General features: G+C 39.7%; 4 protein-coding genes across 6 annotated transcripts in view; 2 read left to right on the forward strand and 2 right to left on the reverse strand.

Moving 5' to 3' along the window:
* Positions 1 to 435: 435 nt before the first annotated feature.
* elp6 (elongator acetyltransferase complex subunit 6) lies at positions 436 to 4828 on the forward strand. The gene is made up of 7 exons (XM_041793868.1): positions 436 to 692; positions 858 to 936; positions 1062 to 1132; positions 2400 to 2524; positions 3199 to 3388; positions 3520 to 3681; positions 3890 to 4828. Exons 1-7 carry the CDS (start codon positions 639 to 641, stop codon positions 4013 to 4015), a joined length of 807 nt encoding a protein of 268 aa, XP_041649802.1. The 5' UTR covers positions 436 to 638; the 3' UTR covers positions 4016 to 4828.
* Positions 4829 to 5227: 399 nt separating this feature from the next.
* Positions 5228 to 62668, forward strand: LOC121513313 (SREBF chaperone). 3 transcript variants are annotated; one of them, XM_041792975.1, is made up of 23 exons: positions 5228 to 5379; positions 18348 to 18548; positions 25204 to 25324; positions 26289 to 26446; positions 29092 to 29312; positions 30707 to 30812; positions 31635 to 31807; positions 32103 to 32229; positions 38025 to 38137; positions 38310 to 38404; positions 39205 to 39303; positions 40049 to 40261; positions 41010 to 41395; positions 42295 to 42444; positions 48255 to 48456; positions 48578 to 48693; positions 50226 to 50769; positions 52145 to 52230; positions 52549 to 52631; positions 53194 to 53360; positions 53450 to 53530; positions 55216 to 55422; positions 55703 to 62668. In XM_041792975.1, the coding sequence occupies exons 2-23, from the start codon at positions 18427 to 18429 to the stop codon at positions 55946 to 55948; spliced, it is 3816 nt and encodes a 1271-aa protein (XP_041648909.1). In that variant the 5' UTR covers positions 5228 to 5379; positions 18348 to 18426; the 3' UTR covers positions 55949 to 62668. The 3 variants fall into 3 exon arrangements, with proteins under 3 accessions (XP_041648909.1, XP_041648908.1, XP_041648906.1); XM_041792974.1 differs by lacking the exon at positions 5228 to 5379 and adding an exon at positions 8886 to 8963; XM_041792972.1 differs by lacking the exon at positions 5228 to 5379 and adding an exon at positions 10851 to 11047.
* A 29-nt stretch (positions 62669 to 62697) lies between these two features.
* ptpn23a (protein tyrosine phosphatase, non-receptor type 23, a) lies at positions 62698 to 86571 on the reverse strand. Its single transcript, XM_041792971.1, has 24 exons — positions 86345 to 86571; positions 82923 to 82997; positions 81934 to 82061; positions 81415 to 81491; positions 79586 to 79635; positions 79367 to 79498; positions 79209 to 79289; positions 78999 to 79130; positions 78833 to 78880; positions 76506 to 76562; positions 76333 to 76391; positions 76164 to 76243; positions 73250 to 73364; positions 73091 to 73156; positions 72528 to 72673; positions 71999 to 72316; positions 71731 to 71885; positions 71310 to 71641; positions 68348 to 70967; positions 67041 to 67225; positions 66829 to 66933; positions 66531 to 66669; positions 66250 to 66363; positions 62698 to 64706 (listed from the first exon to the last, which is right to left on the reverse strand). The coding sequence occupies exons 1-24, from the start codon at positions 86426 to 86428 to the stop codon at positions 64113 to 64115; spliced, it is 5892 nt and encodes a 1963-aa protein (XP_041648905.1). The 5' UTR covers positions 86429 to 86571; the 3' UTR covers positions 62698 to 64112.
* A 53127-nt stretch (positions 86572 to 139698) lies between these two features.
* Positions 139699 to 144179, reverse strand: part of LOC121513908 (cortexin-3) — a 25577-nt gene continuing 21096 nt past the window's right edge. Inside the window, exon 2 of the mRNA XM_041793931.1 lies at positions 139699 to 143898. Within this exon, the coding sequence (XP_041649865.1) occupies positions 143564 to 143815 (252 nt within the window). The 5' untranslated portion in view covers positions 143816 to 143898 and the 3' untranslated portion in view covers positions 139699 to 143563. The remainder of the gene's footprint in view (positions 143899 to 144179) is intronic.

Here is a 144179-nt window from a genome sequence, read left to right on the forward strand (position 1 = left end):
ATAAAATATTTAGTTCTATTTTTGATCAACTTGTTAAAAGAGAGCTTTTTACTCTCCTAAAACACAATATTTCCAGCAGGTGGCGATGTTGTCTGATCAACAAGGACTGAAACACAACGAAGAAGTAACCGGTTTCAGGAAAGATCGTCTATTATGACAGCCGCACATATCTGTCACCATGGAAACCAATCTGCGAAAGAGGTGAGGTTTCTGGTTTTCCAATTCCCCCACTGCGTCTGTTGTTCAGTCCTCAATCTTGATACTTCATGTAACCATAGGTGTAGATGGTGCGGCTTGTATTGTTTTTTCTGGGATATTTCGTAAGAAATTAAAAGCAGAATGAATTAGCTGGCAGATGGGTTGTTGTTAGAAGCTCTGGCCGTAAAGAGCAGAGTGAGATCTCTTGTCAGATTTATACACATCTCCGGACGCATGCTACCCTTAGGCGTTGGCATTAGCATATTAGCTAACACAGTGGAAGGTAAAAACTGTTAAATTAGAGTAAAGAGGAATTTTTAACTTAACTTGCTAAGCTAAACGAGATTTCAAAACCAGTTCCTTCTAAGACATCGAATGCTGTACATGTATTTCACCTTATTACAGCTGTATATCTAGTTTAGTGGCCAGTTGTGTTAGCCATGTTTACAGAGCTTAATAGTATCCTGAACACCACTCCTGACAGCATCACACAGGTAAAGCAATAATTCTAAGTTTCCCAGCTTATTAAAATACACGCCATAATTTCATATTGTATATGACTCCTTCTATCTGCTCTGGTATAACCTGTGTGGTCTTGAGCTAACCTGAGCCTAAATACGGTATTTACAGTTTATTCTTTCTAACGTCCAATTCTATAGGGAGAGTTCATCTTAATATCAGACAGACGGAGCGATGCCTCTTTCCTCATACACCACTTCCTCCCGTTTTACCTACGAGGTAAGCCATTTCAATACATTTTTTCACTTGTCAAAGAAGTTATAAATAAGACAACTCAGGTGTTTTTTACAGCTTATTTGTCTACACTTGGACTGCAGCTGATTTGTCCTATTTTGTTATTTCAGCTCGCTGTAAAGTCTGTTTCCTGGGTCTGGTGCAGTCCTTCAATCATTACCATGCAATCAGTCAGAGATTGGTGAGTCTCTTCTGGTACTATTGATATACTACATTGGCAATTGATGTCAAAACTTAGAAGGAACCCAGACTTTTTTTTTAATTAAGTAGATTTAATCCCATTTTAATACACTCAGATGATTCCCGTTCCTTGTTATCCTATTGATCAACCTCCTTCTTCAAAACAATTTGAAAATTATAGTTTTGCATTTGTTTGTTCTTGTCATTTCCATATAACAGCAACATTGTAAGATATTTGTCTTGACTCAGTCCCTCAGTGCAGTTTTCAAAGTATAAATTAAATTTCAGTATCATGGGGATAAAACAATGCACAACCCCAGTTTTGATACCCAATATTTGGAACTTTCCTGTTATCAATTCGCAAAATACTCCTGTGCCCTGTCTAAATTGCACCAAACATTGACATTTTTTGTGCAATTCTGTAAGCACCTGTTTTTTTAAGTTGTGTCTTTTAGAGTGGAGAATGTATCTGTTAAAAATGTGGTATTAAAAAAGTTTGCACCGCATTTTGTGGAGCTATTCAGATTGCTTGTGTAATTTGACAATATCATATCCAGTCAATTGTTTGTTTGTTTTTATTTTGTTTGATAACCACAAAAGATAAAGTTGGGCCTCGCTTATATTGAAAGAGTTTTTAACCTCTTATTTGCCATTGAATAGCTATTTCTAAAAATCTGAGCTTAAAAGTCAGGGTTAGGATGGATGTTTAGATTGTATTTCCATTTAGAGGTAGGGTTTGTAATACTTTTATCAGTGTTTGTCAGAATTTTTTTCTTATTTTTAGGCCTCCAATCCTGTGATTTCTTCTGTCAGTACAAAGGGGTTGCTATTTTTTTCATCTTAGATATAATGGCTGATTTCCTAACCCAAAAGAAACTGGAGTTTTTCTTAGACAATGACAATTTATCCTGCTTAAGATCCACTCTTTCTGTGCCACAGTGGCTGGTTTGACCTTAAGTTTTATTTTTGTGAATTAACTGATAACAGCAATTCACCTCTCTTACCTGCCAAATTGACTATTTCTGTTTTTTATGTTGTTTTGGTTAAATCCACGTTGGATAAGCTTATTGTATTATGCGTTTCTGTACTGTTCGCTCCTCGTGGCAAATCAGACTACGTTTCTTTTAAACAAAACTTGTATGGCCAACTCATCAAGTAATTGGGACCCAGGTTAACTGGGTAAATTGAGGAGCTAACATAACAAGTTGCTACTTTCTTGCTCTGTTTTTTTCAGTGTGGTCATCTGTTTTAAAATTGTGTATCCTCAGGGTGTAAGCTTATTACAGGCAAAAGAAAAAGGACAGCTGGTTTTCCTGGAAGGACTGACTGAGTCACTATCTGTTTTGAGTCCTCAAGAGACCAGTGCAGGAACGCAAACCATGGACTTCCTCAGGTACAAACACATACCACAGTTTCTATGGATTTTAAACTTTGCTAATATACGTTTGTGCACAGTATCTGGATCACCAATCCAAATGCCTTTAATTCACACAGTTCTCTCGAATTTTTGCCCAAAGTCCTGCATTGTAAGATTTTATCATTTATACTTGGTCCAGTCCTTCAGATGCATGTAGTAGGGTTGTCAAGATATAAGAGTTTTAAACTGTGATGTGATGCTAGAAAAACAATCAAACAATATCAACATCTGATTAATACTATGGCGACAAAAAAGGAAGTCTAAAGCCCCCCATATCAGACCCTTCTTTGTTTGTAATTGTTTAAAATATAAAAACAGCTCTTGCACACCACCTGATTTTTTCAAAACATGGGCAACAGTAAAGTACCAAAACATTGCCATTGTGCAGGATTTTGCTTTCAAATTTTGACTATTTCATTAATCTCCAAGGTATTACACATTTGTTTATGTAATAGGTGTAGATGATTGAAGTTGTCAGTTTAATGAGTTCTTTAAATCATTAAAATTTCAGAGATTATTTTCTTTTCAAACATGTGATAACAAAAAACTATTGCAGTATTTTATGTTTTGACACCCGTAGTGTGTAGGCACCCTATATTAACAGCAAGAATTACCATTCTTAAAGCTTTCTGCTGCTCCTGTACCTTCAGAGACCCTGCTGTTGGCCTGAAGAGTCTCTATGAGTTTGTCCGGTCCAGTCTGTCCGATGGGACAGAGGAATGGGGACCCCCAGTGCTGCTGGTGGACGACCTCAGTGTGTTACTGAGTCTTGGGGTGAGCGTTGGAGCTGTGCTAGACTTCAGCCACTACTGCAGAGCCACTGTCTGCTCAAAGCTAAAGGTTAGATACCTGCTTTTTGTCTTTGTGTTTTGTTTCTTTAGAAGTATCTTCAATAGTCCAAATCTCTCAAACAGTTTGAAATTGCCCTACTTTTAGTCAGTCTCATCATCATTACTTTGATTGTGTTGCAGGGCAACATGGTGATGCTGACACGATGTGATGGGGAGGAAGAGGAGGATGATGGGGATGATGAAGGCTCAGAGAGACTTCTGAAGGGTCTGACTCACCAGTGTAGCCTCACCCTGCATGTACAAGGTCTTCCCACTGGATACTGCAAGGACATACACGGACAGGTGTGTGTTTTTCTCTCTACAGCATGTCTCATTCAGACTGAACGTACGTTTGGAAGGATATGTGCTAAGGCCAACTGTGCATGCACTCTGTAACAGACAGTCCTGCCTTTTAAGTCAATAACTTTCATGGGGTAGCTCAGAAACACATGCAAGGTGATTTTTTTTCTTGGTCTCAAAATCTAAGTAAATGTATTGTACTTGTTTTCAGGTGGAGGTGTGCTGGAGGAGGAGACAGTGTAAAGGACAGTACACACAAAGGAAACTCTTTCAGTATAAGGTTCATGATAAAGGAGCCTCCTTTTTTGCTCCTGGGATGTCCAGTGCTGTTCTTTAACTGGACTTTCTAACACCATGAACTGCCTTTTGTCTCTATTAAATGAGACAGCTGACTCTTATGGATCTACACCAAAAGTGGTCAGTGAACCAGAAGAAGATACCAGCCTTATCCAAGTCCAGAAATTGGATGATCACATCTGTAAAAGGGCAAGTTTGGACCAGAGATTGTCTGAAGAGGAAACACTGGGGTCCTTGCAGCTGTTAGCCTGTGTCAAACCCATGTGTCAATGCCTACATTTTTGCTTTGAGTTAAAGAGACAGACAGAATGAGCCATTTTATCTGATTATCAAGCTGGTCTAATGAGGGCTGAGTATAAGGCCAGACTATTGTCTGTTCTCTAGTTAAGGGATATTAATTCTGAGCTAGTGTGCTAGGTGTGCACACTGTTAATCATAGTTGTGTTTATATGCCTTAAACAGAATGGTACCTACTCTCAAAAGTACCTTTTGTCCCATCAGAGGAAGGGATTAGCCATATATATCCAATTTAGTTCAATCTTTATGGACTCAAGAACCAGGTAAAAAAAAAAATTAAAAGGTGAATCACAATAAAAGTCATTATTTATGCACAATAGATGAACAACTACGTTGAAAACTTAAGACTTTAAAAATGCATGTGTACCAATGTCTCTGTAACAGTGACATGTATTAAACACAACATAAATATGAACACAGTTTCATAATTTGATGTACTGCTTCACAAATAGCCCACTATCTAAGCTTTAAATCTAGTCTTCACTTTCACTTCTGCAAATAAACTGTTTAAAGAATCAGAAAAAAAACTGTGGATAAAAGATGTAAATAAAGTTATAATGGCATTCTGTTTGACTTTGCTATTCAGCTTTATACATATTACATCCAAACCATGGAAATCAAGTCCAGAGAGGTTATGGCTGTATCTGCCTTCATGCAGCGCTTCCTAAAGACCCTGCTATCTGTCAGTATTGCAAGCATTCAGTTGTGTATTTTGTTATTATTATTTAGTGGTTCTGAAAAAAAAAGGAAATGAGTGGTTAATATCAAGATAATGAAAATAATGAGGATGACAAATAAAGGATGAAAATATTTTTCTCACAAACTGACCTAAAATCTAGGTTGAAGTAGTTGTAATTATCTTAATAAACACTAGATGTCGCTCTGTTTCTGCTGTGATCGCTGCAGTGTGAGAGGTCGAAGTGGAGAGGTCTGTGCTGTTTGACAATTAGTAGATATGAAACGTTGCTACTGCATGTCGGCATCACACTCGAGTTAGCTTTTAGCTTATCTCCATAAACAAAGGAATATCACAGCGTCCTTTTTACCCAGGAGGACCGGACCTGAACAAGAACCACAACTGAGCATATTTTTCTGAAGTTTGTCAAGGTAAGTGTGTGTACAGTAAAGCTTCATCCCTTTAGCATTAGCTGCCATGCTAATGTAAGCTATCTCTTCTGCGGAGGAGAGCATGGGAGCTGTTGATTTATCTGATGACATAACATTAGCAGGTAAGCGTTGTTACAGCCATAGCAACGAGATAACAGGCACTGGACTCACAGGGACCAATTTGTTTTGTAAAATCAGCAATCGTACACAGGTAGTTCAGACCATATTGTTCAATTTTACGTCATCTCTGTGCTAACGAAGCTAACTTCATGTTTGTTGGCTGAGAGCTCTACCCAGTGTCTCAGTGACAGCCACATTAGAAAGCGTTAGTATCATTAACCTCTTCAAACATGTGGACCACTTGTTTACCACTGTACGCCTTCTTAAGCTTTATAATGTTTTGGATCCAGGTTCAAAGGGTTTATTAAGAAGCCAGAGTTAGCTACGCACCTGCAGGCTAGCTAGCTATTAGCTCTTAGCTTTGGGCTTTGACAAGTTGCCTGCAGATGATGAAAATAACTTTAAGTTAAAATTGACAAGTTTAATTAGCATGAAAATAAAGTAATGTTGCCAAAGGAGCATACAATATAAAAATTCACCAACAATAGAAATAGCACAAACATAAATTATGATAACAGGTGCTTTGGAGTTTACATTAAACAAAATAATTTGTTATAAAAACGATAAAAATCAAGAATAAATCACAAAATTGGTAAGTAATACACTGATAAATTTAATAATTTCTATTAATTTTAGAGTATATTTATAGGAAAATTATTATATTCTAAATATTTCGTATTCTATTATATACGTGTATTATGTATTGGTAATATTATATGTAAGTAAATAATATATATAAATTACTAATAATGTAATGTTAAAACAAATAAAAGTTTAAGCTAAATAACAGCAAGCAAATTAATACAATTTTAAAGCAACACTTTTTTTTCAAGATGTTTTATATATTTGAATTGTTAGTTCGATCTAGTTTTTAGTCTTCTTCTTTGTATTGTTATTTTTATTTTACATTTATGGCTGAACGTGGATTTATGTGCCAGAAATGATCTACTTTTCAAAGTTAAGGTTGAATAAAGATATTCATAAAAATAATCAAAACCAAAGAAATATTAAATGCTTAAAAAATGTACAATAAAAATAGGAAAAATAAAGTTATACATTTAAATAATGATAATAATAATTGTATAATAAGAGAAAATAACTTACAATGATAAATAATGAATAATAAACAAATAATAACTCTACTGATATTAATAATAATAATATGTTTTTTATTTAACCAGGTTAACATCACTGAGATTTAGCATCTCATTTACAAGAGTGAAATACAATGATAACTACTTTTACTTATAAAAATAATGATAATAATAATAAACTAATACAATTATTTAAATAATTAAGTTAAGTTGTTTAATCCAAACTTTGGTTGAAAGAAAAAAATGTTTGGTGCGTGTTATTGTCAATGATCAGCTGAAATGTGTATCAGATCCTTGATGTCAGCAGCTTTAACAGATCTAAACCAAATACTAAATCAGAGTCAGCTTGCACATCACTGTCCAATCACATTGACGCATGTTTGGGTTGCTTGGCAACTTCTGTGTTGTTTTTTCCCCCATTAGAATTTTTATGATGCTTGTGGTTGATGGTGACAGATTTTATTTTCACTCAGTGGCACACGCACCTTAGCAAGCTAGCTAGCAGTCAGATGGTTTTCTTGTTTATGTTTTCATTGTAAGCTGGCATTTATTCCGCCTAATTTAACTAAGTCTATACAAAGGTGTAGGTTGAATGATACTGGTTGCTAAGTTAGAAGGAGCCAGTTAGCTTCTGAACCAAGAACAGTCACCAACATTATGAAATGCCATTCAGTCATGAAAGTATATTCACCTTTCCAAGAGAGCAACAAGACCTTTATCAGGGTTATATGTGAAAATTTGAATGGCTTTGAAATGTTATAAACTAGAATATAGTTTGCATGCTCCAGTTCAGTGGTTTTTTTTACACCTTGTCATATGTAAAACTTAAACTGGAAACTAAAACTAAACATGTTGAAAAAGGCCATGCATAAGCTGTATGCTGGTTGAGGTGCTGTAAGACAGAAGACTAATCAACAAATATTTTATGGTTAATGTGGTGTACAACATTTCTTTTCCAGTAGGTGTGTTCAAAATGACTCAGTCTTAAGTAAAACCTTCCCTTCAACCCTGCTATTTGTTTAATATCTAATATTTCCACCCTTAAATACAAAGTGATCTTTATTTACTTGATGCCAGAGGCGTCCATGTCCCTCCATGGGCATCCTTTATAGCACTGTGCTAGCTTATCCCTGGCAGGTGATGTTGCGACAGAGTTGCATCAGCCACTTTATCCCTGCATGTGCTCACTGTCTTATGATAGCGATGTCACCATGTGGCCTGTGATCTAGACTGTACAGGAAGTTACGTGTGTGTTGAAAGTAGAAGAAATGTTAACACCAATACACTATACTTTAAAAAAACTAAAATATTAGAAATGAAAACATTTCACAAAGTATTTTAGGGGAAATAAGAGGGGGTTCAAAATATTGACAGTCCCATAAAAGTTGAGCCAATGCTTTCTCTTGTGAATTTTATCAGTGATATTGTCCTGAAATAAATTGATTATTATAAGTATTTCTAACAAAATGTGTGCATATCAAAAATGAGATTTGTAGATTTACATGGAAAAGAATATAACTGCACAAAATCTCTGGACAGATATTTAAGCTCATCTTTGTGTGTTGCTGCTTTTTCGCCTTAAATAAGAGGTGAACTTCTATGAATTAATACAGTAATTGTGAACTGAACCTCTGTAGAGGCATTTTGTATTCTTTAGGTTATCTGATGATATCATGGTGTTATCATTATATAGTTGTTGTGCAAGAAATCAATCAGTGCAAATTGGATCACTGGATCATTATATTATCTTGATTATGAAACATTTAGAGCACACTGCATATCATATTTAGAGTCATCATGTCATTTCCACCTCTGTTAAATATCTTCATATATAATTCTAAAGTGCGGTTAAAGAGCCGTATCCTTTGTGCAAGATGTTGCCCAAGGACTGTGAGATTTCCAGTATGAACATTTTCTTCTTCCTCTTGATAGTCGCACTGAAATCCTGGTGTGGAAATCCTCTAACTGCAATGCATCGTCTTATTATAGTTACTGATTTACAGGGCATTTCCCTCTTTTGTCAACAGCTGTGGTTGTAAAAGGCTGGGTTGCTGTAATCTGCTCCTCCACAGTGAGCCTGTCACTACGTTTACAGCAGCTCTAATGGGAGTAACTGATCAAAGGAGCATGCCTCCACATTATGCAACTATGGTGCTGAATGGTGATGCAGTTATGCTACGGATGGTGGACATGGCCTAATGCTCTCTGGAATGTTTGTGGATATGTGTGAAGCTTTTGGCCTACGGTGATTCGCTTGAAGACAATTCATTTGGCATGTAGAGGATAGAGAAAGTTCCGGATAATGTCTTTTAATTCTTTAAGCCCTGGAGATGCCTTCAAGCTGGGTATTCTAGGAAGTGTGGAAAAGAGGTAAGCTGGTACTTTAACTATGTCAAAACGTACAAACACTTTGAATCAATTTTTAAGTGTCTTTCATCCTAAAAAACTGAGAGCTCCATTTTTAATCTGCAGCTATATAATTAATCTGCAGTGACCCAAAGTGATCTCCCTAACTTAATTTGCGCTTGCAATGTGACAGACTGTCATGCTATAGCTGTGTTTTTGTTTGCAAGTGGGTGTGCTGGCTCTTCACGTGGTAGCTCATATAGGCTATTCTTTGTTCTGCTATTAGTTACTACACAGGCATAGAGGCATAGAGATGTTTTCCGTACTCTTGCCATAAAGATTTGTCTGTGGTTTGTTGGGTTTGCAGAAATATGTTTTGCATGCCTCAGCTGAAAGGCGCAATACAACGGACAAGTAAGCATACTAGAGTTGCACAGTATACTGAAAATGTGTTTTTTAAGTGGATAGATTTGTTTCACACATCCATCTGGAAAACCATACTAAGCATTTGGGAAAGGGCAGAGGATTTGAAAAAAAAAACACTTGGAGTGTAATTGGATGAACGTTCTGTCTGTCACATCTTTACGGGCCAATCAGAGCAAAAAAACACGTGACATAGCCGCGACTGATGTGCACAGCTGCTGAGGAATATCGCGAACCATGGCGACTATAGACATGTCAGTACACGACTTTTGTCGTTTTTGAAAAGAAGACAACTCACTGCTGTTCTTTCTTCTTCTGTTAATGAAGAAATGTCATCAAGTTCTGATAAAAATGGTGCTTTAGCAGCATCCACGCTAAGCTCTTCCGCCATAATTGCACCGGCCTCTTATTGCTAATTGCTTAAGTCACGACTCCGCCTCGCCTGAAAGTACTGTCCCTCGTCACTGTTTGGTCCTGTCACTTTCTAACTGGGCCCAAACAGTTTAGACGGGAGCTTTGCAAGATGGATTCACCAGTGAGAAACAGGCAAACGCGTGTATCCATCTGCTTTGCAAGGTTACTGTTCAGTACCATTCAGTTAAAATGGCTCTGGTTCAAGTGACTCGAGTATTAAGTGGCTTGGAGACTTAAAAGGTTTTTTTGGGTCTCCACAAGATGACAGTGTGAGTAAGATAAAGTGGGTAACTCTGGCACAACTTCACCAACTTTCAAAGTGCCTGGAAGGTGAACAAAGTCTTAAAGAGAGCAGAAACCTGCAGCAACAGTACATTGTTTCATGTAATAAAACAAGTAATCACTCCTGTGATTCCCCTCTACCCTTTACCTTATCTTTTATTATTGTTTTTATCGGAAGCCTGTGGTGGCAGCTGAAGTGGCTGGTATACTGACAAAAAGGATTTCAGTTGCTGGTCATTGCCAGAGAAGCTAAAAAGAACTCAAACTCATGAGCCAAAACCAACAGTTTATCTGCTTCTGCCAGTGACAAGTCTTAAGTTTTGCATATAAAGCTTCCCTCTATTTGTCACGCTTCTGATTGTCTAGACATGCTGCAACCTACAACACAAACGGCCCAGAGGCTGTGAACAGAGGAGGAGGCAGGCAGCAGGGGGTGGCCATAGGCCCTGCGCCCTGCATGTTGTGTTTCCGATCGGCTCAATCCCGGATTAGTTCACTGACGGAGATGCTGCTGAGCCTTTTGCCAAATCAGGTCTCATTGCTACACCCACAGAGCGGCACAGCACGCAGCGAACTGGGCAGATAGCTGAGAGATGGAGGCTGTCACTGAAAGTTTCCCCTCGTTGGACAGCGAGCAGGACCTGAACTTGGCCGAGAGCAGAAACAGAGAGCAGAAAAGCCTCACTTCAAAGCTCCTTTTGACCTTTTTAGATCCTATTGTGCAAGCTTGCCAGGAGCTTGCTGTTTTTGCTGTATAGGGTATTTATAACAGCAGATCAAGAGACTCCTGAGGTGGATTCCTCCCAGGGAATGTTTCCGTTGCTCCCGGGGGGACGAGCCGAGCAGTCGCACACTCTGCCTGAGTCGAGAGGGGAGATTTATGTTAACCACAAGGCACCGCTTCAGCTAAAACAACCCAATGCTGCTGCTGCTTTCAAGGGACATAACTGGCAACGAGGCAGAGAGATAGCCTGGCCTCACATCAACAGGTACAGTTGTTTAATAGGTGCAGTGTGGTAGCAGCTGATGGGACAGAGCTGGGTTGTTGTATTTTGGCGTAGTTAACTGCTTATTGGCATCACATGAGAAGCTGGAGCAAGAGAGTGCTGTTAAGGTGGAAATGTTGGATAGGATTAGACACAGTACAAATCCAGCAGCAGTGTGTGCCAGCAGGACGGCCGGTTAAACATTGTAATAGAGCAGTGTGTAACTACAAACACTGATAGGCAGCACTGAACCTGTCTGCTGGGTAAACAGAGAGACAAGACCTGAGATTGGGTAGAAAAGTCAACAGGAGATTGAGTTGGTATGAGGAACCGAAGGGACTGAGTTTGTTTGAAGTTTGGGCTGAGATTTCACATTTTTTGTACTTTGACTTTTGATGCTAAACAGTTTTCAGAGCTCTGTCATTACTTTGATTCTATGCAATGTAGAGGTTTGACTAAGCTTGGGCCTAAGTTCAATGTTTTTGTTGAGTTGGTGTCAGTGCAGTTCTTTTTAAACCAAACAAGCCATCTGGGCTTTTGTTTCACTTCCTTACTTAAAAGAGTGCTTTATAAATCACCTTTCTTTCCAATCCTGATGCTCTGTTTGAATCATCTTGATCATTTCTACCTGGCTAGGTATTTGTTGTTGTTTTGCACACTAGTCAAAACTGATGCTGCCTTAGCATAGAAGAGTGATATGTGACAGACATCAGCAAAAAAGTGTGTTCTTTTCTCTCCAAGTCATATAATGGCTTAAAAAACTTTTAAAAAGTGTGTTTTATCCTGTGACTACACTCACAATTTAGGCCTCTCAGCTAAAGCTAAGTTATAGCAATGATAAACATGACATTTCTGACAAGTCCTTTACTATAAAAGTTAATATTAGTTATTTTTATTGAGTGATTTTGTTGTTAGCCCCCACATTAGGAAATGTGGCATAGTTAGGAGCAGCTTGACACACCATAGCAGGAGAAAAATGAAACTAAAAACTACATCTGCGGTTGAGGAGTGAGCACAGAGAGACCTATTCAATAATATTTCTGTGATCTGATGCTCAGACATGAGTTGAGTTTGCCATCACAGGTTTGTTGTAGGGAGAAAATTATGGTTGTAGAACCTGAATAGGAATCATCTCTTAAAGGGGACATATTATGCAAAAATCACTTTTTCATGCTTTTCTAACAAAAAGATGTGCCTCTGGCCTGTCCACAATTCCTACAAGTACCAGAAAAATCCAGGTTCCTGATCAGCTGCCTGAGAGGAGGATTAGGAGAGCCACACCCATTAAGCTGCATTCAGTTGTTCCAATTCTGATACCAGTGTCAGAAATATGTCTGATACTGCTTAAAATGCAGGTATTAGTATCGTCCAATCTGATACCGTTTGGTTTAGCTTTATATTTTGCTTCATTTAGCCATGCTAACTGTTAGCGCTATAAACTGGAAATCAATTCTTCTTCGGCTACCGTTTTAGAGCAGCGGAAAAAACCAAAGGACCCACTACAGCAGCCAAGAACGGTGGCTGCGTGACGGTTTTCTCTGAACGTGATCGCTAAAATGCCTTCCAGACCAGCGCTGTTGTACACGACAAGAAGTGACAGAGTTTATCAAAAGTGAAATAACTTTTGAACTATAAGTTGTTGCCTCTAACCTGTTTTTCCTCCCCTAGCTAGCTGTTGTGCCATCCCATTGATGTTATTGATGCTTTTGAATCCTGTTGGCAGCATTTTTAAGTGAGGCTGAAGCTCGTGTGACTTTTGAGGACTTTAGTTATTAGAACCACACCAGTGAACGTGACATTGAATGTCCTTTTTTATCCATTTAATTGAATTGCGATTGTTTATTACCGCTAGCTCGAATGCTCGAATTGCAGCGGCAAAACAACTTTAAGGGAGATGCTGTACATTATAATTTTATTTGTTGAATCAGTTGTAGGTCTAAAGTAATTTGCTAGTCTGCACAGGTAGTCCAGAAAGTTCACACTGGTATTGGATCAGTACTCGGTATTGGCTGATACCCAACACCTTGGTACTGGAATCGTATCGGGAAGGAAAAAATGGCGTCGGAACATCTCTACCTTTGCCATCATTGAGCAGGACAGCTCAAGAGAGAGAGGAAATATGGGAGAGAAGAGAGAGGACATGCACTAAATATGACCAGGATCAGGATTTGAACTTGCAGCTAGTTCATTGAGGACTGCAGTGTCTGTATAGAGGCACCTGTTGCAGCATGTTGATCTATGAATTATTAAACATTATTATAAGCCCTGAATAGAATGTCAGTGTTATGGTGAGGGTAAACACAATGTGTAAAAACAAAGTGGTGAGGATGTCCTCCAATTTGACAAAGCCAAGTCTGCAGCTCGGGTTGGGATTTTATTTCTTAACATAAAAACACAATCAGTTGGTTTATAAAATAGCTGACTTATATGTGGGTGTGTTAATCATTCCTGCAGAAGTGAATACACTTTAAGGGACTTCTATCTTATATTTCTGTCTCCTGCTTTGTTCACCTTCTCCTTCTGTATATTTGTCTAAACAGCAGTTGGATTAACCCACCATGGCCAGCAACAAAAGGCTCTTATCATCAGAAAACCGGGTGGTTGTGATGTTTTACCCAGGTGTTATCCCTGAGACTATATGTTTGCTTGAGGGTAGCTGCTCAGCCGGAGTTGCTTGTTTCCTACTGGTGGGAATGTGTCCACACCTTTTTTTATTGCTGCTGAATGAGTTGTGTGTTTAAGTTCTGTTGAGCATGTGATCTCAGTATGAGCCGGTCTGAAGGAAAAACACACCATGTGTTAGTCAACATTATGTGGGCTTACACATGGAGTGTGTAGCTAATTAGGAGTGTAGGACAGAGCTCCCCTATAAGAGCTGGAGTGTGTGTTTGTGTCATAGCTTAATTTTGCATATGTTGAAGCAAATCATGGAAAAAGCATGTATGTACCACATCTTTCTCAAAGTTAGACAAGCCTTACTTTTAACTGTTTATGCCAGCTGACTGCACTGAAAATGAGAGAATTTCATCTTTTACAGCAGGTGTCAATGGGAATTTGTCAGAAGTTTTATGGTGTATCTCTAAAAGTTGAAATGTTATCATCAGCTGAGAAAAATGGGAGTAAGACCTCCTTTTTATTATTTTGATATTCTGCTCTTTTGTTCATTTAAGCTGCATATGTGTTCCCAGAGCAGTTCAGCAGCAACAGCATTGAAATCTTTTAAACTGAGTCCTGGAATGACCCTTCACTGTTTATTGTTGATATGGTTTTCATGGATGTTTTAAACCAGTAAAAACACAGGATGAGCAGCCTCTTGTTAAAAGTATTTTTTCAGACGCTAACAGGCGGGTATCTGAGGGCAGCAAGCACAGCTCCAACCAAGCAGCAACCTCTGTGGTTGAAAAATGAAGCCACTCCATGTTCATCTGTTTTTTTTCAGCTAAAATAAGGATGTTTACAGCCTAATAATTTAAGATTTTGGTTGGAACAGTTTGTCTTTATGGCAGCCGCTGCAGATTGGCATCACAAGACCATTCAGTAACCACATGGCTGGCTTCATCCAATATTTTCTATAATCAGTTGCTCGGGTGAACTTTGAAAATTGAAACAAAGATTCAAAACAAGGTTATGTGAAACTAAGTTATGACAATGTGCTGCGAAATTATTCAGAAGCGATTCATTCATAGTAGCATGAGTCTGAGTAGGAGGGAGCAACAAGTTTTAGGCTGTAAAGGAGGAGGCTGGGATGGAGGAGGTGAAGCTTGGCCAGAAGCAGCTTGCATCAACATTAGTGCAAGCAGGGATAGTGAGAAGTGCATCATATCGAAATGGACTAGGGCTGAAACGATTCCTCGAATTATTTGGGTGATTCGAATCAAAAAATTCCTCGAGGCAAATTATCTGCCCGAGGCTTCTCTTAAATCAGTCATGTATCTATATACGCCCGTACTGTAGCCTGGACATCGCGCCGTTTGTTGCACGGCGAGCTGTGTTTCACACGGACGGCTATTTGTGAGGCACAATGTACTTGTTTTCGCTGTTACTATAACGTGACATGCATGATACGAGGCGTGAAAATCACGAAGGAAGAGAAGTTGAGGCAGATATGGCACTATGCCGGTGCAGATCTCAGAGTTGATCTTGCCTGCATGACTCGCTGGAGTGAGACAGCGCTTAGTTTGTGTCTGCAGACTTAAGGGAATTTCATAAACTTCTGGTATTTTGGTCCGACGGTTTCACGGAACGCCGTCAGGTGTCACGATTCAAGTCCTGTTTAAGCCCCCCCCCTCCACGAGCGCATGTCATACATTTAATTCTAAATTATTTAAGACTCAGCACACTAACATCTTGATTGCAGCGTATTTTTCAAAAAGTGTCAACATCCCAAATAATGTTATAAGACTTATATTGATAATAAATTGACACCCATTAAATAGAAACACACTATTGACACAGACATTGACTGAGACTGAACAGGTCAAAGTTCAACATCATGTAGTCAGAATTCAACAGGTCACAGAAGCAGCTTTATCCCTTAAAATGCGTCCTCCATGTCTGTGGATGGTCTTAAAAGGTCAGATTTTTATGGTGGATGAACTCACAAACAAAAATGTGCTAAAATTAAAAGTGAACACGCTTTGAAAATAGACCATTTCCTGTAATCTAAAGGTTCACCTTTCAGACATCATCAGACCACTGTGTGAATGATGGAGATTATTGTTGCTATAATGTGAAATATTACACGCATGTATAAATTAGAGGATGTTAAAATGATTTTGTCCCTTTACTTTAATGACAAATTGGAATATAAATATAAACTACAACAGAAGAAATAAAGTGTTGGCACCCAAAATTTCCTGGGAGAGGATCCTTAAAACCCCAAATATGGCATAATCTAATGTCATTATTTAACTTCCTTTCCTTGTAACGTTAAGAAATTTAAACTGTCATTAAGAACTTCATTGCACTTTATAAATTATATTTTCTTTAAAGTATAATACCAATTTTTAATATAGAAGTACTTCATTTAAGGGACCCAGCTTCTTTTCTCATTTGTCTAGTACTACTTCTCTTGAAAAACCCAAAGTGACTGATTAAAAAATGCAATATTTCTTATTAGAGTACTCGATTAATCGTCAGAAGAATCGATAGAGTACTCGACTACAAGAAGAATCTATTACTGCAGCCCTAAAATGGACTGCTGTGTTGACAGGAAGAGCTGTGATTGGCTGTGGGAGCTAGGAGGCAATAATCACTGTCGGCTGGCTATCAGCCAATTGTGGCTAGGGGTATGACATGAAATAGCGCTAAGCTTCATCAATATTAGCATGAACAAGGGCAGAATGATTAAAAAAATATATATAATTGCAATTATTTTTGCTCATATTGCAATTTTGATATCAACTGCTTTTTTAGTGGGGATTTTAGTTTTTATGTCGCTCATTTTAATTAAGAAAAACTTACATAAAACATGAAAAAGGGCCAATTTTTGTGAACCATTTAAAAACTTACACTTGAATGTTTGCAAAATGTGCATAAAATCTCTGCAGCCGCAAAAAAATGATTTTATTAAACTGGTATTTTGACATAATTCAAGTTAAAGTGATATTGCAACATCTGTGATTTGTAAATCGCAGTGTGCCATATTGCGATTTAGCCTAATCTCATTTGCAATTAATTGCCCAGCCCTGTTTCCTAGATATGTTTCTGTGTGTTTCTGCTCATTTAGTAGTATTTACAAAGATGCTCAAATACCATCACTCACATACTGAAATGTTTCACTTGATGTTAATCATTTCATCCATAATCATTTCAGGTGAGCTGCATGTGTAACAGTTAATTAGTGACCGAGCTGGATTGATTATTGTCCTAGCCGACTAATGAGGTAATTATTTGGCATTTGGCCAATCATCAGCATTTTATTTCACAGAAAATATATAAATTGATTCATGAAGAAGTATTCTACTTTGGCTGCGTTGCAAGATGTGTCTTCCCTTCCAGCTTTATTTTTACTTTCCCCAGTCTCATAAAATGTCCTACATACAGCAAAATCTGGTTGGTGAGGGGTGATATGAATACCAGCCAGTAATCCTGGGTGCCACTGAAACAGAGAGAGTATGAAATCACTTCCTGTTTTCTTGTTGCTCTGTGCTGTTTCTCCTGCTGATAGAGTTAGAGCTAAGATGTTTACTTTCCATCTTTTTTTATTATGCAATTTTACTTTTGCTGCATTAGGCACATTTTGCATGTTATACAAAAAATGGTAAAATAGTAGCCTGAATGTGAATATGAGAGTGCAAAGCTTTAAGCTATAAAGGAAGTGGCTGGGGTGGGGAAGTTAAGTTGGCTATAAACTGACCACAGCAGGGGGTATGACTTCTGTACACTAATGCTAAGCTTCATCAATATTAGATAGAATGAACTAGTAACCTTTGCTCATATTGTAAATTTGATACCAGTTGCTTTATTCAAAGGGATTATAATTTTTAAGTCACTCATTTAGACTAAAACAAAAAATACATAAAACACAAAAAGGATAATTTTTGTAAACCCTTTTCAAAAAATGACACTTGATGTTTGCATAATATACATAGAATCTCTGCTGCAAAAAAATATGTATTAGACTGCCTTTATGACACATTTCAATTTAAAGAAATATTGCAATTACTCTGTAAACTGCAGCAGGCCATATTGTGGTTTGATCTAATTTGCGATTTATTGTCCAGCCCAAGTCTTAATGACAGTATTTGACTATATTAATGCTACATGTGACTCTATGTGTTCGTAGTATTGACAAGCTAGTGGAAAAGAACCTACCGGCAAACAGACAAGTGTTTGAGGAGTGTTTGTAACATGCAGAGAAACTGCACCATTTGTGTGCAAAAATATCATCACCTCTGCTCACTGTGAATTTTCCTGAATATCTCCTACAGTGTTCACCCCTGAACTAACCTCACCTTCAGGCCAAAATGTTACTAGGAGGCTAAGGGGAAGAGTCATGGTTAAGTCAGGCTGAAAAATATGTCTGTTTGCATTCACACATGCAGTTCATCTCTGAAATTTCTGGAATCTTTTGTTTGTTTTTTGTGTATGTTAAAAAATAGCTCTGCAGAGAGGAGAATAGGATCATGTAATTCAGTATGCCTACATCAGTTGATTGTTAAATGATCCTCTGTGATTCTGATGTACTTGTTACATTTTTTTGGGGATTATGAGATAGTTTATCATACATATGGCTTTTCTTTTGACTGTTCTGTAATTCTCTGAGTAATTGTTCAAACCAGTGTCTGACTCCCTTCTTCAGGTCCCTGGATGCTCCACGGCGCACTGTCCTCGGCCGCGCAGTGCTTCCCAATGGCAGGGAGTTGACCCCGCCCACCAGAATGACGCTGCGCGAGCAGCTGAGAGAGAAGATCTCGGCGGCTTTCTACCGCCACGGGCTGCTGTGTGCCTCCTACCCAGTACCCATCATCCTATTCACTTCTGCCAGCATCCTCACCTGCTGGTAGGGGTCCTGCCTTCGGCTTGTGTTAATGTTTCTTCACTCAAAGCTTTGCATATATTTTGTGTTTTTATTGCACGTTATTTGAAGCATCAATAGAAAAACAGGTAGTTGTCGGAAATAAGTACAAATTTGGAAAAACTGATCTGGGGTGCTCAGAGTTGCAGAAGTGTCCTTAATGTGCAGCAAAGTTACTCTACAGACTGGTCAATCCATCATTTTGCAAAGACATGGCTGAATGCTAGCTAGGATCTGATGGTAAGTTAAAGGGGTATAGATTTGTTTTCAACAAAAGTTGGTCAGATATCTTTCAGAATTTACAGCAGCTGTCTTCTTTGTGGCCACTTTTCAATGGAAAAACAATAATAAAATAAAACAATTGTCAGAATCTTAGTGCTTACAACCTGAAATACAACAGAGTGACACCATACAGATTTTTTTTACTGAAGCATAACATAGCATTTGTTAGTGTGGGACTGGCAGAAGTGGCAGTGATAGGACAGACAGTTTTACCTGTTTTGAGCGAGAACTAAAGAGAAAGGTTGCCATGTCTTTCAGTGCTGACTGACTGAATTGTAGATAAAGTGGTTTATCAGAGGAGACAAGTAACTGGCTTAGCTCAACTGTGTTGAACCATCTGCACACACAACCACCCCCCTGCCGACACTATGACACAAACACTCACTTAACACACGCACGCAGCTACTCTTGCTAAATGTCTTGGTCAAAAGAGAGGACATAGGTCAGAGAATTGGCCTGGCTTGAGCAATAAAGGCACTGAAAAACAATAGGCACTAATCTTAAACATGCATGCACCTGCTGCGTGCTGTCCTCACAGCACCTTACAGCAGGGGGCTGCTGACCAAATGGACCACTGACCAACACCCTGGGGGTGAAGTGAAAGAAAAGAGGTTGACGAAGAGGATGTTTAAGGCAGGACTAGAGCAGAGGGCTGTGAGAAAATGGCCCTGTGAGAATAGAAGGCCTGTCCCTCCATCTGCCTGACAGGAGGGGGCCGGCTCTGCACAAAAGAGGCCTTTGTCGAGGTACAGTGACCTTGGAGAGAGGGGGAGGCAGTGGGAGTTATGGATGAAGGGAGGGAGGGAGGGAAATGGAGAGGAAAGAGGTTTCTTTACAACTGATGAGTGGGGTAAGCAGTATATCAAGTTTTTAAGATTTATCACAATATATTTTTAATGGAGTTTTTTTTTGTTTGTTCAAATTATATTAGAAAAGGAAAAGATGTCAGGCCTTATGCTCAGTGAAAAGATTGTTTACAGTAAGAACCACTTGTAGTAATATTGTTTTGGACCACAAGATAATATGTTGGAAATGTTAAGGCTAAATTTGGAGTGATACTTTTATTTTATTGTGTTTATATGTAGGAGGAGTTTTATTAGGATAGCATCGGCTGGCAGACCTCAACACATTAGCACATCATGTTTCATGTAACAGTAACAGCTGCAGCTTTTCATCTGTTGTGTAAAACCTATGAAAAGCTCGTATCTAATGCACCTACCTGCTGATTTAGAAATGAAGGAATTTTTACACTGCAAAAGAAGGGATCTCTTAGACAAACTAGTCTGCTTTTATGATCAAATGTGAGCAAAAAGGTCGGCATTTAAGGAGTGGTCCACCAAAAGAGTTAATGACAAATATATCAGCATTGGTAGTGGGAATCAGCTGAAACGTTGTTATCAGTGTTGGCCCTGTTTTTTCTCAATCAGTGCATTTCTAATTTTCATTAATAGCAAAAATCAGGAGATGCTGTTGCCTTTTTGGTACCAGGGCAACAAAAATAGAAGTGTTGTACACAGTATTGAGTTATTTATTGTTTTTGATCAGCAAAGTTGGAGGCAAACTCTTGTACACAGTCTAAATATCACAAATACATTGGCAACATTTGGTAAAGCAAGTGAAACTTTTAACAAGCTGTTTTATTTAGTTGAAAATAAGACTTTGGTAGGACAGCCAATAGAGAGACAGGACATACTGAGAAGGAGAGCAGGGGAAGACGTGCACCTAACACCTCTGGGATCAGAGTGCATTGAGGATTTGGCCTCTGTAGATTGGGCACCTGCTCTATCTTAGGTGGCTTTCACATTAGGGGCCCTGTCCCGGATCTGAGTGCACTTGAGCCCGAAGTCCGGTTTGTTTTGGTTAGTGTGAATGCAAACAAATTGCCTCCCAGGCACCAGACCTGGGCCCACTTGGGGAGGTGGTCTCGGGTGTGATTCACGTGGACTCTGTTGTGAATGCAACCACACCCGGATACAGGTCAGAGAGCCGTATCAGCTTTATGACGTCACCGTAAATACTACACTTCTTTCCACAGCGTGGCAGTTTGTTCACATTTTTCCTCAATAAAGGGCGGAAATCATCAGAATCCAACCAATAAACTGTCTGTTGTGACTCACCTTACAGATGAACACAAGTTGGAGTCAGTGAGAGGAGGTGCAAAGGCAATAAAAGTCTCCTGTCACTTCAAAAACCGCTCTATCTGCACAGCACGAGCCCAATTAATCCTTTGAGCTGTAGTAGATGTGCAGATACGAAGAGCGAAGTTGCTGGCATCTTTAAAAGTAATTTTAAATCATCCATGGCTGCAGGATGGACTTTGGCTGCAGGATGGACCCAAGTGGTTGCCATGACAGCTTCTTCTTCTTTCTCCTCCTTGGCCCCCGCCAAGGAGGAGAAAGAAGGAGACCAACCAGCTACGTGCATACCCCCACCTGCTGTTTCAGACTGAGCACAGACACAAGTGGGCCCAGGCATGGATTGATTGTGAAAGCAAGCCAGCGGGGGAAAGGGGGAGGAATCGCGCCGCAGCGCAGTTCGAAACAACTGAGCTTAATGTGAAAGTGCCCTTAGCTACACTGGTGCCCATAGTTCATAAATTTAACTGTAATCATTCATTGGTCAAAAGCGGCGTTTTACAGTGTTTATCATTCTGGTATTTGTGCTGGAAAAAAAGATGCCACGATATATCGTTTAATCCAGTGTATGAGCCACACTTGAATCCCATATTTTTTAATCTAAAAAGTTGACTGTTGCCTACATACTGATGGGACCAATATTCCAGTATAGTATTGTGCTAAAAACTCCAATATCATTATCTATAGTGTTCTCATCTGCCCCAGTCATACTGCAGAAGAAAGTTGAAAATTCACCCCCATTTATTGTGTATTGCATGCAGTTGCTACAGTGCTCAGATCAAGCTGGATTACGCAGCGACACAGACCACACTGGCAGGGTTTGGCATCAGTTTTAACTGCTTAGGTATGTTTTTGGTCCACATCACCCAGCCCTACTGATACACACCTTTTTGAAGACTAGGAATACAAATCAACGTGGTCTTAAACTACAGCCCATGATGACAATACACAGCCTACGTGGAAGCTGCTGATGAGATGGATCAATACTGATGACTCAGCAAAATCTTTATCACCTACTCCTCAGCTGCTGAACCCCTGTAGAGAGCCTTTAACCTCAAACAAAGCCATTTCCCTCAACATCATAACTTTACATTTCAGCAGAAATGCAAGATGAAGGCTTGCATGACACAAAATTGAAATGCTTGGGCTATTTCATTAAACATTAACACAACAAAAGTCTATTTTTGATAGGTCTGGTGTAGGAGTCTCTTAAGACATTCCCATTTAGACACAGATAATCTTATTCACATAAATGGAATCAACTGACTTTCTCAAGCATTAATTTCATCACACTTAGAACTAGCCACTAATACTTAGCATGTAACCTTTCATGATTTCCTTTCTTGATGCTGGAGACTTTCTGAACTGTAGAGGGACAAGAAGCATCTGCCAGAACAAACAAAATATGAGTTTGCAGATTTGTTTAGTTCAAAGGCTGCTTCTCTACCTCACATGCATCAACCCTCTTTTAGGAATGCCATTTATAAAGGCTCTAAAGGCTTCTTTTACCTTTTTTTAATAGTGCAAACCCTTATCTTCATTATCAAAAAATTATAGCAGCTTGTTTTTAGTATGGAGATGCTGCTTAGTTTGTAGTTATCCTAGAAAATAACTGTGGGACTACCATTTGGAAGTTAGTCATAGAAAAAGTGAACTTTAGTTTGACTTGTCTCTGCCCTGTTGACTTCTCTGTGGCCAGCTTTACTTCACGTGTCCCGATTTGACCACCTACTGTAAAAGCTGATAATGTCATCAGACTTGAATAACGTCAGTCTGACACCAGGGCTTAGTAACGCTTGAATGCTGAAGGTTTTCTCTCCCACGATTTGTGGCTAAGAAGAACTGGAATAAGCTTTACTTTGACAACTCCTCCAATGAGGGTATCCCTCGTCAGTAAGCAGAAAGAAAGAATGGAGTCATGGCACACAGGCACATGCTCATATCTCCACCAGAAAGACACTGCATGTAAATCTTTCTAAGCTTTGTTTCATTATCTGCCCATCTCTGCTGCCACCACCACTAAAAGCTCAGTCCTCCAGCTATGTGTGAGGGTTGCTCAACACTATTTCGAAATGAACCTGTTACCCCCTACACACATGCGGGACAAGAAAGAGGTGGTTCAGGGCTTTAAAGGAACTTGTTTCATAACTACCCACCCATTTCCAGGAGAAAGAGGGAGGAGGTCTCTCCAGGTTGAAAGGGCTCATCTTGCAAGAAAAGAAGAAAAGCTGTAGGGGCTGGGGTTATGTATTCACAAGCTTTGCACACAATAGAGCTGGGCGGTGGGAAATTGATATCACAGTACTCTTTTTGCTCTTCGTACAACATCACAAATGAATAGGGATAATGCTTCTAAATCATGTCCAAGCAAAGGGGAAACTGTGTTTCCTGCTAAAATAAGCCTTATGAACTTATGTTTTTAAGGTCACTGAAAAATGCTTTTTATAAAACTCTCTGGATTCAGTTGTTGCTTCATTGAAGCTTTTAACTGAATCTGAGGTTTCTGGTTTTGTTCCTCTTCTGGTCAGTTTTGTTAAGCATGGAAGCAAATTTCCACCACTTAAAAAAGAAAAAATATATAAAAGTTAGGTAATTATAGAACAATTTTATGTCAATATTAAATATAAAATCATTATTATTAATATATTAAAAGTTGAGATTAAGAGAAGGTAGTTTATAGTTATGTGATAAAAAGTTGAAATTATAAAATTGGAAGTCAGAATTGTGAGTTATTAAGTCAAAATTATGAAAAACTAATAGTTTAAGATAAAAAGTTAAAATTAGAAAGAAAGTAAGTAGTGGCATAAGTAAATTATGAATTAAACATTTAAAGTCTTATAATTGTATCTTACTATCTCATGATTTTTTCCTCTTTATCTCACAATTATGGCTTTAATTTAACAATTTTATAACTTGTTTCTCATATTTCTGACTTGTTTTTTTTTTTTTTTTTTTTTTTCAAATCAAATAATTATGACACGATATCTCATAATTATAACCTTTAATATTTGTCATAATTATTTCTTACATTCTCATAGTTCTGACTTTTTATCTCATAATTTTGGCATTTTATCTCATGAGTTGACTTATAAAAAAAAGACTTGTAGCTCAAATTTTTTATTTTTTTTTATCTCTATTACCTTTTGTTGACTTATCTCATAAATGTAACTAACTCATATTTCTGTTATTTTTAATGTCAGTATTATGAATTTGTATCTCTTATTTTGACTTTTTTATAATTGAATTTTGGTCTTAGTGTGGAGTTACTGTCTTATCATTTTAAATTTTATCTATAATAATGACTTAGTTTCATAATTTTGACCTAAGATTTTTGCTTCTTGATAGTTCCCTTACTTTTATATTTTTGTCTAGGCAGAAATTAGCTGTCGTAGTTACACCATTGCAAAAATGCACCAATTCCTCTGATATGGCTGTTTCATAATAAAAGCATTCAAGCAACACAACAAGTAGGGACTCACACTTTGAAGAGGTACTCAGAGATGATGTGCTCATCATTAAATTAACAGCTTTAATAGAGATACACTCAGCAGTAAGTGCTAGAACTTACAGTGTTTACAATCAATACTTTGACCATGATCAGTGCTTCTGTCTGCTTCTTTAATCATTTTGGAATTACGCACAATTCATCAGCTAAAACCCACCTTTAAGTAGTTGTTAAAACTTTTGTAATGAAAAGGTAAGTTCCTGTAAATTTGGTCAGTCCGTTCAAGCAGATATCCTGTTAAAGCCCCAGACAGAACGGCAGAGATGCTCTTTAAATCAAGTACAATTCAGTCAGGAAATCGTCATGTATTACTATTTATTGCAAAATGAATATACAGTTTTGTTTGCCAATGAGGGTTCTACTCAACAGAAGCTGTCTGGGTTAACCAAGCAGCATGCTTTGATTTTTCAGGGTGTACATTGCTAGAACAGCCCCCTGCTCTTCAATGTACTGTATATATGGGTTTGTATAGGTGAATAGCTGGATGGACATCCTGACTGACAGACCCTGCTTGATGAGCAAACAACCCTCTATCAGAAAAAACACAGCATGCTCCAGTTGCAACATTTGTTGGACTGAATGTTCCTCTCTAAAACATTTCAGTCTGATCAAATTGGCACACTGTCAGAGTTTCAGTCATTCTCACACTTGTTTCATATCTCAAATGCACCCTGTGACCCTCCCCCCTCCTTTCTTTCTCTCTCTCTCTCTTTTCCAGCTATCCGTTATTGAGGCTTCCCCTGCCCGGGACGGGCCCTGTGGAGTTCACCACAGGGGTGCGAGACTACAGCGTCCCTTCCCATGAGCCTAAGGGAGACCTCGGAGAACGGCCCGATTGGGTAGGACAGGAAAAAATGCATTTATATACTTTTATTCTTGTCCTCATGTTGTTTTCTATAATTATTGTCTTTTGGATTGGATTAGATTGGATTTGGAAGTCTTTGTTGTCACCAAGGGGTAATTTAGTTGCAAAAAAGTCCTACATATCATGGACAATGCACAAATACAGAAAAAAACTACATGAATTTGATGAAATGAATTTCATCATGATAAATTGCCAGTGAGAAATGACACACAAAGTCCAATGTCAGTGATATGAAGTATGTGTAATAGAAACAGAGCCTGCAGCTTATTTAAAAACCCAACAGCTGATGGAACAAATGACCTCAGACATCTGTTCGATTTGGCCCTCCTGACAAAGGTAAACCTCCTTTGTGTTGGCTGACGTCTAAACTCTGCATGCAGAGGGTGCTGAGGTCTCCCAGAATGGCCTTTGCCTTCTGAGTGACTCCTTCTACAAAAACATGACCAAAATCTTTGAAGTCAATGCCAACAATCTTTCAGCAAAGTTTAATGGAATTTCCCAGCCTGTTTTTGTTAATGCTAAGGTTATAAAACCAACATATCATCACAAAAGTTAATATGAACTTAATTAAAGATGAATGAAGTGTTATATAAAGAGTTTTATCCACACTAAATCCACTCATCTCCTCCTGCATTGACTAAGAAGTCTAAACCTACAGTCTAAACTGGATGTCAGACCCAGGTAGACGTACAGCTTTGCAACAATAGGGGCTCATAAATAATAAAGATAAAACACAGCAGTGGCTCGTTTTCTTGTCAGCAGTAGTTTTAATTTTCTTTAAGTGCTTGAGGAGGAAAACAAGAATCTTAAAGCATTCTAAGTTAAAGTAAAAGCTGCCATATGATAGACTACCTGCCAATGTGGCTGATTAAGAATACAGAAGGTTTCATGTTGTGTCTGAATGTGGCTCTTACATGCTCTTTGTGTTTGTGTTGTAGTACCGGGGTCCTCCAGTTGCCTACATTCAGCAGGTGTTAGTGAAGGCGGCGGTGTCTCCGTGGGATAGCAGTCTGGTGCCAGTGGACGTGTTTCGGTCACCGCTTGGTCGAGTTTTTAGCTTGCTGGAGGAGATCCGTAACCATGTTCATTCTGATAGGTAAACAAGCACAAATGCTTTATTGCATGACCCAAGACTGGAAAAACTGGGGCTGTTATTATACTACGGTGGGATTTTTATTGTTCCAGTACTCAAATACTCACTAATCACAGCGAGAATAACAAATATGTCGCACACGGACCTACTAATGATCCAGAGGCAATCCTGCCTCTGATTTAAATAACAATAGATGAGAATGTAGCTGGGGATAATAAGAATTATATAAACTAAATAAATGTGGAGAAAACATCAACACAGAGCTCTGTAGTATAAACAAGAAGGTCCACACATCATTTCGTCATTGCCATCAACTCCTCCGAAGGCCAAATACACCACTCTGGGAGAAAACAGCCAACAGCAACATGACTTCATGAGAGATCTGTCCATGACTCTTTAGCTCTCATCACTTTATCAACGCACTGCTCCTTCTACGTACATCTGCCACTAACGTACCTGTTGTTTGTCGTAATGATAGCTTTTACCAACCACACAAATGTCATTGGCTCAAAGAAGCCATCTTTTTCCACAGATCTTAATTGGAGCACATATCCAGTCACCAATTAACCAGGCTAATCTTGTCCACTCAAATGTAAATGTCTTTTTTTAACAAAGTGGCAGGATAACAATAATACAGAGTGTGTATGTGGTTAAGATAAGATATCCAGCAATCAGAAAACATACCGAATGCAGCATCTACTTAAAACTGGAGTGTTTATGATAAACCATTTGTAACAATTTGAAAATGTTTTGTTTTTCTAATTTATATATAATCACTATTGTTGGTTGCATTGTTAGTCTTGTCGACTAAAACTATGACTGAAAATGTTCGTCAACAGTCTTTTTTTTCCTATGACAAAAACTAGACTAAGACTAACAAGAATAGATCTGTGATGACTGAAACTGACCAAAACTAAGTTTAGTTTTCATAAAGATGACTGAAACTAGACTAAAATGTAATGTAGTTTTAGTGGGACATTCAAAATCTGTGATATTTCTCCACTGTTGGTAAATCTGTTAAAAAAAAACAATGCAGCTGTATATTTTTTTCCTCTCAGCTGTAGAAAACAGGGACCCCAGGTTTGGAAGAGTGCCGAGAACACGCTAGAAAATAAATGCTTGGACAAGAAGTAAAGACTAAAATGTGCGGACTTTTTATGGACTAAAACTAGACTAAAATGTTTGGGAGTTTTCGTGGACTAAAACTAGACTAAAACTAAAAAGGGTAGAAATGACTAAAATGTGACTAAAACTAAAATGCACTTCATTTAAAGACTAAAAATAAGACTAAAATTAAAAACAGCTGCCAAAATTGACTGGTTGGTTGGATATTTGGTTAATAAAGGTCTCCGCTAAGCGCACGAACTTCATCTCTGGTTCTCACTGCAGAAGTTAACATGGTTAAACTTCTCTTGCCCAACCATAGTTACCTTTTAAATCTAGAGAAAATAATATTGTACTTTATTTGAGAGGCAAAAAAATCCCCATAAATAAAGGCATTTGTCATGAAATTCAAACCATTACTTGTTTGATGATGGAGATAAAGGCATGCTGAAATAAAGCCCGCCATCCAGACTAGTTCACGGCTGCTGCTTTTGAGGAAAATCTCTGCTTTTTATGAAAGTACAGGTGTGTGTCCTCGCACGTGTTATGCAAGTCCAGCCATGATCCAAAACTATTTTGCCTGCAGCATGTGTCAAGAGAAAAAATTAACTTTGACCTCCAAAAATAACTTTGAAGCAATCCCCATGCTGTGTTTCAGCCCACTGTTTGTTTGACAGCTGTACTGTACCAGACACTGATATGAGGGCGGATTTCTTTGGACAGGTTCCTGTCTTTCCTGGAAATAACCGCAGTTGATGTGGAAAGTATGCTTTAATCAAAGAATCATTTGACAATATTTTATTAAACATCCTGGTATCTTTACTGTCCCTTTTGTTCAGTTGCATGGTTGAATCGAGGAATAGTTAGTAGTGTTGCTATTTTTAGGACTTTCAGTGTTAACAATTAATCACGATGCCCTTGGGCCATCTTCGTTCACCTTCTGATCTATTGTTAGTTCCCCTTTCTTTTGTTAATATTGTAACTTTTAATCAACAAAAATTAATTATTCAACTTCTTGTGGTAGATTTAAAATCAATTCAATATTAAAGCTTTTTTAATCCAAGCAGGAAGTGTCCTTACCTTGAGACAGTAAAAAGTACAAAGTTAAAGCATAACAAATCTCTTACCTTTACTCTTAACCTTAATGGGTTAAGATTTTACGTGCACTCCTGCTTATTCCTTAATTATAGCAGTTTTTAAAGTAAAATTCATGATTCCAGAGCACATAAAATATGCATAAAAATGTCTCCCTTTACATTAATTTGATTACCTACTCCAGTCACTGGTAAAACAAATCTCTAAATGGTCATTATGGACTTAAAAACTGTTTAAAAATACCAAATAAATCAATTTTAATCATATGATTATTGTGATTTTTCTTTTGAAGTTTATTAATTAACTGCTATAAGTAAAGTAAACTGTTTGACAGCCCTATTTATTTTATGCTGTTAAAGAAATACTTGCAACTGCAGCCTTTTGTAATTGTGATTGTTGTTCAAATCAGCATCACCTTCTATGTCTTCCTCTTGTTTCTCCTCTGTCAGCTCTGGGGTCCGCAGTCTGGAGTCTCTGTGTCTCCAGGTGACGGACCTGTTTCCGGGGTTGAGACGGATGCAGTCGGTGCTGCCTGAGCATGGCTGCCTGCTTGTTTCCCCCGGCAACTACTGGCAGAACCAACGGGAGCTGTTCGACTCAGATGCCGACCTCCTCAAGACCATCCAGAAACATGAACCCAAAGGCCTGCACACGTCGGCCACTCTAAGAGGTTGGTAAACAACATACAGAGTTTGTGGAAAGTGTCTTCCTGGTTATGTTATCTTTGCATCAATCAAATCCATGAGATTTGACATACTCTGAGCAGGTATAGTTTTAAACAAAGATAAATGTGCAAATGGTACCAACAGTTTTTGGCAGTTAAAGCCACATGATTGTTGTGTGATTTTATCAACCTCTCAGATTTGATGAACCTGCTTGAATTTGCTACATTTGGAGTTTCCATCAAGGAATGTGTTTTGGTTCAGAACAGTCCGGCATGGTTGGTACGGTAAACCCTGATCTTCCCTGCATTTCCACAGCCAAAATCCAGTTTGAAAAACAGAGGCTAATGTGACTTACTGGATGTTTAAAATACAATTGTGCAAAACAAAGCAGTAGAATTTATTCAGAGACTTGTGTATGCCTTGTTTTAAAGAGTTTGCCAACATGAAGCAGCTGTAATCATAGGCAGCTAGTGAGCTGGGGATTAGAGGTATCACAAGGTTAAGAAGCTTTCATATTGATGGAGAACAAGCAGTTTTATTTCCTAGAAACTTACTGAATTCTCTCTGAAACTTTACCCACTGACATAGTGACCAAATCCCCCTCCTTGTGTGGCCAAAGCCAGTTCAGCATTCTGCCTCACCTTCCAGCTCAAGAGATTTAGAGGTGAGAGGGTTTTTTTAGGAGTTGGAGTCGAGGACAGTTTGGCTGCTGCTGCAGTCAGGCCGATAACTCTTGGTCACAGTGGACTTAGGGATGGTCAGACTGCCTTAGAAACCTGGATCATAAAGTATGCCTCTGCAGTCCACAACCAAGCAGTGGGGTCCCACAATACTCTTTTACTTTCCACCTCTATCAGTGCAAATTCTTCAGAAGGCTTTTAGCCCTGGTTTAGTAACTGCACATTTAATAAAGCACACAGATTTTATTTAGCACAAGTTAAGAGGAAGAAAAAAACTGACAAATGGTCATTACAAACTCTCAACACTCACTTGGTGAGTGTATTTATCTAACTCCTTGTCAAAATGTCTTAAATAATTTATTATGGCTTACATTTCCCATAAAATGGTACTATGTAATGTACAATGTAAATGTACTAACCGCTTTCAAAATAGATGTCTCATTTCAGGACAGTCAATAAGTTAAATTGTACTTTGTTTAAGTAAAATCAGGATAGCTGATATAAGGCCTATCTTGAAAGATGTTTATGTGGACTTCAAGGTGAATTTTGCTGAAATTAAATTCTAAAATACAAATTTTGACTAGAAACTAGACAAAAACACTTGCTTGGATTATTATACATTTTTTGGATGCTGGATTGGCTAAGCAACCAGCGACTAGTAAACAAAAACTTGCTATCAATGTTACACTAATGACTGTGAATTTTGTGTTTGTGTTTAGACCTGTTGTTTGGCGTGCCAGGGAAATACACTGGAGTCAGTCACTATAACAGGAAACGGGTGGTGACGTACACAATCACAATAGTGCTGTCCAGCTACGATGCAAGGTGAGTACCTTCATCAAATGAAAGAGAATTTCTTTTTAAAGTTTTTTCTTTAATCAGGTTGTGGCTGTTGTTGTATATGTGTGGGTTACATCTATTTTGGTCTCCTCGAATTAGATTTGCATGTTTTAAGGTTATTCCAAAATCTCAGCCTTGCATGGAGCATAATTCACTCATGCAAATTTCTTGACAAAGCCCTTGTTTTTCTACCTCCTGAGTTGCAGACTGCATTCATTATTGCTGCTTGCTTATTTAAGCTCCTGCTCCATATTACCCACTTAAACCAAAGGTTTCATGTCAGCAAAATGTTGGATATCTTGACTGCACTTGTGAGACGTGTGCCTGTTTCTGGCATGAAGAAATGTAGACTTAATTTAATCCAAATGCTTTCCATCTGAGACTGAAACATCAGCACGATAAAGCCCTTTCCCTGCAGAAGATTTATTGAACCTATTAGTTGTGTTTCAAAACAGAATCAAATATATATATTAAAAAAAAGACTTAAACATTGGAGTCTATCGTTACTTTTTCTTACCACTTATTGTTAATCCATTAAATGTTTCTGAAGTTTTCATTTCATTTTTCTGTGATTAATACTATGTTTTTGGAGATTTGTGGCTGTGTGAATGGCTTTACAGCATCTTTGTGTGGGTGTTTCCCTGTTTTTGTGTACCCATGAGTGGGTGGTAGAGTTTCATCCAGTGGCGTGTTATTGTTTTTCTCTCCTCATATTTCAGTATGACAAATAAAAAGGATGCATATTCATCATGTTTTGAGGGAGGAGGGTGTATGCCAGCATAACCCTGTGTTTGTTTGTGTGTCCAGGTTTTTGGGCAGTCTGAGGGCCCGCCTGAAGCAGCTTCATCCATCAGCCAACTGCAGCCTGAGAGAAGACCACATGGTTCACGTCCACTTCAAAGAGGAGATCGGCATTGCTGAGCTTATCCCCCTCGTCACCACATACATCATCCTGTTCGCCTACATCTACTTCTCCACACGTCAGTCACACTCTCTGCCTGTCTGATGTATCCCAGATGTCTCCCTCAGTTTATGTTGTTGCTTTCTATTTACCTTTACTTTATCTTTCAAATATGCCAAAGTATCTTAGTTTGTAAATATTTGTTTGTGTGCCAGTGATATTCAAGTACACATAGAATAATACTATGAACTGATGTATAAAAGCACTCACTCTACAACTTGCCACTTTAATCCTAGAATAAAAATTCCTTAATGAAAGCCTGTACTTTAACAATTGTATGGCTAGCCTGTTCTGAAGTCTGCTTTTCTCTGCAGGTAAGATCGACATGGTGAAGTCAAAGTGGGGTCTAGCTCTGGCTGCTGTAGTCACAGTCCTCAGCTCTCTGCTCATGTCTGTAGGACTATGTACCCTTTTTGGACTGACACCCACGCTCAATGGAGGGTAGGAGAGCCCAGTCTTTTTTATATTGTAGATTGCAATCTTGCAGGAAAGATCACCATGTCAGGTCAAGTCAAACTTGACTCATATAGCACATATGCTTCAGAACATGGTCAGAACATTATGCTTCACATTCAGCAAGTAGTAAACCTTTTTTGTATGGCGGCAGAGTATTCAACATTATTATTATTATTTTTTTTTTCAAAAAGGGGAGATCCAGACCGTCCTCTTTGCTGTATTATTTACAAAGACCCAGCATTTATTAGGGATGCATGATGTTGTTGTTGTTCTCAGTGTTGTTAATGGTAGATTACTGCTTAAAAAGAGTCTGTATATTTATAGCCAATACACTGGCCCTGCATATGGCAGGCAGAATAACTGAAAGTATGACACTGCATCACTGTATTAGGTAATAAATCTTTATTTAAAGTGCTGGTGCAGTTTTGTATAACAGGAATGGCATGCTTTTGTTTGGAAAAGTTTGATGAAAGCCTGTCATTGCTGAGCACATTTTACCATACTTTGAATAAATCAACTTTACCAAGGTTTCTCACAGTTTGACATCAGCCATACAGAGCTCTTATGAAAGCTTTTTGTCAGTTTTATTTTGTTAATCTGCTGGTGTGACTAAAAAACAAGGATGGCAATGAAAGTCTTAAGTCTTACAATTTGATCAAAAGTGTGATCTCCTTTATTTGTTGTTGTCATGGATAAGATTGGCTTTGGTACTTTTCTGCTTGGGTTGATAGGTCTATGGAAATAGAAGGAAATGGGAAAGAGTTGGGAATGACTTGTGAGAAAGGAGCTGTAGGTTGGACTAATCTTCTCTGAGGACTGTAGCCTCTGTCCATGCTACACCAGGCCATCGCCACCTCAATATTTCAGTTATTATTGTGATTGAAAGTTATATGTTGGTAACATATTTGTTTAATTTAGTCACCATGCTGGACTCTTTGATCCAAACTGGAACATCTGGAACACTAACAACCATCTGAATGACTGTTGTAAAATTTGGTACATGCTTGTTCTTCTATTGACATTCAAATTGTCTGTTAATATTTACTGCCCCGAAAGGCCGTTACAGTTTCATCATAATCTCAAGGACAGGTCTACTAACACACATCGGCTTATCGACTGCCCTTTTCCTCTGAATTGACTTTGCATGCTTTTATGTTAATGTTTAAATCCAGTGGACAAAAAGTCAGTGTGTTAGTGTGGGTAAAGGAAGAATGAAAGTGGGCATGTATGTGGGCTGGACTTCACAAGGGGGCCTGGCTGTCGTTATATTGACATTTAATGGTCGTCCAATCATTTTCGGATCATTAGAAAGCAGACAACATGGCGTGACAAAGGCACGCTGTTGTCCAATCACTGACTGGGATCCACAGAAGCACGCTATGGCCTGTGCTGCTCTGTCACTGTTTGCATAAACGAACATCAAGGCCAACACAACCAAGACATGCATGCAACCTAAATATTGAGCCTACTCATGGTCAGTCCTGTTTAGATAGTGTGTGTGTTTATTATGTGCAGTGTTTCTGAGTGCATCTGATGTAACGTGCAGAGCTTTCGACTCTCTGTGACCCACTTATACACTTACTTCTCAAGTACTAGCTTATCTGCTCTTGAACTAATCTATCTAAACACTTACACAGTGGAGGGGAAATTCCCAGCAGACACATGCTAAAAATTTACAAGTTTTTTGTAGTTCCGGATAAAACAGAACATCCTGTCTCTTTGCTGATCAGTCCTCTATATGGTGACATCTAATTTAAAAAGAAAAGATGAATCAGCAATTCTTAAATTATAAAACACTGTATACACTTGAAACTTTGTGGGGTAAAATTTTAAGTAAGGCTGCTCATTGTAATTGGCTTCTTCAGTCCAACCTTGAAGTGGCAGGCTTAAAATAACAGTATAGTTTCAGTATGTTCAGTCTCCAAGTCAGAGAAGTACTGGAAAACCTAATCAGTTGTTTTTCTGCCTGAAAAGTGACATTATTCCAATCAGAAACACTGCATTGTAAGGAAATCACTGAGGTTAACAACATTATTGGACAACAGAACTTCAGCTGATATCAGAATTTTTAATTTATACACTTGTGATATATAACTTGTATTGGTCTAATCATAATTCTTTGGATTATATTGTAATTAATATTCTTTACTTCTGGTTTTAAAAAGATGTGATTAGCTCTTAAGATGATATCAAAGCACATATTTTGGCTTCTTAAAAGAAGCAGCACACAAACAGGAGGTCAGACTGAAGCTGCACCAGACTGAGGAGAGTGGCTGCATGTAGGATCATTATTAGTGTCAGTGATATGCTGGTTTACGCCTGAGAAAAACGGTTCTCTTCAGACTTAGAAAGAGATTTAAGACAGTCTGAAATATCTGGTAGAATATGAAATAAGTGAAGAATTAAAGAATTTCTGATCTTGATAGTTTTCTGTCCAAACATACCAGTTGTAATTTTTATATTTTACAGTGCTGGATGAGCCCATGTCTCGTACACCCACGCTCAGATTGTTAAATGCCGATCTGCGTGTAGAAATGAGCGTCCCAAATATCTGGTGTAAGCACATTTGACAAATGAGGGCCGTTGTGTGCACATGTAAGAACAGCGAATGGAGCGTGTGCCTCAACAGGTGTTTCACTCAGTCCTTTTACAAAATGCATTTATCACTGAGATGCTGGAGGTGATTTATAGTTGCAGAGTTGTTTTCACACTTCACCGGTAAACAGCTGTAAATCAGAATAGATGACAGAGTACAGAAGTTTTTTTCTCTTCTGTCTCTCTGTGATGTGCATGCACACTGTTTTCCTCCATTATAAATAGGTAATATGAGAAGTTATAATCCAAAGCTATTAGCAAGATCAAAGAATGTGAAGTAATGTTTCCTATGCTTTTAAACAGATAAAGATCTGCCATAAAAAAACATTAATTTTGTGTTGCACAACATAAGTGAGCTTCATCCAGCCATAACTTCACTTTACAAGAAGCTTATCAAAAGTTGCAGACTACTTTAACACCCTAAACAACCAACAACTACTAATTAACTTCATCTAGATATCACAGGTCACTGTTTATGGTTTTAATTGTGCATGATGTCATTGTACATCACGTACTAGTATCATCAACTGACTTCAGATCATGTCTCATTACTAATTTACCCCTAGAAAGAACAGAACGTTTCAGTCCCGGTTTCTTGTTTGACTAATTAGCCCGACATTAACAGGAGTTTTGTCAACACTTGCATAGCATACTGACACACAGGCAATGGTGCTGCTGTTAAAAACAGACACACATTCTCAAGGCATTCATTATAAATATGGATTCATTACACAGCTCAGTCTTCATGACCATAGTTAAAGAAATTCTGTGGCTCTTTTAAAGGATATGATATCAGTGTATTACCACACATTCCTATGTGAAAGTTATGTTCCTCTCCTTTTTGTTACCCCTTCTCTCTCATTAATAGCTCTATCGTTCTTGCTGCTGACCAAAGGAACATAATGAGCCTACAAGCAGGCAGAGACAGAGCCAAGCTTTTTGACTAGGGTGATGCACTAGAGCCATGACTGCAGCAGGGGTGGCATGAAGTTTGTGTTCACTTGTACATATGAGCATTTATTTACCCTGACTGCCCCCACTAATCATGTCTACTTTTAACATTGCAGTATCTAACACATATTGTGAAAGGCTGGATATTTTATTTTATTTTATAAAGTTGATGTACTTTTGCAAACAAAAGATCAAAAGAAAACAGGTAAATAAAACTTTGTTTTGTCAGAGTTGTGGAAGAATCTCACCACTTGCCTTCACAAAATTCTCTTACCAGTACTACAAGTAGGCCTCAAACCCTGTTAAATGATTGGTGGTAGAGTTTTGTGTTTAGGTTTTGAGATGGTCCTTATTAAAGTTGCTGTTATAGTTATAGTCCATGTTACACAACTTTTCTGAAGATCCACCTTCACTGTGACTAGAGTCAAACTGATGATTCATTTGAATTTTCTGGAAATCATATTGATGCTCACACATTTGATCATTTGACGGACTTCTGGTGAAATGATTCATTGTGGTGAAGATGTGGAAAGCTACTTATTCATCTTAAGAAAAAACAAAAAACAGGGGAGTGTGTTTTTCTAAACTCAGTTGAACTGCTTGTGTTCTTTATTTGTTAAAGTCTGGTAAATGAGTGAAAGGAAGTGTGATCATTTTGGGGTGTACGGTTACATCAAGCTTCTCCTAAGCTTTCTTAATGTTTGTTTTTTTTAAGAGAATGGATAAAACATTACAAATTTGCAGAAGTTGATGTTTCAAGCTTTAAATGCATTCTAACCACTTGTGTAGTTTTGTCCTTCTTTAGTTGAAAATGGCCAGTGGACAATGCTGACTGATGATGTTGTGCATGCAAGTTAATGTAAATAAATCAAACAGATCTGGCCTCTTGTCATGACTTCCTGTGACTATCTGACTGTCACTGTCAGATTGGATCATTTCAAGTTAATATCATTCTCTACCATGTAGGTCATAGTTAATTTCTTTTCTATTATTCCTGTGTCATTTGTTGTGAGCCTACAAGCAGGCAGAGACAGAGCCAAGCTTTTTGACTAGGGTGATGCACTAGAGCCATGACTGCAGCAGGGGTGGCATGAAGTTTGTGTTCACTTGTACATATGAGCATTTATTTACCCTGACTGCCCCCACTAATCATGTCTACTTTTAACATTGCAGTATCTAACACATATTGTGAAAAGATGGATATTTTACTTATTTTATAAAGTTGATGTACTTTTGCAAACAAAAGAGCAAAAGAAAACAGGTAAATAAATCTTTGTTTTGTCAGAGTTGTGGAAAAAACCTTGAAATCTCACCACTTGCCTTCACAAAATTCTCTTACCAGTACTACTGATGTCTACTCCAAATTGGTCAACAGCATATTTGTTTAATGTCATATCAATTTGTTGTTTAATTTTATCAATTTCTGTAAGTTTGCTGTCTTTACAGATGTGTGTTGACTTTTGGTGGTTTTTGCTCGTGTATCGTGTCAAGTAGGCCTCAAACCCTGTTAAATGATTGGTGGTAGAGTTTTGTGTTTAGGTTTTGAGATGGTCCTTATTAAAGTTGCTGTTATAGTTATAGTCCATGTTACACAACTTTTCTGAGGATCCACCTTCACTGTGACTAGAAGTCATCCTGATGATTCATTTGAACTTTCTGGAAATCATATTGATGCTCACACTTTTGATTATTTGACAGACTTTTAGTGAAATGATTCATTGTGGTGAAGATGTGGAAAGCTACTTATTCATCTTAAGAAAAAACAAAAAACAGGGGAGTGTGTTTTTCTAAACTCAGTTGAACTGCTTGTTTTCCTTATTTGTTAAAGTCTGGTAAATGCTTGAAAGGGAGTGTGATCATTTTGGGGTGTAGGGTTACATCAAGCTTCTCCTAAGCTTTCTTAATGTTTGTTTGTTTTTTTAAGAATGGATAAAACATTACAAATTTGCAGAAGTTGATGTTTCAAGCTTAAAATGCATTCTAACCACTTGTGTAGTTTTGTCCTTCTTTAGTTGAAAATGGCCAGTGGACAATGCTGACTGATGATTTTGTGCATTCAAGTTAATGTAAATAAATCAAACAGATCTGCCTTCTTGTCATGACTTCCTGTGACTATCTGACTGTCACTGTCAGATTGGATCATTTCAAGTTAATATCATTCTCTACCATGTAGGTCATAGTTAATTTCTTTTCTATTATTCCTGTGTCATTTGTTGTGTTGTTTTCTGTCTCAGGGAGATCTTTCCTTACCTGGTCGTTGTGATTGGTCTGGAGAATGTCTTAGTCCTCACCAAGTCTGTGGTGTCCACCCCGGTCGACCTTGAGGTCAAGCTGCGCATCGCTCAGGGTAAGAGCAGTCTGTGTAGAGTGTTCAGCTAACCCATAGATTTCAGCAACAACTGAATAGTTACTCCATTTTTTATCTGAAAATTCAAGGCTATTTAAAGTGTCTTAATGTCTAAATTTGTGTTCTTAACCCTTCTTATTTAACCATTAAATGTTTGTCTTTTGTTCTTTAGGCCTGAGTAATGAGAGCTGGTCTATCATGAAGAACATGGCCACTGAACTGTGCATCATTCTCATTGGATATTTCACTCTGGTGCCAGCTATCCAGGTAACAGGTTTTACGTTTCATTCATCAGCAGAAGCAAAGTTTAAGAAATGGTTGAAGTGAGTTTAGTGCAAAAGTGTATGGAAATGTGGTCTGAAAAATAATCTGAAGCTGAAAGAGTGTGTTTAGCAAGCCATTATAACTAATTTTTCATGACGGGAAGTGCAAAAATGCAAAAGTATTTGTTAAATCTGGTGTATAAGCTGCACATTTACTACCTTTTTTCTTACCTAAAAAAAATAGCATCATTTTGCTTACTGATGTGAACATTACACAGATATAAAAATAAATTGAAATCTTGTACTTGCATGAAATTACAATGCCTTATGTCCAAATTTCAAGGCATGTGAACATAAGGCCTTGATAAGGGAGTCTTTAAGATTAAATGTGAATGATGTTGATGGATTGAACCAATTGGAATCGGTTATCAAGTGGAACCAGTTGTGGATCCCCATCCCTAACTAAGATGGATGTGAAATATATCCAGTGCTATGGATATGTAAAACAGGCCTGTCAGATTAGTACCTAAGATAAGATCAAGCCAGATTTTAAAGCCGCATCTTATTCATATCCATGCTAAATAGCATTTTTGACATGTTACATCATCTTTAGTTGTTTTATAGTTGTAGTAATAATGTATGGTGGTCCAAATTCCCATTAAACACCTGGAGTTACCTCAAGCATACTTTTTGGGAGCCACTGGTTATATACCAGTTTTTTTACAGGGAGATATGCTTGCATGATATGCTCTGCTCTTCCTTCATGTTGTCCTGACAGTCTTCACTGGTTTCTGTTTGTTGCAGGAGTTCTGTCTGTTTGCCGTGGTGGGTCTGGTGTCTGACTTCTTCCTGCAGATGTTCTTCTTCACCACAGTGCTATCTATAGACATCAGACGCATGGAGGTGAGAAGTCACACATCCATGCATCATCAGGTTCAGCATCACATAACCATTCTTTTGAATCATGAATACATTAAAATTGCACATATAGAAAGAGCATTAGAGTCTGTCTTTACAGATATGAGACTTTAATCTTGGTTTGATGTGCTTGTTCATATCAAATGGACAACACAGTGTGCTCTTGTGGAATACAAATGGAGTAACTCACATATAAAAGTCATCATTTCCTCACATGAAAAAGAGGAAGACAAACAAAGTAGGTGTTTTTGAAGCCTGCCTATATTATATAGGAACACTTTTTAATAAAGATTATAACAGAAATCTCAAATACATGAAAACTGTGCCAAACACAGAATGAGCCCCCTCCTGAGAAGCAGATATAGGTCATACAGGAGGTCAGATGGCAGTCACAGCCCCACATACATTCACCACATAGTTTCCAGCTTACTCTGATTAACCACATGTGCACTGCTTATTTAAAACCTCTTACTTCTGTTTTTTTTTTCTTTACCACTCATACTGAAACCTTTCATCAGAGTTTAGCTCATTGCCTGGTAGCTGAGCTTAGCACCATAAGCCTATACATTTAAGTACACAAAGAAAGCAGATTAGCATACCCTTGAACTCTTTACCCTTTGAATAATTAATGGGGTATATTATCGGTTGTTTTTGGAGAAATTAACTGTCATCACTGAGTGTCAGTGAAGCTAGATGTACTCTTCGATAAAATAATGTTTTTACACCCCAGCTGGCTGACTTAAACCGCCGTCTGCCTGCCGAAGCAGGACTCCCACCACCCAAACCCGGCCCACTGCGTCCACGTGAGGTCCCCCCTCCACCTCGACCCTCCCCTCACACAATCACTCTTCAGACCCCGGCTTTCAGGAACCTGAGGCTCCCCAAGAGGCTGCGTGTGGTGTACTTCCTGGCACGCACACGCCTGGCTCAACGCATCATCATGGTGAGAACGGGACTTCAAACTGACCACGGCATCACCTGGTTTTCCTTGGATTCATATATTCTTTGCCTTGTCGTGTTCTGACTGTACCTGGAGTTACTGTGGCAGAAATGACATCATCAAGGATATATTAATACATATGTGAACAATCACTGAAAATACTACTTCAGTGACACATCAGTGTAATTTGCTGCACCCTAAAGCTGTCTTTTAATGTGTGCAATTAACTAAAGGAGGATGACAAAGTTTTGATACTAAAACCATTGAGAGGGAGTGGTAGGTCAAGAATTAATCCACATTAACTAAACTAAATCATAAGAGTAAAGTTAAAATAATATGGGATACCAACATGTCGCATTGCCTGTGAGGCAGGCTTTTACTAATACATCCACTAAAGAAATGATCAGTTTTGAGAATTTTCTGGTTAAAATAAAAGATAAAGACTTGATTTTTGACTAGTTTGTTGTTGGTTATTGTCTTATTTTAAAACTACAGTCACAGAAGCTGCAGTAAGCACTTTTCCTATAAAATGTCACTGCCACAGAGAATTCAAGAATTGGGTCAGCTTTTGTTTTGTGTGCAAGCTAGAAGCAGTGACAGTGAAGACAGCAGAGAAAAGAAAAGACAGGCAAAGTGATCTTTAGTTAGTTTAATTAGACTTGAGCTTATATATTTTTATGAATCTGAGCTGCTAAAAAGTGGATTATGGCTGATTAGACTGATCATTAATTTCTCTTTGATTCATTTCCAGGTTGGCACAGTGATCTGGATTGGCATCCTCGTCTACACTGACCCCGCTGGAATACGCACCTACCTTGCTGCCCAGGTTTCTGAGCAAAGTCCTCTGGGAGATCCCGGTGGAGCTGGTCTGCCCCCTCACCTGGGGGTGGCTCCTGTTTTTCGAGGAGGAGACCCTACCAGCACCCTCAGCATACACCCAGCACCAGATCCAACTCCCTTACCTGAGAACCAATCACAGGGCCACCATGGCCCAGCCAGGGCAGGGCTTCTCCCCCAGGCCCCACCTGCTGTACCCCAGATCACCTGGGGGGCAGAGGACGAGGAGGGCTGGAGGAGGCTCTCCTTCAGACACTGGCCGTCTCTCTTTAGCTACTACAACATTACTTTAGCCAAGAGGTGAGTGGGAGAAGAGAGAGAGTAAGAGTTCTTTTTTTGACCTCAGTGAGTGAGAAGTTGATTCAGAAGTTTTAATCTTTGTTTTATTTATTTATATATTTTTTTAACAAGAGTTAGAATAGTTATGCTTTTAGCAGACGCATTTGTCTAAAGCGACGTATGTCAGTGGAAAATTGAGCATGAGAGTGTTAAATCTGATTTTCAAAATTGTGCATCAGCCATGTATTATGATAATGGACTTCCTCCTTTGCTAAAAATCCAGTTTAGTTTAAAATCATTTTCATATTAAGGAACTCCAAAGAAAGTCATAACGCTTTCTTTTATTGTGACAAAAACTAAAGGGCAGTGATAAAAGCTGTTACAAGTCTTCCACACCTCTCTACATTGGTTAGTTACCTTGTCTGTTTTTATTCATAGTGTCATCAGTGACTTAGGTGTGAACAAAACCACAGCTATCTGGCTTTGGCTTCAAAGAAGATGGTGTGAAAGGAAGGAACTGGGTGTTTTTTCTTAGTCTTTGCAAACTTGTTATCATGAAAGCAAGACTTTATATAACCAAGTCCTATGAAGTACGTTTTAATGTTTTAGAGTTCTTTTTATTTATTCATGTATTTTGATCTGTGATAATTCATTTTGAAAAACTTTGTCATCATATAGATAACTTAATGTTGAGATACATAGATGAATTTAATTTTAGCAGCTCAAAAGGTTATTAAAAATGTTTATATCAGATCACTTTGTTTCAGACACAGTTTGACCAGATCAGTTGTTTTAGCTGTGCCTTTGGATCTCAGTAAACATTGCTTAACCTGCGTGTCTGCTCCTCACTAAAGGTCTGATGGCCGGTTTAAATTCTGGTCATTTTTGCTGTAAACGTTGATATAACTGCCCTCTTTCAGGTACATCAGCATCCTGCCAGTCATTCCCGTTACTGTTCACCTGAGCCCCCAGGAGGCCATCGAGACCCGCCATCCTCAGGACACGAGACATCCCCCTCCACCTATTCCTAAAGTGTCTGCAGATCTACAGACGGACCTCACCCTCTACAAGTTAGTACATTTCTTTTTGAGATAACAAAGCTGGGATAGGCTCCAGCCCCCGGCGACCCTGGATGGGATAAGCGGTGTAGAAAATGGATGGATAAAGGAGTAATGTCAAGGCTCTGTTCTTTGCTGAGAGCTTTTAGAAGCACTCTCCATTTATACTGCATTACCACTGAGAATCACAGGTGCTTTTTTGAGGCACTAAAAGTCCATTTAATTCTAAAACCTGGATGCTCTTTTTGCTGTGGCTTTCTTTTCATAACCACAACAAATGTCACAAATTTGACAGGAAATGCTGTTTGTAAATATGCACCTAAACGCAACCAATAAAGACACTTGACCTTGAATTTACCACCAGGATGTCATTGACCTAATCTTACTGAAATCCTTGAAGCATTTGCTGGAGTTCTTTGAGCTGTAGTACTCATTACAAGGTGATCTGGGGTCAAGGTCATGCAGCTATCTCATACACAAGCGTATTATTGATTGAAGGTCAGATCTGGGCATGGATTAATGACTCAGTGAACTTTTTTTTTTAAGAAGGAGTTTGGTTTGATTGTTATTGTTAATCCTCAAGTTGAAGCATTCATTGACTGAAGAGACATGTAAGTACTCCTTTTTTGGCTGATTTTTCTCTACTTAAAGAGGAAATGGAGCTTCTTGTTTGACTCTTGAATATATTCTGGATAGAATATCAAGTGGCTGATTATCTTCCCTGATAGTAAAACAGGGTAAAATAAACGGAAACAAAATGAGCTTGCTCTATTTCTCTGCCTGTAGCAAGTATTGCTTCAGTCTGACTGGATGAGCCTGTTTAACGGGTGGTGTTGAAGTAAGAGCAACAATATAAAGGAATTCATATATGTGGTCTCGTATGGGGACTGAGCTCCTTATAGACGGTGTAGATTTGATGATAAGCAGAGTGTGGTGAAGTCAGTAAAGACATGGTGAAAAGCCAAAGAACCAGGTCCACTTACAACGTGCAGTAATATTACAGACATTTTGTACACATGTGACTCTGTTAGTATCTGACACCCATTGTTTGGAAACTGTTTGCATGTAGAGTATGTGTATTCAGCTGGTGTCATTATAGCTGTAGGCTAAATGACTTCATTTACAACATGAGAGTTAAGATAAGTTTTAAAGGCTCCAAATGCTAACGCTAACCTGAGACCTTAATTGTGTTAGCTGACTTTCTGTACCCAGTAAAGCTGTTTGGAATAATATCAGTAGACCTGTACACTCACATGTGCCATCATATTGTTGCATTTTGTACAGCTTTTTTCTTGGTTGCTCTCTTTTTCTGTTCGTAGCTTCGTCCTTCCCCATCCTCTTCTGTCTCTTACATTGCTCTCACACTAGGCCCAGGTGCCCTGTATTGTGCTAAAGCATGCTCATTCCCCCTTCCCAGTCGCCCACTGGCCTGCCTGCTTAAATCCCAACCTTGTCTGGGCACAGATACGTCTATAGTAATATGACACACATAGTTTACACGGTATGGTCTGACAGAGTTAGCACAAAAATTAATTACACAGACAACATGATCATACCTGTACTCACTTTGAAAGTTATTTTGTGTCTTTATGGTCAGAAAGGGCTTTCTGATACTCTGCCATTGTGTAAAATTGGCTAGAAAAAAATTGTATTGATCATATTTCGCATGCACCGTTTGCTCCTGTGCATATGCGCGTGCATGAGCAATTGTACCACACCAAAGCCCACCTTCTCCACCAGTGCCTGAGCCAAGTGTACAGTGCCTGAACATGGTATGGCGCACTCACACTGGTCAAACAAAATGGGCTTTGGAGTTTAAGTGTGCTTGGAATGGTATGGATTTACTGATGTGAGTGAGCATTTAGCCTCGGCCACTGTAACAGACAGTACTGAGACAGGTTATAATGATTTGGGATTTTTCATTCGTTTTTATTTTCAATTAGTTCTTTTTTTGGTAGCAAAGATGCTTTGTTTTGGTGTAGTTTTTATTAGTTTTAGTGTTAGGATTATTATAGGATACTTTCAGGGACAGGATCCAAAAGGGCTCATCACTTTTCATTATATTTGTTCAATTTTGATGTTTGTATATAACTCAAGACCTAAAGGTACCAATGTGTGAGGTCTTCTTCAATTAAATCAAACAATTTTACCATCTTAAAAGCCTGAGTGTACATGTAAGTCAGTATAGTGCTGGCAAACACTAAAACTGAGGACATTTTGTCTCTAATTAACTAAGATGATTTATATGGTTTAGTTTTAGTTATTTAGTTAGTTTTACTTGACTATATTAACCTTGGTACTGGTCTGTGAAGGGGCACAGAAGGCTCCGTGGTTTAAGGCGTGCCACATGTATGCAGCTGTCCCGGGTTTAAGTCCAACCTGTTGCTATTTTCCTGTATGTCTCTCCCCTACTCCCTCATCCCTATTTGCAGCTCTATCCACTGTCCTCCACTATAAATAAAGGCATAAAAAAGGCCCCAAAATAAGCGTTTTAAAATGATAATAATGGTCTGGGAAGTATATGGTCAAGATAGTAAGGTTAGTTCTACAGACTTTAATCCTGAGGGAAATTTTGGTTGACTCATAGAAAGCCTTTTCTCTTGTTGGTCTTGCATCAGCATTTTATCAGATTGCCAAAGGTCTCATCTCTTCGGCTGACCACTTTCTGCACAGTCTCATGGGAGTCTGCCATGTAGTGTCCCTGTGCTGGGTTGTGTAAGGCCGTGTTTTGTCATTGAGTGGAAGGTTGTGATTTTCGTTTCATCTTTGGACAGTAGATACGAAGGCTATCAGCAGAAGTCAGGTCAGGGTCTTGACCTTGACAGCGGGAAGTGTCACCTGAGTTTACGGCCCGTGTAGATGACACTGACAAGGAGAAGGCCACTGTGATAAAGGTGACACTATGACAACCAAATCAGAACAACACAGGACTGTTTGGGCACAGAGATGTGGACCAAAATCATGTCTTCCTATTTTTGATATGATTTGAGCAAAAACAGAGAACACTGAAGCCCGTTTCAGTGTTTCCCCTTCCATTTTGGGGGTGGAGGTCTGCCACCTGATGCTGAGACTTTCAGAGACGATGATCTGAAACTTTTTGTGTTCATTTATTTAGATTTGGTGACCCTGTGTAATTTCTGTAATCAGTAAATGGACAAGATGTTCCTTTGTGTTTATGCAGGGTCCAATTGGGCTTTATTGGTTGGACAAAAACAGGAAAAATTCATGCCAGGAGCAATGAGGGTGAAGGGCTTTATAGAAACAGATATTGTTCAAAAACCCCAGGCAGCCATAAATTTGTTTAACTACATATCAAAAACGGTGCAGTGTTGGTACTAGTGCTGCTCTTACTGTTATCTTTGCCAAATATTTGCAAACAAAAAAAAGATTTGTGCTATCAGTAAGTAACAAAGTGTGTGGCAAGCAGGGTTTGCTGCATCTGCTAAAACAAGGAGCAGCTGCAAGATGTCTTTTTGCAACACATTTAAGCCTCTTATACACCGGAGGGACACGCACCATACTGCCACATTGTTCTTAATTACAGTTTTCAATTTGTTTACTTGCAATAAATCACATATTTTACATGTTCAAGTATTGAGAATAGAATATTATGAATCACTGTATTTTAATTATATACTCCAGGCCTTGTTCACTGAATAATTTTGCACTGAAAATGGAAAAACACTAATTTACATAAAAAATGCTAATGGTTTATTGCTACCCTAAGTTGTTGATGAAAAAGCATCTCTCTGTGCTGGTGTTTTTTGTGCATATTAAATAAGCTATTAAGCAGTCATTTGAGGAAAGAAGTGTCCAAATCAACCTTTCTGCAAAAACCTTCTTATTCACTCACAAAAGTGCTAAAAGCCACATAAAGTCAGAGTAAAAGCTCAGAGCTGATACTGACTGAACTAATGTGTTCATGTGCAAATTCTCAAGTGATCATAAAAGCATTTGGGCACCAGGTAAAAATGTGTGCAACACTGATTGAAATAGTAAAAATGATGCAAAGGAATCAGGTGCTCTCCAGGGGCGAGGGCCAAAGGTCAAATTGCAAATATATAAATAGCTGTAATGACAAAGTTATTTGTGAAAACTGGCAGTTTTAACTAAAAACCTTAGGCACTCTGAAGTAGTTTAAAAAAAACCTTTGTTTCACAGGGATGTGTCTGTGTGTTTCAACAAAACGGAGTCTTCTTTTGGACAAATGGCATGGATTTCGTGATGAAGACTTGGTTGACACTGAGACATATTCCTGAACATTTTTAATAGGGCTCAACCAACTGGACTTTCAAGGCTGATATTGATACCAATTAGTAGTAGACAACCAATATGCATATATCATTAGTAGCCCTGTAGTCAACCAATGAAAACCTTGGTCAGCTGAAATAACACTCACACACCAAACAATCGATTGGTTATTCAAGTTTAAAAAAAAAAATCTTAATCTTTACTCCGTGACAAGTTCCTCATTGCTCCCTCCTGGCACTCTAAATCAGTGGTTCTCAACCTTTTCAGCCCGCAACCCCCAAAACAAAGGTGCCAGATACCGGGGACCCCACCGTAAGGGAAAAAGCGTCAACTCATTAAGGCTTAATGAGCTGCAGACATTGTCTTTTTTCTGTGTCTGTCTGTAACAGACACTTAGGGTAACATGTACATTTTCATCTCATGATAAAGGGACTTAATACTTGGATTTGCCAACCAGTGAATCAGACAGGCAGCGGGAGTCGATGCTTTGATGGAAGGCAGCAGAGACAGCAGTGCCACTTTAGTACATGCATCCTGCATCATTTTGTCAAGTTGAAACTGTTGTATTAATTCTTTATAGCGTAACCACTGTAAAACAATCAGAATATAACATGTTCTGCGTCACTTTTTGTGCTGCAACCCATCATTTGCCGTAAAGGCAAAGCAGCTCACATCATTGACTTGCCTAATTTGTCTCACCATTCCTTTGCAATAACCATTTAATTTTCAAAGGTTTCCCATCAACCTGAACGAGGTCTAATCAGAAATGCTGACATTAGTGGTGGAGTTTGTGTCTTCAAAGTGTTGAATAATAATCAGCATCATGGGAGAGCAACTGTGTGTTTATATGAGCATTCAATAAGTACAGTTAGCATTGTTAACACCAGCATAAGTTTGGCTACTTGTTGTCAGTGTGGCATTACAAGCCCAAAACTCTACTACCTCCTTCTTACACAAATATGTTTTAAATCGTTTCTAAAATCTTCACCCTTGATGGAGTTCTTGTGAACCAGGCCTTTGTCACATGAATCTGCCTCAGTGCTACCAGCCATCTGTTGTGATCTCATTCAAGCATATCCCTCAAATTCCCCTCTCCACTGTCCTCTACTGTCTTTATGGCTTTTGTGTATTGACAGCTTTTCTGAGGTGTGTAAACTTAGTGAATATTTCCATGTAGCTTCATTTTAAACAGGAAATTTAGGTTTAACTGAGCAGCAGTCTGTTCTTTAAAGGAGTGGAGTTTCAGGCAGAGCAGGTCACACTTCTCTGACGGGATTCATCATCAAAGTCATGCCAAATTCCTCAGCAAATAGTGGAGCAGGCAGGGATGCCATGTAATTCTTGCCATGGGGATAAGTCTGCATATTTGCCAAATATGAAAAATTAGATCGGTTACATAAAGTTTAAAGCATATTTAAGAAACATAACTTCAAGTCTTCTCGGGTGAAAATGAAAAAAATTCTGAAAATGTTGTATATGAGATTTTTTTTAGCAATCCAACACATGCCTAATTTTAACCACATGAGGAACAACCTTCCTCTAACTCCTCTGTTGTCCGTCTCTTCATGCAGGGTTGCAGCCTTGGGCCTGGCGGCGGGCGTCCTGCTGGTTCTGCTGCTCTTCTGTCTCTATCGGGTCCTCTGCCCACGGAACTACGGCCAGAATGGCGTTCCTCATGGGCGCAGACGTCGAGGAGACCTGCCCTGCGATGATTATGGCTACTCCCCACCTGTCAGCGAGATTTCACCTTTGCTGCTGAGAGGCCACAGTATGGTGAGTATAAACCCACATATAGAAAACAGACCTGCGTCTAAGAGTGCCAGAAAATAGCATAAGAAAAAAGAGTTTGAACCTGTATACCAAGAGAACTAATTTGTGGTTTTATTGTTTTAAGGATATTGAGTGTTTGGCCAGTGACGGGATGCTGCTGGCCAGCTGTTGTTTAGCCGGACAGATCCGAGTGTGGGACGCTCAGACTGGAGACTGTTTGACTGTTATACCAAACCCTGGGTAAGAGTGTCGTAAACTAGACTTTACTCAGGGCTTTTGTGGTTGCACAGATATGTCATTTTAGCATCGTTGTCAGCTGATTTTGGCCCTTTAGACCAGTGGTTCTCAACTGGTGGGTCGGGAACCAAAAATGAATCGCGGTTGTGTGCCAAGGAAAAAAATTGCGCCAGGTTGTCTATGAGATTCTATAAAGCATCTGTGTTTTGTGCTGTTTCATTCTTTTGTTACACCTTTAGTACTGCCCTAGGCCCAAGCTTTTCTATTTTTTACTGAATATATCTGATTGACCAAAAAATCTGAAACATTTGGGTTGCAATTCTCCTTGAGGAGTTGATGGTGGGTCCCATAACTCAACCAGCTGAGAACCACTGCTTTAGACAACCATCAGCCATCAGCAAATAATGCAGGCATGAATTGATGTCAGTAGTTGCTGTTGATCTGTTGGATCCCATCAATGTAATGCAGGCCTTTAACACTCCTAACAGCTAATTTAGAGAATATATCATTCTAGTGGCCTATTTTTAGAATAGTGTACAAAAAATCCTATTTTCTTCGTTTTTTTATGTTTTTTGTGTTAAATATGAGAATTATATAAAATTATCATTCCCTTCAATACAACAGTTGATATCAAATTTGCAAAATGAGTCAAAATCATCACAATTAGATATTTTTTCAAAAAATTTCATCCTGTTTAATTTAATATTGTGTTGGTTATAGTTTAGGATCAATTATTGTCTGTTTTTTTTTTTGGAAAATAAATGAGATGAGGAACTTAAGAAATAATCATGTAATAAATCGCGAACGCAATATTGGGTAAAAAAAATAGCAATTAGATTATTTTCCCTGATTGTTCAGCCCTAATTTAAGCTCATGAAATCCTGTGTGAAAATTAAAAAATATCCTGGATGCATGATATCATCAGCACCATATTGATATGGGCAGATAATGGCTTATAAAGTTCATTATTGGTACCAGCAGATAAGAAATTTCCTGACAATGCTTACAGGCAATAACAGTCTGCAGCATAACATTAACTCTGCAGAGAGGGTGACTGGCTGCAACCTACCATGCCTCCACAACCTTTATGCCTTCAGGACACTGAAGCATGCAGGTAAAATTTCCGCCGACCCCTCTCGCCCAGGACACAGACTTTTTGAGGCCATCCCCTCTGGTAGGGGGCTGAGGGGACAAATCCCCCTGCCAAAAGAACAGTTTCTCCCCCTCTGCTGTCAGCCTCCTGAACTCTGGTGCTCCCCCCATAAGCTTTCACTGAGCCCCAGAACCAGCAGACAGCATAATGCATGGTTATGCAGACTCTATGTGTTATATAGAGATTTGCACTATAACCTGTTGAATATTGTGAAATAATCTTTCATCAGCCAACATTAAGGCAGAAAACAGTTTGATCTTATGGTGTTATCTCTCTTTGTGAAACTCTGTAGTATTAATAAGGAGTACTTGAAACAACAGATTAACATCAGTGGAATTATTTGATGATGTATTGTTTTATAGAGTCCTTTATTTCTCCTCAGGCTACGGCGCTGCAGCAGTGGTGGCTGCTGGGAGCATCGTGACGGCTGGGACAGTGTGGGCGGTGTCACAGAGTCTGAATGTTTTGGCTCTGAAGCTCGGAGCTCCTCTGTCGGAGGCGACGGTCTCTCTGAGGAAGAGGGCTACCCACTGAGACGCCGTATTGCACCCACCCGGCCCACCCTGTTCACTGACCAGCCCGACCTCACCCCCCTTATAGACACAAACTTCACCTCCCAGCCCCCTTCCCACCTCCTCTCCACCCCTCCCAGGGCGGGCTTCGACTACGGAGGTCTGGTGGAGAGGGCCTACATGGAGCATGAGCCCCCTTCTCCCTCCGCCTACCCCTCTCCTTCCTCCGCCTCCTCTTCTCCACCCACAGGGGCCCAGCTGCAGAGGAGGCCCAGCCTAGGGGATGTAGCTGCAGCCTTACCCCAAGATAGAGCCTTCACCTGTGGGCCGCAGGCAGACTGGGAGAGCTCGGTGTGGGCCATGGAGCTTAGAGGAAACCTGATCGCTGCTGGAAGGAGCAGCGGGAAACTCGAGGTCTGTCAAAACAAAACTTTCATTAGAAAGTACAAAATTTCTTTATGGTTTTATTAAAAGGTTGAGAAAATGAACAATTATGCTTATATTTTGGTAATGTCGATGCAGTTTTATACAGTTTAGTTAACGCGCCGTATTGAGCAGCATTTCATGTGTTGTTTACAATATCTCAGGAACCATTAGATGGATCTTTATGGAGTAAATTGTGATTGGTAGCTTACCTTTTGGTCAATCTACAGATGGATTATGGCATTTATGTCCCTTCTAGAACATGTTTAATCCAGGTGCAAAGCACAGCATCCATCCCGAGTTCTGATACTACAAATCCACATCGCTAACATATGACTATATATTGCGTTTTTTTTCACTATAAAACTTAGCAGTCTTGACTAGCTGTTGACACCAGAAGACTACTTCCTGTTAGCCTGTCAACCAATCATGATGTTCCAAGTTCTTCTAGTGTTTTCATGGTAATAGCGACCAATTAGGGCCAGCCAAAGATAAAAAGGAGACCAGATAGTTGACTGCCAGTTGGGAAGTTGAAAAAATTGTCCTCTATGGCCTGGATAATGTAAAGAGGACATTTTGGCACCTAAAATAGGATTAATGAGTATTTTACACACTGGAATACCAAACCAGTACACTAGTTTTATGGAGATAAATGATAGTGATAGTTTCTGTTGTATGTTTGTTGGAAAGTTTTCATGTATTCTCCTGATAGGCAAGGCCTGTAGGAGCTAAATATAGATGTGAAAAGGCGTGTTTATGGTTGATCTGGGTTTGATTAGTATAAAGTTCTATGGTCTTCCTGGTCATATAACTTTTGATACATTAATCTGGCATTTTTGCAGCAGTCATAATCTGATAGTCTAGGTTGTCCTAAAAAAACAGTGTCTATAATTTGATTGTGCTTAAAAGGGTTGAGAATCTACAGGCATTTTAGGCGGTCCGAAAATGACATAAATTAACTTTGGGTTCTGATTAAGCAACAGCATCTCATGTTAAAATATCAAGCCAATGCAGAAGTGCAAAAAACTACAGTTCCTTGTTTGCCTACTTGAGGCATGCTGCAGAAGCACTGGAAGTTGTGCTAAAACGCACATTTTACTGTAGAAATAATTATGTTTACTGCCTGGGTCAGAGTGAGCTTTGTGGTTGGAAATGTCCAAGTCTTTATACTGTATGTACAAACTGTACAGGGGGATCTTTCTTTTTTGTTTTTGGAGCTTATCCATTTTTGTTTGTTACTGATATTAGCTAAACAAAATATGGTGTCAGCAGGGTTAAGACCTGCCTCAATTCCACATCTTCGTTTCTAGATTGATCCAAAGTTAATTTCAGTGCGTCTTTAAGGATTAACTCTTGTTGGTTCCAGTTGTGGGATGCAGTTGAAGGATCGTTACGCTGCAGTAATGAAGACGGAGTCTCTGGGATCACAGCTCTGGCCTTCCTCAACAACAGGTTAAACACAAACACTCACACAGGAGAGCCTAATGTGTTTTCAGTGATATGACAATTTTTTTTCCTCTTGATGCTCTTTAAATTTTAATTTATTTAAGGTTTAGGCCATTTTGAGGCATAAATTTGCCTTTAGGGTCAAGTCAGAATTTAAATGTACCTCAGCTGACCAAAGTAACATGGTGGCAATCGACAAAAAAATGAAGGTTTAAGTTTTGTTGCACACTTCTGTTATGTCACTTGTAACCATCTTATTCTGTCTTTGCACAGAAAAGCTTTCTTTGATCTCAAACACTCACTTTTTTGTATTTTCCTCTCCAGAATCGTAGCGGCTCGGTTGAATGGGTCTCTAGATTTCTTTACCGTTGAGATAAACAAACCTCTGTGTCTGCTGCAGTACAGAGGTGAGGCTCAGCAACACTTCATAACATCCGTGTGCTAATTATTTTTTTCCATATTCTGTTTCATGCATTCATGCATTTCTGTTTTTAGCTTTCCTGGATATGCTTTATGTTTTGGCTTTAATTAGTTAATCTCAACTAAATGAGCAAAAATGAACAGGAAGCAGAGTCACTATCTGCTCTTAAGTAGGATAATTTGCTGTTTTATATTTTGAAACATTGTGGTAAATTAAATTTTTTGTTTCAAACTTCTTGTTGGACAAAACATAACTTTCCTAGTTTTCTGGTATTAAACAGGCTGTACTATCACAGCGTCTCCTAACAGCATGGCACATGAACAAGCCTCTTAAAATCAGCTTGAGTATGCTATTTCACATTACAGTGTTGTAACAGCCACATGGGAAACAGCATGATGCAACATGCTGTTTTTACCCCTTTGTGCCACTTGCGATGACATGGACCAAGAGTGAGGAGAGAGAGAGTTCAAAGAGTTAAACAAAGAGCTTTAAGGGAGGTCATTTAACGTTGAAAACATTATGATAATGTATATCCTCTCCTCTTTTAGGTGCTCCTGGGCGAGGCAGCGTGCCTCCCTCTCCCTGTTACAGCAGCGAGGACGTGATCAGCTGTCAGCTCACACGCTCTGTTCAGTGCGCCCATCAGAAGCCAATCACGGTGCTGCGAGCTGCCGCTGGGAGGGTTGTCACTGGCAGCCAGGACCATACTGTCCGGGTAATGCGCCTTGTTCTTTAATCATGCTCACAGAGAGTTTAATTTATAAAGAATGGTACATCTTAATTTATACCTCTATCTCCTCTCAGATTTATCGTCTGGAGGACTCGTGTTGTCTCTTCACCCTGCAGGGTCACTCTGGAGGGATCACAGCCATTTACATAGACCAGGTCAGTAAATCACTGTCCTCTCATACTATTTTGTATTACAACATACTTGTACAGTCAGTATAGCAGGTAAGGCTAGAGACTGATGCTTTGGTACAATTTTATTGAACATAAACATTTTTCAGTGTTTTTCTCCTTCAATCTCCTCTTCTTCTGCATCAATACTCCACTGCATTCAGGTCTTCCACTTATCAAAACAGTGCAGTTGGTCTTCTTCAGACAATTGACTCAGAACCTCTGTGGTTCCTTTCTTAACTGCTAATATGGACTTTAAACATGTTCCTTTGAGCACAGATTTGATCTTAGGAAAAAGGAAAAAGAAGCACGGTGCTGGCTCAGGTAAAAAGGGATGATGATCTGGCACTGTGATTTGTTTTTGGACCAGAAACTGTTTAACTAAGAGCGCAGTGTAGTGTTAATTTCGTCGACTAAAACTATGACAAAAAATATTTGTTGACAGCCTTTTTTCCATGACAAAAACTGACTAAAAGGTGACTAAAACTAAAAGACATTTCATCTAAAGACTAATACTAAGACTAAAATTAAAAATAGTTGCCAAAATAAACAGTGGCTCAGTGTGAGCTAATTTGATGAAGAATGAACATTTTTTGCACAGTTGTGGTCTCTTTCTTCTGACTTTTTCTCAGTTTTTCAAGAACCTGTTAGTAATAGTGTTGATTCCTCCGTTGAACCCACTCCTCCAAAATGATACCCTTTATTCCAAAGAAAATTATCAACATGGCCTTGAATTTGGACTTGCTTTTTCATGCTTTCTTCATCTTTGGAGACGATGGTGTTTTCCAGTGCACTGACTGCTGTTTTGTCTCAGGATTTTATTGGAAGATCTACAGTTTATCACATGTAATCACTCCTTCTTTCAATTTGTTCCAAAATTCTCCACATCTATCAGGAGTTAGAGGTTTGGCATATGCTTTTGACCTGTTCAAATTTTCATGCAAAATTTGCCAAACTGTCTCTTTATCAATGGAGACCGTTTCTGCCATCATTCTTATACTGAATCACTGATCATTTCCAACATGTTCAGTTTGTTAAATGTTTTCTGAAGTTTTTGATGCACATGGGCACCCAGAATGTTCATCTCTGCCTTCACTAAATCTTTTGTGCCTTTCAAACACACATGACCATGACATGCAGTGTTCCTCATTCACTTTGGTTAATGTATGGAAAGATTCAGATGCGGTTTGTTCAATTTCGCCCAAAATTTCAACTTAATGTGTAGCCCAACTTTTTGAGCGGATCGTTTGCTGATGTCTTTGCAGAAACACATACATTTCAATCAGTATCTAGCAGCAAACTAAAGCAGCCCTGATTGAAAATTTACAGCAGTTGTGAGTGAATACCCAACCTTTAATATAAAACACTCAGTGTGTCTGTGAACCACATGGTTTTGTCCTCATTGATTCCTTTAATAACTAGGAAAGCCTTCTTTAGACTGAGAACCTCATTAACCAGAGTTTCCCAGTCAAAGACAAACAGCAGCACTAAGTATAAAGTATAAAGTGCATTATTCAAGAGTCTCTTTGGTACATTTTTTGCTGCCTCTACAGACATGATTTAGTTATTTATCTTTCATTGGTATATGGTGTGTGTTAGCTGAATTGATATTGATATTTCTATGTGAAGAAAGTTTCTTGAGAACCTGCTTTTGTGCGACGTTGTCTCTTCAGACTATGGTTCTGGCAAGTGGAGGGCAGGATGGCGCCATCTGCTTGTGGGACGTCCTGACAGGAAGCCGTGTCAGTCACGTTTACGGTCACCGTGGAGACGTCACCTCTCTGGTCTGCACCACCTCGTGTGTCATCAGCTCGGGTTTGGACGACCTCATCTGTATCTGGGACCGCAGCACGGGGATCAAACTCTACTCCATACAGCAGGTACACCTTTACACTACATGCAAACCAGTGTTTGATTCAGTAGGACCTCAAGAAACATCTACCACACGTGACAAAACCTATGGACGAAACAATCGACGGTCGTTTAATCTCTTCATTCTCTCCATTATCTTGTGTTAATGAACCAGGAAGCCAAATTCGTAACCGAAGTCTATAAATAGCCTAGCACTAGTGAGCTGAAGATCTTCTAGGATCAATAAAGTTGTCTAAATCTTGAATCTACTCCTGAGCTGATGAGTTAGCCTCTCTCTTTGCTCCTCAGGAGGCAGGCTGCGGGGCCAGTCTGGGTGTGATCTCTGAGTCTCTCCTGGTGACAGGGGGCCAGGGCTGTGTCTCCTTTTGGGACCTGAACTTTGGTGATCTCCTGCAGACGGTGTACCTTGGACAGAGCAGCGACGGGCAGGGCGTCCGGCAGCTGCTGGTGCTCGACAACGCCGCCATCGTCTGTGACTTCGGGAGCGAGCTCAGTCTGGTGTACGTACCATCGGTACTAGAGAAACTAGACTGAGCATTGGTTTTCCTCTTATTTTGACTTCCTTCTGTTTCTGACATTCAGAGGAAACACAATAAGACTGTTTTTAAAGTGTTTGGAATACAAGCCTGGATGTAAGGAGTAAAAAACAAGCTAAAGACTGATTGTTGTGCAACCTGCTGCATTTATAATCGGAGGGTGACCACATGTTGACATTAACAAAGGTCATTTGGTCCAAGAAAATCTGGATGTTTCTCTCTTAGAGCACCCAGCCATCACCAGTTTGTGCTTTTTGCGTGCGTGTGCGTTTAGTTTCGTGGCTCTGCCCTCTATGCTGCTGACACAGGCGGGGCTTCACTGTGACCCCTGCCTGCCGTGAGAGGAAGATAAAACGGTCTCCTTATTTTTTAAATATTCCTGCTGCCTCTTACGCTCGACAGCGAAGGTGCAGCCTCAGCAAACTTGATGGACTAGCTGTGCAGTAAACGTTTGTGTGTGAATGAATCAGCTCTTTTTTTTTGGAAAACCTGCTGAGAACAAAAACTGTGTGAGTGTGAGAGCGTGTGAGGGAGAACAGATGATTACTGTACAAAGGAAACCTCCGGAGGGGGCTGTTTTTATATGTATAAATCTATTATTTATTAGCGATACTTTTTGGAATAACAGTTTGTTTATGAATTGCTAATCCTGGCTCTTAATAAGAATATATTCATGTGGAAATGATGATTTAAATGTAAGATGGTGATCATTTAGTAGGGTTGGGACTTCGGTTATAAAGTGATTTTTTGTTATATAGAACTGGAAACATTGAAGTGTTTGTTGTTTTGGAGTCAGGGGCCCTCAGGCCTCTGATTCTGGGGTTACTGATGCTGTACAAGGGGCCCTGCAGCCCTTTTGCCCCCTGCATGCTACACTTTCATCAGGCTACCTCCATATAGCAAACTGCTTGAATTTTACACGACAATACTGAAGTCATGTTTACAGTGGCTCTTTTTTTAACATATTGTGCCCTTTAGAGATTTTATTTTGTAAATAGCTCTACTTCAATCAGTTTTCAATCCAGGATTTTCATTTAGGCCTCAAACACAGACAAAAACTGTTCTGCATCCGTCATTGGAACTCACACATCTTTTCCATTGCCGTGCTGTCGGTGTAAACTTCAGTGAAGTTTGCCTTAAAACCTGCAAAACTTTTTCTGCAGCCAGTCTTTACCAAAGTGAAGAAGGTGACATAAAGGATGGACAAAACAAGCCCAACATTTTCTTAATTTAGAGGCCAAAAATGTTCTAGATGCTCAGCTTTTTACAAGCTAGAAAGGTACTTTATATCCTTGATGCGCTTGAGCAGTGTTTTATTAATTCAGGTAGAGTCTGCACTTTGTTAGCAGCCTTACCCTGACAATGAATCATGGTTATTTGTCAGGCACTAAACAGTTGTATGATATATTGATTCTTCTAAAACTACTTTGATATTTTTCCCTGCCATAGAGCTTAGAACACACAGTAGCTCGACATATCCCACCTGAAAAATGTAACAAGGCCTGTCCAATTTGATAAATTAATGAGATTAAGGTCCAAAATTAATACATTAATCTTTTGAAATCGTATTTATCAGGTGCTGTTTTGCCTCCCTCGGTGCACAATGATCAACACTACTGTTGGGGGAGAAGCTGCAGGATGCTACTCACCATATAATCTTCTACAACAGTGATGGAAAATAAGTCCAACACTGCCCCTTTGAATATTTACTTTGCTGTTTCCTTTCTTCTATTTTCATATTATTTTCTTTATTTATTTTTATTTAACCTTTATTTAACCAGATTAAAAAAAAACCTTAGAGGTCAAGATCTCTTTCACAAGGGTGGCCTGGCCAAGAGGTCAGCAGCACATGTCATAAGAACAGCTACAAAGAAGTGACAGTATAGATCAAAACACAATTTTAGAGGTGCAATAGTGCTTTCAATAAGAAGTGCGGGAGCTATAACACAACAAACAACAACTTAGGAGTCCTTAGTGAGTCCTATTTGTTGTAGTTTAGCTAATATTCTAACTTTAGACCTCAGATATTCTGTTCCCATCACTGTAGTATTGGTGTAAAGTTCACTGAAGTTCATCCTTGGATGGTAGCTCTTGCTCTGCAGTCAGATGTATAAAAAGTGAATAAGGTAGGGTGCGGAGAGCCTATTGGTTATAATGCCCCCCATATGCACAGGTAGCTGAAGTCCAGCTGGTGCTCCTTTCAGCATGTCTCTCCCACAATTTCTCATCCCTTAAACCACCTTCCTCTCTAAATAAAGGTATAAGAATCCCAAAATATATCTTTAAAAAAAGTGAATATGACATAGTGGTTTGAGGTGCCCCATGAATGTAGTCAGCCTGGGTTCGAATCCGGCCTGTGGCTCTTTCCCACGTTTCTCCCCAGTTCTCTCATCTCTGTTTCCAATTCTGTCCACTGTCCTCCTCTGTCAGTAAAGGCCTAAAAAAGCCCAAAAATAAATCTTAAAAAAATATACCCATATTCATTCAGAGGCCCAAAGCTACCCAGAACGTAGCTCTTTATGAGGATCTTTCAGGCTTATTAGCACCATGCTAGTTGCTTTCAGTAGTTCTTAATTTTCTTTCAAAATACATTCTTTTTAATCCAATCAGGAAGTAAAGTACTATAGTTTAGGACAGCAAAAACTCAGAAGTAAAAGCATAACAAAGAACAATTTGTTGTGAAACTCTCTTAGCTTGATTTTAACCTGAACTCTGTTTACTCTCACATAGAAAACAACTTAATGTAAAGTCCTGAAAAGTGAAAATGCTGTCACTTTAACTGGGAATCACTGGATGTCATTGAGTCAATTTGTACATGCACTCCTGCATATTTCATAGCACTTTGAAGCTGTCTCCCTTTTTGAAGTTTACATCATGGATTACATTTTTACAAATGTATTTGATTCCTAGATAAACATGCTGGTAAAAGCTAATTGAATTGTCAGTATAAACAAAAAAAAATGAGTTGTAAATGTGAAATAATTCTAAATTAAACATGCCATCAAGAAGCACCAGAAGCCTAGTGGTTTTGTCCAAAACCAGCATGTACAGTGGCTCAGGTTAAATTCCAGCCATTTGCTCCTTTCCCATGTCATTCCCTAGTCTCCCTTCCCAGTTCCAGACTCTATCCACCATCCTATCTCCTTAATAAAAGGCATAAAAGCCTTTGACCATGCCATTCAACTACTGAAATACAGTAATAGATTAGGATTTAAAAAAAAATAACCAGTTCAAAAGCACTAGCTGTTAAGTCCTGAAAAGCCATGGTGTATGCCCTGTATGTTAATATTACGGATGCTTACAGTCATAAAGAACTTGATGTTTTGTGCCTTATCAAGATCCATATGTGATTTAAGTAGCACACAGTCTAAAGGTGCTAATTCTACATTCATCACCAAAATTTCTCAGATTTTGAATGCAATGAATCATATTTTTTAAGAGCTTAAAATATCCATATAATCTCTGTTAAGGTATCACTTGTCCAGGTTTGATACTTGTCTGTTTCCTTGATTTAAAGCTCTGAATTTTTCCCTAAAGTTTACTAGTGGAATTGGTGGCTTAATATAAACATTTTTATGTATTTTCTTAGCTCACAAATGTGTAACTTAATTCATGAAAATCCTTTGTTTCTTGAAAGATTAAGGCCAGTTTTCTCAGCTGTCTCCCAGCTGTGGAAAGTGTCAGTATGCTAAAATGCTAATGCTACCCACTCACTGCAATGTAGGATGATTTCAAGGATGCAGTGAACTACAGTTCAGCTACACTATTTTGTATTAAAAGTAAAGTAAAATAGAAACAAAGGCCAGTTTTAGGACATTTGGGCCTTGTCCATTCCTGAAACTCACCCCTTCACTTTGTTTACCCTGTGGAAGAATAAGTCCTGCAGGTTTAAGACTCACACCAACATCATATAGAATGTATTTTCTCCAAATCTTCCACCATCTACTGTAGCTTTCACCTGAATGTAAACCCAAGTAGGTGTGATGAACAAATCTATTAAAAACCAGCAAATGAATCCTTCACAGTATCGCATCCTAACACTAATTCAATGCACTACTAACCCTCTGTGACGCACATCTCACACACATTAGGCACTTTTACAAATGTCAGCTTGCTTATGGAACAACGTGGATGTGATATGAGTAGATAGCAAGCAATATTCACCCCTGCAGGCAGCACTAGCAAACACGCACACTGCAGACTTGTTGAGGTGGAGGGAAACTGGTCTGGTTTTAATGGGACGCAGCGACAAAGTGGTTCCTAATGTGCACAAAACAAGCAGCTGATTAAAGGGTGTGGTGGCGTATTTAAGTTTGAATTGTGACTTGAAAAGATGCAGACATGTTGCTGCATCCCACAGAAACCAGACTTGTAATCTCCTCAGCAATGTTACCTGTTAATTTATTAGCTTTTGTGTTTTTTTTGTTGTTAACAGTAGTTAAAATGTTTTAGAAATGGGGAAATGTGTAGCTTGTAGGTTGTTTTTTACTTCTGTTTTCTTGCAAAGTTGGACATTTTTGGGGAATTATGCTTAAATGGTTTTCACTTTCTGATGGAGAGTTGGCATGAGGATGCACTGTTTGATATTAGAGTGACTAATATTTGATGAGAAACTTGCAGCCCCTTATTTAGAAACTCTTCGGCTCACTTTTATCAAAGGCTGTGTGTTTGCAAGGATCTGTTGATGCTGTGCAGAGATTGTGGTTCAGTTTCTTAAAATGGATTGCAGTTATTTAAACAAGCCCATAGAGTACTGTTTTGGTAAATCAAATTCTAAGAAAAAATAGAAGCAAAAAGAACAAGCAGAACGACTATAAACTCAAATGAAAAAAAAAACATGTACATGTCGTTCGAACAGCAGAAACTAGTGATGACATGATTACCCACCATACAGATGTGGACCACTTAAAATTCTTCAGTTTTATGCAAGTCGCTGCATCAGTGTCATTGAGCAAATTTTTAATTTGTAACTGTAAAAGTAGGGCTGTCAGTTTGAATTGCAATGAGATTTATGTACCCAAAGTTAATTATGGTTATATTTATGGTTACGTTAATTGTGTTACTTTTAAATTACTAATGTTCCTTCTATTGTTCCCTCAAAATAAAAGTAGGTTTTGTCCAAACAGAAAGCTAAGTACCTATAGCATAAGACAGCACAAATTATAAAGTAAAAGTATAGCAAAGAATATTAATTTTTAACCTTCACTGGGTTATGTATACAGAGAATGCAACTAAACTTGAACCCTCAACAGTGTCTCTTTGACTGGGGGGTCATTAGATGTCAATGAGTCATTTTGTACATGCACTCCTGCATATTTTTAATGCATAACAGCATTAAATAGTCTCTTAAGAAGCTTCAAGTGATGGTTTCAGACTACAATAGTGTAGCTATGTAGCACTCATTTATATAATCAGACAGCATCATAAGATACATCTCTTCGACCTGATTTGATGTACAAATCAAGAAACTGTTAAGAACTGCTTCACAATATCTCAATAGGACTTACAAAAATGTTTTGTAGTTTTAAACATAACATAAATAATATGATTAACCTCGGTTAACTGTCAAAATTGAGAATTCACAATTTAAAAATTTTATCACTGTATGCAGCCTAAGTCTAAGCAGTATTATTTGGGCTACAGGATTTTAAGCATTTTATTTTCAGAAAGAAAATTAGAGAGAATCATGTCCATTTATAGATTAATGAATGTTTCTGAAATCGCACTAACTTGTTCTAAAATTATATACATCCCTAGCAAAGGCCTCTATTTGTATGATTATATCCATGAAACTACAAACATCGTTTTGTTTTTGCAGTCTGACCAAAGTAACTACATACTAAGATTTTTACTAGCATGGGCATATTTTGAATAATTATGAAAGATAAAGATCCTTCTGAGAATTAACACAGTATTTTAAAACAATTATCATAAAGCATCTGTGCAGCCAACTTCCCTCTTTACATGTAGTTGAAACCTAAATAGGAAGACTCAAAAATTATTGGGTATTTGTTGCTGACTCTGCTATGCCACATTAGCTGTCCTTTCTAGTTTTTATTCCTATTGCTAAGCTATGCATCTTCTGACTTCAACTCATATTTTCTGATGTCACAGTGGTGTCAATCTCCTCGTCTAACTCTCCACAGGAAAGGGAATAAAATCCAACCGTTCCTTGAAAGAGAGCGGGAGAGTTGGGGAAAATTTCAATGGAGTCTTAGCATTTTTTTTTTATGTTTTAGGTTTAGTTGTTGGCCTTGGATAACACTTCATATCAAGTGGTACTCTGTCAGTCGATGAATACTTCACCCAGTTTTGTACTTGTTGCAGCTTTCACCCTCTAAATCCTGCTGCTTTAATTCATGTAGCTGGCATAGCATCATATCAACACTATGTGAATGCAGCCCTTTGTTTTCCAACTGCCGCAAATCTGTTAATTAACACTTTGTAGCCTCGATCTAGTCTGTAAGCTGCCTGAAGATTTCTCCCTCCTGAAAGACACCCACCAGTAACATAAGAGCTACAGGAGAAACAAAACTGTCCAACAATTAAGTCAAAATATTTCCAGTATGCTCCTCTCCCCCCTCGTTCCTCCTCCTCTCATTGGCTGGCTTCAATCTACGCAGGCTGTAGTAGTGGAGGTAACTTATTTACTGTTTTGTAACACAACAAATTGCAAGACTTTTTACTAATTTTCAAATAAAGAGGCTTTGATACCACATCTGTTTCTGTCTACTGGATTTATTTAATCATTTTTTACAATAATGAATGAATGAATGATGTGAAATTTATCCAGAAGGACTTGTTTTAATAGTCTAATTTTATTTAAGATATTTACAGTGTTACAGAATGAGAAAACTTAATAAACTTGTTAAAACGTGCTGATTTGTATGCTGCTCCGTGTTACAGACTGTACTACACGCGCTGATTGAGATGGGGAGGGTCAGTGTCCTTACATTTCTCCACCCAGCTCCTCTGGCCGTGCATCCTGTGTCCTTAATAACACCATTAAACCTCTGTGATGATCACCTGCTCAAGTGGAGTGCATGCTGGGAGTTGTACTTTTGGGCCCAGACCTGTAGCAGAGGAGCAGATTTGGGCCAAGATCTGGTGCTCTAGAGCAGTTTTGGGTCAAAATCTGGCGAAATGCAGACCTGGGACTAAGTTTTGGTGCTGCAGTGAAGATCTGAGCCAAGCTCTGGTACTGAAGTGCAAATATGTGTCCAGATCTAGTGATGAAGTACAGATTTAGACCAAGATGTGGTACTGAAGTGCAAAACTGGGTCCAGGAGCTACAGTCAGAGTTGGGCTAAGATCTGGTGCTGAAATGCAAACTTAGTTCCAGATCTGTTTCCAAAGTACAATGATTTCGGCCCAGATTGGAAAACCAAATTAAACAGCAGGGTCCAGATCTGTTGTACAGATCTGGGTCCAGATCTGGTGCTTTAGTGCAGATCTTGGCCCAGATCTAGACCCACATCGGATGTTGAAGTAAGGATTAGGGCCCAGATCTAGTGTTGCAGTGAAAGTTATTGCCCGAATAAAGTGCTGATGCACAGATTCGGGCCCAGGTCTGGTGTTGAAGTACAGATTTTGAACCCCATCAGATGCTTAAGTAAGGAGTAGGGCCCAGATCTGGTTCAAAAGTGCAGATTTCAGCCTTTTAATTAGTGCTTAAGGGCAGATTTTGACCCACATCAGACACCAAAGTACTTAGTACAGATCTGGTTCTAAAGTGCAGATTTGGGCCCAGATCTGGTTATGAAGTCCAGATTTAGGTCCACATCTGATGCTGAGTGATAGGTACGGCCTAGATCTGATGCTGCAGTGCAGATTTGGGCCCAGTTCTGGTGCAAAAGTGCAGAACATACATACATGACAGACGTAGAAAAAAAAGCAGCAAAAAGCGACAGAAGGAATGAAGGAACACAGACGAGTGCATAGTGTTCTGGTCCCAGAAGCAATCTGTGATGGAAGGAGAAGCGAGTGTTTTTCCAGCCCCTAAAGCAGAAAAAATACACATAACTTCAAAACTGAACCCCTACCATCTGCCACCAGGCACGTCTTGGTAATCAACACCGCTAAATGTCAGGATTCAGAGTTTTTTCTTCTTAAAAGCAGGATTAGAAACAGCTGAGAGAAAAGCAGCAGCCTGTGGGCCCATCTCAGGTCTTGTTGAGGCTCCACAGAGGATCCAGGCTGCTGAGAGGGTCATCCCCTTCCTCTCCTCGCGTCCCGTGAAGACCCTGACCCTCTGCCGGCTGTAGGAAGCTCTGCTTGGTAACCCGCTGCTTCCCCTTTCCTCCACCCTCCATAGAGAAGGCCTCAGGGGTAAGTGAGGCCAGCAGCTCCAGAGAAGAAGGAGCTGGAGCGGTGGCAGGTGGAGGCGGGCTCAGGCTGGGTGTTGCCTCTGGGAGTGGCTCGTGATTGGATGGTGGCGTGCAGGGCAAGGCAGCATCCAGGCCATTTGGTGGAGGTGGAGACTGAGTAGGGGAAGTTAGAGGCGGGCTAAAGGAAGAGGGAGGCTGGGGGTCTGACAGGGGAGAGGGATCCTGGAGCGACTGTGCATCTCCCAGAGAAGTATAGAGGTCAGGGAAGGTCGCACTGGCCTGCTCGTCCATACTAAAGGGGGCGTCTAAGGTGGGGTCTGTAGCGCTGGGTGGGCGGATGCTGAGCTTAGCAATGGTTGCCTGGATAGAACTGATGGGCATGTCACCCCCCAGGACCAGATCCTGCTGGGACTCCTGTCTCGAGTAAGGCTGAGGAGAGGAAGAGAGAAATTTTAAGATAAAAAATAGACAAGTAGACAAAATGTCTCTAGCTACATCTGCTGTGAAAGCTCTACTGAGAATAAAAGAAATACCTCATCTGTAAAGAACTCGTAGGTTTCCTTTAAAACAATCAGGAAGGAAAATGTCAGAAAAGAAACATGAGGACTCTACTGGGCATGATCAAGAATCTGGAGCTAGGAGGGGATGATAGTTAAAGATGATACTATGGGATTAAAATTCTAGTATTCTGAGAGCACCTTCTAATGCTGAAAAAATAAGAGAATATTCCTGACATTTGTTATTATGTACATTGAAGTTTTAATAATGAACAAATCAGCTAAGAAAATTTGATTTTGCTGCCTTTGCATTCAACAAGTCTTGTACAAAGAACTCAAATTCTGCTACTCCAAATCAAACAGTAGCTGTAGCTCCACTTAACAGCAAATGCCACGCTGCCATCATTCTCTTTAACCTAAATGTAACAGTCATCTCATAGAAACAGGGCTGTACAGCTTTATTATGATCTCTAGTTGTAGGTGGGCTGTGTCAGCTTATACCCATACTACATATAATCAAATCATTGAGTGACAGCATTCAGAACATGAATGTTAAGGTTAACCACTAAATAAATACTAATTGTTAATAAATATTTTCTGTATGGCCAATTTTTACAGCCGATACAGGCAGATTTTGTCAGTTTTAAATATTTGCTTAAATCTTCATATCTATCAATACCGATAATTTACTTTTCAAGCTAATATCTGATGATACCAATAACGAACCGATAATATTGGCATCCCTTATTAATATTGATCAGCTGCTGATTATACTGCATTATAGAGGAGACATCAGAGGAGATGAAACATGCGCCTGCCAAATCAGCTCAGGCAGAGGACAGGCTCAGCTCAGCCACTGAGTCACACGGATGAGGAAATGCATGTCTGGTATTTTTGCATGTCTGCAGGTAGATTTGACTGGTTGTATCACTGTCTGAAGCCAGTTGCCTCACCCGAAAGTACACACAATATGACTGTTGCATTGAAAACAGTCATATTAACTGTGTCATTTCCCCACTAGGTAGCATTTTTAAGGAGGTGCAGGTCAGCATTGTGTGAAGCCGGCTGTGCTACAAGGACCAGCCTTCTGATGCAGCAGAATAAAGCAGGTTTAAAATCTGGAATTTCTTCGCTGATGATAAAAATGCTCAGTCTCACATATAAGACGGGATATATTCAGTTAGAACTTTAGAAATAAAGGATTGCCCTGGATTTTAAAATTGTTGAAAAAAAAAATAGCATAGGATTAAACATTTTTAAACTTATTTAGACATTTTAATGTTTAAATTGTACATTTTGTACCTTTCATTCTAACACTGGAATTACTAGAATAACATCTACTGTTTTTGAACTAAATAAAGGAGGCTGGTAATTTCTACTGGACAGAGAAGCACTTTAATTTAACTAAGAAGCAAGTAAAGCTATTTTAGATATGGTGCACCTGACAAGGGTTTTGGATTTTGTAGGTGTCAGACCTTTGTGGATGCAGATGTTGTGTTCTTGCTGCAGGTGGCGGTAGTGATGCCGTGTCTCTGAAGGACCTGCTCAGCATGTTTCAACACTGCTTCATAGCAGAACTTAAGGTGGAGCTGTTGAGAGTAAAAAGCAAAACAGGAATATGAAGCAAATCTGATTTAAAAAAATGCACTTTCCTCAATACATAAAATACAAATGAAGACGTCTAAATTCAAACAAGTCCCCTTAGCTTACTGTGATACAATTCAAAAACAAACATCCTAAATTCTGTGATTCTGACCTTCTCCTGCAGCATGTTCTTCCTCTGTTGTCTCATCTTCTTCACCAGCAGAGGGAGGTCTGGGATTCCGTTTCCTGCCTCCAGCTCCTGTAGTGCAGCGTACAGCAGGCAGAAGGCGCCAGTCCGTCCCACACCCGAGCTGCAAAAGGCAGACAAACAGTAGAAAATGCTATTTTACCACATAATAAATGTGGACATGTTAAAGAACATAGAAATTTGTATTTTGTTTGGCTATTTAAAAATGTCTAATGAATGACTTCTTCCTCATGACTGTATGAAAAAAGTTTTGTATTCACACCTGCAGTGCACCACAACAGGTGTATGTAAGGGTCTCTGGTGGAGGTAGTGTCCATGAACCTCCTGGATGAAGCGCAGCAGGTTGCTCTTACTGTCAGGAAGACCCCTAATGAAAAATATTAAGATATAAAGTCATTGAGACTACCTGATGACATGGAGGTTAGAAACTTTGCTACAACTACACTAAACCCGCATTATAAAGAAAATACTAACAGCTCAGGCCAGGAGGTGAACTGAAGATGAACCACAGTGCGTTTCAAACTTTGGTCGCGGTACTGTAGGCTGATCATTCGCTCCACGTGTGTCGGTGTCGTCTTCTGTGTGGTGAGGCTGAGGGTGATTGGTCCCTGAGAGAGCTGCTGCCCACGCTCCGTTGGGAAGTAGCGCACAACCTTTCCCTGAGAGATTGAAAAGACAATCTTCAAAACATGGACAGTGACAACAATGATGGTAAGTATCTATAATTTTACAGATACATACTTATTTAATTCCCAAAAAAAAGGATTATAAAGTTAAAAAGAATTTGAAAAAAATGTAGAAAAATGAAAATTTTACTTATGTAAAGGCTAGCTTAGATAAGATCAATGGCTATTTCTTGTAATAATAAGAGTAACATTTGCCAGAGATAAAAAGTGTAATATAAAATGGTTACTATTACATCTATCTTCAATATAATAATTAGAATAAAGGAAATAACTGATCATGTGGTATGTTGAGAAGTAACAAATCTGCTTTAAATGGGCATTGTTTAAAGGTCACATATTTTGAGAAAAGTTTATATTGGTCTCAGAGGTTCCCAAAACATGCCTGTGAAGTTTGTTGCTGAAAAAACACTCCAGCATTGGATTTTTGCATGTCTAAAAACCCCCGTTTCAGCCCTGCTCAGAACAAGCTGTTTCTGTGTCTGTGGCTTTAAATGTTAATTAGCTGTCTGACCCCGCCCCTCTCAGTGAATGTGGCACTCAGTTGGTAGCTGAGAGGAGGATAAGGAGAGGAGGATGGATCCTTCTTCCAAGCAGGGAGGGCCAACCAAACCTGGGGGCGGTGCTAACTCCCCACATGACATCATGAGGGCAAAATCTGAGACCAGCTTGTTTCAGCACACATTTTCTGAAAACTGGAGAAAGACAGTGGGGGAGGGAATGGATTTATCTGATTCTTGGGAGGATTGGACAGGCCAGAGGCACATATTTTTGTTAGAAAAGCCTGAAAAAGTAATTTTGCATAATATCTGACCTTTGATAAAAGTCTTTTTAAAACTACTGTATCAAAAGGTCACAACTTCAGATTTTAATTTGCAGTCAAAAGTCTTTACATACATTAGAAAAACAGTAAATGTTGACTTTCTGCGTTTGGCAACAACAGCTTGGAAAAAGGGTACTGTTGAATATGGAGTGGGTACACCCCTGACCAGCTCCCGTCTATTTTGTTAATATTCCTAAGCATAATACTACGAAGGTTTTTTGCAAAACACACTTTGATCAATTTAATCTAAAACACAGTAAAACAAAACTTTGTACCTTTTCAAGCTCCTGGTCTGAAACCAACATGACTATCAGCGACACCTTCTGCTCATAAACCATCAGCCAGAAGTCTGCCGCTGTGCCGGTGAGCGGAGCCTGTGTTGCAATAAGGCGTGGACAATATGGAGACAACTCCTCCACATAGCTGGCATTGATGTAGTCGTCTTTCCCTGACTGCAGCACCACGCGGTTAATGTCATAAGGCATGACATCCTGGTGGCGGTTCTTCATGGTGTAGCAGCGGGCGATAGCGATGGAGAGTTGGCGTGCATCCTTTTCCTGCTGGTCCTGGAGCTCTTTCCAGCGGGCATCCAGCACAGATAGCCCACCCTCACTCTCTGAGGGGTGCTCCAGGGAATCTACCTGGGCCCTATAACGTTCAAGTTCACCATGAAGACGGGCAACACGCTCTGGAGCTTGATATGGGTCACCCTGGATCACAAGAACTCCCTGAGAGCTCCTTCTTCGACGTTCTCCATCCTGTGGGTCGGCTTTGGTGGGTTGGAGGACATTGGTAGGAGCCTTGGTGCCTCCTGGTTGGCTCTCAGGGCTCGAAGAGAGGAGGTCATCTGTGCTTGAGTTCTGTCGCTGAAACAACGATGTGGCAGGAGAAACAGCCGAAGGAGAGGGAAGAGCGGGAGGAGCTGTGCTACCAGGGGTGGGGGCTGGTGTGGGTCTCTGCTGGGGGTTTAGACCCAAAGAGGCAGGACCAGGAGAGGGAGAAGGGGAGGGGGAAGGTGAAGGGGAAGGAGCGACAGGGTTTGGAGGTTGAGCCACTGGTGGCCCTCCGGGAGAAGGTTGGATCATGTGCTGGGCAGGGGGAATGTGTGGACCATGTGGGCCCATGGCAGTAGGCTGCTGTGGGGTACTTGGAGGTACATTAGCACCTGGACCTGAAGGGTACATGGTTGGGGGCTGTGGGCGGGTCATTGGAAGAGGAGCCTGAGGTTGTTGTGGGGGTGCAGGTTGTGGTGCAAGGGGCTGCTGAGGCATCATTGGAGCCCCTCCTGGGTAGCACACAGCTCCAGAATGAGGGGGCTGAGCCTGTGGTTGGCTGGGCATTCGAATGGGCTGCTGGGGCATGTTTGGTACAGGAGGCTGTCCAGGGTGTGGGTGATGTGGGGGTAATGCACTTGGTGGCATCTGTGGCATAGGGCCCCTTGGCATGTGGACCTGAGCACCAGGGGCGATATGAGGCTGAGAAGCAGGAGGCATCTGTGGGCGCAGGGATGGGTGGATGGGCTGGCTGGTTGGAGGCATGTAGTTCTGAGAAACTGGGGGCACTGGCTGGCTTGTTGGGGGCATGTAGTTCTGAGAGACTGGGGGCATTTGCTGACTTGTTGGAGGCATGTAGTTCTGAGAGACTTGGGGTACTGGCTGACTTGTTGGGGGCATTTGTGCTCTGGGACCTCCTGGTATTTGTATCTGAGAGTGGGGTGGAATCTGCTGGGCATTAGGGTGCATTGTGATATGTTGCTGTTGGGGCATCATGTGTTGACTGGGGAGTCTAGGGGGCATTTGTTGGTTGGGATGGGGCAGGTAGGCCTGAGATACAGGAGGTGCTGGCTGAGAAGTTGGGGGTATTTGTGGATGTCCAGTTTGAGGTGGCAGAGCACCTGGCATCATTTGAGGATGCTGCTGAGGTACGTAGCTCTGTGGTGTCTGGTAGCCTTGGGGTATCTGTGGCCGGGGCTGGTAACCATTTTGCTGATGTGGTGGCTGCAGCTGACCTGGGTATGCCGGCTGGTACTGGGGAGGAACGCCAGGTTGAGGGGGCATATACCCATGTGGGTATGCTTGTGGTGTCTGGAGAGGAGGATGAGGGCCTGGAATAGCCCTTGGACCAGGCTGGTAGCCCTGAGGCAGTGGTTGCCCAATGGGCTGAGGGAACTGCTGCTGCTGTTTCTGCTGCTGTGGTTGGGCTGCAGGAGTTTGTGGTTGGCCATGCATTGGCATTCCAGGTTGGGGCATAAACTGGGGGTAAGCCCCCATCTGTGGGGGTACGGTGTAACCTGTTGAGGCTGCAGGTGGGACAGGGGGGTGTTGTGTGGGGGCGTAGCTGGGGATTGGGGCCTGGATACTATCCACAGTGGTGGTTGAAGGCCGAACTGGAATGGGAGCAACAGGGCCAGGTTGTGGGGCTTGAGGATGTTGTGGTCGATAACCTGGCACAGCTGCTGGGGTTGGCATGTGTGGAGGCATCTGTGGGAGGGGGCCACGGGGCAGAGGTCCTTGTCCTGCTAGAGCTCCAGATGTAGGAAACTGAGCAATCCGTGCTAGGAGTTCAGGGGGAGGCAGGTTGGCAGGAAAGCGAGGAAGACCAGCACCTGGAGCTCCAGGCCAAGGAAGAGAGCTGCTGCCACCCAGGTTAGCACCAGGGGGGATGAAGGCTTCAGGGCCGGGCATACGAACTGCAGATGTAGGGAGCGACGGGATGTCAGGGGGGAGGCTGCGGAGCTCCTCTGGTAGGTCACCCCCTAAGGCCAGTATGGCTGCACTTAGCTGCGCCAACTCAGGGTCATCCAGGCTAGAGCTGGCAGAGTCAGCATCAGGAACCTTTGTCATCAAGGTCGGCTTTGCTGCTGTAGGCCGTGCAGGGGGCTTCTTCTGTGACTCTCTGGAGGGCAAACAAAAAAATAGAAAAACTGTTATTATTTTTATAGATGATTAGGAGGAAAGTCAGGATATGTTTGTAGCATAACTGCTTTCACTAGAAGTCTGAATTGTTCTATAAGAATACCTAGATGCATTTCAACATTTGACAGGACAGAGCAGATACTTTCACCACAGTCTAAAGGAGCCAGAGTGTTAACTGTGTTTATTGTGGTTTTCAGATCATAGGGTATATAATATTACAAGTTTAATCATAATCTGAGAATATCTGACTTCTCTCAAATTCTTTTCCATCACAAAGTTTGCTTTTAGATCATTTAAATCAGTTGTTCAATAAGGGACCTACTTTTCCAGAATGGGCTTCCTCTCCTCTGCCCTGGTCTGACACAGGGTCTTTGCTCTCTCCAGCAGACGTGAAGCTTTGGCCTCCAGGTCTTCATAGAACTCCTTCCCTTCTTGTGACTTTTTCATCAGGTCTTCATAAGCTTCGTAAGAGCCTACCAGTCCCTGGACGGTGCTGTTCCACTGCTGTTCAGTTTGACTGAGGCCCTTACGTACTGTGGCGTACTGGACGTTTGCCTCAGTGAGGGCCTTTAGGATGTTCTCCTGAGCTGCCAGATTCTGGTCAATATACACCTTCACCTGTTCATACTTCTTGAGCTGCTCCTCAAATATTTGCTGCAAGGACACAGGTTTGTTAGAGCTCTCACATATTAAGTTTACAGACTTGCATGTTCTATATATACTTGCCACTTGAATCTTTATACCTTAATGTCTGCTCTATCTGTAGTGACCAGGGTGGAGGTGATGTCGTCCTGCTGGATCAGGTCTCGAAGCTGTTTCTCCAGGGAAGTTCTTTGTTCCCTCATTTCCTGTACTTTTCCTAAGATCCGCTTCATACACTGCAGCCCAGCTACTTCCTCTGCAGAAACAAACACAGCAAGTACATCACTCTAAAATCTATTGAAAATATTTTACAGATCTAATTCAATACAGCTGATAAAACTCATTCATCATTATCAAAAATATCCTCACCTTCATTGAGCTGAGGCCGGGGCAGAGCCTCTTTCAGGCCCTCCAGTGGTCCCCCTAGCAGTCGCAGGTTGCTGATGTGCAGGTTCATGGCCCTATGGAGCTCTGTGTTGGTGAAGCTAGCCTTCTCATGAGCCTCCATGTACTTCTCCAGGTCTCTGCGAATCTCAGCCAGAGCCTGGGCCTGTGCTGCCAGGTGTACCTCGGCTGCAGCAGGGCCACCAGCCTCGAGGAGAGCTCGCTCACCAACCTCGTCCGACTCCAGGACGTCTCTGATCTCCTTCAGGGATGATTCCACATCAGTGAAGACTCCTGAGAGGCCTACAAAGGCAAGGAATGTGACAAGCTTTATTTACAAAGAGGTGTAACAGAAGTTATTTTGGGTTTATGAACACACTTTAGCTCTACAGCCAAATAATAAAATCTGAAAACTTGTTTCCCACTATGTTAGTGATTCTCAAAAAGTTAAGAGTTATTAACATGAAAATAAAGCAAAAGTAACTGTGATTGTTAATGTAATCTGAAGACTGACCCTGCATGGACTGGATGAGGCTCTTGACGGTGTCGGGTCGTACACTGAGAGCAGCACATTTCTCCATCAGGACTGGAGGGATGTGGCTGTACATGTCCAGGTTATCCACAGATTCTGGCTCCAAGCCCAGAGAGTCCATGAACTGCCTGCAAGAAGAGACTTGACCAGTTGGTTTACATGGAAAAAACTGATAAAAAAATAAAATACTTTCCCATTAAAACAGTATTATCAAATCTAAATATTCTAACTCACTCTATGGTTAAAAAAAATTACAGGAAATCTTTATGAAGCACTTTGAAGGGTGCTATTGAAGGTGCTTAACCATACATATTTTGGCAGATACATGGTAATGTCATGTTATATATTGAGGAGATAAATGTTGTAATTCACAATCCCTTAAATTCGTGGCACAGTGTGAACTGACAAAGGGGCCAAAAAATGTGCTGTGGCAGTATAAATACGACCCCCTCAAGGTGTAATGACAGAGGAGCTTCAGGACAGTGTTGCTGTAGAAATGCAATGTGAAATGTGAAAACACCAAAATGTAAAAAAGGACAACTTACTCTAATGTTTCATTCTTGGCATCGATCTTGGCCATGACGTCTCTCAGCAGTTTGGCCTTCTCCTCACTGTGAAAAGGAGAAAAATAACCAGATGCTTTACTGATTAAATTTAGACTTCTAAGCCCTCTGTTTTCAATAAAAGTTTCAATGAAGACACACCTGTACAGTGAGGAGGCTTCGTGGGCTGCCATAGGCACCAACTTAGCAAATAGGTCTGGTCCGGTAACACTGGGGTCTGTGGGGTTCACTGGCAGAGCTCTGACCAGTGGGGCACCTGGAAAGACACAAAGGAGCAGGTTTTACTGGCACAGAATTATACTCACAATTATCGATATCAAGAAGAAAAGATGTCAAAGTATGCGGTTATTAACTTAGTTTGTGCCTTAAAGATTTTGGATGAAATGCAGGCCAACAACCAGAAATATTTTTTTCAATTATTAGTCTCTTAACCAAAGAGCAAATTATCCTCATTTTCAAGTTTGTAAAATATCGATAGTAGTTTTCTTCCTCAATCAGTATATCTTTCAACTAATAGTTTTGAGATCTCCGACAAAAACAAGTGCTTTGAATATGTTAGGAAACACACAAAGCAGTAGTTGAGTTTATTTGATATTTCACTGAGCCTGACACTGAGAGAGAATCCAAACAATCTTAGGTTCTTAAAGGATCACATTATTTCAAATTTTAGTGCAAATGGTATAGTATGGTAAAAATTGCACAATCTAAGATCAAATATGGAAAACCATAATCAAACTTTAAAGCTTGCTGCTGAATCTCAATCAATCTCTACATCTATTGATAATCACTGCCAATTATCCAAAAGAAACTTCATAACTCTGGGAACAGAGGCAAACTTTTCTTCAAGGCAAGATTTCCTTTTTTATGTGGCATTAATATCTACAATGTAAACTCTATCATTTCTTTCATACCTGGAGTAGTGCCATGCAACTCATCAGTCCATCATTAAATGCACATAAGATATTGCGTCTTCACTAACACACAATAGTGTCTTTTTAGTGGTATAAACCAGTGTAAATTTCGTCGACTAAAACTATAACTAAAAACGTTTGTTGACAGCATTTTTTCCATGACAAAAACTAGACTAACAAAAATAGATCTATGATGACTAAAACTGACAAAAAGCAAGTTTAGTTTTTGTCAAGATGACTGAAACTAGACTAAAATGTAATGTAGTTTTTATCTGACATTCAAAACCCTTGATATTTCTCCACTGTGGGTAAATCTGTCAAAAACAATGCAGCTGTAGCTATTCTGCATCTCAGCTGTAGAAAGCAGGGACCCCAGGTTTAGCAGAGTGCAGAGAACACACTACCATGAATTGTTACCAGATTTAGGCAAGAAAATAAATGCTCGGACTAAAAGCAAAGACTAAAATGTGAGTAAATTTTATGGACTAAAACTAGACTAAAATGTTTTTGTTCGTCGACTAAAAGTAGACTGAAATGAAAAGGGTAGAAATTATTAAAATGTGACTAAAACTGAAAGACATTTTATCTAAAGACTGTATTCTTCAAATGATGTAACATTGAATGGGCATAGTCAGCAAATTTAAAGACCCTTCTACTGCTTTAAAAATTGTTAAAACCCACTGACAGATGAAAAAGATGGTCAATAGCACTGATTTGTTAAAAAAAAAAATAAAAGAATGAAAAATGGACAAAAAAGGTTTTTGATACTGGTGTAAATCAAATAAAGCTGATAACAAAATTTTGTCATAAATCTTAAGAAATTCTATGTATTTTTCTACTGATGTAAGAAGTAGTTGTAAGTCATGGCACTGTTTGTAGAAAAAATAAAAAAAGAGTAAAGTTTTACCTGGCCTCTCTTCAAGAGGAGGAAAAAAACCATTTCAGGTCATGGAAATCTGACTACAACGTCAGACTGATTTGTGGCTCATAGATTGTTGGCTGTAAAAGCAAATGTTTGTTTTCAGAGAAAAACAAATCTTCACAAGAATACTGTCAATGTGAGCTGGTTGGCCTGTCCAGAAAAAGTTCAGCCTGTTTGTTGCTGTCAACACTGAACATTTTATCTGTATACTCTGAAGCCTGCTGATAGGTGATTGGTCAACACAGCTCAGACTGCAAATGTACTACAAATGGAAACAAGAGGACTTAACATAGTGAAATTTACGACCCTGTTTACAGATTCTACATGTAGAAATAGAAATTGAGAGCCACTAACCCCAAAATTTGACCCATAAGTGTGTGTATTTTGCATCAGCCATGGCTTTCAGCAGTCAAACGTGGCTTACAGGACTAAGAAGAGTCTTGATAAACTTCAACTCCCAGCTTTTAGTTGTAGATCTCTGCTGACAGGTCTAGTTTTAGTTAACGCCCATCAGTGTTTCTCATTTAATATCAATCAAACAGCATAACTGTGGCTGGATCAGGATATATTTCTAACTGAAATATTAAAGAGAATACATTACCCTGTAAATGAACCACAGCATGTGAGGGCTGACTTCAAATGGGAGAGCTCACACCACAATAATTCACAAGAGGAACTTATTACCAGAAAGCTTCTTTCTGTTTTCCTCATGTGGTTGTGAGTGGTCTTTTTTCTCAGCAGAGAACAGAAACAGGGGAAAAGCAGGAGGAGACTGTTCGTAAATCGATCTCAGATGTTGTCACTTTCCTGGATGGATGTAAAAAAAAAAAAAAAAAAAAGAACTAAATTCCCTCCAGACTTTGCAGCAATATCCAACGATATTACCTCCTCCTGAGATGTTGCATTCAAAAATGACTGCCAAAGAGACGGATACACCAATATATAATGCCTCCAGCGGTGTTAGATGTGGTTGTTGTTTCCGAATGGCTTTGGCCACGTAGTACAAGTAAAATAACTTAGAGAAACCTGATGAGTAACTCACTAATTAAACGTAAAGGATATCCTTATAAATACTGGCACACCCAGATAAACACAGCAGGAGAGACGCAACCCTCATCTCACTCTGCATACATATACTGAGGATATTGCATCATGCAAATGCAGCTTTGCATGTACACTGTGACAGCAGTGAATTCAGGATGCTGAGGCTTCTTCCTCTTACCTTTAACAGAGGCCAAAGACTCCAGAGAAGGAACCGTCTCGTGATAGATGAAGTCATTGTCTTTTTTGGCTGAATTGAACCTGCAGATTGAAGTTCAGAGACATATTTCTTCAGAGACGAGAGCAACTACACAAATAGACTAATTTATAACTGAATATGTATTACTCACTTTCCCCCAATAACATCCATAGTGAATCTCAAAGCCTCCTGCACGCTGTCGGGCTGACCCTGATCATACAGGGACAAAACAAAGCAGAGCTTTGTAAAACAATGGGAGCGCATACAAAGACAGATTACAGTTGGAATGAAATGATCTCTGTTGGGAAGTAAATATCAGTGTACCTTGGCAAGCTTGATAGCTTCACTGAGTTTGTCCAAGGAGCTTTGCAGGTAGGCCAACTGTTGACACAGGGAGAAAAGTGAGTGACAGAAAGATATGCAGCAGAGCAAAATCTGGAGCAAGATAAGAGAAACTATGACATATCCAGCTGAAGATAATCTTTTACAGCAAAAAACTAGCTTGTGGTGTGGAATTTAATCATTTTCTACTATAAATCCTGAGACACGATGACTCTGTATTGATGTAGTAACTGAACATAATCCATTATCACACACTGACAAAGCTTGGAGACTTTCCTGTCATGGCTGGGAGAATACAATTTACAATGTAAATAAACCGTGGTTGGCAATGATTTTTGAAGCACTTTCTACATGATAGAAACAGGAGGTCATATTCTGACAGCTCAACATCACTGAAAATGAAGGGTGCAAGCTATGAAGGGTGGATGACATTGAACCATTGACAGGATTAATATGAGCAAATTAATCAGAAGATCAGTCAAGATGCAAAGTCCTTTAAAATATGTTGTTGAATTTGGTTGAGTTTTCCTAAAAGTGAAAAGAACTACAGGGCATCATTACTGGCATAAAGTTACTGACTGGTGTTTCAAACAGCCATCAGCTGAACACTGATGCAGCGTTTGATACAAAAAAATAACCTTACACAATAGCCCAATCAGTATAAACCCCTTGCCGCCACCACTAAGTCCTAACCCTACATTTTGTGAGTTTCATCTAGAGGTAGGATGTCCTGACTGGTGTTGGAATGGAGGGGAAGAGAGAAGTGCTCAACCTGAGATTTTCCAGAGGCTAAATCAAGTGTTGTGGGAAATCTTCCAGAATTCCTTGTAAATCAAGGCAAGATGGCTTCTCCATAAGTGTATAAATGACCAAAAACAATCTAATATCATAACTTAATGTTTCAAGGGGAAAGAAGGCAGTTAGAAATAGGGCTGAGCTGCAGACATATCAAGTTAGAAGTCAAAACTGAATTTGCTTTTTTTCTTTTTTTGGGATGTAACATTTGAACACATCGTGTTATTTTATGTGCATCACTCTCGCTATCATTACATCTAATATAGTGAGAGTTCCTAAACACATCAAAGATAAGTAATTTTCAGCTTCAAAGTCCGCTCATGAACTTCAATTATGTTGATTCCACCATGGATTTCTACACTGCATTAATTTTCTCAAAGGGGACATATTTTACCCCTTTAAGACGAGTTTATACTGGTCTCAGAGGTCCCCAAAACATGCCTGTGAAGTTTGTTGCTGAAAAAAACCCTCCAGTGTTTGGTTTTTGTATGTCTAAAAACCCCTCTGTTTCACCCCTGCTCAGAACGAGCCGTTTCTTTGTCTGTGGCTTTAAATGTTAATGAGCTGTCTGACTCTGCCCCTGACCACGCCCCTCTCGGCAAATGGATGTGGCTTAATGGATATGGCTCTCCTTATCCTGACCAGGAGAGAACGGCAGAACGTTCTTCCAAAATGGAAGGGCCAAACGAACCAGGGGGCGGGGCTAACTCCCCACACGACATCATGAGGGGAAAATCTGAGACTGGCTAGTTTCAGCACACATTTTCAGAAAATGGGAGGGGTGATTCTGGAGGGGATTGTGGACAGGTCAGGGGCATATATTTTTTTGTTAGAAAAGCCTGAAAAAGTGATTTTTGCCTAAGATGCACCCCTTTAACCAGTGGGAGTGCCAGCAAAGTTTGGAGCTCTCCACTCTGATCTGGGCAGATACAGAAGAAAACTGTCATGTAGCAGCTGAAAAAAGCAACTGACAAGTCGGGGAGTATTTTTAACATTGGAAAATGAGATTTTATCTAGATTTGTCAGGTGAATGAGGCCTAAATTGAGTATTCAGAGGTATTTCTGACTAGAAATAAGATGGACTTAAGTCCAAGGATTTGCAGGTGTTGCTATTGGTTATTTTAGCAAGTGCTTCTCTTATTATCACATTAATGAAGTTGAAGAATAGCAGATGAGTGCTGGTCTTGACCGGTCTTGATGGAAAATCCTGAGTCCAGCCAGACCAAGACCGAGACAAGACAGAGTAGAAATGCTCTCAAGTCTGAGACAAGACCAAGACATTCAAAATGTGGTCTTGAGACTGGTCTCCAGTGTCCTTACATGCTTCATGTATCCTATGGTGTTTTTATTTCTGTGTTTAGTCATCATTCAGCACTCTGGTGAATGTCAATGTTCTTAAAATGTGTTTCATAACTGAACTGGCTTAAAGCTGAAGCATTTATCTGAAAAACTCAGCACAACGACGACACCGCAGACAACTAATGGAGAAAGTTATTTGTGACATTTGGTCCTACCCGCTCCCCGTACTTCTGCTGCTCCTCTGCCTGTTTTCCCATGTGAAGCTGTAAATAAAAAAGAAAGACAAGAAGAACAGTTTGTGTGTCCGTATGCCAAGCACTAGTTTCTACATGTTCATCCACAATGAACAAACACAATTTGCCTTTCTCTCCTTTGACTCACATGTGCAATAGCAGCAAAGTAGTAGATCTTCATCTGGACCAGTTTCTTCCAGTCTTTCTGGATCTTCCCCAGCATGGACGCCGTCTCTGAGTTCTCCAGAGCCCTGCAGGCTTCTTTGTAGTAATCCACCACCTGCAAAAGGAGTCACAGTTATTAACCTCCATTTTAATTGTTGCTCAAAAAGATGTTAAATAATGATAAGAAGTGGACCTGAGCGCTGATGCGTGCGACCAGGAAGCTCTTCCTATTGTCCAACATGGATTTTTCTAGAAGACACTCCTGAGCCTGACCCTGGGAGGACGACACAGGCTGATGAGACAGTTTTCTGTGTGTGGATGTTTTTATGTGTTGGCTTATGTGTGACTCACCAGCATGAGGTTGATGTTAAGGTTAAGGATCTGGTGGCTCATGTCCACGCTGAAGTTGTGGCTGAAATGGTCTCTCAGGTAGGAGAATGCCCCCGCAGAGCACTGGAAGTGTGTGCAGGACACCTTCATTCCCTGGACAGAGAGTAGAAAGTCAGTGGGGCTTTGTGGAAGTGTGTGTGTGTGTGTGCATGACTGTTGTGTGAGTATGACGTGTCTTACCTCCTCAGATACCCTGTTATCCATGGCCCCGAGCATGGAGTGGAGGGCCCCTGCACAGAATCAACAAATAGGTTCAGTCTGACTTTTCACATTCAACAAATGATGGTCAGCTTGTACTATAGATAGACTACTATCTGCATTTAAAAGGTAAGGTGAGGTGACTCTGTTTATACCTGTAGGTAGATTTGGTTTAAAGCGAGTGAGTCAGCCACAATCAACATCACAGGACAGGACAAAACATGATAAAGTGAACACAGTGCTCAAAATTATAAAGGGGGTAACCCCAATCAAAAACAACATGGAAGACCAGGGGGAATTAAAGTCCAAACATAGGGCACTGTAAAAATTAGGTACATGAAAGTATCCTATCTGCCAATATCCTACCATGAAACTTCAGTGAATGCCCCTGGCTCTGATTAATAACATTACTCTTCCTTTATCTGGGACAGGCACCAATTTGAGGCCTTAAATTATTCTGAAACATAATAAATCTATAGAAATTCTATGAAACTTTGAATTCGCCCCAGGAGGAATAGGTGTGCACAAAATGAAGATATTAACAAATGAATCAAAATAAAACTCCCTCATTTGGTCTTGCTTTCAAAGCTGCTGTAATACCAGATTAACTCTAATATAGTATTAATGAAAATTAAATGATAATGATACCCGTTTGATACCACAGTAAGAAAATCAGATTTCATAGACACCCAGCATTGGGTAGTACCTTGCTTGTAAATGCAGACAAACTTCTGTGTGTTGTTTAAATAGCAACAAATACACAAAAACAAATATATAAATACACTGACAACTTTTGGAGAAGTGGTGGTGCAGCTGGAAAAGAGATTTTGTGCAACTGAGACAGCGCTCTGACTCTTTGGTCAAAAATAACATCAGTAAGTTTTGTTAAAAATTGAATACTTTTTGATAGCATCGATCATTAAAGACCAGAAAACATTTGATTTTAAGACATGTCATATAAAAGATCAGAAAAATACTAAACGTTTTGAACTCTATTTACTTTGTATAACAGCACATCTGTGCTGACATAACCCTCTTCAGACTGAATGCCTGTTGGCTACATGACGAAAACAGTGCTCAGCTGTCATAACAGGTGCATATACACTGCTTATTGGCTGTGTCACAGCACAATCTTCATCAATTTTACCTCATGAAATCTCCCTATAAATGTCTTGATAGTTGACTTTAAAAATGCCAGATGTTGGAGAAAAATTGGAAAATTTCAGAATAAAAGCATTCTGTACAAAAGTGGTAAGTTTCTCCACATAACTGCCAACCTGGGCTTTGACTTTAAAAAGCACAAACAGGAAGTGAAACCATACTGTGTCTATCTTGTCCATGGTATATTCTTCCAATGTAGATATACATTAGAGCGGAACGAATTGGGAGAATAACTTAATTGTAATTATTTTTTCCAATATTGGAATTATTGTGATTATTTTCTGGGTTCCTTGCCAAATGTAATTTTCAGCAAAAAATGAAAATCAAGCTGTGAAGAGGACGACCCAGTCTGGCCTCCCTTTATTTATCAAAGCTTATGGCAACGCCAGGAGAGTAAAAAGGACGAGGCTTTGCATTGAGATGGATTTTTTAACATAGTTCAATATTTTTTCTTTATGCCAAAATGATTTTTCAACCCAAGCATTTGCTTGCTTCAACTCCTTAAACATGAGGTGTTATTTCTCTCCATTTGTCCTTTGGAAAGTTTTTCAGTTATATTACATCAGTTCAGTTGGCTTTATTAGCCATCGTTTTACTTTCACAACTGGTCAAGTCTGAGACAGTAAACAGCTCTACATTGGTTTGCTCACCAAGATTGTAGAGGATGCAGGCCTGCTCATAGCTGATGTCATCATGGGTGACTGTTTTTCCAGAGAAAATTTCAGTCCTGCAAGCAGACAAACATTTAAAACACTGAATCACAACATAGAAGTTGAAGATGATTGAGGTTCAGAGTGTTTACCAATGTATATATGATTCTATGTTCATGCATATTTATGATAAAATGTCTGTTTTAGGAATATGCAGCTACAAAAGTGAGGTGTTCTGGTGATAAGCTATGTTATGCCCTGTAGAAAACATATTAAATCTAATTCTACAGGAAGAAAAAAAGGGCTCATTTATATTAGATCAAGACAACATGACAGGATCTTTACAGGGTTATAAGTACTTAATAAGTATTTAGTATCAGTCTGATCCCAGTAAAAGCAAGAGGAGGGGAAAACAAACAGGAAGTCCTAAATAGAAAGTGGTCATTAAACTAACAATTGGTCATACAGCAGGAGGATGGGCGTATCTATGTATGTGTGAGATTTTATGCGTGTTATTACCATGAGATGGGTACAGCAGCCTCCTGGCCTGTTCCCATGGGGACTCGGCTCTGGAGGTAATGCAGCTGGCCGAAATACTTCCTCAGTGTGCTGCAGCCCTCAAAATCCCTCGTCACGTTTACAGCGCTCTGTTAAACACACAAATATATTGTTTTTGTCTGCCACTTTGTCTTTCCACTTAGCTGAACGCCCTTTAAGTAGATATTTAAAGCTTTTAAAGGTGTCAATTGGAACTGAAGCCTCACACGGGATCACATGCCTGCTACACAAACACCATTACTGAGCAGAAATCACACCATATCACTGAGCAGTTAGATCAAGCATTAGGGCTTCCCCCAGGAAAGAAAGAGTACCAGGATGCACATTTATGATTATATCCTCATCAGTTATGTGCAGATTAGATCATATTTCAGCATAGTATCGACGCAAAGGGTGTTTTCAACCTCTGTGTCTGGGGCAGGACGAAGGATGTTAATAATGAAATATTTTTTAGTGTAACAGGGAACATATTTATCCTAAAATACTGTCAATATGTGTGCATTGTTGGTGCACATGATCCAAATATATCCACAAGGAGGCTCTAAACATCACATTAAGGCTTTCACATCAATTACCATGCAATTTAGCTGAGTACTTTATGGACACACACCAAGCAGAAGCAGTACTTTCCCAAAGACGAAGATAATAGTTTGAATAAAACTCCTTATTCCAAATGATATCACAAATATATATAGAGAGAGGCTTTAATCATTTTTCTAAATCTATTTATGTAACATTTTACACATCAGGGTATTGGACACTTGTCTGTTGATTAAAAAAAATCATCTCCTAATAACAACTCTAGTTTTTATCATGACAAACTGAACTGAAGATTGTTTTTGATATTTCATTTGTTCCCTTCTAACTTGAGTGGTTATTAATAGGAAAGATGGGAGCTTGAAGTTCTGCTATGAAATAACTCTGCTAAAGATGTTTACAGCAGTACTCACCTGTCGCAGAGTCTCCAGTTTTTTAAGCTGTTCGTTGTAGTTGTCCGGATTCTCTCCATAATTCTTTAGGATGAACTAAAGAAGAGATAGGAAGAAACAGTAGGTGAATGTGGCAAATGTATCAAATCAAGCTGCTTCTAAAAGTTTAATGTTAAAAAAAAAACATCAGACTGATTTTCTTAAAATATTTAAATAATCTGTCACCTTGAGCATGAGCCAAGAGTATAAACTGTCTCATAGGCACTGGAGTTCTACCATCATGTTCTGCCAAGACTTTCTCCCATCCCCATGAGCCTCTGTGCTGAACAGCATGCTACTTAATGCTGGATTGAGAGGTGAATCTTTCCACAGAAATACTCATTCCTTTGCTTCAGTTTCTTTTTATAATCAAATTATGAAAGCATGAGGGTCACAAGGTTTTAGGCTAAATGCACAACGACACAACATCATATGGATATTATTCTTTTTCTATCCACTACCACTGTTGTCCTGCCTCTTGATTGGAGTAAACCAGTGTAAATTTTGTCGACTAAAACTATGACTAAAAATATCTGTCGACAGCCTGTTTTTCTATGACAAAAACTAGACTAAGACTAACAAAAATAGATCTATGATGACTAAAACTGACAAAAAGTCGGGTTAGTTTTCATCAAGATGACTAAACGTAGAATAAAATGTAATGTAGTTTTCATCAGGCATTCTGTGATTTTTCTCCACTGTGGGTAAATCTGTCAAAAAACAATGCAGCTGCATCTATTCTGCCTCTCAGCTGTAGAAAGCAGGGACCCCAGGTTTAGCAGAGTGCAGAGAACACACTACCATGATTTGGTACCAGATTTAGGCAAAAAAAATAAATGCTCGGACTGAAAGCAAAGACTAAAATGTGAGTAAATTTTATGGACTAAAACTGGACTAAAATGTTTTTGAGTTTTCATCAACTAAAACTATAAAGGGTAGAAATGACTAAATGGGACTAAAACTAAAAGACATTTATTCCAAAGACTAAGACTAAATTGAAAAATAGCTTCCAAAATTAACACTGGAGTAAACACATGAGACTACCACTTATTTAGTTAAAAGACTGAATGACAACTGAGGTTTGCCAGTTTAGAGTACAGCATTAAATTCTTCCATATTATAATGACAAGTTTCAAAATTAGACTTAAAATAAAAACATTTAAAACACAGCTTTATTGAAGGCATATTGTATTAATGATGTTTATTGTATGGTAGAACTCAGTTATATATTTATATCTGCTTTTTTCATTAACTTAAAGTGAACATTAAGACAACATAGCTTACTTCAAATCACATATGAATCAAGGCAATGAAGGGGACGTTTATTGCAAAATACCTCATGGGAAATTACTAGGATGAGTTGCAATAACTTGAGAGCAAAGGTCTGGTATATTATCTTCATCGGGAAGGTTGTTTGAAACTGGGTCATCAGATAAAGATGAAACCAGGTAAATTAAAAATGTTGAAATGGCTTTTTACTGCCATATAATATTCAGCATGAGTCAGCCTGGCATAAGACATGCATTTCAGCATTGTGACTTCAGTCATTTTAAAAATGAGTATGCACTTCATTTATGCCAATATTTGCAACAAGAAGCATTACTCCTTTTCTTAAACATTATGTCCTTTACTCCAAACCAAAGTAATGTACAAATACATTTTTAAGTTTATGGCTATTTTGAAAACATACTTTGCATTTACCTTCAAAATGGTACCCCAAACAGCTGAAACCATTTACATTGACTGAATGTTGCTGTATTCAAATTTCTGAAACACTAGAGTGGAACTGATGGAATTTGAAAATCATCCTAAAAACATGCTGTGGCCAGTGAGCATAATGGCTTCTGCAAAGCCACTTTGTTTTACATGTCTTATTTGGTGTTATTTTGTTCTTATTTGCATTCATTAGTATCCTTGTGTCTACTGGTTAGAAGCTTTTATTAAAATTTAAAAAGCATCAGTTGAATATTGGTGTTAGAACTTTAAGTTTGTCTCATTTTGCATTGCTGCACTGGATCAAACTGATGGTTGTTGACTTCCTGTTCGGATACAGAGCTTCTTTAATTTTGACAGAAAAAAGGATTGAAGATCAAAGATGACATGAACTTAACAACAAAAAAAGGAATACAGGAAAAGTAAAAGGGTAAATGTTGATGAAACAAGTTGTAGCAGACTTTTGACTTGTCCACTGAGCTGTCTGAGCTTTACAAAGTAAAATGAGACTTTAAGAAGCAGTGGTGGTCAATGGACTCTATATTACAGGGGGTAATATACTGGGTAATATTTCAGTCTGGAATGTATCTGTACATTTAGAGACACTGTGCAGGAGTTGCAATTCTGGATGGATTCAGTCCAATGATATAGATCAGTGTTTCTCAAGTAGTGTGGCAAGGCATACTGGTGTGCCTTGAGCCAAGTCTTGGTGTGCTACAGGAATTTGAACAATCATATATTATTACTTCAACTATACAACAAAATAAGTGACTGTAACATGTTTTAAATTTTTATTTTGTTTGGATATGGATTGTCTTGAGATTTTTAAATGATCTCAGGTGTGCTTTGGGTAAAAACCACTGGTTTAAGTGACAACTTTTTAAAGCTTTGAAACCTTTTAGTTGTGTTGGTCATTAAAATAACAGCGGTTGAATTGTTTAAGGTTATATAGTATTGAAAAGTATCAAAGTATCAAAATTTGGCTATCTTACAGGTTACATTTAATATCGCTATGCACGATTATGTACATCCCTTGTGTAAATACATTTCATACTGCATAAAATCAAACTATGGCCTAGATCTTTTATGATATGGAGATACTGTAACAGGTGATACTTGTAAGTGCTGTTTCCCTTTTCCAAACTGTACACTGATATGCAAATAAAACACAGTATCCACGCTTAGTGACTTGACGAGCTGTAGCCATGTCTTTTTTCCCTTGGCAGAGATCCTATGTTTCACAGACAACCTGCTGTGCTGAGGTGCATGTGACAATGAGATCACTGATTATTATTTTTATGTCGACGCTCTGACTGGGCCGTGTGGAAGCGTGATCCTTATCTTAGCACTGTTTACCTCTGATGTTACTGCGTTAGCTTGTTTGGTATATATCCAACTAAGTTAGACACTCTCTTTATGGCTAATTGTAAACTTTGACTTGAGCTGCTAGCTTATTATTAGCTAGGAGGAGGCTAACGTTAGCAAACAAAAGGCGGTGGTCTTTGGCAGAATCAGACCTTAGCTAGCTGGCCAGCAACCCGTTCTGGAAGATTCCCCAGACAGCGACAGCCATCTGGCTATTTAGACGTTTGCTAACGTCGCCGTCTTGATGAGTTTATCCTGTCGTCTATAATCCTTGTTTGTTTGACTTTCGACCTCAGCCCTGTTGCTCCATTCCCCACCCAGCTCACCTGCCTAACGGACGGGCTGAACTGGAACTCCCCAGCCTCCTTCAGATCCAGCCAGATCATCGGCATTCGGGGGACCGCCTCCATCGCGGCCGGCTCTACTGGGGGCCGTCAGCCGCTACGGTGTCAAAACCACGTCGGTAGTTTTGTGGACGTTAACGGTTTTCGAAAAGGTAGCTTTCCTCCAAACAACTGTGTCATGTATCCATTTACACTCCAACCGGAAGCTGGGAGTGCATGTGACGTAATCTCCTGATACGTCCCGCGTTGGGTTATGGGAAGTGTAGTAAATACCATAAAACTGCAATCCTGACAAAGTCAAATAAATTAATTTCAATATACTTCATTAAAGATACATAGTTTTTCCCTGAAAGGTGTAATATGTCGTCACAACAAGAGAAAAAATGTCTGATATATAGTTAGTAATTTTATTATAACGGGAAAATTTCTATTCATAAGAACAGGATTTTCAGGCGTCATTTTTATGAAATTGCAGTCGCTTTTCCTCTCCCTGGCAAGGATAGAAAATGGGGAAAAGTATACACTTTTTAGAAAATAATAAAAACGTAAATGTGAACATCCTGACATTCAAAGAAAAGCCCATTTATGATTATACCTTTAGACAGTATTATATATTATATATTAACGAAAACTGTTTATATAGAAATATTATTTTTGTAGATTTATTTACTTTATTATTTCATTTTATTTTAAGTTTATTTTTTATTTTTAAATTATTCTTAATGTACATGTCACTCTTTTTTACAGTTGTGTGTTGCTCTCATGTCATTTGTGTTATCAGTGAGAGTTTGGCATAAAATGTAACTAAAGAACGTGAAACAAAGTATTTAAAAATGTAGCTTTCCACTGTTAGCAATCAGAACGAGAAACTTAAAGGGAATTTCAGTCGTTACTGTTGTGTTTTTACACAATATTGCTGTAAGAATGTTTTGTGTACTTTAATGCACCTAATGTGCCAAATACACTTTTTTTTTAACTCTGTAAATCACTTTTTAATGATTTGTGTACAAATGATGCTCTATGAATAAGGTTGCCGTGCCTCATCTTGTATCCAAATATGAAATCTAAGCCTTTAATGCCAATAGTAAATAAATTTGCATAGCTTTTTGTTTGTCTTTTTGTAAGTTCTGACTGCATTTTCCTTGTTAAAAAAAAAAAAAAAAAAAAAAAAGGTAAATTATAACATTTTTATCAGGGCCCACTATTGTGTCTTGAAATGTGTTTTTTAATATACAGTGCTTAACAAATTTATTAGACCACCTGTCATATTTGTCTCAGAGACCATCCAGCATCATGAAGTGCTTTAATTTGGACTCTTTCATTTTCAGTGAGCTCTCCATGTTTTACCATTTTGAACAGGAATTTGTTAAGCACTGTATATTTATATTGAAAAATAAATGAACAAATCCTTGAAAATAATAAGCAGGAAATGGCATTTGGTAACTTTGCTTGATCTCTGTAATACTCAGTAAGTAAAACTAGTTTACTGTTAATGGAATTTGTTGTTTATCAAATGTCTGCTATGGGTAATTGTGCATCATTGAAAATTTCATGTCAAACTTGGGAAAAATATTGAAGACTTTGTGAAATTTATGATGTCAGAATAGTGCAACATGAGTTAAATGTAAGAAAAATCCATAGTTATATGCTGTTTATTTAGGGTGTTATAGTTCTCAATTCAAGACTCAACAATTTTAATCCTGTTTGAGTGACTAAAAAAGAGGCTCACAGTAGCCAGCAGATGTCACTGTTGTATCTGTGGAAGCTGCTGCTGGATTAACTGTGAAGCAAACCTGATGATGTCAAAGCTCTCAGAGCCAATGGTGTTATGTTTACCACAGACTGGGTGAGGCTGATATGAGTTAATTGTGCAATATTCTTAAAGCTAATCCCCTTAAGATGAGTGTGTAACCTCAAGTATTGCCATGAAAAAGTGATTGTCGGCTGTAATTGTTGTGTCAGGCTTTGTCACCCTGTAGTAGCAGGGGGACAGAAATACTGAAGCCTTATATCAGCTAAAAGACAAGGCTGAGTCAAAGAAACAGTGTATAGAGACTGAGGAAACAACACTCAGACAGTCATGGCATTCTAAATTCCTACTATTATTCTCTGGTATGCATTACTATCTGCTTGCACAGATAGATCTTCCGTGCATACGTACTGCATCACTATTCAAAAGCATTACAACAGCTATTCACATGTAAGTAAAGCAAAATGATGGTCTTTGACATTGCTCTAAATATGCACATGAAATATATCAAAGTGCTTTTGACTATGACTGTGAACTATGTGTGACTATGAAACTACAAAAACCATTATATGATTTATATAACTTTTAGTTAATGCACACAGACCCTTTCAAGAGCCATTCAGAATATAATTACAGGGGAATGTGTGAGAGAATTGCCCTAAAAGCCCTTTAAGAGCCTGTAAATTGGCACCATGGACAGCATATTTCATGAGATAATTACAGCAATAAACAGAACTTGTAAGCAGTACTTATGCATCTGAAAATTAGTTGGGTAGAGTACTTGTGCCTCCCTAAATGCATCCCTAAACTCTCATTTCTGGCAAGATGATATCAGATAAGTTATTCAACAGTTAAGGCCAAGACTGTTTTAGACTAAAACTTAGAATAAGACCTTTAAATGTCAGCTATTTTTGGTTTCATCTGCTGATTAAGTCAACTGCAAGATGGCATAAGATACATAAAAATTCCCATCCTGTTATAAAGCTAAAAGTGAAAAAATATATTGTCATATTTAGCCTGACCAGCAGCCCAAAACTTCCCAACATTTATTTAACTGTCACAAACAACAATGCAACAAATGTTTGAATTTCAGGGGCTAAAAATGCCTTAAAGGAGACATGTGGGGGGCAAAGAATTAAAAAGTGGTCCTGAGAAACTCACACTGCAGTAGCAATAAAAGTCCACTGCAGAGGCTGTCCCTGTTTTTGATAGAATTGTAAGAAGTAATAAAAAATAATGCTCACAAGTCACATGCTGTTTTGTTGTTTTAGGTGCTCTGTAGTTGTGCTACAATAGCAAAGCAGCAGCTTGAGTGCTGCACTGCTACACCAGTGTAGTCTAAAACTCTGACTTACAGGTACAAGATAGCTTCAAAGGGCTTATTCTACCAAATACACTGTTATTCATGAGAAAATATGCAGGAGTGCATGCACAAAATGACTTATTGTCATCCAGTACTACTCCAGCATCTTTCTGCTCCCATTGTGATGGAGAATAAGTCTATCACAGCTTCTTTGAATGTCTCCTTTACCTTTAAAAAAAACCTCAGACAGCTCAGTGGACATGTCAAACATCATCTGAACTTTGCAATATCAAACATAACTTTCTAACGTTGTTATCATTTAATTTTATTTCTGTAGAAAGTTGTTTTTGTCGTGGTTGAGCTAATATTATTCATATACACTCATTGGAGCTTGGAGCTTGGGAGACTTTGCTCTGGGAAGGCAGCTGGCCCAGATGGTGTGTGTTCAAGGATCTTCAACCTGAGTCTTCAGCTGGGGTGGGTGCCTGCCCTGTGGAAAACATCCTGCATTGTACCGGTACCAAAAATAAAATGTCCTGCTGAACTAAATGACTACAGACCTATTGCCCTTACCTCACACATCATGAAAACTCAGGAGCAGTTGATTCTACGTCTACTGAGACTTGAGGTTAAAGACAAACTGGATTCCCTGCAGTTTGAATACAAAGAACACATTGGAGTGGATGATGCCATCCTCTTCATGCTTCACCGTGCCCTGTCTCATCTGGAGGAACCTGGCATTTATATGTGAACCATGTTCTTTGATTTTTCAAACACATTCAACTCCATCCAACCTACCATACTCAAAGACAAGCTCACGGAGATGGGAGTGGATCCTTCCTGTGTTTCTTGGATCACAGATTACCTGACAGGAAGGCCAGAGTTTGTCAGGCTGGGGAACTGTGTTTCTGGGACATTAATGAGCAGTACAGGGGCTCCACAAGGAACAGTCCTGGCTCCATTCCTGTTCACACCGTATACATCAGACTTCAAATACAGCACTGAGTCCAGCCACATCCAGAAATACTCAGATGACACTGCTATCGTGGCATGTATCAGAAATGGACAGAAGCCGAATACAAGGATCTGATAAGTGCCTTCAGTGACTGGAGTCACAAAAACTGCCTCCTACTCAACACCTCAAAGACAAAGGAAATGATCATAGATTTCCACAGATCCAAACCCCCTCTTCAGCCAGTGAACACTTGTACACCTGGATAATAAGTTGGACTGGTCTAAAAACGTAGACTTCATCTACAAAAAGGGGCAGAGCCGCCTCTTTTGCCTGAGAAGACTCCGATCAATAGACATCTGCAGTAAGATGCTGCATATTTCTTCATGTATAACAGTGTATCAGACAAAATAAGTTCTTTGAAGCTGTTGCCTACTGCTAAGGCATGGTTTTAGACTACACTGGTGTAGCAGAGCAGCACTTATTTAAATTGTCAATGCAAATGTCAGTGTCATAGGGTGTATTTTATTGCACCATATGATTCATAAATAAAATAAAAACTGTGTTTTGATATGCAAAATAATTGAATTGATATTAACAATCAATAATCAACAATTAATTGTGACTGAAAAAAAAAACGACAGCTGATATTTAAGCTCTTACTTAAAGCTGACACTTTTACCCTTTCAAGACAAGTTTATATTGGTCTCAGAGGTCCCCAAAACATGCCTGAGAAGTCTGGTGCTAAAAAAGACACTCCAGTATTGGATTTTTGCATGTCTAAAAACCCCTCTGTTTCAGCCCTGCTCAGAACAAACTTTCTACCAAGTGGGAAGGGTCAACCGAACCTGGGGGCGGTGCCAACTCCCCTCATGAGGTCAAGAGGGGAAAATCTGAGAATGGCTTGTTTCAGCAAGAAAGAGAAAGAGATCTCTACCCTTTGATCAGGGCTGCACCATGGGGCGAGGTCGCTCACCTTAGGTCGGAGCAAAACCGTGGTGCTGCAGAGCGCGGCTCAGCCTTTCCATGTAGAAATTGCGGGTTAGAGTCTGCAGATTCAGAGGATATCGAAACTCTACGCCATATCAACACAGAGAAATTGATTAAAAAAAAAGAAAAATCCCTGAAAATATGTTCTTTATCGACCCCAGAGGGTTGAAAAAAAATCAAAATCACTTTCTTTACTGTAATTATTGTAACTATTGTTGTGTGTGTGTGTGTGTGTGGGTGGGTGTGTGTGTGTGTGTGTGGGTGGGGGGGGGGGCCTTCAGCCTCACCAGAAAAGGCCTAACAACATCCATGCCTATATCCAACATGCAGGTAATTTACAAAATAATTTTGCAGATATCAATATACCAGTATTTGAATGTAGTTCAGACCTAAAATTTTAGTCCTTTAAAGGCACAATGCACAGGATGAACAAATAAATGAATCCAATTCCTGACACCTTTAAAGCTTAAGGAACAATGATGAACAGAGAAAGACTTCAGCTGAGGTGGGTCAGTTAGTCCATCCTCAAACTCCACTAACTTATTTGTTCTTAGGACCAATAGTCACAGCTGTCAGAAGCTGATTTTTGCAGTGAAAATATCGGTTTCAAATCTTGGCAGAAATTTACATATCTCCCAAAACAGAATTAATACTGATAATATTCATCCCTAATAAGCTTGGATGTTGATCAGATTCAGTAACTAAACATGTCTCACTCACACTTCATCCAATAGTTATGTAGTTCATAGTTAGAGCACACAAAATAGTTTTTCCCTCTCAGCTTTCAGTCATAATAATCTGGACTGATATCATATCAGTATCATATGTGGCTCATTTTTCTGTTGTTTGACATATTCATTAACCTACTTAAAAAAAAATCCTTCTGTACAAGCACAGACTCTTAAATGTTAATGTCAATCTAAATAAATGAACATGATTTTAAAACTGTTTCATTCTTCATTACACTGATCAAAGTAAATCTAAATCCATTCTTAGTAACAGACAGGCCTACATTAAATAAACCATCCACTGGCCGTTCCTCTGTCTCCTATCATCATATCTATATATAACAGTCATCTATAATTTACTGCACAGAGGCTGTGTGTACCATACTAATGCAGAGTTTGAGCATCCTCTCTGCTGATGCCACCTGTGTCTACAGGAGCACAGATAACAAGTTGAGGGGTGTCAAATTTAGACAGGTTTAAAGAGCACTTCTATTATTAATGTGTGACAGCATGCCACAGTTTAGAGATGTACACAGGAGAGTCATTGGGGTGTAAAAGGTCCACATGACTCAGGGGATTTATGCCTCATTCACATGATGTAAGGGGGGAAATAGGAGCTATTTTCAACAACATCCTTATATCATTTATACATATGGACTCAAAATGAACCATTAATCATCTGAAAACGATTTGTCACTCTCTTCCTCTGTAAAGCTGTGACTGTGTGAGTATAACAGGTGATAGATTTAGATTTCTATTACCCCCCGAGTGTCAACACTGCTGGATTAGCTGCCTTGTGTGCTGTGGAGGGGGAGACTCTAAGCCTTTGACAAAGTCCTACATCAGCTAGAATAACAAACTTCAGTGGGAACTTAGTCAAAGTGTGGCGTTTGTGTTTGTGGTAAATCTGACGTTTCATGACCGCTGCATTAGAGCAGACCTAGACTTTGGTTTTATGACATGTCAGAGAAATGTGACATCATCGAGAGTGCGACTCAGCACGTGAAAAAAGCGGGATAATGTTTGGCTTAGGAGAGGCTTTGTCAAGTCAGGTTGGGTCTGTCAAAGTGCATTATGGGAAGTGCGTTTGACTCTTTCAAGAGACTAAATCCTGAACGCGTGATCGACTTTGAACACCTTCTGACCTAAACTTTCTCTGAATAAAGATTAAAAAAGTAATCTTAAAAATGTCACTCACTAAATCCACCCCTGAACACATCCTGTTGGGAGGGGCAATGATTTTTTAAATACTTAAATAGTCCTTTTTTATTTAAAGATTATGTGACTATTATTTCAGTTTAAAACTATACTTTAAAATATGTAAAGGTGTCCTGCATGGACTCTAATAAGCATATCCAATCTAATCTTATCCAGGTCTGTTAATAAAGCACGTTTAATAACAAAAATCATAATTTGCATGGCAATATTTTGGAGGAGGTGCATGTCAGCTATGTTTGTAGACCTTTGAGTAGGGTTGAGGGCTTTACAGACCTCTGTTATGTACACTTACAGGCCACTTTGTTAGTACACCTTCTTAGTACCAGGTTGGACCCCCCTTTTGCCCTCAGAACTGCCTTATTCCTCGTGGAAGTTGCAACAAGGTGTTGGAAACATTCCCCAGAGATTTTGGTCTGTATTGAACTGGTGGCATCATGCAGTAGCTGCAGATTTGTCAGCTACACATCCATGATGCAAATCTCCCATTCCACCTCATTACAAAGATGCTCTAGTGCAGTGGTTCTCAACCGTTCCAGCCTGTGACCCCCAAAATAAAGGTGCCAGAGACCGGGGACCCCCACTGTACCTGAATGCACGATCAAGAACAGTTGTGTAGAGACAAGGCCATCTATAAGGGGGGATAAAAGGGAGAGATTTCCTGGGCCCAGCCAGACTGAGGGCCCATGGAGGTCAACAAAATCATGGTCTATTGTAAAGTTAAGCTGTGATATCCTTATCTTATATTAAACCTGAAAAATAATCACTCTTATTGATGAAACAAATCTCTTTCTTTAATCATTTGTGTAGAGTATAGCCTTTTTAAAGCTGTAAATCTATTTTGTAAAAATAAATAAATAAATAAAATGGGTAAATAATTGCAAAAAATGGTGGAAGAGGTGGTGAAGTTGGATCTTTAAAGTAGCAGAAATTGGTTAAAAAAAGCAAAATATATATAAGAATGGCAAAAAATAAACAAAAATAAGACAAAAATGGGTTACAGTGGCAAAATGGGCATAAATAGTGGTAAAAGGGGATTAGAAAGTGGCTGAAAAAGGCTTTAAATTGGCAAAATGGGTCAAAATCTGGTGAAATGGGAAGAAAAATCTATATAAACTGGCAAAATAGTACAAACTGAGAGAGAAACAATAGGCAGATATAACTGATCAAACTGGTAAAAATGGGCATATCAAATAGTGAAATGTGGTTAAAATGGGGAAAAAAATGGTCATAAAAGTGGTAAAATGGGGTTAATAGTGGCAAAATGGGTAAACAGAGGCAACATCATTTGGCTTGTGTGGCAAGAATTGGTTTAGAAGTGGCAAAAACAGGCAGAATAAAGTGGTGGAAAGTGTTTAAAATAGCAAAAATATAAATGTTAAATGGCAAAAATGTATTAAAATTTGTGGGATAAAATGATGACAGCTGGTTAAAATTTGGCAAAATCAATGTAAAATGGCAACAGTAGAAATCTAAAAATATTCTTATTTTTTTTTGTTTGTTTGTTTGTTTTTGTTTTTTTTTAGGTAATCTGGAGACCCTCTCTCAGTGTCTGACGGCCCCCAAGGGCTTCCCATCCCCTAGGTTGAGAACCATTGCTCTATTGGATAGAGATCTGGCGACTGTGGAGGCCATTGGAGTACAGTGAACTCATTGTCATGTTCGAGAAACCAGTTGGAGATGATTTGAGCTTTGGTGCATTATCCTGTTGGAAGTAGCTGTCAGAAGATGGGCACACTGTAGTCATAAAGTGATGGACATGGTCAAACAATACTCAGGTGGACTGTGGCGTTTACGATGCTCAATTGGTAGTAAGGGGTCCGAAGTGTGCCAAGAAAATATCCCCAACACCATTTCACCACCACCACCAGCAGCCTGAACCGTTGATCCAAGGTAGGATGGATCCATGCTTTCATGATGTTTACACCAAATTCTCACCCTACCATCTGAATGTTGCAGCTGAAATCTAGACTCATCAGACCAGGAAAACTTTTCCCAATCTTCTGAAACTCCCTTCTCTTCAAAACAGAATTAAAATGGGTTACAAATAGCTAAAATGGGTAAAAAATTGCAATATTTGTGGAAAATGTGGTGAAATGGGGTTTGAAAAGTAACAAAAAAATAAATTGAAAAAGTGTCAAAAATTACATTTAACTTGCAAAAAAAAAAAAAAAAAAAAAAAAGGGCAAAAAGTGGCCAAAGAGATTCAAGGGGCAAGGGGGTTAATGGTGGCAATATTGGCCTAAAGGTTTTAGAAATTGGCAGAAAAGGTAGTGATTGGATTGTTGCATTAAAAAGTAACAGAAAGGGATTTTAAATGGCAAAATTGGTGGAAAAGTTGGTGAAATGGGATAAGAAAGAGGGGAAAATGGTTAAAACTGGCAAAAATGGGTTAACTTAGGCAGAAAAACTGAACAGAAAGTGGTAGACATGGGATAAACAGGCAAAGAATGGGTGTGACAAATTTGGTTCAAATGGTTGTAAATATTGTTGAAAATAGGTTAATAGTGGCAATAATGGGTCAACTGAGGCAACAACGGGTGGAAAATGGCAAGAATTAGTTTAAAAGTGGCAAAAAATGGGCAGAAAAGTGGTGAAAAATGTTTAAAGGTGACAAAATGGCTTAAAAGGGGAAGAAATGGGCAGAAAAGGTGGTGAACTGGGATTAGGTGGAAAAGGGTTAAAATGTGGCAACAATGACTGGGAAAAGTAAAGAAAACTGATTGGTTAAAATGTGGCAAAATTGGTATAAAGTGGCAAAAATGGGTAAAAAGAGGTTTAGTGGGAGCAGAGTTGATGAAAGGAGGAAAAAACTGGGCAGGAAAAGTAGTTAAAACTTGCATAAATAGATAATTTTAACATTAGAACCCAATAACAGCTTGACACTTTTCAGCTCCAAACTGAGGAAACTGTTAGCCAGGACGCTCGCACCAATGCTACTGATTAAACACACATGCATTGATGTCATCAGTAAATCACAACTGGGGAGGGTCCAGTCTCTGGGTTTGTCAGGGCTGAGTGCAGAGTTACTTTTAAGAGATATTTTTAAACATTGATTTCAACATAAATATCACAAAATGAACATGTTTTTTTTTACTCTGGAATAACTTCATGCATTTGTTTTCATAAAAATGGCTAAAATGTGCAGTTAGAAATCATTTTGAAATATTCTTAGTTTCTTAAGGCACCAGGCGACCCCCTCTCAGTGTCTCACGACCCCCAAGGGGGTGCTGACCACCATGTTGAGAACCACTGCTTTAGCCAAACAGTGGCTGCAGCACAGCTAAAGGCAGTTTGCTTACTACCATGTGACACAAAAGAAAAAGAAAGCAGTAAGGTCCAGTGACACAGCTGAGTTGCTTAGAAGTTTACTTTGCCTCTCATGACTTAAGAAACTATCCATTTCTATCTTTGTACTCATGCATATTGCATTATTACATGAATATTTCTAAGTGACATTGCACAACTTGTAAATGTGTGTGGGGATGTTTTAATGTGCTGCTATAGTTATGCATGTTTTGCATTTTTCATCTATTATTTTCAATGTCAGGTTTTAGCTCTGGGTTGTAGAATTTATTAAGCTGATTTATCTGGACTTCATTCCTTCCTTCTCATGTAACCAGGTGGCTTTGAATGACTATAAAGAATCCTTAAATCTGCAAAATCCTCAAATTTCATCAAACACAACCTATAATTTCCTCACAGAAGGTTTAACGCTTAGAACTCACAGCTATGTTTTTCACCATCATGTCTCGCCTGACTTTTTTCTTAAAAAGCTTATAAAACATCAACCCTGTGGTGCACAGTCAAGCTCTATACACCTTTTCTTTTTACAGGACAACCTTGGCTTTAGAATATGTCTACTACAGTAATGTCACTTGAATTATGAAAAAGTTATAAGACTCTAAAGACAAAATGTAAAAAAACTAATCGGAATTTGAAACTCAAAGATTTTCATTGAAAACACACAGTAAACAATAGTGACAAAGCATTTTCTTTGCATAGACTTCTTCTCCCATCTCTTGGAGACAAAACAGTGAAAAAATTAACACTCTGTGACTAACAGTTTTAAAAATATCTACATATATCCAAAAATGTCCATTCACTTTTTTGCAGTTAGATTCATTTGTGCCATTCCTTTAAGCAGTAGAGAAGCAACTGGCCGACTACAACTCCCAAAATGCTTTACATCCAAACGTTGCCCTCAACAAATATGGTGCTGCCCACCGAAGAAAGCCAAAGTACATGATGAAAAATAGATTAAAAATGGATAAAAATACGCCTATTATCACATCTAACGCAGTAGATTTAATCTTTAAAGACCCCAAAAAGTCACCGAAATTCCGGGCTTGCTAGAACGGCATCCTTAAGTGCTACAAAAACATCGAGGGTAGCAAATGAACGGCAAAATGGCCAGCTCACAGAGGAAAAAAGGAGTGTCTACAACATGTGGTTCAAAAGTTATTAACGTTTTTCTAAACTGTGTCGCTTCTTGTTGTATACGACAACCCTGTCTTCAGAGACCCTGGGATGGAAGCCAATTTCCAGGCTCACTAGAAAATGTTCTGTAGAGCTACAAATGCATGGAGAACATATTTAGAAAGGCACAACACAGAGCTTTCACAGGAAAAAACAAGTTAGTGTCCATGACTTACGGTTCAAAAGTAACCAAGCAATTTACAAAGGGGTGTGCCTGCGGCACGGATCCGTGTTGCTGGAGCTCTAAGGGTTAATTCATTTGAGTCATGGAGACTTACATCTGGATCTACAGCTATCTAGCTGAGAGAATATTTATGAGTTAAAACAAAGATGTAGAGGGCTTAAAGACAGTGTTCCTGTTGATTATTAAAGTGTTGGATTGAGTAAAGTTCAGGGCCTTGTGCAAGCCATTCCAGTATTTTGCCATATCAGGAATCGCTTTTTTCATAGTCCTTGCCCCCTGCCTGGAGGTGTAAAAACCACAAACAATAAAGCAAAGAAAGAGAATGTTACAAACTTTTACTGCAAGGATATAAACAACCAATAGAGAGAAACATGATCATGCTTCATAAGTTAGAAAGAAGCAAAAAAGAAGGCCTCCACACAACAGGAAGCTTCCATAGAGGATATTTTTAGCAACAAGTGACATTTTAGGCCAACATTCTTTTCTATTAAAGTAAAGATGGAAACTCATTTATACATCTGCAAGTCTAAGGAAGAGCATGTTGGCTCAAAATGTCATTTTTTTGCTCAGTAAATCCTTTAACTGGATTTTCATGGTGTGCAAACTTTTTTGTCTTCTTTATTCTTGCTCATTTTTGGATCCAGCACCCACCAAAGAATGCGTGCTTCTTATTTTGACTCACGATAAGACGTCTCTAAATCAGAAGTGAATTTAGCCCAGAAAACTAAGACCCCTCTGACATCTGTGCATATACTTTTGGCCACATAGAGTTTGATAGTTCTGTTAAAATCATAGTTAGCTGTGTATTTTTGTTAAATTATGTTTACTTCATCATCAGCCTGCGCAGGCGTCTTTCCTCATGACTTGCTTTTTCTCTCTGTTTCATGTCTTTGCGCCTTCTTTCACCACCTGGGGGCGCTGTGCATCTGTGCAGAGGAGGGCAGACAACAACGCCGGGGACATGCTGAGAATGACGGCGTCGCACTGGGCGTCTTGGCAAGGCCACGGGGAGGTGGCCGAGCTCCCGCTGAGGCACGGCGCAGACGTCCACTGTCTCAGCGAGTTCAACAAGGAGGCCTTCAATATCCCCATGGATACCAGGATCACTGAGCTCATGATATTGCTACAGGTGGCGAGATGGGTGGAGGGCGCTTAAAGGGGAGACAGAGAGACAATAAAGAAGGAGAGAGACAGACAATCAGACAGATGAATCAAGGATGGAGAGACAAAGATGAATGACTGGTGGATCAGAGAAAGTAAAAAGAGGAATGATGATGACAAGGGGAGGGGAATGAAGAAGAGGGGGAGATATTAATGAAAATGAAGAGAGACAGATGAAAGGGCAGAAACTGAGAGCGAAGGAAGGGGTGAGGCATGCAGGGAGGACAGGAAAGCAAAGACGGGTTGAGTTCTGTTGGCGGCGCAAGGTTATAAAATAGATAAGAGAACAGCAAACGCTTGGAAGAGACAGAAAATGACCAAGCACATTTCAGGCACGGCAGGTAGAAATGAAGAGAGATGGACAGATAGATAAAGGCTGAGAAGACAAGGAGACAAATGAAGGAGTTGGTGAGTGAGGCAGGGAGAGAGGAAAAGATGGACAGAGATTAGAGGGAAACTGGAAGGAGGGGGAAGAAGAAGAAGGAGAGAAATTTTGGAGGCGAGGAGATTAAACATGAGACAGAAAGAGGAGGAGAAATGAGACAAAAGTGTGAGACTTCACTGCAGGCGAGGACGTGTTTGCTCAGTGCCCCTGTGATTTCAATAATACGTTTGATGTTTTTTAAGTATGACTGGGGAAAGCTCCAGAAGGACTCTCACTGGTGTTGCTATGGTTTCTGTGGCCGGGCAGCTTCTTTCTGTCAGACAGCCATATTGCAAACATTTCTAACCATAACATCCACATTTAGAAACCTTTTCACAACGCCCAGAGAGTACCAGAGAGGATTTTAGCATTGAAGTTTGGCGAACTCAGGTCTAGACATCTAAGACCAAGTTTCAGTAATGTTTAACCAGCTTAGATTCAGCCCTAACATCAACCAATCACATAATTGATACTGATTATTAGAAAGTGGAAGCATTTAGGAGCAACAGCACTTAAGCCATGAAGCAGAAGACCACGTAAAATCACCAGGTGGGGTCTACAATTGTGCTTAAAAGTCACAAGTGCTCTGCTGAAGAGTTCTGAACTTCTACCGGCATTAATATGAGCACAAAGACTGTGGGAGCTCCTGAATGGGTTTTCATGGCTGAGCAGCTGCATGCTGGAATCACATCACCAAGTGAAGTGCACACAGTGTAAAGCACACCTACACTGGACTGTTGAGCAGTAGAAACGTGTTCTGTGGAGTGATGAATCACGCTTTTCTGTTTGGCAGTCAGATGGGCGAGTGAGGGTTTAGCGAATGCTGAGAGAACGTTACCTGCCTGACTGAGCTGTGACAAGTGTGAAGTTTGGTGGAGGAGGGACAATGGTATGGGGCTGTTTTTCAGGGTTTAGACAAGGCCCCTTATCTCCATCGAGAACCCAGTTTGTTAAAAGACATGACAAAAACAAGGGAAACATATGGTTTAACTAAACAGTGAAATGGTTTTATTAAAGTGAAATGCAACAAGGAATCGCTGCGCTGGGATGCAGAGCAGCCCAGAGCAGATCACAGTAGAGAGAGTGTGGAGACAGGCCTGATACACCTGATGGGTTGGCCAAATCCAACCTTGTGTGGCAAACACCTCCTACCAACTTGCAGGGAATGACAAGACAGACACTATCCCAGGGTCAACACACAACACAGCAGCATGCCCTGGATGCACGAGGCTGTCACAAGGCCAATCTTAACACTTCAGCATACCAGGACATATTGGACAATGCTATGCTTCCAACTTTGTGGCAACAGTTTGGGGAAGACCCTTGTCTATTCCAACAAGACTGTGCCCCTGTGCACAAAGCAAAGACTATAAAGACATGGTTTGGTGAGTTCACAGTGGACAGGCCTGCACAGAGCCCTGAGCTCAACCCCATCAAGCACATTTGGGATGAACTGTAATGGAGATAGCAAGCCAGGCCTTCTCATACAACATCAGGTCCACCAAAAACAAACCCTTGTACAACTGGAACAGAAGACTGAAATATTTACCTTTCATCCAACAGGGAATTTCAATGCAAATGCTTTGCCTTAAGATATATTAACATACTCGAATAGTGTTTGTGGGGTCACAATGTACAGTTAATAAACCACTGTCATTTATTTGTTTTGGTTAGGCATATGCAAAGTCACTTAAATTCTCTTTTCTACTATTTCTCTTTTCAAATGAACCTTGAGGTTCAGTAAACTCTTCCCAAGTAGCATTAATGTCTCCAAAGATACCGATAAATCCTTAGAACTGGTATTATAGAATAGCAGAATGGTTAAAAGAGTGTCAGTTAATCCAGCACAGTGGTTTTATACATCAGACTAAATAAATGATAAAAAGTTGACATCATTTAAAACTTCTGGCTGTTTTGTTACTTCTGATACATAACTATAACATGCTATCAAGTATTGTATGAACACATTAAATGCAATTTATTTTAATTTTTTCTGTGATTTTTAGTGTTGTAAATGACCTCTCATGGTCCACTTACAGGTTGATTTCACCAAGCGGACCAGTTCAGTTTGGAATGGAATGGCACAGCGTGCATTTTTTTTGCATTTCCATTTAGCAAAAGTTGGAAAGGGTCCCAAAAACCGCCCCTTACCATCCCACTTTTTTGGCACCTTTCTGTAGGGGTACCAATCTTACTGTTATGACTCAAAATGTTTCTGTACATGTATTCCATCAGCTGAGGATCTGTACTGACTGCAGTTAACATAAATAAGATGTAGTTATTAAAAACAACAGTTTTCAGCTGAAATAAAGCTGTTTACTGCTTATTCCCTACTGATTCTTGTCACTTATCTTTTACAACACCACAGCTGGACCAGCAGACTCATGCTGCATGTGACTTCACATGCATAGCCTCTACAGCCCACCCATCAAAGTGAGGGTACAGGTGTCTGTGGAAACACAAACTATTTTGGGGGATTAATGTACTTAACCATACCAAACCTTACCACCGGATAGACACGCGGCTTTACAGTACCTCTGAGGCTCATCAGCGGGGCCTGGCACACACTTTGGGAAGCACTGTTCTACAGAATGTATGGGCACTGATTCCCACAGAAACATCCTTAATTTTGCAGAAAGCCTTCTAGGAAGAGTGGAGGCTGTTAAAGCTGCAAAAGAGGGGCAACTCCATATTAAAGTATATGTATTTGAATGCATTATCATTACAATCCCTGTTGGTGTAATGGTCAGGCACCCAAATACTTTTTTAATGTAGTGTGCCTGACCTTTGGTGGATTAAAGTTAGTAGATTCAGTCTAATGCAGGCTGTAGTAATGGAATATGCTTAGAGAGGAAACAGTCTCCATCACAGCTTTCCATTAATGGCAACTTGAACGTCTTTTCAGCGTCAGCCATAATTGGAAAAATGCCCACAGGGAGGCTTGAATAAGACCATCCACAATAGTGATTACTACAGCAGTAAGTGGGTAAGAATTCCAGTGAATTTATCAGAAACAGACTGAATCAAAGGTAACAAAAGGCCAGTGTTCTCCCCTACCATATGTCTTACATAACAGAGGTGTGTGTGTGGGCCTTTGGGTGGAGCGTAGGAGGATCTAGTTAGCATTAGATAACTCCTCTCCTTGGACTTCTCAACCAGCCAGGATGCAGATAGTAGGGCCTGAAGCCTGGTTGACCTGTGCAGGAAGGCAGCACAGGGAAGGCCACTGACTCGTGTTTATGAAACAGAAACGCCCACATTAGCCATGAGTATGATACGCTCCCCTGTGGTCAGCGTTTTCGAGAGCTGAATCACCATAAGTACATCATGTTATGTGTTTATTATTATCAGAGCTGGGCTCTGAGAAAAAGCAGCTGTCAAGAAATGACTGAAATAGGACCTTTTAAACAATTAAACCACGCCAATGCTGATAAATGATGACATTATTTTCCATCTGGTCAGTGCAGATAAAATGGCTCTATAGGATGAAATCTCATGCCAAGCAGACCGATTAATATTTGAGACAGATATGCAAAGTGAAATTACATCATTCAGTATTGCAATTACAAGAGTAATAAACAAAAACTCACACTTTTCATGTCTGTCAGATATTTTTATGTTTTATATGCCCACTCATTTCCCGCCAGAGTCCTAAGTAAATGCAAAAACATTAGGGTTTTTTTCTGTTTTTTTTTTTTTTTTTTTTTTTTTTACAAGGTTTAGTGTTGTCAATGATTTCTCTTTCCATCACCTGTCGTCGTTTGACTTTATTTTACAATACTGATTGCGTAAATGCTGCTAAAACTATGGCTTCAAGTAGGACTAAACAGGCCCTTGCACTGTCAGGCATGACAGGTCATGGAACAGCCATAAAATGAGTTCAGAGTGATGTCTGCAAGACAGTCCACCTGCAGACCTCCACTCTTGCAAGCTCCACTCTGAGATCCCCTCCACCGTCAGAAGGAAGCGACGTCAGGATATGAATATTTGCTTACCTCTAAGTTAGGTTTAGGATTTTAATTTCCAATGGTTGGATTTAGGGGTAGCTCATTGGGGTAGGTGTATATTTTAATTAAGACACGCATGATGTATGTCACTTCCATCTGACGATAGAGGAGGAGGAGCCTATCAGGTGGCTGGGGCATAATGGACTTTATTGGCATCAGGTGTGTAATGCATAAGTGCATGAGTCCACAAAGGCTTGAGGTAAGTATATAAAATAAGTAATAGGATGACAAGAGAAAATGTGCCATTATCAAAAGAAAAATACCACCCCCAGTATGAAGGTGTGATTCTTTCTTTATGTATTCCTATAGTATAAATCAACACACTATCAATGGTCAGGGGGGAAAAAAGATAAACACTTTGTGGATATTTTACTGGAAAAAAGTAGTGGACTTCATAGAGTCTTTCAGTCATTGTTTGATCTCAAAATCTCCTCAGAGTCCAAGCGCTAAAGAACTTCAGTCAAGATATATTTCCATGACATGTATCGCATGTATTGATTTGGCTTTCCTGGTTGAAATCTTGATAGACAGGTAAAGCTGAATTTGTCAAAGGAAGAGAAATGAAGAGCTGAAAGATATTTAAATGATCCAGGAGTATGAAGCCCTGTCCACATGGAGACAAATTCATGAGAATACACAAAAGTTTTTAGTCATATAGGCGCTTCACCCACACGTAAAAAAATTTTGGGAGGCTGTAGACGCTTTTTGAAATTGGGTCTGAAAACGCTTACTGTTTCATCCCGGTGTGAACAGCCAGTTGCATCTTTCTTGAAACGATTATGTTATACATAGAATAGCCCACTTAAGCTGCATATGCATGTCGAAACAAAACAACAATGGCGGGTTATGGGGGTGTGTTCGTGCTGCAGAAGCTACTGAGCTTATTATGGCTGCTACAGCAAAATCTGATGCTCCTTTAGCACCACTGAGAACAGCACACACCAGATGTTCCTAGATCCACCGCAGAGAACAACCAGTAGGGCAACCAGGAGAAAATTTGTGGCAGTTTTTTGTAATCTTCCTCTCTCTTTTGGTGCATTTCTGAGGCAGCGTTACAGCGCCACATACAGGCTTGGCATATATACTACAGCGTTTCATTTTCAGTGGTTCCGTGCTTATGCAGACATTTCCTGAAACAATCCTGTGTTTATGGAAAACTTTTCAAAATGGAACGGAAATATATCTTTTTCGTCTCCGTGTGGACAAGGCCTGAATGTTTTTGCTTAATCACGTTTAGCTAGTAAGCGGCAGTGTAAGAGGCAGTACTAATGGAGAGACAATGATGATATCCACTCTAAAATGCAATGTTACTCCAGAATTCAGAAACAACTCTCCCTCCGTTATTTCATTATTCTCTGATTTGTTATCAGTGATTTGTTTTTTCTCTAAGCTGAAGGTATACAAGGACACAGCAGAGTAAAATCATTTTGATATTCAGAAGGCAATACCTCCTTTTATTTTTCATTGTTTCCTAAATAAACATTTAGCTGCCAATTTTCAGGCAGAAACTGCTGTAAAACACAATGTCTGATGTCTTGTTATACAATTTAGATAAATGAGTAATCCAATTATGACATAACAGGCAGAAAATTAACAGAGTCTTTTTGATATGAGAAAGGATCCTTCTAGTTGTTTTCCACTTTTATTCATCAGAAACTTTAATGAACTCTTTGAGCACAAAAGATAACAGAACATTCATCCAGAGGAGGAGACCTTAGCTGACATCATTTATACAAAGTGGATAAATTCAGCATCCTGTAATTAAAACTGACACTTTAAGCCACAAAGTTTCAATCTATTATTAAGAGCCATAGCTTTGAGGTCCATTGGTCCCGTGGAGCTGCAGGTGAAGCTCATATGTGCCTCTGAAAGTGAGATATCTTTTTGAGAATCCCATCACCGATGGTGTAACACTGTCTTCTTCAAAATTGGCCATTTTCTTGAACCCCAGTTAATGGATAGAGAATATGATGGTCTGACAAGGTACAGGCAGAGGTTTGAATGAAAAGTTTGAACTATTATCCATCCAGTATTAAAGCCAAAATGGAGATTTTTACAACTTAAAAATAGGTCTCAAAGTTGATCTTACAGTACAAAAACTTTCACAAGAAAAATGGAGTCCATTCTATTGCCTTTTCCCAGGTTGTCCTGCTTTCAGCACAGGGTATCTTTATCACCATACCAGGGTTCTCTTACCAGAAGGGCAGGCACTTGTTCATACACCATGACTCAGCTAAAAAGAAGACAGTTTGCTGAGCACTGTTTCACACACCAAGACTAATCTCAAAAAGAAGCCAAGTAGCTAAGTAATGGTTGTTAAACAAGCCCTCAGCTTATACAAGGCCAGTTAGTTTCACACTGGTTCACACACCAACCCTCAGCTAAAAAGAAGCCAGTTAGCTTAGCACTGGTGCTAACACTAGCTCTCAGCTAAAAAGAAGACAGTGAGCTTAGCACTGGTGCTAATACTAGCCCTTAACTAAAAAGAAACCAGTTAGCATAGCACTGGTGCTAACACTAGCCCTTAACTAAGAAGAAACCAGTTTGCTTAGCTCTGGTGCTAACACTAGCCCTCAACTTAAAAAAAAAAAAAAGTTAGCTTAGCACTGGTGCTAACACCAGCCCTCAGCTTAAAGAAGCCAGTTAACCAAGCACTGGTTCATACACCAGCCCTCAGCTAAAAAAAAGTCAGTTAGCTTATCACTGGTTCACACACCACGACTCAGCTAAAAAGAAGCCAGTTTGCTTAGCACTGGTTCACACACCAGCCCTCAGCTAAAAAGAAGCCACTTAGCTTAGCACTGGTTCACACACCAGCAGGTGGGATCCAGAGTAACCTTGTGCTGTAGGTGTGGAAACAGCAAGCCCATTCAATCTGAGCTATTGCTGTCACAAGTGGGACTTCACAACACTTCTTCAGATTGAGAGCCTGCATCACTCTCCATCCAGAGTTCCCTGCCTTACTGAACACTGGTATTTTACCGACCTTCAACTTTCCAGAGATAAATTGGAAAAACCGACCCCAACCAGTAGAGCTGAATGTAAATTTGTCATCCATTTCTGGGGGAAAAATGAAAAGCTGCAAAAATGATCAAGGAACCCTGGCCCTGTACTGCTCAGGCCTCCTGATGGCCATCGTCCAGGTTTGCTCCAGGCTCATGCCTTAGCTCTCCGGGTATCCTTCCAGCTAAACCCTCTGCATGTTGCCACCCCTGAGGTCTGGTCTAACCCACCGGGTCCCAGCCAGCATGTGGTGAGCTGGATCAGGCCTAGTAAAGCATGTCAGGCACCCATAGATGCACAGCTGCTACTCCTGTATTCAGCAGCTGACCCATCCCATCTCCTGAGGATGTCTGCATTAAACACACAGTCTTGCTAAGGATACCCAAAAATGCACACAGGGGAATTTGTGACTAAGGAGTCCAGGGGGCACCTAAGGCCATCAGGCAACATCCAGGCCTCATAAGAGTATAGTAAGACCACAAGGACCAGAAGACTGACATTTGTCTACATGCACAGATACCAGGAGTGCCACAATGCCTTGCAAAGTGAACCCTAGTCCAAGTCTGTGGTGATCCCAGCCTTGCAGTTAATGGATCAATGGATTACGCTGCCAAGGCAGGTGAACTGCTTTATAACTTCCACGCTGGCAGCATCCAAGCATCCCCAAATGTCTGCAGTTTCTGTGACCAGTGCACAGGACAACAGGCAGAACCAGGTAAACATTGACCCAGAGTCCTACTACATCCTTCCCATGAGCTGTTCACCACAAAGACCATGCAGGAGGAAAACAAGCCTTGTACTACTGGGTTTGTGTGTAGTTTTATAATAAATGAAGTGATGGATATGGAGAGAAGGAAGCAGATGGGAGGGATGCAGACATCAAATTGGTGCAGGTGGGATAAAGAAACCTCAGGAGACCTTCCATGTTATCCCAAGAGATATAAAATCATATCAGACAACAAACAAGAAAGACTCAGATGGGATGCTGTTAACAAGAAAAGAAAAATTGTCTGACAGTTAGATAAACTCATCATAGTTTGTAAGCACTCTGATTTTATGAGGATGAATGAATGAATTAACGCTGAATGGGGCTGAAAAAAAAGGAGAAAGGGAGAAACCGAACCGAGCTTATCCAGCCATTCACTCCTTTAATTTCATCAATCCGTTTTCTCTTATCCCTTTGAGAGCAGATAAAACCAAACAGCTCCTCAATAGCAACAGTGTTCATTTAGAAAATCCTTCAAAGGTTCTATTTATTACATTTACTGCCTCTAGATTTCACACTAGACTGCCAGCTTTACACATCAAAACAAACGGCTGCCTCTCCCAGTAATGGCTGTCCTTAAAGACACCAGACTCTGATGGGAAAAGAAAACATCACTTTTATTGTGATATTAAAACACAATTAGGTAAAACTCATAAGAAGTATGATAAGTCCTTGAATATGCAACTTTTGTTTGTTTTTGGGGATTCATTTGCTTGCTAAGAGGCTCCACAGGAGGTCAAGACAACACTGCTCCTACTGCTGCATCAGTGGCTTGTGAATGTAAAAGCATGGGACTGGTTAATATTGATGGCCACTTTCCATAGCCATACCGTGGAGTGAATGGGTGTAAATGATTGAGTGCATTCATGGTGTAAAAGCCCTCTGAGTGGACAGATGACTAGATAAGCACTATACAAGCTCAAGTCCAGTTTTTTCCAACTGCAGCATTACTTTTCTGCTGAGAGATTCCACTACACTGCTGCTTAAAGACTACTAAGGGGCTTTTCCATTACATGACCTGGCTCGGTGCAACTTGGTTTGACTCGGCATGGCAGCCCAGTGCAGCAGGGTGGTTACTTTTCCACCACAACCGAGCTACCTGTTTGAGGGCGCGTCTAGAGCTGATGACACAGCGTTTTGAGCCCTCCTCGATTTCTCAACCCTGTCTGGTCTGATTGACTTTACAAGATTAAAGCAAAAATCAAACAAACAGACTGACAGCACTGCATGCTGTTCTTTTCACATGCTCTCTCTTTCCGCGCCAAATTAGGGTGTTTTCACATTAGGCCCAGTTGTTTCGAATTGCGCTGTGCTTTCACACTAGCAACATCGAACCATGCCCGGGCCCACTTGCGTATGTACTCAGTCTGAAACAGCAGGTGGCGGTATGCACGTAGCTGGTTTACAACCTTGCCAAGGAGGAGAAAGAAGAAGCTACCATGGCAACCACTGGGGTCATGACCTGAGTGAAGAATGTTTTTGATTTACCAGGCAGAAAGTCCATCCTGCAGCCATGGATGATTTAAAATCACTTTTAATTTGCCAGCAAGTTTGCTCTTCGTATCTGCACATCTACATGCAGCTCAGAGGATTAAATGGGTAGATACTGAGGTTTTTGAGGTGACAGGAAACTTTTATTGCCTTTGCACCTCCTCTCACTGATTCCAACTTGTGTTCATCTGTAAGGTGAGTTACAACAGACCGTTTATTGACTGGATTCTGATGATTTCTGCCCTTTATTAAGGAAAAATGAAAAACAAACTGCTGCGCTGTGGAAAGAAGTTTAGCTTTTACGATGATGTCATAAAGCTGATACGGCGCTCTGTCCTGTATCCGGCCGTGGTTGCATTCACATCTCATCCGAAACAAGCCAGAGTCCACTTGAATCGCACCCGAGACCACCTACCCAAGTGGGCCCGGTGCCCGGGCGCAGTTCGTTTGCATTCACATTACCCGAAACGAACCAGACTTTGGGCACAAGTGCACATAGATCTGGGACCGGGCCCCTAGTGTGAAAGCACCTTTAAAAAACAATTCACGCTTATCATCAAAAGGAGAGAATTTTTCAGCATTTAAGTTAAGAACAGTCTTCTGATGATTGACTTGTGGGTCTTTAGAGAGCAGAAAATGAACACCATCATAATTTTGGATTGGGCAGTGAGAACAGCATGATTTACTAGCGCCAGTTAAATCAAAGGCAGAGTTTGTGATGGGCTAAATGTTTCGAACATCTCCAGCATTTTATCTTTTTAAGTTTAAAATTTATTTGTATTTCAGAAGGGGAAAGGGTCAAACTTTTGTTATTAGTAGGTGGAGAAAAGTTGTACTCCTAGATCTGCACCTGGTCCTTACAAATTTCACTCATCAGTGAGAGAAGCCGTGCGCAACTGTCGGACCATAGTATACACAAAAATCAGGAGTTTTGGTCTTGTGTCATAAATGTTTAAGTTGTACAGTGAATGCTGATATTGGACCACCACTGTTACAGAGGTATAGACAGCTGGAGCAGAGGCATGGATAAACTTACCTCCCTGTCTCCCTGTGGTGTATAATTATCATTGAGGGGGGTTATCAGTGGCAGAAGGGGTAAACCCCCCTGAAAAATCGCAACCTGCGAACCACATTGACGTCAGGGCGGCACGCTTGGAGGTGGGGGCTGGCTTGCTTTGTGCACGGTTCGACGCAGCCAAACTGGTGATGGAAAAGTAAATCAGCTTGGTTTGGCCCGGCGCGACCAAAAGCCATAGTGGAAAAGCCCTACTAAATACCCACGAATACGACTGTGGGTAGATTTAATCAAAAAGTGCAAATCAAAAAGTGCTATGGAGGATTTCCATAAAACTTGGTTTATCCTTATGCATATACTGTGGTATACCATTTATTTATACCATTGTGGTATCTGCAGTCATGAGCACTACATAGTTGAGCACATGTGTCCAAATGCTTGTTGTCAGGACAATTCCCACTTTTCCTTCTTGTTTGTGCACAGGATTTCATGGCAATTGAAATCAAGTGCAGTGTAAGATGCACGTGTTTGCATGTGGTATGAGTTGAGTTGCATGACTCTTGAGTGGTGAGTGTGCAGTGTAAGATGCATTACACCAGCTATAGTGGCTAAGTCTAAAGTTATAGTCACTGAGGGCTACGTAGACGGACTAATTTACCGTAGCACCGATCCTGAGTGCCTTGTGGAATAAGACAGTCCAATATTCTCCTTCTTTAATCCAACAATGGTCTTCGATGCTTTCACATGCAAGATTCCAGCAAATCCATAAACTGCCATTCAAATTCACACTTATCACTCAGTGTTTCCCGGTGTGGCGGTCAAAAAACTGTATGTGCTCCTCCGTCTAGCAACACCTGACACCTCAATGAAGGTTCCTACCTAAAAGTGATCTGAGAATGGCTTGTTTCAGCACACATTTTCTGAAAGGTGAAGAAAGAGAGGGGGGAGGGAATGGATTTTTCTGGTACTTGAAGGGATTGTGGACAGGCCAGAAAAGCCTGAAAAAGTGATTTTTGCATAATATGTCCCCTTTAAAAACAGAAGTACCCATCTATTCCCTGTTGGAACAACATAGCTCCAGTATAGCTTTCCATAAATGTAGTTATTTACTACTACGTAGTTATTGTAACTTCACCCAAGCATAATAAATTTGGAACCTTTTCTCTTCCTGGAGGTTGCGTAACATTCTCGCCTTGGTTTGTTTTGTGCAGAATCATTATGTTGCAGGAGTCTTAGTCTGTTATCTAACAATACAAGCCAACTGTGGTCTTTCGGGAGGCCTGAGGACACCATGGCCCCCGAGTCAGTGAAAACAACCTTTCTGTTTGGTGGGTAGTGGCGGACAGAAGGTCATTACCATAGTGATGGACCAACATGGCAACTCAGGGCCAGCAGTTCATCTTTACCCTGCAGGGATGGCGGAAGGAGCGGGCAGCGCTCAGGCTCGGTGCTGTCTCACGCAGATCACGACCTCACCGACAGCAGAGAATCACTAACATCATTATTACAGATATTTATGAAACAAAACATGCACGCTATAATAATCAGCCAGGGAGAGTATTACAATTCTACTGAGGATACACACAAGCTGTGAGACAAATTTAAGCACAACACTGTAAATCTAGTTACACGTACCTGCTGGGACTCTTTCAGACAACCTCGAGATGACTTTGTTGTTTGCGTGTTCTTGCATCTTAAATTCAGACAACCAGTTTAATCCTTAGAACAAGACCTGAACTCAGAGTGCTGCACAGGGCAAAGGCTGCTCATTAAACAGAGAGCAGGAGAAACCAGACAGATGTATGAAAATAAGCTTCTTCAGGCTGTTTGTAGTGTTGTAGGTCAAGTGAAGGTTTCTGTAATAATGACTAGATATTTCTTATATCTTCTTATAACTCAGGAAAATAAAAAACATGTTTTTTTTTCAATAGTTTTTGGATAATTTACAAGGAATGGTGCAGAAATTTCCACTGCAAACTAATTTTTAGTCATTGTGAATCTCTTGATGCTTTACAAACACATTAAAAAAAATAGAATATCATAAAAAAGTTTTTTCTCCGCTGTGATTTAAATAAAGAGGTGAAACTTCTTTATATTCTTGATTCATCATTACAAAGTGGAATATTCCATGACTTTCTTTTGTTGAAATCTTGATGATACAGCCCACATAAATAGAAAATCCACCATCTCTCATTTGAATATCACAAAATGTCAGCCCCCCAAAAAAGGATTTATAACACAGAAATGTTGACCTTCTGGAAAATTCTGCTCATTTATGCACTCAGTACTTGGTTGGAGCTCCTTTTGCACAAAGGGAGCTCAGCGAAAGCTCAAGCATGAAGACTGTTTCCACTCACTCCATTCTTCCTCTCTTTCTGCTCTGGAGATCAGCTGATTATGGGTGTTCACTCTCTTAAGTACTCAGCCAATCAGATTCTACCACAACCCTGTTTGACCAATAATCATGCACCTGTCATATTTTAAACCCTTCTCCACCCCAGCCACCTCCATTCAGTTCACCAGCATCTAGTCCAGGTCCTCACAGGTCTCCTGCTCATCTCATCCTACATACCTCAGTCTCCTCCATCCCACCTCATTGGTTTACTGGTCCAGCTACCCAGAAGTGTACTCCTCATCTAATCCCGCATCCCTCATCAACACCACCACCAGAGTCTAGACTCCAAAGGGGGTTTCCTATTCTTGCCGTTTGCCTCACTACATTCAAGTACATGAAGTCATCACAATGGAGTCTAATCCCCAAAGACATTGCGCATTTCTCTTCATCAAAATTTGTAAATTATTTTTAAACTAATATTTAGTCTCTCCTAATTGAGATAACTGCATCAACAAAATGTGTCATGGAGCCATCAGTCCATGGCACTGCACCCAGAGATTCTCTATGGGGTTCAGGTCAGGCCAGTTGGCTGGCCAATCAAACAGTAACACCTTCGTCAGCAAACCAGTTTCTGGTAGTTTTGGTTTCACTGTGGACAGGTGCTAAGTCCTGCTGGGAATGGGAAAACTCCAAAGCTTCTCAGCAGATGACATGGCACCTCAAACCATCACTGACTGTGGAAACTGAAAACACCTGATTCCAATTACCAAGGATTCTGTGCCTCCCCAATCATCCTCCAGACTCTGGGACCTTGATTTCCCAATGAAATGCAAAAATAGACAGGGCCTTGTACCACTGAGCAACGGTCCAGTTCTTTCCCCCTCAACCCAAGTGAGAAGCTTATAACATTGTCTGTGGTTCAAGATTGGCTTAACACTCCATCCATCCATCCATCCATCCACCCATGAATAAATACAACAAACCTCTTATCTAACTTGGTAACCGTAAACAAGAAAGACTGGGCTTGACAAAGGGGCAGTTGGGAGTCACACATTCAGCATTTCTGATCTGCTTTTGTTATTGTAACACACTTTCTGGAAAAAGCAATAGCTGTGTCAATAACTTTTGTTTCAGTGCCTCTGAGACGGAGTTCTGTCTGTAATGGACTCTATCAAAGTTTGGCCAGCCTATCAAATAAATGACACCAAATTGTAGGGATTTATGAACTCTGACATTTGAAGTTTTGCTCACAGTGCTGCCACATTTGAACAATCGTTGAGAGTGTCAGGTTTTTTATGGGTGTAATTTCAAAGAAGATGAAGTCAAAATGTAGAGAAATTTACAGTGGAAAACTTTAAATCTGGGCTTTGCAGTGGAGAAATTTGCCGTGTGAATTTATATCTTCTCCAGCTGTCTGAAACAAGGGAATTTGAAGTGTGCTTGGAGAGCTGGACTGGGTGATTCTTCAGTCACTTGTGGTGACATCCATGATGGCTCAGATCACAGTATTTGGACAGCAGTTCACAAACATGCAAAATAGATTAAACAGAGCAATTATAAATTGGCTGAACCTATCTTGTCATTTTCTAGTCTGCTGACCACTCATAGTGCTTTTACATGTCACGTGCACCCATTCACACACACATATTGCTTTTGACAGTCTTTGTAAAGTGCCCATAAGTATTTACTTGAACTGTAAATTCGTATTTTCTAAAATATCACATAAGTTTAATCACTGAATTTTTAAAGTTCACATTTGATCATAATTTCAAGCTAAAATAACTGTTTTGCATTTTAAAAGAAATATTTGAAGGCCATATTGACAGTGCGACTCAATTTTTATAAGTCCTGATTTGTGCAAAAATATGCATCTTGTAATTTTGACTTTTTCATTGATTATTTAATTGAATACTGCACTGTTACACCAGTGTGATCTGAAACCCTGATTTAAGGCTAGGAGAAAGCATCAGAGTTCTTTTTATGTAAAATACACTGTTGTACAGGAGTGCATGTACAAAATGACTCACTAATGTAGTAACTACTGGTGAAGTGATGAGATTAGCTCATAAGGAAAAAAGAACTTGCCACTGATTTAAAAAAAAGTAAAAAAATAGCTAAACAAAACGGTAAAAATGGCAAATATTTGATATCACATACACTATATAGACAAAAGTATTCAGACACCTGAACATCACACCAACAGGGACTGTCTCCACTCTTCCTTAAAGACTTTCCACAAGATTTTGGAGTGTTGCCGTGAAAATTTCTACCCATTCATTCTGCAGAATATTTTTGAGGTCAGGCACTGATGTTGGACAAGAAGGTCAGGCTCACAATCCCTGTTCCAGTACATCCCAAAGGTGCTCGGGGGGTTGAGGTCAGGACTCTGCGAGCCAGTCAAGTTCTTCACTACTAAACTCATCAAGACATGCTTTTATAGTCCTATCCTTGTCCACTGGGGGACAGTCATGTTGGAAAAGTGCCTTCCCCAAAACTGTTGCCACACAGTTAGAAGCATAGCATTTTCCAAAATGTCTTGGTATGCTGAATCATTAAGACTGGCCTTCAGTGGAGATAAGGGAACTATCTCAAACCCTGAAAAGCAGCCCCATACCATTATCTCTCTTCCACCAAACTTCACAGCTGGAACAGTGCAGTCAGGTAGGCAATGTTCTCCTGACATCCACCATCTGAGAAGCGTGATTCATCACTCCACAGAATGTGTTCCCACTGCTCCACAGTCCAGTGTTGATGTACATTATACAACTACATTTGACGCTTGGCATTGGACTTGGTGATGTGAGTCTTGCATGCAGCTGCTAAGCCATGAAGCTCCTGCTGCACAGATTTTGTGCTTACATGAACAACAGCTGAAGTTCAGAACTAAGCTATAGGATCAACAGAGTGTTTGCAGCTTTTAAACACTAAGCACTTGAGCAGGCTTTGACTCCACTCTGTGGTTTTGCATGGTCTTCCTCTTCATGGCTGGGTTGCTGCTGTTCCTAAACACTTCCACTTTCTAATTATATCATTAACAGTTGACAGTGGAGAAAATTTCACAGTTCATCTTATTGCAAAGGTGGCATCCATCCCAGTACTGCTTGAAGTTACTGAGTTCTTCAGAACAACACACTTAGTATCACAAAAGTTTACAAATACCTGTGGTAACGGGTCTGATTGAAACACCTGAATTCAGTAATTAACAGATGTGACTAAGTACTTTTGTCCATATAGTGTATTACTCATCCACTGAGCTGTCTGGAGATTTTGTAGTGAAATTAGATATTCAAAGGAGTAGTGGTGTTGTTGTTTTGCATCACTGTAAAAGCAGGAATTCACTACAGTGAGTTGTAACCAGATACAACCTTGCAACTAAGGGTGGTAAAGAGGGTCATCCCTTATTATGTAGCTTTATTTTTTGTGTCTCTTCTCTTTTGACATCATGAATCCATATTTCCTTGTATTAAGATGACGAAATACAGACTTTTTAGAATACTTTGCTTATCTTTTAACACAGTGGTGTTAAAATTGGCAAAAACTTGTCCAAAGTGTCAAAATAGTGGCAAAATGGGTTACAAGTGGTCTACAAGGATTAAATGTTGTAAAAAGATGGTAAAAATGGGTTGAAAGTGATCCAAAAAAAAAGGCAAAATTGGGCAATAAAGTGGTCAAACAAGGGCAAAAGTGGGCAAAATTTGGCAAAAAGGTGGCAAAATAGATCACAAGTGGCAGAAAAGTGGCACAAAGGGTAAAAGTTGCTCAAAGGAGGTAATAAGTGGTTAAAATTGATGGGAAGAAATGGCAAAAAAAAAGCCAAATTTAGGCAAAAAGTGGCTAAGAGGTTGGAAAAATGGGTTAAATGTGGCAAAAAAAAATCCCAAAAGTGGGAAAAATTCTAAAAAAAAGGAGCAAAATGGTTAAGTTGTCAAAAGAAGTGGCAGAATTGGTTACAAGTCGCCTAAAAGGGTTAAATGTTATAAAAAGATGGTAAAAATGGGTTGAAAGTGATTTAAAAGAGGCAAAATTGGGCAATAAAGTGGTCAAACAAGGGCAAAAGTGGGCAAAAAGGTGGCAAAATAGATCAAAAGTGACAGAAGAGTGGCACAAAGGGTTAAAGTTGCTAAAAGGGGGTAAAAATGGGTTGAAAGTGATGGTAAAGAATGGCCAAACAATAGCAAAATTGTGTGAAAAGTGCCAAAAAGGTTGCAAAAATGGGTTAATTGTGGCAGAAAAAAAAAAAGGCAGCAAAATGTTTCAAGCTGTGAAAAGGAGTATCAAAATGGGTAGAAAATGATAGCCTGCCATGCTTTTCAGCTCTTAATGAGGTAACTGTTAGCCAGGATACTAGCACCAATGCTACTGATCCAACACACATACACTGATATCATCAATAAATCTCAACTGGGGGGTCCCCTTCTCTGGGTTTTTCAGGGGTCCAGCCAGATCTGTGGGCAGGCCTGGTTACAGTACTTGCCATAAAGTTGTAGTAATAATGTATTGTACAAATTCCTAGACTTGCCTTAAGGCACACTAGTGTGCCTTGGCACACCATTTCAGAACTACTGTTTTAACAGATGGGTAAATGAACCGTTTACAACTGGACGTTTCTCTTAAAAGAAAGTTAAAAAAGGTCAGCAAATACACTTGGGTGGATCCATTTACACCTGGATGGCCTGCCTAAGTATCATGTATTTATGGGAAACATTATCTACATAATCTGCTTCTAATTTACATATTAGCATCCAAGTCCTATCACTAACAAGAAAGTTTTCCTTCCATATCTAACTTTATTTTTCATTATGTCTCAGAGTACGTGGAATATAACAAAGACAGAAGCCCCACATCAGCCAAACTTTATAATTTGAAGAAATGAGATGCAAATTAAATGGATGCAGAGCTACATTGTTAATGCAGAATATTTTTTGACTCCCACACATCCATCTCTGCAATCAAGCAGCATCTCGAGTTGTTGTATGCTGTAGGAGTTTGTAAGTCATAAATATGTGAGTACATCTCATCTCTGCAGCATGGCAATGTTACTTCATAGCCGTAAGCTTGAAGTTTGGACAAGTTATTACTCATGGCTCATGGAAACCAACAGTGAATCAGTTATACTGACATGTCTGTGCAGTTTGTCACAAGTTTAGAAACAGAAAAGTTCTCAGTGACTTGCATTTCATATTCTCTGAGCAACTACATAATTAAGACAAGAAAATTGACTTTGGTTGGAAATTACTTAACGAAAAAGTGAGAAATAGTGGAAATTAAAGTATCAATTCACTAGCCACTAAATAAATAAACAAGGAAGAAAAATTACATTAAAATGTATTGCATAAAAAACACCAAGGGATTTCAAAAACATTGCCCTGAATGATGCTAAAAATAACATGATGGTTTTTAATCCCATTTCACCCTTCGTTAACCAAATCACAACCAGACACCTCAATTAAAAAGTACTTTAATTTGATGCTTTAAAAAGTAATCTATTTATTTTACTTGAGAAGGTCAAAGAAAGTCATGAGCAGCTGCAGCAACAGCTGCAGGAAGTCGACCTGAAAGCCCAGGAGTGCCAGCAGCAGCTCCTTCAGAAAGAACACGAGGCCAAGATGTATCCACTCCAGCCAGAAAAGGGCCTGATGGTCAGCAGCCGTATTGGTAATAGCATCACTGCAACACATGTTAATTCACGCTGTGGTGCTACAGTGAAGCAGGAGGAGAAGGAGGGGATGATATAGAGGTTGAATCAGCGGGGAGACATGGAAGACGGAGAGGAAAGACAGAAGAGGAGGATGATGTGGAGGCAGAAACAGAGGTGAACAAGTCAAGGTAGTGGGAGACGGACAGCGAGGCAGAGGGAGATGTAGATACTTGCTGACATTCTATTTCAGTGATATTAAGAATAAATGGGCTTGCAGGGCTTAGCCCTCTCCTTCTTACACAAGAAAGATGGGAAATTTTCCCTGAAAGAACTTACAACAGATTCGATTTATCTTGTGAAGGTGAATTTGCATGAGTAAAAAAAGGGTTCAATCAAAAAACAGAAATTGCAACAGACCTTCAAAAGAGTATGGCAAAATCTTACTGCTATAATTAGCCTCATGTCTGTGGGTCTGTCTTGATTTGCACCCCATGTCGTTGCTCCAGTGGTCCTTCTTACTCTGCAGAAGAATTCTTGGGTGAACTGGTTTGAAACTGGTTCACCTCCCCATCACTGCCAAAAGTATTCGCTCACCTGCCTTGACTAGCATATAAACTTAAGTGACATCCCATTTTTAATCCATAGGGTTTAATATGACGGTCCACCCTTTGCAGCTGTAAGAGCTTCAACTCTTCTGGGAAGGCTTTCCACAAGGTTTAGGAGTGTGTTTATGGGAATTTTTGACCATTCTTCCAGAAGCACATTTGTGAGGTCACACACTGATGTTGGACGAGAAGACCTGGTTCTCAGTCTCCACTCTAATTCATGCTAAAGTAATTCTATCAGGTTGAGGTCAGGACTCTGTGCAGGCCAGTCAAGTTCATCCACACCAAACTCTCTCATCCATGTCTTTATGGACCTTGATTTGTGCACTGGTGCACAGTCATGTTGGAACAGGAAGGGGCCATCCCCAAACTGTTCCCACAAAGTTGGGAGCATGGAATTGTCCAAAATCTCTTGGTATGCTGAAGCATTCAGAGTTCCTCTCACTGGAACTAAGGGGCCAAGCCCAGCTCCTGAAAAAAAAAGCCCACACCATAATCCCCCCTCACCCAAACTTTACACTTGGCACAATGCAGTCAGACAAGTACCGTTCTCCTGGCAACCACCAAACCCAGACTCGTCCATCAGATTGCCAGATGGAGAAGCATGATTCGTCACTCCAGAGAACACATCTCCACTGCTCTAGAGTCCAGTGGCGGCGTGCTTTACACCACTGCATCTGACGTTTTGCATTGCACTTGGTGATGTATGGCTTGGATGCAGCTGCTCGGCCATGGAGCTCCTGAGAGTGACCCATTCTTTCACAAAAGTTTGTCTGCATGCCTAGGTGCTTGATTTTATACACCTGTGGCCATGAAAGTGACTGAAACACCTGATTTCAATTATTTGGGCGGGTAAGTGAATACTTTTGTCAATATAGTGTATTTAACCTAATGTAGTTAAGTACAATTTTTCAAAATGTTATAATTACCATGGTCATGACACTAAGTGAGCTGGCCCATTGAAAGCAAGCGCTACTTCTTATGTAATAACATCAAGTTAAAAAACAAGAACTTTGTCCATCTGTGAGAAACTGGCTGCCCAGACAATAATGCACCAGCTGCCAGCTCTCTACTTAAATAAATTGATAATGACTCAGTAAATATGTTAGAGGAAACTAGAGGAAAGAGTAGAATAAACAGGAAAAATATTATTTTTAGTCACAATCATAAAGAGAATATTGTTGGCATCATGGAGCGACTTTATTTTTGTGATATTTGCCATGAAACTACAGCTGATCACAGAGCTCAGAGCTGCAGCTGAATTATTAATGTTACATCTTTACATTCTGCCACATTTTTGTAAGCCTTATACAAATATTTAAAAAGGACAAGAGGAGAGCAGATTACCCACAGAAACGACAAAATAAGCCTGCTGAATTTCCACAGAGCAGTACGGCTAAAAGCAAGAAACATTTCTGATGTATAACTGTACTGAAGGTTAAACATGCATCATTAGTACAGCAGTGGAGGCTTGAACAGCTGGTGCAGAAAAACTCCCCGACAGCCACATTAATGATCTTCACTCTTACTTAATCTAATTCTTACAGCTGCAAGGAGAGATTTTATGCACGTTTTCATGCAGAGGATCCTCACGACAAGATGTCAAGGCTTAATTGTAAACAGGAGGGGGGAAATAGGCAATTAAATCTACATATAGGAATAAAACAAGAGACATCATTTCCTTTGTCAGTGACGAAAAAGTTGGAACAAACTTGCTGCAAGAGGCAAAAAGCAGCTGTATGAGTTTTTGAATTTTGATATTCTGATGCAAAATCTCCTAGATTAGATTTTTCTGGAATGGGGAAAATTTAGGAAGCAGATGGGACGAACCCATCAGTGCAGCGATGACTGAATATGTGAGAAACCAATCAACACCAATAGACGCACTTACAGTGGCTGTGTATGTAACAAAAGAGACTAAATGAGGATAGTTAATAATGTGGGATGCAATCAAAACAACAAGCTCTTGTTCTTAAAATAGCATGTGTTGAAATTGATGAATCTGGTTGAATTTAACACAGCGTGAATAATGTATGGAGCAAGACATTATCCTAAGTACCCAAGTCTGTTCTTGAACAGAGAGGGTTGTAATAACTTAACAGAACACTTGAACATTTAAAAAAGTGACTGTTAATATGCATTCAAACATGCACTATTTGTTCCATGTTGAATATGTTAGCTGATACTGTTGTTTAGGTTTACAAGCCCATGTGCAATAGCAACCAGTGAATAGATTAACTCGGATGTGTCTAGGGTGACTAGATGTCTTTATGTGGATGGGCCTGCATTTTAATCACCTGTTTTTAGCAAATCAAGACGCTGTCCTGCATTGTGATTGAAAGGCTACGTTTTTCAAATGCGTGTTTTTAAAATCTGGCATTTATCTAACAGCTGTGGGGAGTAAGCAGCAAGGGCAGCTTGTCATTAGGGGGCAGGGTTGGCCCCGATCATGACAATCAAACTTGGGTGCAGCAGGTTAAGGGCGTGCCAACCAACCAGTGTTAATTTTGACAGCTATTTTTAACTTTAGTCTTTTGATCAGGGGCGTAGCTATAGATTTTGGGCCCCCAGAAAGAAAATTGCACAGCCCCCTCCCCCCCAAAGCCAGAGAGCTACGCAAAAAATGTTGCATTGTTTTAAGAACATTTATGTTATTTTTAAATATATTTTTGAACTATAATTTCCCTATATTAATGAGAATTTTTTTTTTTTTTTTACAATGGTTAAAAGATATTTACTTATTTCCATCACATTAGTTTATGTTTATTAGCCTCATCTCGCTCTGTTCTTTTCCTCCATCTTCCTCAGGGGCTCCCCAGTATTTTTGCTTCTACTCTAATTTGATTACCATATTTTCCGGACTATAAGTCACACTTTTTTCATAGTTTGGCTGGTCCTGCGACCTTTAGTCAGGTGCAACTTATATATCAAAATGTCTATAATTTAACATGTTTTAAATGTTAATTCATACTGACTGACATGAACCAAGGAGTAAACATTACGTCTATAGCCGCAAGAGGGCACTATGGGCTTGTGACAACTATGTGCTGCTCCTGTAATACTAAAAAAATAACTGAAACAATAACTTAAAGACAACTGAGAAAGACTGAACACAAACAAAATGCCCCTCCTGAATCAACCAGCATAAAGATATGAGCTAAGGGGCAGGATAGAAATGTTTACCTTTTAAAGTTATTTTAGGTTGCATTCACACCAGAGCTGTTTTGTCAGCTTTAGACAAACTTTGGTCTGTTTTCACAGATAGTCCGGTTTGTTTGGAGTGGTGTGAAAGCTCATGTACATTTGTATAACGCGGAGAGTTCAAAGCCAATGGCAGAGAATAACCAAGGTCTATCACAAGTAAGCAACACAAAAAACAAATGAGATACAGCAAAATGTATGCAGATTTAAGTTGTAGTTCACACTTCCATAGGTAGCTGTCTTTGGCGTTACATCCAGAGTTTCCATGCCATGGCATCTCTATCATGGCAGACAAGAAATGTCCTGTTATATGTAAGAAAACAAAAAATTTCTCCGGCTTCCAAAACAGTTGGATATATTTGAGGTAATACACTCAGCTCAAAAATATAACATGGTATAGTCTTTGTGTAATTTTGCACATTGTACCTTTTAGAGGACAAGGATTGAGGATCAAGGATGCTTTTATCATCCCAAAGGGGCAGTTTGCTTCTCAGGCAGAACCACACAAACCATCTTGCAGACTGTATAAAAGAAAGCGAGAGATACATCTGGGGAAAAATGATGTAAAGAGGGCTTTTCACTCAGTCAAGCAAAGTGACAGCTTCTAATCCTGCTTTAAGTCCAACACCAAAAAGGCAACAACCTTCAAATGTCCTCGCTTTGGTGACAGCTTTACTAGTACCTTACTGTACTTCATCTTAATCCTATATTTATCCCTTCACTGTGTTGTAGTTTGAGTTTACATCATTCAGTCTGCCTGGATGAGTGTTCGGGTTAACGGTCAGACTTCGATGCGTCACTCGGTGAACGTTTAAGAGCATGGTGCGGACAAAGATAATCATGAAGCAATTACAGTAAGAGCTCTCGATGCTCTCTTGTGCAGGGTGACCTCAAGTGAGCAGATATGAGCTCAGTGTGAAACTCAAGGGCACTTCAACCTAAAGCAGGGCAGCTGATGGCCACCTTATCTTTTCTGGGAATCAGAGTTGTGACCTTCATGTTTACAGAGCAGTCTCTTCAACCACTCATCCAACAACTACTCAGCTTTTTCACTGGGTAATATTATGGGTTTAAAATAAAACACAGGAAGACAGATCATCTTCTCTGGCATGTATTTCAGCACGACTCTCCAACCAAACAAATTAAAAACAGATTAGAGATTGTGAGACAAGAAATACATCTGGTTGCACGGCAAAAATAATGTTTTAAGTAAGACAATTTACCAAAAACAGGAACTAGCCTGTGCATAAATGGAGACACTCCAACCTGGACTCTGGCTCGGCCCCTCTAGCACATTCAGAGTTGTCCTTAAGCCACTCCTGTGTTGTCTTGGCTGTGTGCTTAGGGTCACTGCCAAATTAGAAGATGACTCTTTGACTATGTTTCAGGTCCTGAGTGCTGAAGAACTGTTTTTTATTGAGGTTGTCTTTTTACTTTACTCCATTCTTTCCCTGAACCCTGCCGCTGAAAAAAAAAAAAAAAAAACCCACAGCATGATGCTGCCACCACCCTCCTTCACTGTTGGGATGGTACTGTGCGGGTAATGAGCAGTGCTTGGTTTCCTCTAGACATAACACTTAGTATTGAGGCCAAACTGTTCAATCTTGGTTTCATTGTTTCTTGCAGTCTGAGAGTCCTTCAGGCGCTTTTCTACAAACTCCAAGTGGGCCTTTTTGTGTTTTCCACTGAGAGGAGACTTCCATCTAGCCACTCTGCTATAAGGCCCGAATCAGTAGAGGCCTGCAGTGATGCTTGTCCTTCTGGAACTTTGTCCCATCTCCACACAGGATCTCTGGAGCTCAGTCAGAGTGACCATTGGATTCTTGGTCACCTCTCTTAGCTGCAGTTTCCACATACAATGATCAGAGGGCAGAGATTACAGGGGAACTGCCATTCACACAGGAATAGTAGGTACACAGCGGAAGATTTTACCTTTTAGGAGTTGATTTATCACCCATTCTGGCATGAATCCATGATACTATTGCTTCTGCCATGGGTGAGTACATTAGGAAGTTAATAGGTAAATGTTTGCTTGAATGTGTGGTTTATTTAAAATTTTTAGGCTAAATTTCCTCAGAAGTTAAATGTTTCTCATCAGTGGCGCCGTTGTAGCTCTTTGACCCACTAAACTCCCGGTGACAAGAAAAGTAATGTTGATATACTCATGATTCCTGATCGGGAAACCGGGAATTTTGTTGTATTTTGAAAGGACTGGATACTCTACACTTTTGACTTTCTGTTTGGAGCTTTCCCATTGACGTGGTTTGGCTGCGGCTTAGCGAGCCCAGCAGAGAGGCGCTTCAGGAACATGCTAGTGCTGGACTGGAGCGCAGGCAGTGGAACTGCTCTGATTGACTAAACAGAGTGATTTGCTATGCACTACAATTTGCTGGCAGATCACGGCGCAGTCACTGTATGTGGAAATCGCCCCTGTGTGCCACTGTGTAACTCCTTTCAACTGCTTAGTCAGGCTATTTGTGCTATGTTTTTGTTACTTTTAACCCATTTTTGGTTCTTTCTGCCTCTTTAACTCAATTTTTTCAATTCTTTGGACCCTTTTAAATCACTTTTCCTGCATGTTTTATCCCCTCTGTGCCACTCTATTTCATCAATATTTTGCCACTTTTTAACCCCTTTGCATGACTTTTTTGTGCCATTTTTGCCACTTTTAACCCATTTTTTGATACTTTTTGCACCTTTTCCTCTTTTACAAAATTTTCCACATTTTAACCTCTTTTCACCAATTTCCCAGCAAATTTTTGTCCCTTTGTTCCTCTCTCTAACCCCTTTGCATTACTTAATTTGACCATTTTTGCCAGTCTTAACCAACTTTTTAGAAAATATTTACTAATAATGGTTGACAATAACCTAGTAAAGCAGATGGATATGCCCGTTTCGTGTTTCTCACTGGCAAATCCATCTGGCAAAGCTCCCATCTGAACAGTTTGGGCTTGGTTAGAAAGTAACAGGACCAATCAGCATCAAGAGGCAGTACTTTCGGCGCAGCGGAGTCATGGCGTAAGCAAGCAGGGAGAAGAGGCCGGTGCAATTATGGCAGAAGACATTAGCATCGGTGCTGCTGAAGCGTAAGTTTATCAGAACTTGACGACATTTCTTTGTTAAAAGAATAAAGAACAGCAGTGAGTTGTTTTCTTTAAAAAAAAAACAAAAAAAAAAACAACAAAGCTGTGTACTGACATGTCTACAGTCACAATGGTCTGCTGCGTTATGCAGTTCTCTATGGAGTTCACTCGTTGGTAGCGGTGCATCTCGATTTGGGGCTACGACGTCACGTGTTTTGTTGCTCTGATTGGCTTGTAAAGATGTGACTGACAGAACGTTCATCCAATCACCCTCTGAGTTTTTACTCAAAGGCTCTGCCCTTTCCTAAACGCTGTCTATGGAAGGTTTTTCAGATGGATGTTTGAAACAAATCCATCTGGCGTATCAGGTTAGCATCAGGCTGCAACAAAACCAAATTGAAAAAAGTGAAGGGGTCTGAAAACCTTCTGAATGCACCATGTTGTCATCACAAATTTTCTTGAATTATCATATCATTTTGAGGCTATATTGTCCACCCTCAAAAACTTTCCCTGAATTGGGACAGAGCTCACACTGTAGACCTCAAGCTACATGAAAGCACTGTCAAAATATTCTTGAGACCTTTTATACCCCTCTCATAAATTTATGAAAAATACATAAAGTAAGACAAAAACAAAGAAGAAGCAGTCAGTAGCATAGCCCAAAATTTAAATTCTTATTTTGTATGAGGATGCGGCTGAATGATGTCAATAGTTATCGCTCCTCACGGGAGGTCGAGGGGTGTTACAGTTATCAGGAGACACAGCATGTATAAGATATTAAAAGTAAAAATAGGTATTTAATAAAGTTGGGTAATTTTACTTCTGTAATATATTCTGAAATGAAAAATAAACTTTATCTGCATTGGTTCATAAATATACAGATCCTGATACTTGCTTATTATTATGTGCATGTGAAATTATGTAAATTGTCCACAGTTTTTCATCCTGCAGCCCCAGAAAGCATTCATACTCCAGCTGCTCAGCCAAAGCTCTCCAGTGGTTCCCAGTAATGACTTTCATTATACTGGGCAGCTCTCGGTGGCCAGCAGTTGGACATGCTGGAGGAAAACGCTCTCTCCCTTTGTGTGAAACCCTTGAAAATGTTGGAACAAAATGCCTCGGTGGGAGGGAGAGCTTCTGTTTGATGTGATGTGTGGTCTTGAGCGGCTGTCCTCCTCTCAGGAGCTCTGAGAGCTAAAGCAGATTGCGGCTGACGTGAATCTGACAGAGAAGATTCAGGGGGGTTAGGAGACAGAAGACGTAGGAGACGCTCTCCGTTTTATCCTCCCTGCACACGTTGCAGAGCTGATCTCCAAATATTAGCCTTTACAGCTCCTCATGTCCTGAATTCTTGCTATGTGAGAGCACTTTTAAGGCTGTATGAGGGCTCACATCACCTGGCAGGAGCCCTCAGGTGGTCTAACACAGACCGGGAAAGGTAGCGCCTCATCTGTGGGGTCCTGAGATTCAGAGCAACCTGCCTAAGTAGGACGGATAGTCTGTGTCTATCTTAAAGTCACTCTTTAATATGCCACTTTGCCTGATATTATCCTCCTTCTTCTTTTTTAAAGTTTTAAAGTTAGACATATGGCAAAAGAATACTGTAAAGAACTGTGGAGACTGTGTCTGCTAGGTGTGAATCCAACTTGTGATTTCTATTTTTAGCCAAGGATTGCAATATCTATCCGTAACCATCTGTTAAATATCTCCAAAACCTCTAAAGTTATCATAAGGACGTTTCTTCAAAATATTCCCAACTTTCAGAGGATGAGTGCTTCTACTTTGGTGACATTTTAACCTTGAAATTGTGGTTTTGATACAGATATTTGATGCCCTTCCTAATTTAATTCTTCATTTTCTTAACACACTAATCTAAAAAGAACCAGAATGTTTAATCAGTTCAAATGAAGGATAATTGCCTAAAAACCCTGAGAGAGCCTGGAAAAGTAGCGCTCCCAAAGCAGAATATCAAAGGGGCTAATAACAGCAATGATTTGTTAATGATATTTATGCTTCTATAAATAATAATTTAGACATAATTTTTAAGATTGATCAGCACACCACTTGAGCTTGGAGCTTTTCCCAGCTGCCACAGGGAGAGAGGTGGAAAGAGTTCCGTTTATCAGCAGTGACGGGTGATGCATAACAAAATCTCAGTTTTGTACGTGGTTAGGTATGCAAGGTACTGTATATCAACAGATGTTACTACACTGTGACTTAAATTGAAAATAATGGGCCTTTTTTTAACATCTGCATTTGTTTGGTTTGTGGAAAAATGAAAACGTGAAACAATCAAGGGCCGGAGGATCCAGGCTGGGTCTGATCTAGATATTTGAAAAAGGAGACACAAAATAAGGCACTAATCTTATTAGCCAAGCCTTCCAATTAGACCAGCATCTTCAAAAAGAGTATAATAACCCCCCCCCAACACACACACACACACACACACACACCCACCCCCACACACACACACACACACACAGAGTTGTTCCGATAGGTCTGGACAATCAGATTCAAGCTCTTTAAAGGGTGCTCTACTCCAAAAGATTTTTAAGTTCTGATTTTTTTTTCAATGTGAGAGACCCAAAACATGGTGAAAAATGATCGAATGAACAATTTCACCATTTTTGCTGTGGTGTAGAACACAAGGATTAACTCAGCACACCACACACTCACCTCCAATTTCCATGTACAAATTGTGGGTAACAGATTCTGTTCGACTACCAGAGTCTTGGCCTGGGCTTGACTCTAAATATGCCAGATTTTGCACTGTCAAATGTGACTTTAGAGCAGTGATTATCAACTGGCGCCCCGGCGGCCACATCAGGCCTTCCCACAACTTCCCATCTGGAAAGATTATCAAATTCTACATGTCTTGGTTTCGAACTCAGTTATGGACATCATGAGGGCTCCAGAAATACATAGTTAAATATTTCAATCACCCCCTTGTGGCTGGCTGCAGTATAGGTGACAGGGGCTGATCTCAGAAGGTTGGTCTTAAGTGTTGAACAGTTTAATGCACTGCTCAATGCTTCCCAAGTTAATGAACAGAAACCAACTGAGCATCATACTCAGTTCTTGGTTTTGACCAAACTAAACAAGTGTGAAAGCGACCCGACTCTAAGCTCTTCTCTCTTTCTGCATTTTGCCAGCTGTCCTCCTGGAATCAATCCATATAAGTTCAACAATATATGCAGATTCTATTTCTCACAGAAAGCCCAGGACTTACTGCAACACAGCATGACCTACTCTGCATGCCTCAATTTCTTTCCTGCCTCTTAGCAAGGGGTTAGTTATTTGTTCAAGAGTGCATTTTTTCTGTATCCTAGGAGCGTGAATCTCTTGCAAATATGCATGTGCAACTTAGAACACTCAACAGAAGACTGTGGGCACAAATCTGAGCACTACAGCCAGGAACTATCTACTGATTTAATGCAAATTACATTTTCCAAATCTCAAACTATATCATATTTATGTAGAAATGGATGAATATAGTATCCCCTATTGGCCAGCCATCACATGTGGGGGTGGGGGGTAGAATCCATGTATTGTCAGTGTACAGCCTACCATAGAGTTCTTTTGAAGCGTACAAGAAAGAAAAATAGAGACTAGTCAGACGTTATCAGCCTCCCAATCAACATTTCTTGCATCTTACGTTGTTTCTCCAACTTGGCATGAAGCCAGATCATCTCCCCTCTTACAGTTCCTTCTACTATCCAGGTTTACCAGGAAACAGCTGCTGCCTGCTGACCTTGCTCTATCCCCACAGGCTGCTGCTTTTACTATCCACCATAATATGCACACATGGACAGAAGTAATGTGGAGCTAAATTAATGTTTTAAGATGCTGTGAAACTGCATTAACTGAAGCTGGACGTACGCTCTCATTTCCTCGACAGAAGAAAGTCTTTCTATTCCTCTGCATCAACCTACATATTTATAGTTTTCCTGCAAAAGACGAGTGTACACTGTATGGATTTCATCCAATTCAGACAGGAAGTATAAGTCGCATTACTTACCTGGAAATCCTGCCAACTTTCACCCTGACTGTAAGCCACTTTTCATTTAGTTTACAGGTGGACACAAAGCCCAACCATGCCCTGACTACAGCACAATCAGCTGCTCCCAACTGGTCAGATTTATGTCATGTTTGACATTTTGGTTGTAGGACTGCACACACTAAAGGCCAGCTCAGACCACATGAATTCAGCCAGATTTAAGCCCGACTGCAACGTCGCAGCTCGTTGTCAAAACATGAGCCTGATTTAGAGCAACACATCCAAGATGCCCCACGACCACGATTCTACAAAACTAGCATGTCAGAATTGTTCTTACATCGCCGTCTAGTTTAACACTCTGACCTGATGTTGACAATGTGAATCCTGATGTCTACCAACAGGAGAGCATTTGCTCCTTATCTTTGCATCATCATTTACAAGACTTACTTCTTTTTATCCCCTTTTGTTCCCTAAAACTGTGTAAATTTTATTTTGTTTACGTTATTAAATGGATACCTTAAGTCCTATCTGAATGAGAGCCAGTCCATATCGTCCTCCTCTTGGCACATCCATAACTGTTATCCATAATCCAATCCATAATTATTTCTTATTATCCTTTTTTACAATCAAAAGACCACTGAAAGTCCGGACCAAGGTCCGTGTTTTTGTTACATTGTATACATTTGTTTCGGTCTGTTTGGATTTCACATTCACACTGTCATTATTGCAACCGACCTCAGACTTTAGATGACGAACCTACGTGATATCGTCATCAACTGTATGGTTTGCGTGTCTCTGTAGTTTACATTGATTGGCCATTTGGCTGGCGGGCGTCTGACGTAAACACGTTGAATAACGTGAGTCTTGACTGTTGTAAACAATGAATGAAATCATCATTCCCACTATCATATTATTGTTGATTTTCTACTACCAAAAGCGACAACTTGAAGAGTTATAAATAAGACTTGTCCGAGTTCATCTTATGAGTTTTATCATTAGACGACAACTTTATTGTCGTCGACAGGAAAGGAGAAGAGAGTATGCAATCCTGCAAGCCGTTGCAACTTGGGAGAGAAGGTATGTGTTGTAAAACTCTTGAAAAGATGAGTTGTCAATAGTGAGGTATATTTTTCTACAATTTTATGAAATTTTCTGTGCTTGGAAAATCCCCATTTAACATAATAATTGACACTTCTATTCCACGTGTAACGTAAAGCAGCTACCATTAGCCCACCCTGTCCAGGCTGCTGGTTAATTTAGGTAGCATGAGATTGTTGTAGGCTCTTCCGCAGCTCATTTTGTTTTGATTTACTTTGCCGGTAGTCATGCCATAACTTCCTGTCATTGATACGAAGGTCTGAACCTTTCAAAATAATACTTTCACACGGGGCATGAACCAGACCGTGGTTCTGATTGGTCCAGACCAAGACCACCTCTTTTGGTCGGACCGAGGTCCAGCTGTTTGGTCCAGACCACGGTCCAGGGGAGGTTTCACACCTATCATTTTGGTTCGGACCAAACAGAAAAGTCAGAAATGACCAAATGACGTAGGTGTGAAAGCCCCCTTAGAGCACTTCTGTTGTAGTGATTGACACTCTTCGACCCGCCCCCTGTCAACCTGTGAACTTGCACTCAGTCGCAGAGACAGCGGTGACGTCAGCATACGGTAAACGGTCAGGATCACTCTTGTAGTGTGGCCAGGCTGTCGGCCAAGACGAGACAAGATTTTTGTTGCATAGTCTGACATGGTGCTGTCGTGAACAACCAAAAAAATCATGTCATCTGAGCCGGCGTTTACCGTAGGAGCAAAGGTCTCAACCTTGGGCCATCTATTCCTTTAAAAACTGTCAGTCTGCATCTTGGTAATCATGAAAACAGCAGGAATGCCTTTCTAATATCCCCCCTCTGTTCTATAATAAAGGAAATAAACAAGCAGGAAAAATACCTACCTGTGGACCTCCAGCTGACACGGATGGTGATGGTTTAGTGTGTGAGACAGAGAGAGACTTCAGCCTCAGTATGTGAGACTTTTTCAAAGGAAACGCTGCTAATTTTTGTCCCAGTCTGTCACTCGTGTGACCTTGGACGTGCCCGGAATACCTCCACAGGGGAGGCGACCAGGAGGCATTCTAATCAGGATGAAAAACAACAGAGATGCTGTTGAGCTTGACCAGGGCTACAACATGACACACACATGGGTCATCGTATTAAGCCTGATCTCTTGATATTTGCCTCCCCCCTCCGGCCCTAAATTGATTCACGTCAGACACGTCAGTGAATCCTTAGCCCTCTACAAGACTAAAACTTTCTAAAAGAATCTTTACCCTGGAAGGAGTTTTCCAGAAGGAGTGTTTTGAGACCTAATCATCTATTTGCCTTGTGCATGGAGGGCCAAAACTCACAGACAAACCTCAGTTTCCACAAATAGCTGCCTATGTGTGGAATAGGCCAAAGGCAAAGGCAGATACCTGGTCAGGTGTGATCAATCAACCAGCAGGTGCTACTAATGGTGCTAATTAGTGGAGGCCAACTCACTGAAGTGAGTCACTGCAAATCTAATAGTGCGAATGCAAATGCAGTGACCTTAGTCATCAGTGAATCACAGGGCTGATGTGTAATGACAAACATTCATGCTCATGGTCACCAACAGAGCACACAAATACTAAAAACCTCCACTGTGTTCAGGATTCTTGTAAAAATACCCATTTTCCTTCCTGATAGTTCCTTAAGTGTGTCAAAAAGAGGCAACTGTTTCATAAGAAGTTCAACACTCCTCAGAGTTACTTTTAGTTGTTCTTATTTGCCATGAATTCTGGATGACTTCTCCTGTTTTTTCACAGTGCTGACAGAGGAATCACTTTAAAAACGCTCTGCTCTGTTCACTCCAGCTGAAATGCTCCCCTCTAAAGGAATCCAACTGTTACAGGGACACTGTAGCAGAAAATTCAGAGCAGAGACACAAAAGGAAGAAAAAAGAGTATTAGCATAAAATGTGAGAGCAGTGTGAACGTGTAGCTGAGCTGAGCCGCTGTGGAGGGACTCCACAGTTCAGTCTGAGGGAAAACTCCTCTCTCATTACTCATTTACCTCCAACTATGAGTCTGCTTTGCTCTTTTCAGTCTTACGGTGACACTGGTCAGCAGGTGACACTGACTGTTGCCATGGAAACACAGATCAGCAGGTGTGACAGGCTGTGTTACCATGGTGACTTGGATCTGATTTCAGAGTTATCAGAGTTATTCTGGGGCAAGGTTAAACTTTAATATAAATCAGTTTTTGTTTTTATGATTCTGTGTAGAAGCTGCAGAATCAGCTCAAATGCAGCAAAAACAAAAACAAAAACAACAACAACAACAACAACAACAATTAAAGACCGCTTAAAAATTATGTTTTCAACTAAACAAAAACTTTGTCGCTGCTTATATTTATAGTTAGGGACCTTTATCAAAAGAAAATAAAGAATTAAAGTTCGAACCTTTGAATACTGTCTGAATTTCATTATGCTCCCTTGCTTATCTAGTTTCTTTTTATAGTGTTTGTTCTTTAAGTGGTATTGACCAGTCACATACCAGCAGGCTTTGTCTACTTTGTCTACAACAGAGGGACTAATCTTGCCAGGAGCCTTTGCAGCACTTCACACCACGGTGTGAAAAGGACACATCTCAGACTCTCATTGAAGGAGATCTAAGGAAAAACTGCAGGGAGTCCAAGACTTGAAGAGCTCTTGTGACCCACATCCTCATTGTCTGGCCATCACCTGCAGCAGTGGACCTCACCACAGCAGCTGCCTTTCACCGTGTGTTTCATGCTCCCAGCTTCACCTGAAAGTTTGGCACAGTCAGCCATTGGCTGGCTGTGAACAAAGAGTTTTCTTTTCTTCCTTTGAAGTTGTCTGGACAGGAGAGCTGCAGAAAGCCCACAGGTATCCAAAGGACACACAACTCTTCAAGCCATGCTCTAGTCCTGAGGTTGAGTCCTGCTGCCATAGACTTTTCGCCTGCTGGAGACCACTCCAAACTATGTAAGACACATTGATGTACTCACCTTTGCTCACTCCTGGATCTTCAGACTCTAATCACACACTGTGGTCACAAGTAACAGGCTTTGTTTGGGCAGATGCTCAGATGAAAGTATCTCTACATACATTTGTTTGAAGCTGCATGTATTTTCTCATTATCTCTGCTTTGGTGTTGATTTACTTTGCTGTGTCCATTTATATCCAGTACAGTGCCTCCACTCACACAAACACTTGTTTGACTGCCGTAGAATCAAAGGCTGGCCTCGGGGTTTCTGTGTGGTGAAGTGGCCGTGCGGAGTTTGTAGCTGTGAGTTTAAGTTTCTTCCTTTGCCACACGGCTCCCCCTGTGCTCTCAGTCCACCAGCTTTAAAGCAACGTGTGTAGCCACATGTGATACGGCCATCTTGTCTTCTCTCGTACTCTCAGAAACACATATACACACATTTGCAATTTTTTTTAGTTTAGTTTTAGAATAGTTATATGTATTTATTTGTTTATTTTACGTTTTTAATCATTTGTAAGTATTTAAGATTTAAATACAAATACGACTGATTTTTGCTTCTTTGTTTTTTTCCCCCAGTTTTCAGGGTGGTCCCCCATTATCCCCATTATTTATTAATCTTAACAAGTTTATTTGTTTATATTAACAATTCTGATAATTATTTTCAATAGTTTAACAATAACCAAAATTTAGCCTCACAAATTCTAACAGAGTGAAGACTTTAACTGTGAATGTGAAACTGGAATTCTTTCCCTCTCTCTTTGATGTGGTTTTTACTTTCTGTTGTATTTTGTTCTTTTTAATGCACAGTACATTTTCACTGAGAGACAGGTCTGGACCACACACAGACCGGTCACTTTTATTGTGAAGCCATGCTTTTCTAACTTGTTCAGAATTGTCTTTGAATCATCCCATGAAATACACAGACGTCCCTGAAGAAGTCATCTTTTTAATGAAAGCAAATGCTGCCAGAGGCGGAGCCAGACATGCTTAAAATCCGGGGCTATGCCCAGACAAAAGATGGCCGAGGGATGGGCACTTCCCTAGAATGTTTTTGCTTATCAGATACTTAAATGCAATATTTTTGCACACTTTTAAATAAAATGCAAATCTATGCATTATGCAAAAATAATGTTTTTCAACCTAAAAAAGTAATTAAATGATAACATCTTTTCTTTTTTAATCTAACTGAGCTTAAAGTGTCATTATTATCCAAAATCATGATACACCCTGCTGGAATCCAATAAATTTCACTTCTACCTCCTAAAATATCTGAAGTTTATATTTTAAGTAACATTGCATGGGTAGGGTAGGAATTGAGAACAATTTAAAAAGTCTTTTTTACACTCTGCAGTGAGTGTATAGATACGAAAGAGTATTAGGTCTATTAAAAAATTGGCATGCATATTTTTTTAATTCTAAGAAAAAGTCAAAATTCTACGAAAAAGCCAAAATTATGTCTTTTGTCTTAGAATGAAAAAAAAAAATGCATACCAAATATTTTTTGTTAAATGTCCCTAATTCTCCTCCTCCGTACATATGTTCTTTGAAATTTAAAAAAAAAAAAAAAATCTGGTTTTTAAATTTACTAGAAAAAAAAAAAAAAAAGTTTTACATTTCCATGCTGTGATCAGCAAGGCCATAAGCAACATACTTAAAACCAACCTGAAAGATTTGGGGCTTCTAAGAAAACATTCGGGGCTGAAGCCCCATAAGCCACCCCCTCGCTCCGCCCATGAATGTTGCTCCAAAACCAGTCTGTACTCAGAATTACTGGTGCCGTCACAGATGTGCAAGTTGATACTAATGCCATAGACACTAATGCATCCCCATACCATCACAGATGCTTACTTCAGAACTTTACATTGATAACAATCTGGATGGTGCTTTTCCACTTTAGCTCATTATTTCCAAAAATAATTTGCAGTGTGGACTCGTCAGACCAAAGCACATTTTCCCAGTTTAGGTCAGCCCATCTAAGATGAGACCAGGTCTAGGGAGGTCGGCGGTTCTTCTGGATGTTGTTGGTATACGAGTCTTGCGTTGGATGGTAGAGCCTTAACTTACATTTGTAAATGGACAGATGTACTGTGTTGACTGAACGTGGTTTTCTGAAGTGTTTTTGAGCCCAGGTTGTACTCTCCATAAGAGAATGATGTTGGTTTTTAATGCATTGCCACCTGAGGGGTAAAATGCCACAGGCATCCAATGTTGGTTTTTAGCCATGCCTCTTGCCTCAGAGATTTTTCCAGATTCTCTGAATCTTTTACAGAAATTGATGACAGTGAAATCTATTAACTCCTTGCAGTAGCACATTGAGAAACACCATAAATAAACTGCCTATGAAGAACATCCCATCATTGATGACTGTAATTGACTGAGCCTTTCAGAAGAGGCCCATTTTACACCGCATTCCACATTATTATGCAAATGATATTTTTCTGTTATGTTCCTAAATATTAATGCAAATAACAGTCAAAATATTCTTCAAGACATCAGCTGTTAGAGCATAATTCAAATGTTTTTTTAACAAACTTCATAATCATAACATTTTTTTTTTTTTTTTTTTTTTTACATAAAAACCTCAAAATGCACTGTTCCACATTATTATGCACAAAAAAGTTTTAAAACATTTTATAGGTTGTAAAGAACTGAAAATGTTCATTTGTTGAATATGCAGCATTAGGAGGTCATATTTACTGAAATCAAAGCGATTTCAATCAAAAACATCTTAACAGGCCAAGTTCCATGTTAACATAGGAGCCCTTCTTTGATATCACCTTCACCATTCTTGCATCCATTGAACTTGTGAGTTTTTGGAGAGTTTCTGCTTGAATTTCTTTGCAGGATGTCAGAATATCCTCCCAGAGCTGCTGTTTTGATGTGAACTGCCTCCCACCCTCATAGATCTTTAGCTTGAGGATGCTCCAAAGGTTCTCAGTAGGGTTGAGGTCAGGGGAGGATGGGGGCCACACCATGAGTTTCTCTCCTTTCATGCCCATAGCAGCCAATGACACAGAGGGATTATTTGCAGCATGAGATGGAGCATTGTTATGCATGAAGATAATTTTGCTACAGAAGGCACGGTACTTCTTTTTTTACCAAAAAGTAGAGGTGGCTGAATAGTAGGTTTATGCATGACTGCAAGCCTCTGGAGGATCCTACACCTTGAGGTTGGTGGGCATCCTTAAGTAGTTTTCCTTTAATTGGGCTCACCTGGAAAACTAATTTTCACAGGTGTCTGAGATTGATTTCAGTGATCCAGAGAGCCCTGAGACACAATACCATCCATAAGTTTCATTAAAAAACAAAAAATTAAATGCTTATGACACTAAAATTCAATCTGCATAATAATTTGGAACACGATGTATATCCAATCTTGGCACCATCACTTGTCATCAATTATCAAACTGCCTTTGGAATGTTCCAGGTGTTTTTCTGAGCATTTTATTTATATTGCACCTGTCCCAACCTTTTTGAAACATGTCACAGGTATGAAATTCTGAATGTGTGCTTCTAAAAAAAAAAAAAAAGAAAAAAAAAAAAAAGTTGATCAGTTTGAACATTAAATATGTCTCTTTGCTGTATTCGATTGAACATAGGTTGAAAAGGATTTGCAAATCACTGAATTCTGTTTTTAATTCACATTTTACAGTGTCCTAACTTTTTTGGGATGATGGATAATTGTTTTTGAACATATGCTGATTACTGAAAACAGCATATTTAGTGTTTTATTTTGTGTAGATGTATGAATACCAACCAAAATCCCTATTCCATATCCTTCATTCAAATAAAGATTCATGATTGTTTAGTGAAAATCTAATTGGTTGTGACGTCTTTGAATGCTAAGGTGTAAAAATTTCAAGCATGCCTCTCAAAGTTGCAGCTTTGAATACAGCTTGCGATCATCTTTCTGTGGTGCCAGCAATCTCTTTATCCTGACAACATCCGTCAGTAAAATACACGACAGACTATTGTAACTGTCAGCTGCTCTTGGGGATAAGAGGAATGGCTGCAGAGATCATTTAAAGAATATCAGCAGACCCTCCCTTATATCCTCCTGCACGGCCCCTCACATTCACAGGGGAACGGTTCCTCGCAGTCTGTTCAGAGAGCATTAAATTAACTGCAGGCTGAATAGTGAAATGGGCCGTTTGGGAAAAGAATGAATTCGGCTTAAGGCGCCTGAGCGTGCACAGAAGAGAATGAAAATAATTCAATTATCAGTGGCTTTCTTTTAATATGAGTCATGTTGCATAAAGCATGACTGTGATATTGATCCATAATGGTTAATGTTCCCCACTGCCGCTCACATTTACTCTGTTTGGATTGGATTATAATCTTTGTTTGGCACAAGCTAATGAGATTTCAGAAAGCTGGGAATGAAGGCTTTCACTCCAAAATGATATGTTTCTATTCTGGGTGTTGCATGAGTGATCACTCCTTCAAACATCTAGAGGGATAGAAGAAGAAAGTATTTTCAGATATGCAGAGGGTTTCAGCAGGACAGAAAACTTTGAAGGTGTTTTACTTTGAAGTCAGGACGTCTTGTCAAATGGTGACAATATCTAATAAGTCCTTAGATGTGTTTCCATCGCCCACGATAGACTTTTCTCCTCCCACCAGCTCTCAATGAGCAGAAGCAGCCGAACAAATAATGCATGTTAACTTGAGCTTTTGTTATCAGTTCAGGCAGCAGCACTGACTTTTTTTAAAATAAGCAAACAGTGAAGAAGCTTCTATGAAGACGTAGGTTGTGTCTTATATAATAATCCTAAAAGCTCAGACAGCACATTCCTCCTCTGTGGGATCAGCTTGCTTTTAAAATTCTGATCTGCTTCAGCTTCCTGCCCGCCCCTAAACTTTAAAAAAACAAAACAAAAAACCTGTAGATTTTATTTAGTCATTTTTCACTCCCAGAAAACAGTGATGTTTTCATGTGTTGCTTCAATGTGAGGGATAACACAGGTTTATGAGGGAGCTGTGCAGTATATAATTGCAAATCAACATATTCAGCGCTGGAGTCTTGGACTGGATTGTTATTCTGCATGTTGCTCTGGAGGGTCTCGGCTCAAAGAGCAGCCCGGGCCTGGAGCCTGGAGACTAGTGTGTGTCTGTGTGTGTTTAGGCAGACAAAGTGTCTGAGTCCCAAGAAAACCAATCGAGACACCTGCCGGCTACCGCTGCCAGACGCTGATAAAACAGGGAAAAGAATGTATCAGGCCTCGGGCAAATATGGCCGCCTTGAAAAGGGCAGGGTGGCTCGGTGAAATGCGTTCCTCTTCCATTCATTTACTGTGACCTAAACACCTGCCACTTCTACCTGCCTGCTGAATGAAGCCTAAAGAGAAAACACAACACAATACAGAGAGGCGAAGTCTGGGGCTGAAATATAAAAGCAACGCAGATGTGACAAAAACATGCAGTTACACCAACGGCCACTAGGGGCGGACCAAAAAGTGAGTCAATCCCATTAAACACCATACTAAAATGTCCAACTTTATATAAGAATTACCACAAAAGAAGTGTTAATTTTGATGATTAAAGATGATTGTTGACAACCTTATTTTCCATTAGAAAGACTAAGATGAGCTGAAAACAGAAGTTTGGTGATAAAAGCTCTTACAAAATGCAAGTGTAGTTTTTATCATGCTGACTTGAATACTCAAAATCCACAATATTTCTCCATTGTGCAGATGTCAGTATTTTCATTAGTTTATTTTCAATCAATTAAAGTATTAATAGTGTAAAAAAATTGGATGTTCTGCATTTATTTATATATTACAATAAATCTTATTAAATTAGTTTTGTGAAAATAAATGTTTGTTTAAAAATGTAAGACTAAAATGTAAGGACTTTTTATTGTGTACAACTGGACTAAAATGTTTTTTAGTTTTTGTTGATATAATCTAAACCAAAACCATAAAGTTTTAAAATGATGAAAATGTGGCTTAAATATAAGGCATTTTCATCTAAATAGCTACTTAATATAAAATAGCTGCCAAAGTTAAAGACCCTGTAAATTGAAATCCAACGTTTTTGTCTAGACACATTAGAAATGTTGGAATATGGTTGCCTTAAACATGTGAAAACACTGAGATCTACATGTGACTGAATTCTGAATTGAGACTGTTTTTCACCTCTTTCCTGGCTGCGTTTCATGTGAGCGGGGCAAACATGGGAATGACCCCGCCCCTCTAACACTATAATATAAAATCACAGAGCAGTTCATCTAAGTACAGTCTAGCGGATGTCACTGCCTTTACTAAAAGTCGATAGTTAAATGTTTTTTTGTTCATTGTGAGGTAAATTTGCCGAGTCTATCAGCCAAAGTGGTCTATGGATCATTTAAAAGCATCATAACAGAGATTTGAGCCAGAAAACGGATTTTGTCTCTTCTTCTAAGCAGTGTTAATTTTGTTGACTAATTACTTTCATTATAGTTTTCAGTAATAGCCTTTTTCCCCTGACGAAAACAAGACAGTAACTAATAAAAACAAGTGCATTCTCAAGTGCAATCTCATTCAACAGACACGCCCACACCATCCTGGAGCAGATTTTACTGCCTCATTTTTCATGATTTTGAAGCTTAATTTGATAAACTTGGAGATGTTTTATTTGACTGAAATTCGATTTAAGGGTTCATTAAACAGTGACCTGTCATACCACAAACCTAAACCTTATTTTCCACTGTACAGGGTCTTTAAGGGATCTACAGCTTTATGCACTATTGCATTTACTTCAATTTGCTGTTTGCTATTACTGACCTCCTGCTCCTCTTTAGCAGGACCCTCTCTAGTCGCCTCCTCTGGCTTCAAGGAACCAATACAAGGATTCCAAAGCATTGTCTTAAAAAAAGCAGTTGAGAAACCATTGGGTTGCATCATAGTGGCCACAACCATTACTTATGTGCTAAATAAAACACATTTAAAAGGCTGTTGTGCACTCTGATCATTTTTATTACAAAACAGAACAGAACAGCGGCTCCAGGCAAAAAGAAATCGAAACGAAAAAGGTTTCATTACAGACAGGAAATAGCTGCTGGAGCAACTGACCCACAGCTACAACATCAGGATTAAAGCACTTCACCATATATCATGCACAGAGACGGGACTCTGCAAGAAATAACATGCCGGAAAACAAAATAGAAAACACGTCACCTCAGCACAACATCTGCAATAGGTAGGAAAAGGCCACAGCAGATCACGAGAACATCACATTTTCATCGAAAGGATCAGAGTTCACTTCCTGTCCCAGCAGGAACAAGAACAAAGAATGAATATTTTCTTCTTCTTCTTTTTGAGTGGTTTGTATGACATCTCTGTGAAGTGCAAAGACAAAGTCGCATCAGTGACTGGCTGATTTTCAGTGTCTCTGCTACCTACGATACTGTAAACAATCTACACTATAAGGCGCACAGTTGAAAATTTGCCCAACGAAAGAGCCACAACATCAGTTCATAAAGGGTTTGATGTGAAGATGCCTCATCTTCGTCATCAACTCTCTGCAGATCTGGCATACCAACTGTCAATATACCAACTGCAGGCAGTAAAATGCTGTTTTTTAATGGGCACAAAACACACACAAAAAAACTACATTTAAAGACAAAAATATGGACCCACTTCCTTTCCTTTTTCCTAAAACATCAATTTTTTCTCAAATTAGGCACAAGGTACAGCACAGTAAACTTTTTTCTTGAATACTTCTTTTGGTTGTGGACATTTAAAGACATGGACACTGTGGGTCCGTCAACGACCGAAAGGACAAATTGTTTTCTCTTTTTTTTTTTTTTTTTTTAATCCCACACACACACATAACAGTTAAAGTTACTCGCTGCTGGCATCTGTCTGTCCAAACCTTTCCAGAACATTAAAGGGAACTTTTCCACCCTGTTTTCCTGCTTTTTGATTATCTATACCTCTTTAGTACCAGTCTTCTGCCTCGTTTCCACTCAGGTATATGACAGGTGTCCAAATATTCGTAAATATGCAGATGATGCCTGCTTATATCCAATGCAGTACATTTTTTTCCTCATGATAAAAACTACCTGTAGTCATGGGTGACAGGCTTTTTTTTTTTGTCTGTTTTGTGCCACTAAGTACTTCTGAATATGTGTTTCGAGGATTACAGAGATAAAACAAGACCAACTGCAGATACTGCTGCAGGTAAGAGCCTGGTACTTTTGACACTGGCAGCATCCCTCAGTTTCAGAGTGCTTCTCAACAGCTGAGTCAGAGGTTCCCAAACTTTTTTTCCTTAGGGCCCGCCTACTTGTATCTAAAGAAAGCTAAGCCCCCCCATTTGAAAAATCAAACCTCAGATTTATCTGTTTTCATTGCCACAATCCTAACATAACAGGCCTACATGCACTTGTTCTTCAGTAGAGCTATAAATAAACTATTCATTATTATAACAGTGTACTAGGACCACTCAACAATAAAAAAAAAAAAAAATTAAGAAAAAAATCAAAATTCTTTGTTTTATAAAGTTACAAATTTGCAAAAAAAAAAGTGTTTTATTTTATTTTCAAAGTTGTAAATAATTGTGAACCAATACTTACGAATTTTTGAGATTATATATTCAAAAAGTCAAATTCCAACTGTTTTCTATTTTTGTTCTTTTACATTTTTTATTTTACATAGTTAAAGTGTTTGAATTTGTAATGTTAAAATTTATGACTTTAAAAACTCAGAAAATTCATGTTTTTTTTCCATGTAAATATCCATTTTTTAAATTTAAAATCCTGAGTTTGTTGTCTTGTAAATGTAAACTTTTTAATCTCAAAAATTAGATTTTCTGGGTGGCAAAAATTTGCTCAAAAATCGTTATGCGGTTCTCTATGGAGTTTTCAGTAGTGGTGCACCTCAGTTTTGGGCTACAATGTGTTTTGTTGCTCTGATTGGCCTATAAAGATGTGACAGACAGAACGTTCATCCTATCACCCTCCGAGTTTTATGTCAAAGGCTCTGCCCTTTCCCAAATGCTGTCTATGGGAGGTTTACCAGATGGATGTGTGAAACACTTCCATCTGGCGTGTCAGGTTAGGAAAAAAGAGAAACTTGAAGGAATTCTGTCCTAGCATAAGCAGCAGCCTGGATGTTATATGCTTAAAAAGACGGGTTGGCGTACGAGAAGCATTTTTGCGATCAGAATCTGAACACTGAAAAGGGTGGATTATTTTGGGTCTGTACTGAAAGTTAGTGCTACCAGGGAAAACCGTTTGTCTGTAGCCAAAATCCACAAGTAAAGATGTTAAAAGACATTAAAAAGACATGAATGACTGAATAGGTTGTATGACTGTGCTCTACCATCATATTCCTTACTTGTTTTTTTTCCTGATAATTCCTTTAAATGTCAGAACAATCTGCATTTATAAGCTTGATATGTATGAAGTCATTCTGTCTTCATAAATTATCATCATATCTTAAAAGAATAAGGCCAGCTACAGCTCCCACAGACACTCATGACTAAGCATTACTCTAGAAGGGAAACAAACATGGAGGATGACTGAAATCCTCAGGTAGCTGTCCTGGTGTGCATTACAGTTGCTAAAATAAAAAATCCAAAATGATTAAGAAAGCCTGGCAGAAAATTGTGATAGCATATGTGTAGGTGATGTCATCATGTCTGCCTGCTCTTTTTGGTTATTTTGGGTGTTCTTACTGGGTAAGTCCAGGCTAGAATATGAAACATGCTGGAAATTTACAATTCAGAATTAGTGAGGCCCTGGGAGCAGTTAAAAGATAATCTTATCTAGGGCATATTCTTGAGGATGATTTGGACAAATATGCAACAAGCTTTAAATCCGGACACACCCCATGATTACGCTGGGGCTAATCTGGCCTATACTTGGGTTTAAAGCCATCTAGTGTGCAGTCAGCTTAACAAAACTCAGATTTATGATGTGGTAAAACTAAAAAAGTTCTTTTAAATCACATAAACTCACTTGACAATCAACAGACAGCGCATCAAAGTAAAGAGCTTTCTTCAAAATCCCCTGCTAATGTTCAATTCTTTTATCTTCATTGAGTTTTTGTGTACTTGAGACACACTGAAATATAACAGAGGGAGTTTTGCAGGCACATTGGATATCATAGAGCTCCAGTAGGACTAAAAGGGTTGACTCCTGACTTATGCATAAGTGGAAACGAGGCCTTACCTCACTGTCTTAAAAGAAACAACCACCATGGAGTATCTCACAATGACATAAGGCATTTATTTCATCTTTGCCTGAACGTTTAACGCCTTTAAAGTCTCTGGTGTTTGTCCACAGAAAAAGACAAAGACGCTTGGAACGTAATATCTCAACGACCTCGACTATTTACTCTGATTATTTTCTGACAAACTAATTCAAACACTGATTGTCTACATTATCGATAAAAAAGAGAAAGACGTAAACATGAACGATGTAAACTCTGTTTTTATCCAACTGTGTTGGATTTGAAAAGATATGCGACCCTGTGAGAGATGTCACGAAAGTCTTTCACACATGAGATGGAGGAGGAATGAGGTAGTCCACGAGATGGCAGGGAAAGGGGATTATGGGTAACCGTAGCCGGCTCCGGTGCATCACTTGGACTGAGGGTCATGGTTGTTGGTGGGCTGATAAATTCATCTTTATAGCATAGTTCTGGTTGTCTTAGTGTAGTTGAGAATTTTCTGATTTGGCAGGGAGAAGCTGATGGTTGGCGTTCATTTTGACGGCGATGAACCGCCATCGAATTTCTTCCCACTCTCGTGTTTCAGAAGATTTTCTGAACGCTCTCCTGGTGAATCAGCAGTCATTGTGTCTTAGGGCCAAAATGCTTTTTCATATCTACTCAGTCTTTTTTTTGTTCCTCATTGTGTGCGCTCCTCAAACTATGCGGTAATCGAACGTGTCTTTCTCGGTGTGGTCAGTCCAGTTGGACGAGGGCATGCTGCGGTACGGGTCCAGTAGGATGCGGAAACAGCGCACGATGAGCAGGGCCAGGAAGATGAAGAGCAGCAGCACGAAGACGAAGGCCGCCTTCTGCTCCAACGTCAGGTACGAAGGCACGTGATGGCCGCCGCCCGACGAGGACAGTGTGCTGCTGAAGAGGCCCTCTGCCATCCTGGGCACATCCATGCTTGATCGTCTCGGCTCCAGGTCTCAGTCCGTTGCTTGAAGATTTTTCTAAATGGAAGATTGAGGCGCAGGGGGGTTAAGACCTGTGAAAGAATCCAAACAGACGGATTTTTACTGGAGATTTTGTCCTCTCTGCTTTGACAGATGAAAGAGCAAACAAACATTATTAATGCAGTCGAAGAAACATCTCAAATCTCAAGATAAAAATAGAGAAAAGGAACAAAACAAAATGTGTCTCATGCAGGCCAGAACAAAGCGGCTCTCGGATGAGATTATTTTTGGAGCTGCAGGCGAAAGCTGTTCAGTGAGTAAAACAGACTCTAGGGACTCCTTTGGCCTTGAATTTCTGCTGCTCAGGGGATTT

Source organism: Cheilinus undulatus, linkage group 8 (assembly GCF_018320785.1).
Source record: "Cheilinus undulatus linkage group 8, ASM1832078v1, whole genome shotgun sequence".
NCBI lineage: Eukaryota > Metazoa > Chordata > Actinopteri > Labriformes > Labridae > Cheilinus > Cheilinus undulatus.

What these genes read in the sequence shown, in the direction of transcription:
- elp6 (XM_041793868.1), top strand. Translation starts at nt 639, where the DNA reads ATGTTTACAGAGCTTAATAGTATCCTGAACACCACTCCTGACAGCATC. An exon ending in CCTCCCGTTTTACCTACGAG is followed by an intron (nt 937 to 1,061) that starts GTAAGCCATTTC and finishes TTGTTATTTCAG; the next exon opens with CTCGCTGTAAAGTCTGTTTC. An exon ending in ATGCAATCAGTCAGAGATTG is followed by an intron (nt 1,133 to 2,399) that starts GTGAGTCTCTTC and finishes GTGTATCCTCAG; the next exon opens with GGTGTAAGCTTATTACAGGC.
- ptpn23a (XM_041792971.1), bottom strand. Translation starts at nt 86,428, where the DNA reads ATGGAGGCGGTCCCCCGAATGCCGATGATCTGGCTGGATCTGAAGGAG. An exon ending in TCAGCCCGTCCGTTAGGCAG is followed by an intron (nt 82,998 to 86,344) that starts GTGAGCTGGGTG and finishes TCTCTTCTTTAG; the next exon opens with TTCATCCTAAAGAATTATGG. An exon ending in AACTGGAGACTCTGCGACAG is followed by an intron (nt 82,062 to 82,922) that starts GTGAGTACTGCT and finishes TGTGTTTAACAG; the next exon opens with AGCGCTGTAAACGTGACGAG.
- LOC121513313 (XM_041792972.1), top strand. Translation starts at nt 10,869, where the DNA reads ATGTTTCCGTTGCTCCCGGGGGGACGAGCCGAGCAGTCGCACACTCTG. An exon ending in TAGACATCAGACGCATGGAG is followed by an intron (nt 39,304 to 40,048) that starts GTGAGAAGTCAC and finishes TTTACACCCCAG; the next exon opens with CTGGCTGACTTAAACCGCCG. An exon ending in TGGCTCAACGCATCATCATG is followed by an intron (nt 40,262 to 41,009) that starts GTGAGAACGGGA and finishes ATTCATTTCCAG; the next exon opens with GTTGGCACAGTGATCTGGAT.